We start from the raw sequence: 144179 nt of genomic DNA, 5'->3' as shown, positions 1-144179 counted from the left end.
TTATCAACCATTTTAGTACATGGATCATTTATTTCTTTTGTAAATTAGGGTGCTGAAACAGCGCCGCTTAAAGGGGGTAGTGACTATCAAACACAAATATAAATTCTGTTTTACGCTTTCTGTTTGTGATAAAAAAAAATAATTTGAAGTCGCAAAAATGTTCATATATATGTTATTGGATAGGTCACACTGTATACCGGATTTCTTATATTGGAGGTGACCACGCTAATGCTTGAACCTCCCCGCTGTGAAATGTGACTGAGATTCATTCTTATGTAATACTGTAAAAGGAATTTTATAACGGATCTTTATTATCCCACTATCATGTACTTCCATAAATCTAAAATGGATAACATCAATCAGGGGAAAAGTTATATTTTTGTCTAAATCAGAATACCTTCTTTCATTAACCTCTGTAAAGTGAACCTGTGCAGTTCTGGGCGCATATTGCTAATCCCTGCCTAACCGTCCCTGTATACACTAGCATAGAAAAAGAGAGCCTTAGAAAAAGGATTTGTAAAGATCTTTTGTCTTATGCTAATGAGCATGGGGACTAGTCCCAAGGGCGTTATATCCCCCGACTAGTCCTCCCTCTTAGTACACTTCGGTGGGTGTGCTATCATGCTAACATGCTATTCAATTCAGCATCACCAGAAGTGATGCGCATACCTGTGTTCACTGTGACCAATCTTCTAAATGCCAGGCACTTCCGGTCATGCGCAGTATGAAGCCGGGTGTATGCATCTCAACTTCAGAGAGGTCTACTGAACATGACTGGAAGTGCCCGGCATTCAGAAAAGCGGTCACAGCAACACAAATACGCGCGTCACCGCTGGTGATGCTGAATTGAATAACATGTTAGCACGCCCCTGTGGGAGTGTTAAAATGCTAAGAGGGCGGACTAGTCGGGGGATATAACGCCCTTGGAACTAGTCCCTGCACTCATTAATATAACATAAAAGGACCCAGTTAGAAGGGAAGACAGCACGCTGCAGTGACAGGGACAGGTCACTGGCAGAGCTGATGTGGTTGTGCTAGAACCCGGCAGTTCTGCTATGCTGGCAGACACCAGGTGTGAGTGTTAGGTCCTATAGAATCATCAGTGGTGCCCATTGATTTTGTACACCACATATCCGTCATTTTGTGCTTTGAAGTCAGCGAGATAGAAGACAGAAGCAATAGTAAACCGCTTCTGCTTTCTCCCCAAGGTCACCGGCTGTGTCTGATAGCAAGGAGCTTTGGCGATTTGCCATACAGTTATAATAGCACAGAGTTAATTGAAGGCACTTGGTTGTTATGAGGTTAAATAACTGTTTCAGAAAACACAAAAATTCTGACATTTTTTTTTGGATTTCACCATGAACTTTAATTTCCATTTTAACTTTTTTTTTTTGCAGGTCAATATCATTACGGGAAAAAAACAATTAAGTAATTTATCTTTTATTACTGTTATACAAGAACAATCTTTGATTTAACAAGTGAAGAGAGCTATAACTGTTTATTTCACTGTAGACAGAATACTGACCAACATACTACCATATGATAGTGGCCTTAACAGCCAAATCTCCACCACATAGTACTGACTATACAGCTGGAAATATTGTTCTCATGGATTCCGGCCCTAAGGAGAATGCAATACAAGATTGCTGTATTCAGTGGAAAGAATGTCTTGGCACTAGCCGTGTCATATTATCATGAGCACATGCATATACCATCTGAATATGTGCTTATTTTTAGACACATGATTGACACATTGGGTTTAGCTACTATGTTGTTTACTGGCTTATTAGCAAGTAATATTCTTGACTTTATCTTATTTGAAAACAGGAATAATATTTAAATACACAATATTTTAACATTTATTAATGTTCATTATTAGATATAATTTTATATAGCTATAATTGCATAAACAGTTAATTAATGTTGTAACAACATTCCTGATTTTGCATTACACTGTCATGTCTTTCAACCCAAAGTGCATTAAGATGCGCTACAGGCGTTCAACACATTTTTTTCAGGAACAAGAAGTTCTAAAGATTATATTAATATTATTATTATTATAAAGACGGTGGAGTATTTGATAAGCCCAAACGAGGTGAAGCAGTAAATCAATGATGTACCCTATTAAATATAATTAAACAATTTGTAACGAAAATTAGGGTACACTACACGATAAGTCCAAAAATCTATGCAAAACCAGGATACAGAAGTGATGGTACAGATGAAAATGCATAGTGAACATATCCTAAAAACTTAGAAAAAGTAAAAAAAAATTGGTCAATACCCACAAGGTGGTGCCTAAGTGATATGAGACCAAAGTCACTCAATATATAGGTCCACACAAGCAGTGTAGAGAGTAAAACAAGGATAGCCCCAGAGGAAGCCATAGCGAAACGAGCATCGGGGCGTGTATTTACATCCAGGCACTTTGCACTTTAATTATGGGTAAGACATTCACTACTCTTGACTTGTATCCATCTAATATTTACCTAGTACTTTTAATATGTCCTGCTTTGTTCTCTACACTGCTTGTGTGCCCCTATACATTTGTCACGGCCGGGCGGTCGGGCAGACCCAGGAGGTGGATCCACTGGACCGAACTCTCTGAGATGGTGGTAGGGAGTCCGGCAGCTGAAGCACTGATGGGCAGTAGAACAGTCCGTGCAAGTGAAGGCAGCGGAGGAGTCCCAGGGACCACGGAGTCACAGAAGGTGGTCTTGGTGACGTAGCTCAGGTTCGGAGGCCGAGGTGATATCAGGCGGGGTCCGGAACCTCTGGAGCAAGATGACGGGTCACCGCAGGGATCCGGGATGGTACGGACTGTCAGATGGCAGACGGACAGCGTGCGGGGATCAGGACACGGCAGACTGGATGGCGAAGCAGGCACGGCTCTACAAAGAGAGATAGGTGAGTACGAGCACAGTAACACCAGGAGACCTGACTCCTAGCTCAGGGAACACGAAGATCAGGCCCCGCCCCCTTGGACAATGACCCCTTATATACCCTGTACCTGTGCAACCTCATTTCCTGTTAATGGACGCTGGCCCTTTAAGAAAGGGTCAGTGACCGCGCGCGCGCCCTAATGCGCATGCGCGCCGCCCGGGTGCCAGAAGCCAGGGAAGGAGGCTGCGAGGAGGACGCAGGGGAGCCGGCCAGGTCCAGGGAAGCTGTCGGGCGCCGGGATCGGGGGCCCGGAGCCCTGGGACGGACGGAATCCGGTGACTGGGGAGCGGAGAGCGTGGCAGGTGAGCCGGGGAACGGGGGTGAGGACCCGGGGAGCGTGACAGTACCCCCCCCCCACGCCCCCCTCCCCGCAACCGGGACATGAAGGCACGGATAAGAGGAGTGCCCACGTTCTCCCTGGGCTCCCAAGACCTATCCTCAGGACCATACCCCTCCCAGTCCACCAGGAAGAACTGTCGACCTCGTACGGTCTTCATGGCCACGATATCCCTTACCGCATAGATGTCATCATCGGCAATAGGAGGAGGGGCCGGACTGGCAGCAGCGGAGAAGGGACCAAGGACAACCGGCTTGAGCAGGGAGACGTGGAAGGAGTTGGGTATCCTCATCGTGGCCGGGAGCTGTAGCTTGTAGGATACCTCATTGATCTTGCTGAGGACCTTAAACGGCCCGATGTAGCGAGGACCCAGCTTGTAGGAAGGTATCTTCAATCGGATGTACTGGGAAGCAAGCCAGACCAGGTCACCAGGAGAGAAACACGGAGGATCCAGACGTCTCTTGTCAGCGTGTTTCTTCATCCGCTGGGAAGCGCGCCCAAGGGACGCTTTGACAGAGTCCCAAATGGTAGCAAAGTCACGAACTGCAGAATCAGCAGCCGGAACATCCGATGAAGGGGATATAGGCAACGGGACGGAGGGTTGAAGTCCGTAAACTACATGGAAGGGAGATTTGGAGGACGACTCACTGATGTGGTGGTTATGTGAGAATTCAGCCCAAGGTAGAAGCGTGGACCAGTCGTCGTGATGGGCGTTGACGTAATGACGTAAGAAGGAGGTCAAGATTTGATTGACCCTCTCCACTTGGCCATTAGACTGAGGATGGTAAGCAGAAGAAAAGTCCAGAGTCACACCCAGATGTTTGCAGAGCGCCCTCCAGAAGCGGGAGGTAAACTGAGTTCCTCGGTCGGACACGATGTGGGATGGGAAACCATGCAAGCGGAAGATGTGTTGTATATAGGCTTCCGCGAGTTCCTGAGCAGAGGGCAGTCCAGCCATAGGGACGAAGTGAGCCATTTTGGAGAACCGGTCCACCACGACCCATATGACTGTGTGTCCAGAGGATAATGGCAAGTCCGTAATAAAATCCATCGCTATGTGTTGCCACGGAATTGTGGGTATCGGCAGAGGCAGAAGACGGCCATAGGGCAGGTGTTTGGGCGTCTTGTTCCTGGCACAAGAGGAGCAGGCAGAGACAAAAGCAGCGACGTCCGTGCGAAGGGATGGCCACCAATAATGGCGTACAATCGCACCCCATGTTCTCTTCTGGCCTGCATGACCGGCTGTTTTCGAGGCATGACCCCAGTGTAACACCTTTTGCCTGTCAGTCTCAGAGACATAGGTCTTTCCGGGCGGTATCTGGGCCAGGGTGACAGGGGCCACCGGAATAATCTTGCTAGGAGGGATGATAGGCTGGGTAGCCTCTTCCTCCTGCTCCATGGGCATGAAAGACCTAGACAAGGCATCCGCACGTACATTCTTGTCTGCGGGTCGGAAATGGAGCTGGAAGTCGAACCTGGCAAAGAATAAGGACCACCTGGCTTGCCGTGGGTTCAGTCGCTGAGCGGACCGTAGGTATTCCAGGTTCTTGTGGTCCGTGTAGATAATCACGGGGTACACTGCTCCTTCCAGGAGGTAGCGCCATTCCTCCAGAGCCAGTTTGACCGCCAATAGTTCTCGGTCACCGATGGTGTAATTACGTTCAGGTGCAGAGAAGCTCTTGGAGAAGAAACCGCATGTAACCATCTTCCCGGAGGAGGACTTTTGCATGAGCACTGCTCCGGCTCCCGAGGAGGAGGCATCCACCTCCAAGGTGAACTGGCGGTTTAACTCCGGACGGTGGAGTACAGGAGCGGAGGCAAATGCTCGCTTCAGTGAGCAAAACGCGGCGTCGGCCGCAGGTGACCAGTCCTTTGGATTAGCCTCCTTTTTGGTCAAAGCGGAGAGAGGAGCAGTCAGGGCAGAGAAGTGAGGGATGAACTGGCGGTAGTAGTTGGCAAATCCCAGGAACCGTTGGATTGCCTTTAGTCCAGAAGGGGGAGGCCAGTTGAGTATGGAGGACACCTTCTTAGGATCCATTTGCAGTCCAGTACCCGAGATGATGTATCCCAGGAAAGGGAGAGAAGACTGCTCAAAGACACACTTCTCATATTTGGCGTATAGACGATTCTCTCTCAGTCGTTGTAGGACCAGCTGGACGTTCTCTCTGTGGGTCTGGAGGTCCGGAGAGTAGATAAGGATGTCATCCAGATACACTACTACACAGACGTAGAGGAGGTCCCGGAAGATGTCGTTCACCAATTCTTGGAAGACTGCTGGTGCATTACATAGGCCGAAGGGCATCACGCAGTATTCATAGTGCCCATCGCGAGTATTAAACGCGGTCTTCCATTCGTCCCCAGAGCGGATACGAACTAGGTTGTAAGCACCCCGAAGATCCAGTTTGGTGAACACACGGGCTCCTCTGAGCCGGTCGAACAATTCGGGGATGAGCGGCAGAGGGTACTTGTTCTTTACGGTGATCTGATTCAGACCCCGGTAGTCGATGCAGGGGCGTAGGTCACCCTCTTTCTTCTTAACGAAGAAGAAGCCCGCTCCCGCAGGAGAGGAGGATCTCCGGATGAATCCCTTAGCCAGGCTCTCTGTGATGTAGGTAGACATGGCCCTGGTTTCGGCTGGGGACAACGGATATATCCGTCCTCGAGGTGGTGTTGTTCCTGGGAGCAGGTCGATGGCACAATCGTAGGGACGGTGTGGCGGGAGTACCTCAGACTCCTTCTTGTCAAAAACGTCTGCGAAGGACCAATAGGCCGAGGGCAGTTCCGGTAGGTTCTCTGGAACCGGAGGTCGTCGGATGTGTGGTATGGACTTCAGACACTTCTCATGACAAGAAGGGCCCCATCGGGTGATTTCGCCAGTACCCCAGCTGACTGAGGGTTCGTGTGTCCGCAACCAGGGAAGTCCCAGCAGGATTTGATGGGACATGTGTGGAAGGACGTAGAGAGAGATGTTCTCGGTGTGCAGGGCACCGATACGTAGTTCGACCGGTCTGGTGACCCAGGAGATGGTATCAGAGAGGGGTCTCCCATCCACAGAGGCTATCACGAGGGGTTTGTCAAGTGGAGTAACAGGCAGCTGGTACTTGTCCACCGTGGCCTGCTGAATGAAATTGCCTGCTGCCCCGGAATCGAGGTATGCCTCAGCCGTGAACCGTGTCTCTCCCGTTGACACTTGCACAGTCCACATAACCGGGTCTGAGAGAGTCCCAGCACCTAGGGTGGCCTCTCCTACCAACCCTAGGCTTTGGAGTTTCCCGGCCTCTCTGGACAGGCGCGTAGCAGGTGTGTGCCCTCTCCGCAGTAAAAGCAGAGGCCCTTGGCGAGCCGCTCTGCTCGACGCTGTTCAGACTGTCGTACTCGGTCAATCTGCATGGGCTCGTGGACGGGAATCCCAGCTGTTGATGACTGAGGTGCGGAGGGCTTCTGGGGAGGTGAGGAATGCCGTACCGGTCGTCTCTCACGAGACAGCTCTTTGGAGCGCTCCTGAAAACGAATGTCCACTCGAGTAGCCAGGACAATCAGGGCATCTAGGGTGGAGGGCAAGTCACGACCCGCCAACTCATCTTTGATGCGACTCGAGAGTCCCTCCCAGAAGGCGGCTGTCAAGGCCTCATTATTCCACCCGAGTTCAGAAGCCAAAGTGCGGAAACGGATGGCGTATTGGCCCACCGTCAGTGTTCCTTGACGTAGGCGGAGAAGTGATGAAGCAGACGCAGAGGCGCGTCCCGGCTCGTCAAAGGTACTGCGAAAGGCCTGCAGGAACTCTCGAAGGTTCTTGGTCACAGGGTCCTCCTTCTCCCACAAGGGGTTCATCCACGCCAGTGCCTCGCCCTCTAGGTGGGACATTATAAAGGCGACCTTGGCTTGGTCGGAGGCGAATAGATGTGGCAGCTGCGTGAAATGAAGGGAACATTGGTTGATGAAGCCCCTGCAGGTCTTGGGATCTCCAGAATAACGAGGTGGTGAAGCCAACCGGAGTTGGGAAGCACCCGACGAGGCTGCCACTGGTGCGGGAGCCGTGGATTGTCCATTGGAGGACCTGGGTGCCGCAGGCGTCATGGATGCTTGTAACGTGTACAGGCGGGTGTCCACGGAGGTCATAAATTGCAGCATGCGGGTCTGGACTTCACGCTGGCGTTGGAGTTCCTCTTGCAGGGCCAATAGTGCTGCAGCGGGATCCATGGCCTGATCTTACTGTCACGGCCGGGCGGTCGGGCAGACCCAGGAGGTGGATCCACTGGACCGAACTCTCTGAGATGGTGGTAGGGAGTCCGGCAGCTGAAGCACTGATGGGCAGTAGAACAGTCCGTGCAAGTGAAGGCAGCGGAGGAGTCCCAGGGACCACGGAGTCACAGAAGGTGGTCTTGGTGACGTAGCTCAGGTTCGGAGGCCGAGGTGATATCAGGCGGGGTCCGGAACCTCTGGAGCAAGATGACGGGTCACCGCAGGGATCCGGGATGGTACGGACTGTCAGATGGCAGACGGACAGCGTGCGGGGATCAGGACACGGCAGACTGGATGGCGAAGCAGGCACGGCTCTACAAAGAGAGATAGGTGAGTACGAGCACAGTAACACCAGGAGACCTGACTCCTAGCTCAGGGAACACGAAGATCAGGCCCCGCCCCCTTGGACAATGACCCCTTATATACCCTGTACCTGTGCAACCTCATTTCCTGTTAATGGACGCTGGCCCTTTAAGAAAGGGTCAGTGACCGCGCGCGCGCCCTAATGCGCATGCGCGCCGCCCGGGTGCCAGAAGCCAGGGAAGGAGGCTGCGAGGAGGACGCAGGGGAGCCGGCCAGGTCCAGGGAAGCTGTCGGGCGCCGGGATCGGGGGCCCGGAGCCCTGGGACGGACGGAATCCGGTGACTGGGGAGCGGAGAGCGTGGCAGGTGAGCCGGGGAACGGGGGTGAGGACCCGGGGAGCGTGACAACATTGAGTGACTTTGGTCTCATATCACTTGGGTGCCACCTTGTGGTTGTATTTTGTACTGAGCTTCTGCAGATGGCGTACAGTATATGTATATAGTTTTGATACTATTCTAATTAATGTCTGATGACATGCATGTATCTCAGTTCAATTGCCCCTTTTTTTTTTTTACGTTTTCTGAGTGTTTTTAGGATATGTTCACTAGGCATTTTTATCTATATCCTCATTTCTGTATCCTGGTTTTAAATATATTTTTTTACTTATCGTGTATTATACCCTATTTTTTGTTACAAATTTTTTCAATAAAGTTTTATTCATATTTAATAGGGTACATGATTGATTTACTGCTTCACGTCCTTTGGGCTTATCAAACACTCCATCCTCTTTTGAACTTCTTGATTTTCAGTTATTTGGGATTTTCCCTACACACATTGGATGAAAGTGTTTTTATTTGTTCCTTATTCCTCCAAATTTAAACGTTATTCAGCACCTGAACAGCAAACCTATACACGGAATTCCATAAGAAGTTTGTGTTTGAGTTCGAACACCCTAGTGTCCGGTACGAACCCTGAACTGTACAGTTCAGGTTCGCTCATCACTAACATGGACCCCATTGATCATTATGGGGCCTGTCTAGATTCCATTATATGTTAGGTTTTAGAACAGTAGAAAAAGATTCTGCATACAAATGGATAATTAAAGGGAACCTGTCAGGTGCAATATGCACCCAGAACCACGAGCAGTTTCTGCATGCATGTTGCTAATGCTTGCCTAATGTGGCGCCTCTGTGGCTTCAGTCGCCACAGAGTACTGCACCTCACTTAAGGTGCTGTACTCATCCTGGGTCCAGAGGAGGTCGGTACCAGTTTCACAATGCACGGGGGGGGGCAGCCACCCACTAGTGACAGGGAACCGGGGGAGGAGTGGCCACCAGGGGGAGTCAAGAGGTAACACTACAGTAAGGGAGTTCTCGGAGAGGAGAGGACGGGCTTCTTAGTAGCTCCTGTGGGACATAGGAGACTAAACGGTCGCCGAGGGGAGAGCTTCATTGCTCCCTCGGTACTGGTGCAGCTTAGTTTGCAGAGTCCTAGGGTGGAACAGAATTTACATTGTATCATCAGAATCTGCAGGACAGGGGCATTGTATGTCCCTCTGGCCACCACAAGATCCTGGAGCACAGTGGCACAAAGGGTCCGGAGTCGAGATCAAGGTCAGGCCCCACCACGGACCCGCTTCACCTGCACACGGGAAAGGAATTAACACTAACAGAACTGGGGTCCCCAAGTAGCTTCAGGCCACGGCGATCCATCCTTAATAGTTCAAAGAGGAAGGGCCCACAGACTACCATACCGGTTCTGACCTCCAAAGGATCCGGGATCAGCTGGGGTCCATTACAGCAGAGACTGGCACCCTGAGGGATCATTTGAACTGAGAGTAAAAAGACCTGGAACCACAGCAGCTGACTCAGCCTCTTATTGCCATCGCCCCGCACTCCGACGCCAACGGCCATTACAACCCTTATCATCCTCCCTGGGGCCTGCTCCACCTGTGGGGAGCCGTGCCATCCTTGCTGCGACACCACCAGCCCCAGAGGACTTCACCCACAGCGGTGGCTGCAGCCCCGAGCCGTGTGCTTATCTTGGCTGTGTATCAAAATAAGAGGGACCCTATGCGGCTTTTTTTTAATTATTGAAATAATTTTAAAAAACGGCGTACAGCTGGGGTCTAGTATTCTCAGGCTGTGGAGGTCCATGGTTATTGGGCCCTCCCCATTGTAATAATTATGTGGATACACTGGAGTGTAATCGCATGGAATATAATGAAACTGAGACAAGGGTTGGATGAATGCTCTGTTTTAAACAAACAATAAACACAGTGAAATTTAGGCAGAGACTAACAGAATACAACTACAAATAGAATGTAAATGCACCCGCACTATATGTAACTGTTCAGACAACAAATACAATAACAAGCACAGAAACCAAGACGCCAAAGTCCAGAATAGATATGAGTCCGCAACAAACTAGAGCATGAATGCCCAGAATATTGGAAGCATCGCAAGCAGAGGTGAAAAGTCCAGAGAAATAAATGCAGCAAACACGTGGATAAATTCCAGGGTAATATTGTAGCAAACAGGTAGTAAATGTCTAGGGAAATGTTCGTAGCAAACAGGTGGTGAATGTCCAGTTTTATGAGCACAGCAACAAATGGTGAAATGTCCAGGATATTATCAGCACAGCAGCAGGTAATAAATATACTACCTAGGAAAGAAGTAAGCCCCACAAAAGTCCAGCACACTGTCTGTGAAGAATGAGACCTGGATAAGAACAGTACTGAGGCAGAGCACAGGGTCAAGATGCAGCAGGCAGTCCAGAGCAAGCCAGAATGACTAGGAGCCAGTAGCACAAAATACTCAGGCAGGGAATGGACCCCAGATTGGGACTTAGGGGTACTTCACACACAGCGAGATCGCTACTGAGATCGCTGCTGAGTCACGTTTTTTGTGATCTCATTAGCGATCTCGCTGTGTGTGACACTGAGCAGCGATCTGGCCCCTGCTGTGAGATCGCTGCTCGTTACACACAGCCCTGGTTCGTTTTTTTATTGTTGCTCTCCCGCTGATAAGCACACATCGCTGTGTGTGACAGCGAGAGAGCAACAATCCTGAATGTCCAGGGAGCAGGAACCGGCGTCTGACAGCCTGCGGTAAGCTGTAACCAAGGTAAACATCGGGTAACCAAGGTGGTTACCCGATATTTACCTTCGTTACCAGCCTCCGCAGGTCTCACGCTGCCAGTGCCGGCTCCTGCTCCCTGCACACGCTAAGCGAAGCGGTGTGCGCTGGTAACTAAGGTAAACATCGGGTAACCATACGCGATGTTTACCTTAGTTACCAGTGTCCGCAGCTTCCAGACGCCGGCTCCGTGCAAGCGCAGCGTCGCTGCTGGCTGGGGGTGGTCACTGGTCGCTGGTGAGATCTGCCTGTTTGACAGCTCACTAGCGACCATGTAGCGACGCAGCAGCGATCCTGACCAGGTCAGATCGCTGGTGGGATCGCTGCTGCGTCGCTAAAGTGTGAAGGTACCCTTATAAGCAGGGCAGACAGGAAGTTCAAGGGCTGGACGAGGCAACAGACTCCATCTTGGACAAGGGCAAACAAACAACAAATTTCATGAAAAACCTGGAACCATACACCCAACCTAACAATAGCAGCTGCCTAGAATTGTCTCATCCATTAGGTGTGACAATTCCGGCACTTTTCCCGACTTAGCCTGATTGCCCTGGTGCGGTGGCAATCTGGGTAATATAAGGGGTTTATGACAGCTCACAGCTACCACTAAGCTCTCTATTAGTAATGAGAGGTGTCTATGAGCGTCCCCCCCCATTACTAATACTGTAAGTGAAAAGAAATAAATACAAACACTGAAAAAAATCCTTTATTTGAAATGAAAAATCAAAAAACACCCTCTTTCTCCAATTTATTAACCCCAAACACCCAGTTCCGACATAATCTACAACAATCCTGGATCTGCTACATACTGAAATCGCAGTGCGCAGGCACATTAGAAACATGACCACCTGTTGTGGCTTCAGGCAAAGACTGACTGAGTCGCAGCTGTGAGCGGTGACGTCACTTAGTTTTGTCTGAGATCACAGCTGGAGGTTCCCATCGTAACCCACCTGTGATCACAGGTAAACTGACCTCAGATGACCTCATTGAACTCAATGACCTCACTTCAGGTAAACTCATTCAGTTTAATGAGACTTGGATCTCCTGGCAAAAAAAATGCATCAAAATGCGCTGCAGTTTTGATGCGATATTTTTCCAGGATAGGCAGATTTGGTGCTGAAATTTATACACCAAATTCCTGCACCAAATCTGCATCTTCTGGCAAAAAAAACACATCTAAACACCATGCGGTTTTGATGCGACATTGATTTTTTTTTTTTTTTTGTCAGTAGATGCAGATTTGGTGCAGGAATTTGGTGCATATTAAATATCAGCGCCAAATCTGTATCTCTTGGCAAAAAACTGCACAAAAACAGTCTAGACTCTGTTTCAGTGCAGTTTTCTGGCAGGAGATGCAAATTTGGTGCAAAACTATTTACTCACAGCTCCCTTCTGTGGTGAGTATTCTCGCATCCTCTCTCTTGCAGGTGGGCTGAATTCCAACATTGAAAAGAGACTACAAGAATGTCAGCACTAGCTGGACCTTTCACTATTGGTGGGACAGTGCGTCATGTATGTTAAGGTCTTTTCCCTGCTAGTACTATAGCCCAGAAATGGCTCCACGACCCTCTGAAAGGCTATCAATCTGTGAATGTCAACTCTACTGGCAGTAAACAGATATTGAGAACATGTTACCAGGTTGGAAGACCCCACACTGCCATCTAACGCAGGCATGTCACCACTTTAGGCTGCTAAATTGATAGCATTGGCATCCTATCACTCGACCTGTGGAGTTTGTTCCATAAACTATAATTTACTCACATTCCTCATGCAGCATTTCTTCATGTTATTACCCACATAATCGTTCAGTATTAGAAGCACACTTCACAGAAGACTTTGTAAGAAACAATCTAATATTTAAAGCTGTTATGTATGTGTGTATGTGTGTATGTCCGCTAAAGGAATTTGCACCGTCGCATTTACAATCACGAAATTTTGCACAGACGCCCCACGTGACCCAGGGAACGTCATAGACTATGTTTTGATGGGAAAATTTAACCCCGCGCTTTACAGTTACTCTCCAAAATCCTACCTCCATTTAACTGAATGGAGGTGGGAGCTACTGGCTATTAATAGCAAATGTCAGTGGTTGCTAGAGGGACAAAATAAACTGTTAGTATAAGAAGCTTATGTGTGAGGTAATATGATGTCGGTGGAGAGATGGATAGAGAGAGAGACAGAAAGAGACAGACAGACAGCGACACACAGACAGAGACTGGGAGAGAGACAGAGAGACAGTTACTATCCCGGGCAATGCCCGGGTACTACAGCTAGAAATTTATTAAAGTCTAACTACAATTTGGTCAGAAGAGTGGTATCGATCTGCATTTTTACGTGCCTCAGTACTAGGACAGGAACCATACATGGCCCTTCAGGCTGCTTCATACGGTCCCCAGGCCCGTGCCCCTGTTAACTATTGCAGCGAGTGCATGGGCCGCAGCCATTGTCAGCGTTTTATGTCAGATAATTGTTTTGCCGACGCTGCGTGCTCAGAGTCAAGTGCTCTATGCTAAACTATTCCTCCAATGGAAACTGCATGACCTCAGCTGCTTACCTCTGATTGGTGGACGGCTATGGCTGCATTGGAAACGTTGTGCATAGAAAGCTTGACTCTGTGCGTGCAGTGGCGGCAAAACAATCTTCTGACATAAAGCACTGCCAGTGGCTGTGGCCCCTGCACCGGCCGCGATAGTCAACGGGGGCATGGGCCAGCAGACAGCAAGAAGCAGAGATGAGGCAGCCGAGGGAATGGGGCACAGGTGAGAAGAATGGTGTTTTTTCTTTTTTTTTTTTTGTGTGTATGTGAGAAACGGCACATTAAGGGACCAGTATGGGACATAACTACAAGCAGAGGACCAGGAAAGGGCACATTACTACAAGAAGAGAAGAAGAGGACCTGCATGGGCAGATTAGTAAAAGCGGACAGTGATGGGGCACATTACTACAGGATGGGCACATTACTATAGGATGGGGACAAGGTGGGCACACTACTATGGGATGGGAATAAGGCAGGGGACATTACTATAGGATGGAGACAAGGTGGGCACATTACTATGGGATGGGGATAAGGCTCATGACATTATAGGATTGGGACATTACTATAGGATGGGGACATTACAAGGATAGGCACAATACTATTGGATGGGGACATTACTATAGGATGGGGAAGAGATGGGCATATTACTATAGGATGAGGATATGACTATAGCATGGGGACAAGGTGGGCACATTACTATAGGACGGGGACATTACAAGGATGGGCACAATACTATTGGATGGGGACATTACAATAGAATGGGGACAAGGCTGGAGACATTACTATAGGATAGGGACAAGGTGGGCACATTACTATAGGATGGGGACAAGGTGGGCACATTACTATAGGATGGGGACAAGGTTGGCACATTACTATAGGATGGGGACAAGGTGGGCACATTACTATAGGATGGGCACATTACTATAGGATGGGAACAAGGTGGGCACATTACTATAGGATGGGGACATGGTTGGCACATTACTATAGGATGGGGACAAGGTGGGCACATTGCTACAGGATGGGCACATTACTATAGGATGGGAAAAAGGTGGGCACATTACTATAGGATAGGGACAAGGTGAGCATATTACTATAGGATGGGGACAAGGTGAGCACATTACTATAGGATGGGGACATTACTAGAATGGGCACAATACTATTGGATGGGGAGATTACTATAGAATGGGGACAAGGCTGGAGACATTACTATAGGATAGGGACAGGGTGGGAACATTACTATAGGATGGGGACAAGGTGAACACATTACTATAGAATGGGGACAAAGTGGGTACATTACTATAGGATAGGAACAAGGTGGGCACATTACTATAGGATGGGGACATTACTATAGGATGGGGGCAAGGTGGGCACATTACTATAGGATAGGGACAAGGTGGGAACATTACTATAGGATGGGGACAAGGTGGGCACATTACTATAGGGACAAGGTGGGCACATTACTATAGGATGGGGACAAGGTGAGCACATTACTATAGGATGGGGACAAGGTGAGCACATTACTATAGGATGGGGACATTACTATAGGATGGGGACAAGGTGAACACATTACTATAGGATGGGGACATTACAAGGATGGGCACAATACTATTGGATGGGGACATTACTATAGGATGGGGACAAGGAGGGGCACAATACTACATGATAGGGACATTACTACAAGGGGACAAAGATGGGAAACAGTACTGTAGGATGGGGATAAGGCTTGGGACATTACTATAGGATGGGGACATTACTATAGGATGGGGACAAGATGGGCACATTACTATAGGATGGGGACATTACTATAGGAGGAGCACATTACTATATAATGGGGACATTACTATAGGATGGGGACAGTACTACAGGATAGGGACAAGGATGGGGAACATTACTATAAGATGCGGACAAGGATGGACATATTACTACAGGATGGGCACATTACTATAGGATGGGGACAAGGCTGGGGACATTACTATAGGATGTGGTCAAGGATGAGGCACATTACTACAAGATGGGGGCAAGGATGGGGAACTATACTATAGGATGGGGACAAGGATGAGCACATTACTGTAGGATGGGGACTAGGATGGGGCACAATACTACAAGGGGACAAGGATGGGCACATTACAACAAAATGGGGAACATTACTAAAAGATGTTGGCCAAAATTACTATATGGTGCTAATTGTAAGACTATTAGTTACAAGAAAGGGATAAAATGTAAAAAATAAAATTCAAAATAAGGCATTTTTTTACCATCAAATTTTTTTTTATTTTTTTTTTATATTTAAACAAAGAATGTGCACATTCGTCATAATAAACAAGTGAAAAATGTTCAAAATCAGTAATCCAAAGGTGTGCAAAAAAAAATAAAAAAAAATATGGTACCAATAGAAATGTCACTTTGTCCTGCAAAGAATGAAGCCCCCAAAATTATTTTTCTTCCTCTGAGCCGAACCGAGTTTGAGATCCCTGCTGTAGAGGAATCCCACAAAATAAAATATATGATGGAGGCAGCCAGGTGCAAAATACTGATGAATATCCACTTGTCGTCAATAAGGGGGTGGATGCTTTGTAGTCTAAATGCACACAAATGAGACTTGTATGACGTAAGGGGAAACCTGAAAATAAGACCTACCCTGAAAGTAAGCCCTAGCATGATTTTTTAGGACTTTTTGAACATGCTAGAAATATAAGCCCTACTCCAAAAATAAGCCCTAGCTACAGTTCATAAAAAAATAATTAAAATTGTTTCCACACAGCTATACATGTACAGTACAGACCAAAAGTTTGGACACACCTTCACATCTCTAGAACAACTGTTAAGAGGAGACTTTGTGCAGCAGGCCTTCATGGCAAAATAGCTGCTAGAAAACCACTGCTAAGGACAGGCAACAAGCAGAAGAGACTTGTTCGGGCTAAAGAACACAAGGAACATGGACATTAGACCAGTGGAAATCTGTGCTTTGGTCTGATGAGTCTAAATTTGAGATCTTTGGATCCAACCACCGTGTCTTTGTAGAAAAGGTGAACGGATGGACTCTACATGCCTGGTTCCCACCGTGAAGCATAGAGGAGGAGGTGTGACGGTGTGGGGGTGCTTTGCTGGTGACATTGTTGGGGATTTATTCAAAATTGAAGGCATACATAACCAGCATGCCTACCACAGCATCTTGCAGCGGCATGCTATTCCATCCAGTTTGTGTTTACTTGGACCATTGTCAAGTTCCGAATGACGATGATGATGAGACTCAAAGGATCTCTCGATATCCGGCTGCTGCTTCTAATTAAAAATGTCATGTGTGCACACGAGAATGAAAAATAACTGGACAGCAAGTCAGTTACATCTATCTCCATGACTGGCTCTTGACCAAGTGCTTTATTATTTGAAAAAACTCTAAACCGAGCAGTAAGAGGGTGTAAACAAAAGTTTTAGTCCAATCAAATATCGGAGGGCAGGGCTTCATGACGTAGAGAAATCTGCACATCCTCCTTGGATTGGTCAGTCCAGACTTCAGGAATTTCCTTTGTCCATCTGTCTTGGGTGTAAAACAGGAAATAGCAGCCATGTTTACAATTACATGTGCTGGTATATACTGTGTCTAAGGAAAATACACTGAATATGCAATATACATATATACAGTTAGGTCCAGAAATATTTGGACAGTGACACAATTTTCGCGAGTTGGGCTCTGCATGCCACCACATTGGATTTGAAATGAAACCTCTACAACAGAATTCAAGTGCAGATTGTAACGTTTAATTTGAAGGTTTGAACAAAAATATCTGATAGAAATTGTAGGAATTGTACACATTTCTTTACAAACACTCCACATTTTAGGAGGTCAAAAGTAATTGGACAAATAATCCAAACCCAAACAAAATATTTTTATTTTCAATATTTTGTTGCGAATCCTTTGGGGGCAATCACTGCTTTAAGTCTGGAACCCATGGACATCACCAAACGCTGGGTTTCCTCCTTTTTAATGCTTTGCCAGGCCTTTACAGCCGCAGCCTTCAGGTCTTGCTTGTTTGTGGGTCGTTCCGTCTTAAGTCTGGATTTGAGCAAGTGAAATGCATGCTCAATTGGGTTAAGATCTGGTGATTGACTTGGCCATTGCAGAATGTTCCACTTTTTTGCACTCATGAACTCCTGGGTAGCTTTGGCTGTATGCTTGGGGTCATTGTCCATCTGTACTATGAAGCGCCGTCTGATCAACTTTGCGGCATTTGGCTGAATCTGGGCTGAAAGTATATCCCTGTACACTTCAGAATTCATCCGGCTACTCTTGTCTGCTGTTATGTCATCAATAAACACAAGTGACCCAGTGCCATTGAAAGCCATGCATGCCCATGCCATCACGTTGCCTCCACCATGTTTTACAGAGGATGTGGTGTGCCTTGGATCATGTGCCGTTCCCTTTCTTCTCCAAACTTTTTTCTTCCCATCATTCTGGTACAGGTTGATCTTTGTCTCATCTGTCCATAGAATACTTTTCCAGAATTGAGCTGGCTTCATGAGGTGTTTTTCAGCAAATTTAACTCTGGCCTGTCTATTTTTGGAATTGATGAATGGTTTGCATCTAGATGTGAACCCTTTGTATTTACTTTCATGGAGTCTTCTCTTTACTGTTGACTTAGAGACAGATACACCTACTTCACTGAGAGTGTTCTGGACTTCAGTTGATGTTGTGAACGGGTTCTTCTTCACCAAAGAAAGTATGCGGCGATCATCCACCACTGTTGTCATCCGTGGACACCCAGGCCTTTTTGAGTTCCCAAGCTCACCAGTCAATTCCTTTTTTCTCAGAATGTACCCGACTGTTGATTTTGCTACTCCAAGCATGTCTGCTATCTCTCTGATGGATTTTTTCTTTTTTTTCAGCCTCAGGATGTTCTGCTTCACCTCAATTGAGAGTTCCTTAGACCGCATGTTGTCTGGTCACAGCAACAGCTTCCAAATGCAAAACCACACACCTGTAATCAACCCCAGCCCTTTTAACTACTTCATTGATTACAGGTTAATGAGGGAGACGCCTTCAGAGTTAATTGCAGCCCTTAGAGTCCCTTGTCCAATTACTTTTGGTCCCTTGAAAAAGAGGAGGCTATGCATTACAGAGCTATGATTCCTAAACCCTTTCTTCGATTTGGATGTGAAAACTCTCATATTGCAGCTGGGAGTGTGCACTTTCAGCCCATATTATATATATAATTGTATTTCTGAACATGTTTTTGTAAACAGCTAAAATAACAAAACTTGTGTCACTGTCCAAATATTTCTGGCCCTGACTGTACATGTTAGTAAGAAACAAAAGCATTCACAAATGTGTGTGTTAGTTCACATCTACTGAACTATATAACTGAGTCTATGAAATGGCTGAATTAAGTATTTTTGGATACTCAATTCTTTATCCTCAACAGTCCCCCCTAAAGACTTACTTCTGCCATTTCTAAATTCTAAGGGTACTGTGTTCCCTTAGGAAGAGAGGTAGAAAGATCTGTTGAAAAACCTGCCTATCTGAACGTTGAAACATGGGCGGAAAGGGGTTTTCTTCACCGGTTTGAGACCAAGGACTCCTAGGCGAGTCCTCACCCTTTGTAGTTGGACTTTCCCATGTCTCAAGGTTCTCTAAGTCCTCTCTTCTAACTGTTCTGGCAATGCTGGTCTAAGACTGTACAGGGTTTTCTGAAAAGGATAAGTATGAGCAGAACGCTCAGTGCAGCTCTGGTTGATCAACCCTTCTACAATGCGAGGTGTGGATCCATAGATGTTTCTGTGGTTGGATCAGCTCCTCTAGTGTTGACTCATGGCTCTTTCTCGCTTGTCCTTTAGGATCAATCAGTCTCCTGACTGTAGACCATATGCTAATAGCTCTGATTTAAGATCTGGAATTGGAGAATACACCTGTTTAGCACACTATTCAGTCAATTATATAAAAATATACATGTCTGTGCTAAACCAAAAAACATCTTACATAAAGACCTGCTTATTGCAAAAAGAAAACAAAACATATACATTTTATACACAATTTACTAGTTTCCACTTTTCTATAAAATATACACTTTTTGTAAACACATTTTTTTTTACATACCACCTTCATGTGCTTCTCAACAATATCGTTTTCTGCACTGGAATGCCTCTGACCAAACCTGGAGAGAAATTTACACAACACGCACAGACTTGCATACAACGTGCTCATGATATACATCTATAATCAGTTTACAGTCTCTAAGAATGGGTAGAGTAGGTGCAGGGTGTTTCTACGGACTCTTTACAGTTTTTTCTCACTTCGTTCTAGGCACTTGTCTCACGAGACTGGGTGAATCTGCCCACCTGGGTACTGAACCCTGGTGTCACCAAAGCACACACTGACAATTGTCTTTCACAGATGTTACCTGGGCCATCATTAAGAAGAGCTCTCATGGCAGAGAAAGCTTACCACCCTTTGTCCACAGAACTTCCTCAGTCAGCTGGCTCCCTGCATGTCACACTCCATTCCTTGTTGTTTTGCTTGTTCCTGTAGGGATTTAAGAACACAAGGAGTGACAGAAGTCACTGACGTGACCGGTGTCACCAGGCATGGTCGGTATTGGTGAAAGACTCTCAACTCTAGGCCCATTCACTGCTTCTTGGTCAGCTGCACCTGTGCGAGGATCTCCATCCCGAATCCATCAGCTCAGATCTAGACTTTCTTTTCGGCATACCTAATTCATTTGACAACAGGAAAAAATCTACAACCTACATACACCTCTAAAGACTCTTACCCACTCCTGTTCTACCCATCAAGAGAGGCATTAATGCATCACTGTCTCCTGTATCAATAGGATTGGAGGGAGTGGTCGAATTTAGACTACCTCATGTGGTGTAAACAGCAGCATATCCAGTGCAGAATCGACCACCATCTGGTTTCATCTATAAAAACAAAAACTAAAAAATATACATTAGATCATTCTTATAACTTCATCTCTGATCATAATACAGTTAGTGGTCATCTATACTTCACATGACTGAGAATACTAAATAAATAAACAAACAAATAAACAAATAAACATATAAGACAAGACTTTCCTATTTCAGTTAACAGATATACCTCATAGTAATCTAATAAACATAGCCTGTGGGAAAAAGGTCAGCTTCAAAACCTATCTAATATGCCTACTGCACCCTCGAAGAAACTGGAGAATATAATTAATACCTTATTTCCCCCTTGTTTAATTGTTTATTTACCAATATGGCAAAATTCAGCGTTTTTATACTGGTATTCCCTAAAAGAAAAGATAAAACAGTAGGTAATAAATTAGCCACATACTAAAACTTAAAAAGAACAATCACTGAAAATAACGTATATCTCACAACAATATACATTACTCGGAAATTTTAAAACCTTACAATAAACACTGTATCCATAAAGAAAAGAAAAACCTTTCATAGTAGAAACAACTGAGACATGATGAAATGACAGCTGTGACTAGGCGACTAACCTGCAAAAATATATGAATTGTTTAGAAATAATCGTAAAAACAGAAAAGGTGATAGAGTCACAAAATAAAAATATATTGTTCAAATAAATCGCCATTAAAAACAAAACAACACAAATTATATCGCACATCCCATGAAATCTAATATTCCCTATTCCGGTATAAGCAGTAAACTAAAAATGGGAAATCCTGAACTCTAAGGGTTAAACCAAACTTACGTCACTATTGGGGAAAGACACATTCCATTCTTATCTCTGACTTTATCAATTCAGTAAAAAATTTCACTTACTTATCTTTGACTTGCATGTATTGGATAGCTGAGTAAACAAATATACTATTTATACTTATTCAAATGTGTTAGTCATTTATACCAGAGAACACCTCCCACCAGGGATGGGTGGAGAGCTTTGAACAAAGAGCCATTGCGAGGGGTGTGGCTTATGAGGTGTACTGCCATCAGTGGGTGTAGCAAGACGGCTGCCACAGGAAGTTCCAGGCACCTGACTTCCGGGTGTAGCATCCATGTTGTGACTCCCTGGGTGTACTGGGAGTGGCTGGAACTACGTAGTAAACCAGGGATACTTTTAGTGCCTGTAAATTTGCATTTCAGCATACAAAAGAGAGATTTGATTAGCACCAGATATAATGACTTCTAGAGAAGAACAATGAAGCACAGCTAGAGAAAAACATTTAGTGATTCTACAAACAGCAACACACAGTGAATAGGGTCTTTGTCCTCCAGTATACTCTCACTGGAGATTAATCTGAACTTCAATACATGGATTGCAGCCTGCCATCTAGTGGTAGTCCAACGATTTTACACAACTTTTTGCAATCTTTTATATTTTTTCCGTTTTTTGTAACTAGGGCGACAGCGTTCTCAGCTCCTACTAAAAACAACATATTTATCTTTTGAACAGAGTGTATACAAAGTGCTCTAATTGGACCGGCCGGCTCCAACCGGAATTCTTTCCCGCCTCGTTATGAAGACCTACCCCCTCATAACAGTGGCTCACGTTTAATACGCAGGGGAATACGCTAATTCCGACACTTTTACCTTAACTAAAGTGAGATCCTTTTCCCGCCTCGTCTGCCACGCAGACAGTGACATGCGCCTGAACCGCAAGGGAATACGCTAATTCCACTTTAAGTTAACAGAACCCTTCCCGCCTCGTTTATTATCTATCCAATATTCAACATTCAACATTCAATATTTAATATTTAATATTTAATATCTAACAAACAGTGGCTGTGTCATCCGCAACACAGGGGAATCGCTAGTTCTCATACTTCTGTTCAAAAACAAACAATTTAAAAAGACTGAAAAATGCATGAACCCGTTAATTTCTCTCTAATCCAAACCAAAATAACACTTGTCTTTCTTTCAAATCATTACAACTCATCTGTTTGCTTTACTATACAAAGGCTGCAGCCATCTCCTGTATGTTAGCCCACTGACCCCTCCTTTCTCCTCACTGCAAAGAGCTGCGCTGTCTTAACCCCCAGTGTCTGCCTCTTCACTCCTTCACCCCCCCTTGCTTCCTGCTCTCTTCTGTTCTCAGCTAAAAAATGCAGGCTGTGTAATTCGATCTCCGCTCTGTCTCTGTCTCAAGCAGCCGGTGGGCAATGGCCAACACACACTGACAACCCTTCTCCTCCACAGAACAAAGACAGCAGCTGCGTCTGTGTGGGCTTTATCAACCCCCCTTCTCTCTAACACAGCGAAGAAATGCAGGGGGGTAGGCTGCGTCTGTGGATTTCTACACTCTCCTTGCTTCCTTTATTCACAGCGAAGAAGAAAAAAACTGCAGGCACGCTGGGCTTCTCTCCACCATTTCTATAGCTGTCTGCTCAGACAATTAACTCTCCGAGAACCAAACAGAGAAATCACAAGCCTGATTAACTATACACCTATATACAAATCAACAGCTACTCAAAAAGCCCCCCATTTCTACCTTACTAAAGCCAGCTTTACACCTTACAATTAGGTATGCGATCTCGTATGCGATGTGACACGCCCAGGTCGCATATGCGATTGAATGAGATTGCACGTAGGTCGTTCATTTGCTGTCACACGAGCGTTAGTAGTCTATGTTAAATTGATCAATTTTGTGTGCGATCCTTTAGATCATGTGTTCTGTGACGTATGCATTGGGCACCCTTTTTTTTTTTATTTATTGACTTGCCAAGCATGTGTAATGTGTAGGGATGCCTTTTTACTATGTCATCTGCCATTCAGCTCTGCTACATGGCCGCTAACAGCAGACACAGACAGCCATGTAGCAGCGGTGAATGGCAGATGACAGCAGACACAGACAGAGCCGCACTGTCAGAATGAACTCGGGTGAACTTCACCCGACTTCATTGTCATGCTGCGGCTCTGTCTGTGTCGCGTCCTGATTAGCGGTCACCAGTGAAGACTCACCGGTGACCGCTAATCCCCTGAGTAACTGAATTGAGCAGCCCTCTCTCATATACTCACCGATCCCCGATCCCCGGCTCTGCACGGCATTCACACTGCTCCGGCGGCTTTTACTGTTTTGAAAAAGCCGGCCGCCCATTAAACAATCTCATATTCCCTGCTTTCCCCGCCCACCGGCGCCTATGATTGGTTACAGTGAGACACGCCCCCACGCTGAGTGACAGGTGTCACACTGCACCCAATCACAGCAGCCGGTGGGCGTGTCTATACTGTGTAGTGAAATAAATAATTAAATAATTAAAAAAAATGGCGTGCGGTCCCCCCCAATTTTAAAACCAGCCAGATAAAGCCATACGGCTGAAGGCTGGTATTCTCAGGATGGGGAGCTCCACGTTATGGGGAGCCCCCCAGCCTAACAATATCAGCCAACAGCCGCCCAGAATTGCCGCATACATTATATGCGACAGTTCTGGGACTGTACCCGGCTCTTCCCGATTTGCCCTGGTGCGTTGGCAAATCGGGGTAATAAGGAGTTATTGGCAGCCCATAGCTGCCAATAAGTCCTAGATTAATCATGTCAGGCGTCTATGAGACACCCTCCATGATTAATCTGTAAATTACAGTAAATAAACACACACGCCCGAAAAAATCCTTTATTGGAAATAAAAAACCCACACATTCCCTGGTTCACCACTTTAATCAGCCCCAAAAAGCCCTCCATGTCCGGCGAAATCCAGGATGCTCCAGCGTCGCATCCAGCGCTGCTGCATGGAGGTGACCGGAGCTGTAGCAGACACAGCCGCTCCGGTCACCACCACGCAGCTAATGAAGACAGCCGCGCGATCAGCTGAGCTGTCACCGAGGTTACCCGCGGCCACCGCTGAATCCAGTGACAGCGGGTAACCTCAGTGACAGATCAGCTGATCGCGCTGCTGTCTTGATTAGCTGCGTGGAGGTGACCGGAGCGGCTGTGTCTTCTGCAGCTCCGGTCACCTCCATGCAGCAGCGCTGGAAGCGACGCTGGACCATCCTGGAGTACGCCGGACAAGGAGGGCTTTTTGGGGCTGATTAAAGTGGTGAACCAGGGTATATGTGTGTGTTTTTTATTTCCAATAAAGGATTTTTTCGGGCGTGTGTTTATTTACTGTAATTTACAGATTAATCATGGAGGGTGTCTCATAGACGCCTGACATGATTAATCTAGGACTTATTGGCAGCTATGGGCTGCCAATAACTCCTTATTACCCCGATTTGCCAACGCACCAGGGCAAATCGGGAAGAGCCGGGTACAGTCCCAGAACTGTCGCATATAATGTATGCGGCAATTCTGGGCGGCTGTTGGCTGATATTGTTAGGCTGGGGGGCTCCCCATAACGTGGAACTCCCCATCCTGAGAATACCAGCCTTCAGCCGTATGGCTTTATCTGGCTGGTTTTAAAATTGGGGGGGAACCGCACGCCGTTTTTTTTAATTATTTCATTATTTATTTCACTACACAGTATAGACACGCCCACCGGCTGCTGTGATTGGGTGCAGTGTGACACCTGTCACTCAGCGTGGGGGGGCGTGTCTCACTGTAACCAATCATAAGCGCCGGTGGGCGGGGTAAGCAGGGAATACGAGATTGTTTAATGGGCGGCCGGCTTTTTCAAAACAGTAAAAGCTGCCGGAGCAGTGTGAATGCCGTGCAGCGCCGGGGATCAGGGATCGGTGAGTATATGAGAGAGGGGGTAAGAGGGATAGACTGACATGGACAGAGAGAGAGGGACAGAGATAGTGACGGACTGACAGAGATTAGTGAATGACAGACATTGTGAGGCGCTTCAGAACGCAGCTTTTCAGCTGCGCTCTGAAGCAGACCTTTTTTAGGCTGCGGTGCAGAGCGCACACCTGCGCACATAGCCTCAGACATCACAATCGTATGATGGATGTCACACGTTACAATTGACTAGTTTCGTACTACCAAACGTCCAATGTATGAGGAATAAACGACGTGTATGCGATCACCGTATTTTCGTTCAATATCGATCGCATGTAGGTTTCACACACAGATACCTCACAAACGATGCCGGATGTGCGTCACTTACAACTTGACCCCGACGACGGATTGAAAGATCTATTGAAGTGTGTAAAGCAGGCTTTACAGCTCAGAAATACAGACAACCGGATACTTTAAAACCTACACCTAGCCCCTATGGAAGCTGGGTCCTTCTAGCTCACCGGCGAGTGACAGTCACACCGTTAGGTCTCCGGTGCACTACCATTCTCCGGACTAGTGACCACCCCCTTTCGCCAGGTGTCTCTCGAACCACAGGTAAAACAGCACACACAATGTATATGATGGTTACCGCGAAATGAAGGGTGATCAATCCTATCGAGCGACACCTGGATACTTGTGGAGTAGCCCCCAGACGTCCGGAAAATGGAAGCTCTGACTCACCCTTCTCGGTGGCCCCACGTTGGGCGCCAACTGTCAAGTTCAGAATGACGATGATGATGAGACTCAAAGGATCTCTCGATATCCGGCTGCTGCTTCTAATTAAAAATGTCATGTGTGCACACGAGAATGAAAAATAACTGGACAGCAAGTCAGTTACATCTATCTCCATGACTGGCTCTTGACCAAGTGCTTTATTATTTGAAAAAACTCTAAACCGAGCAGTAAGGGGGTGTAAACAAAAGTTTTAGTCCAATCAAATATCGCAGGGCAGGGCTTCATGACGTAGAGAAATCTGCACATCCTCCTTGGATTGGTCAGTCCAGACTCCAGGAATTTCCTTTGTCCATCTGTCTTGGGTGTAAAACAGGAAATAGCAGCCATCTTTACAATTACATGTGCTGGTATATACTGTGTCTAAGGAAAATACACTGAATATGCAATATACATATATACACTTTATCCTCAACACCATCATTTATTTTTCTCAGGACAATGACCCCAAACACACCTCTAGGCTGTGTAAAAGCTATTTGATGGAAGAAGGAGAGTGATGGAGTGCTACGCCAGATGACCTGGTCTCCACAGTCACCAGACCTGAACCCAATCGAGATGGTTTGGGGTGAGCTGGACCGCAGAGTGAAGGCAAAAGGGCCAACAAGTGCTAAGCATCTCCGGGAACTCCTTCAAGACTGTTGGAAAATCATTTCTGGTGACTACCTCTTGAAGCTCATCAAGAGAATGACAAGAGTGTGCAAAGTAGTAATGAAAGCAAAAGGTGGCTACTTTGAAGAACCTAGAATATAAGACATATTTTCAGGTGTTCCACACTTTAAGTATTTCATTCCACATGTTTTAATTCATAGTTTTGATGCCTTCAATGTGAAGCTACAATTTTCAGAGTCCTGAAAATATAGAAAACTCTTTGAATGAGAAGGTGTGTCCAAACATTTGGTCTGTACTGTAAAAAAGTAAAAACAATTGCAATAAAATGCAGGACAGATAAACTCTTCACCAAGGAAAACAGACACCCCCAAAATAATAGGACTCAAAAGATATCCACGAGAGTCAAAACAATAAGGGTTGGCAAGTGCCAGGCTCTCACACACAGGTCAGGTAGTACTGCTAGCGTCACTCCACTCCTGAGTCCATTGTACTAGAACATTGTGGCAGCTCCCAACACAGTGGAACGTGGAAGAGGAGAGCATCTGGAATGCCAAGGCACCTGATTGCACATAACACGCCTGTGACATGCGTGACGCTAGCAAGACAACCCGAACTGTGTGCGAGAGCCCAGCACTTGCCAACCATTATTGTTTTTGTCTAATGGGGTCTTCTGAGTGTAATTCTTTTGGGGGTGTCTGCTTTTCTTGGTGAAGGGTCAATGCATTATATTCTATGGTACAGTACCATATGTTAACAGATGAAACAGAAATATACCGTAGTAGAATTTGGACCCCCAGACAACTTGAATGCAAAAAGAGCTAATCCATCAACAACAAGAAAGGAATCGTGAAGGACTCTCAGGGCAAATGTTACGTCTGAACCCTAAGACTCTCACGGGGATGGACAAATCAGGCAAGATGTAAAAGCAGAAATCCACAGGTCCCAAAACAGGCTGTTACTTTCCCAAAGCAAGAGTAGAAGAGGGAGAAGGAGGGACTCAGCACCAATACCGCAGAATAAAATGTTCCAAAATAAACGCCATGTGATTTGCCATGCGGCTTGACGCGTTTCGGATAAGGGGGGAACATAAAAGCAGTCCTTAATCATAAGCCTCTTCTACTCTTGCCTTGGATTATGGACCTGCCTGTCCGGTGGACTACGAGCATCCATCAAACCCTGGAGAACATTATATGGGTGAGATGAAATAATTCGTCCTTCTCTATGTTACTTGCCCAAACCTGACCATGATTTGTCCCTCCCTGACAGTGGAGGTTGGCACCCTAAGATCACGCAATGGCGCTCCCACTTGTTGGCGGCTGACCACGAGTTTCCCTAACTTTACTCTAAACTATAAACCTACGTAACACAAAAACAATAAATATCAATGAAGTGCCCACAGGCAGTGCGTGAGACACAGGGTTAGGAATGTGCAAAGACAGTCGTACAGGAAAGATGAAATGAAAGAACCAAAAAGAATAACAAAATACATGGAAACCTTCCCAAACCAAAGGGAAACAAAATAGGTGATAACTGTAAAGGGATTCATACAAACAAACTGCAGGCAATAGCAACGTCCCAGTAAGAAAACCTTAACCAAGGTGCTAGGACTCCAGACAACCATCCATCCAGAAATATAGCCAGCAGTGAGGTATGTGAGTAGTAAGTATAAATAGCCCCTCCTGTTGTGAATGTGAGTTATGCTTTTGCTGCTGTGAGGCTCCCTCTTGTGGCCAAGAATGGTTTGGACAGAGACCAGGTGTGTTTGAGCAATGGGCGTTTCCATTGCTAACTCTCTGCCTATTTAAACCTTGGTCTGCTGCCATTCTGAGCCGGATGTCATTTGTTGTTTAGTTTTCCAGCCTTCGCATCCTGCTCCAGACCACATCTAGCCTAGATAAGTGCTTGGTTCTTTCTTATGTTGTTTTTTTCTTTTTGCTCTTATCTGAGTTTGTCATTTGCTGTGGTTATTTTCAGTTTATTTGCAGGCAGGAATCTTCTCTCTCAGTTGCTTAGCTGGGACGCTCCCTGCAGCTATGTTTGGAGTATTACTCCTATAAGTCCGTGTGTTTGTTGCTTCTTGAATGTGTAATGGTTCCTGCTTTTTGTTCATTGGTATGACAAGAGCGCCTTGTATAGGACGGAGTTCAGATCCAGCGATCTGAGGGCTTTTTTTATACTATCAGGAATTTGGATTTTTGTAGGGTTTTTCTCTGGCCACCATCGGCCCCTTTCCTATCCTGTCCTATTTAGTCAGTGGGGCCTCACCTTTGCTAATCCTATCATCTATCTGGGTATTGTGTTTTCCTATATCACACAGTCTTTGAATGTGGGTGGCTTGCTATACCTTTACGGTCTATATCTGAGGCAGAGAGTTATTCATCTTTCCTTCCTTTAGGATAGCTAGCTTCTCCGGCTGGGTCCGCGGTGCATAGGATATTAGTTCATCCCTCAGCTACTTCTTTTTTTTTAATCAGATCTTTTTTATTAAACAATTAGGAATCAATACAGAGAAAATATATTGCATCTTATATAACTAGTAAAGGTGTACATTGAAAAAGCATATGCTGTCTATAAATCAGGTTCTTCCTTTGTATATAAAAAAAGGAATTTTAAAATCACAGTTATATTATATAAATTGAGCCTACAAACAACCTGGCTCCACAGATAAACAAAAATTAAATTACGGAACAATGCCTCAGTCTAATATGAAAGTCTCCTCCATAAGCCGTGTCGCTCCGCATCATATTTCCATACCCGCTTGCCTCTCTCTCCCCGTTTAGTCATCAATCACATCCGGCCCCCTCCCACAGCGCCGCTCAAAGTCCACTTTGCCACGTAAAACACTAGTTTTAACTTTTACTCCCCAAACGTTCCATTCACTGCAAGCACAACAGTAACTGGTCCAATATTGCATCCTGCACTATTGCCTTAGAGGGGAGGCCCGGCGACTCCACCCATGGCTGCCAAATTTTGTAAAACTTTCTCAGTGTTTTTCTTTTTAAATAAACTCCCCTTTCCAATCTAATGACGTTATTTAATTTATTTTTAAGCTCTGGTAATGTTGGTGGTAGAGGATCTAACCAATGGTATACCAGTATCTTCCTTGCTTGATACAGGATATGGGCTATTCCCAGGGCTGTTGGGGAATCCGGGTCTATTCCTCCCTCCCACAGACTCAACAAACATAGACGAGGCGACGGTTGTATTGTGATATGATATATTTGGTCTATGAGTCCCAGGGTTTGTTTCCAGAAATCACCAATGTGTCCACACTCCCACATAACATGCATCAAATGGGCATCATCCTGTCCACACCTAACACATTGTGCATTTGGTCTAAATCCCATCCTGAATAGTAGATGGGAGTTTTATATACCCTGTGGATGAGATATACTTGAGAAAGCCTTTGGCACTCAGAGACCGCCAGTTTAGGGACATGTTCTAGAATGTCGGACCACTGGTCGTCCGTCAGGGGGCCAACATCCCGTTCCCATTTGCTTTTAACGGTCAGTGGGTATGTCTCCAGATGGGCAGGTAATAATCTTTTGTATAATTCCAAAATAAGACCTTTAGAGGACTCAGATGCTCAGATGTAAGTAGCATATGTAATGTTTGATTATGTGTCACTGTCACCGGATTTGTCCTCCCAGTGCGTGTCTCAGCTGTAAGTATTGATAAAAGAAGATATGCGGGAGGTGAAACGCCATTCTCAATTGCTCAAAACTCTTAAGAGTTTTATTTTGTAGTACTTGTGACACTAAATGGATCCCTTTATCTTCCCATCCCCTGAACCCCACTAATTTTTTAATTTCTGGCAAATCCGGATTTCGCCACAGTGGCCAGAACTCTGTAGGGCCATTTATCTTCAAAAGAGCCTTACCTCTGTCCCATACCCTAAATATCATAGCCAGCGTGGGATATCGTGCCCCATTTATCTGTCTTTGTCCCACATCCAACCGGCAACCCGGATATTTCCATACCGATCCCTCTCTCACTATATCACCATTATTCTCATATGCTCCTTCTTTGCCCCAACCCCTAAGATGTTGCATCTGGGAGGCTATATAGTATATACAGTCAGGGCCAGAAATATTTGGACAGTGACACAAGTTTTGTTATTTTAGCTGTTTACAAAAACATGTTCAGAAATACAATTATATATATAATATGGGCTGAAAGTGCACACTCCCAGCTGCAATATGAGAGTTTTCACATCCAAATCGGAGAAAGGGTTTAGGAATCATAGCTCTGTAATGCATAGCCTCCTCTTTTTCAAGGGACCAAAAGTAATTGGACAAGGGACTCTAAGGCCTGCAATTAACTCTGAAGGCGTCTCCCTCGTTAACCTGTAATCAATGACGTAGTTAAAAGGGCTGGGGTTGATTACAGGTGTGTGGTTTTGCATTTGGAAGCTGTTGCTGTGACCAGACAACATGCGGTCTAAGGAACTCTCAATTGAGGTGAAGCAGAACATCCTGAGGCTGAAAAAAAAGAAAAAATCCATCAGAGAGATAGCAGACATGCTTGGAGTAGCAAAATCAACAGTCGGGTACATTCTGAGAAAAAAGGAATTGACTGGTGAGCTTGGGAACTCAAAAAGGCCTGGGCGTCCACGGATGACAACAGTGGTGGATGATCGCCGCATACTTTCTTTGGTGAAGAAGAACCCGTTCACAACATCAACTGAAGTCCAGAACACTCTCAGTGAAGTAGGTGTATCTGTCTCTAAGTCAACAGTAAAGAGAAGACTCCATGAAAGTAAATACAAAGGGTTCACATCTAGATGCAAACCATTCATCAATTCCAAAAATAGACAGGCCAGAGTTAAATTTGCTGAAAAACACCTCATGAAGCCAGCTCAATTCTGGAAAAGTATTCTATGGACAGATGAGACAAAGATCAACCTGTACCAGAATGATGGGAAGAAAAAAGTTTGGAGAAGAAAGGGAACGGCACATGATCCAAGGCACACCACATCCTCTGTAAAACATGGTGGAGGCAACGTGATGGCATGGGCATGCATGGCTTTCAATCGCACTGGGTCACTTGTGTTTATTGATGACATAACAGCAGACAAGAGTAGCCGGATGAATTCTGAAGTGTACAGGGATATACTTTCAGCCCAGATTCAGCCAAATGCCGCAAAGTTGATCGGACGGCGCTTCATAGTACAGATGGACAATGACCCCAAGCATACAGCCAAAGCTACCCAGGAGTTCATGAGTGCAAAAAAGTGGAACATTCTGCAATGGCCAAGTCAATCACCAGATCTTAACCCAATTGAGCATGCATTTCACTTGCTCAAATCCAGACTTAAGACGGAACGACCCACAAACAAGCAAGACCTGAAGGCTGCGGCTGTAAAGGCCTGGCAAAGCATTAAGAAGGAGGAAACCCAGCGTTTGGTGATGTCCATGGGTTCCAGACTTAAAGCAGTGATTGCCTCCAAAGGATTCGCAACAAAATATTGAAAATAAAAATATTTTGTTTGGGTTTGGATTATTTGTCCAATTACTTTTGACCTCCTAAAATGTGGAGTGTTTGTAAAGAAATGTGTACAATTCCTACAATTTCTATCAGATATTTTTGTTCAAACCTTCAAATTAAACGTTACAATCTGCACTTGAATTCTGTTGTAGAGGTTTCATTTCAAATCCAATGTGGTGGCATGCAGAGCCCAACTCGCGAAAATTGTGTCACTGTCCAAATATTTCTGGACCTAACTGTATATGGGGTTGGTACCGCCAATCCTCCCTCCTCCTTTCCCCGCTGTAGCACTTCCAATCGAATCCTAGCTTGTTTTTTCTTCCAGATAAGTTCCCGAAATAATGTATTAATTTTTGCAAAAAATTCCCTACGTATCCACACTGGAGAATTATGTATAAAATATAGTAATTGTGGCATTATTACCATCTTGATTAAGTTAGATCTACCGATATTTGATTGCGGCAAGCGGCACCAGGTATGTACCTTTGCTCTGAACCGCTGCAACAGGGGTTCCAGATTTAGGGCCTGGAAATCCTTCAGAATTGGGCTAACAGTTACTCCCAGATACTTAAACTCTCGGACTACAGGAACCGGTATTTGCAAGACCGAGAAATCCACCGGGAGAGGGTCTAACGACATTAAAGCCGATTTGGACTAATTAATCCGAAGGCCAGACCTCCGCCCAAATTCTTGAATGACATCCATTGCGGAAAATCGAGGAATGTACCCTTTCTAAATATAAAAGTAGGGCATCCGCATAAAGTGATATCTTCTGCTCCACTGCTCCACACCTAAATCCCGTTATTTCCCTGGACTTCTATATTGCAACTGCCAATGGCTCTACTGCAGTAGTAAATAGCAAGGGCGAGAGCGAGCACCCCTGTCTAGTACCTCTTCCGAGAGGAAAAGACTCAGAGACCCTGCCATTAGCCCTAACCTTCGCCACCGGTGAGTCATGTAGCAACTTCACCCAATTTATAAATCTGTGTCCAAAACCCATTTTCCGAAGTACCGCCCACAAATACCCCCATTCTAGGCTATCGAACGCCTTAGCGGCGTCTAAAGACAAAATTGCCCTTTCCCCTGGCTTCTCAGAACTATGTTGAATCCCTAAGTATAATTTCCTGAGATTCATTGATATGGCTCTACATAGAATATATACTGTTTGATCATTCTGAATAATAAATGAGATGACTCCGGACATCCCATTGGCGAGCACCTTGGCCAGTAATTTAACATCTGTTGGTAGTAGAGAGATTGAGCGTTACGAATCCGGGATCTCTGGATCTTTTGCGGGTTTTAATATTAAGACTATTAAAGCTTCCCTCATAGAAGGCGGGAGGACCCTCCGCCTTTCAGCCTCTTCAAATACTTTCAGTAGTTTAGGTAGCAGTAAGAGTGCATAAGTTTTATAAAACTCGCCAGGCAGGCCATCCGTTCCCGGAGCTTTTTCGTTTTGTGTCTGGCCAAGCGCTTCCTCTAATTCTTCTAACAGGATGTCTCGATCCAACAAATCCCTTTCTTCGTTGGCTAGTGTGGGGAGAGAGAGAGCATCCAAATATTGCTCAATCTCAGTCTCCGTGAGGTCACATTCTGATGTGTATAGTCGCATATAATACCTCTTTATCTCCCTCACTATATCCTCACTTTCCGTTACAAGATCACCAGACTCCGTCTTTAGCCTATTTACATATGAAGATCCTTCCTGTGCCCTAATGACCGTGGCTAGTAAGTTCCCTACTCCCTCCCCCTCTATGAAATATTTCTGTTTAAAGAAGTAACGTTTATTTGTGCCTTCTCTAGAGTGTTTTTAGTTTCCTCTGTCGGGTTGAGCACCACCGCAGCCTCCGCAACAGATACTTCCTGAATTAGACTCTGGGTGTAGCGTCTGTTTTGGTTTTTACGTATGCATATTTCTCTGATATAGATGCCCCTTACCACGGCTTTCATAGAGTCCCAGACTATATGTGATGGTGCAGAGCACTCATTAAGTTGAAAATATTCTAAAATAATATCATGCAAAGATCCCCCTATAAGCTGGATCCAGAAGGGATTAAGTTTCCAGATAGGCCTAGACAGGGTGAGGGGGTTTCCCCATGAACGTGTAACATGGAGTAGTGAGTGATCAGATATGCTTCTAGGTAGATAGGCCACCATTTGTACATATGAGGTCATAATTGTGTTCCCAATAGCCAGGTCTATCCGTGACATAGTGTGGTGGGAGCTAGAGTAGCAGGAAAACTATTTGGATGTGGGGTTTTGGACGCGCCAAAGGTCTACCAAACCCAACTCTGTCAGAATTCTAGCAAATGAAGTTGGGGCAGCATCCTCTGATATGTTCCCCGAATGTAGCTTATCTAGATAGGGGATTTTAACACATATTTACATCCCTATCAGAAGAGTCGGCGCAGGGTGGAAGGAGTCTAAAACAGACAAGATTCTTCTTACTGCTTCGACTGAGTACGGTGGAGGGATGTATAACGGAACCAAAATAAATTGTATATCATACAGCGTGCAAAGTAAACAAACAAATCTGCCCCCAGGGTCAACCACTGACTTGGTACATGAGAAAAGGCATGGATTTGTGCACCAACACACTGACACCCCGTGCATGGGTCGAGTATGTGGAACGATATTCATGTGTGATCCATCCATTCCTCAGCCAATGAACATTATCTCTCACCATGTGGGTCTCAGATAAACATAGAATAGCCGGGAAAAACGTTTGCTAATGAGTAAATCTAGCACACCTCTTATTCGCATCCCCAAGCCCCCTAACATTCCACGCTACAATATTAAGTGATGTCGCCATAAGAGCAGATTAAAAAATAATAAACCAGAGCATACTCCATTCCTGGGGGAGAGAGGCAATCTCCACCAATTCCTGTTAGCATTAGCTTGAGCGACACGACTGAGGTACACCACACCCCACATATTAATTGCAAAATACAACAATAAAACGAAAAAAACAAGGAGGGAAATAGAGCCCTGTACACCAGTGCACAGTGCCCCCACCCTCAAAAACAAGTGTAACTTGCACATTTCTCTCAGATAGAGAGAATCAGGGCTAGAAAACTCGCCCAGAGTCCATGCAGGGAGAAGGGTCCACAGCTTGTTCCCGTAACGAGTGTCCACAGTGAACCGGTCATCTCCCGCCCTGGATCCAAAATGAAATGATCAGTAGTAATTATACCAGCATAGCGTCTCAGACAAAAAGAAACAGCAGCACCTGGCAGTAGAAAGGGTGATCTTCAAGTATTCTTCCTCCTCATGGACCTCTCATTAATATCCAGCCAAGACAGCGCCACTCCTGCTGTATCAAAAAAGTGAGTTTCTCCATTCACCTGTCAGGTTTCCGGGATTTCCAGTTCTCTTTTGAAAGAGCTTGCCCTCGGTTAACATGGAGTTTACTGTTCTGTTGCCCTACTTCCTGTCCAGCTGCTTAAAAGGCCGCCTCTAAGCCTAGTCCAGTGCCTGAGTATACTGCTTGCTGTGTGCTCCTGCTTTGCTGCTCCTAATTCCTGATTGCCATTTGGATCCTCCTGAAAGACTACCGACACCGACTCTGGACCGTACCCGGTTTCTTCAAGCTGTGCCCGGACTCCGTCTGCCGTCTTTGGTCAGCACTTCTGCCCGGTTCCTTCCGGTTCGTAACCACTCTGGACTATCATCCCGTACGGACACTTCTGGACTTTACCTCTTGCCCCTTGTGTCCCGGCTGCTGCGCATTTAGGCCTTCCGGGGTGATTGCCAGACAGTCCCTGTATAGGGGTTCGCTCTTGGTGGTCTCCCTGGGGGAGTCCGGTGCGTGGTCCCGGAAATTCCCTTCGCTCCGATTCGGGAAGGTATTTCGTGTGTTATTGTTTTACTGTGTTTGTTCCGTTTGTGTACCTATCGTGGTTACATATTATAAACATCTCTGTACCAAGAACTCGTCTCTGGTTGTCATTGCCCTAACGCTATCGAAATCCTCAGAACATACAATAGTATTACATCACCGCAATTCGCAGTCTAGCAGGATACATCATGGAGTATGGCACTTGTAAGCCGCGCAGGCGTTTTTTAATCTCAATAAATTGCGCCCTTTTACGTTGTACTTCCATGGAAAAATCAGGGAAAATAGAGATCTTCCTCCCATTAACAGCAAGTTCCTTAATATCTCTGGATCTGCGCAGAATGGCATCCCTGTCTTTAAAATGCAGAAGTTTGAGCAAGATAGGACTCCTCAGCTACTTCTAGTGTTAATGGTTAGTAAGGGGATGGCGGCCAGATTAGTTGCCAGTGCTCTTGTCACCTTTTTACCAATGATTTATGGTGATCTTCCATGGTTCCGGATCATAACACCCTCCCAAAATATGACTGGGCAAGCCAACTGAGTAAGTAAGTGCACACACCTAAATAGAAGTGAAACAGGAAGGCAAAGAATAAGAAAGAAAGATAAAAGATCCTTCAGCAGTTGGATCAACACAAAACAGTCTGTGGTCCAACCAAGAGGGGAATTGACTAACAACCAGTTTGAACACTGTAGTGGAGTCATATGAGCAAAAATCTTACTACTTTCTACAAAGACATGTTGGATATCCGAAGAGTACGAAAATGCTGAACAGAGTGTGATAACCTCAGTCAAGAGGTTATAAGGGAAATGCTAAGAAACTCAAGTGTGGATCAGGTCAGCAACACTTATTTCCCAAGCTGGAAGACATGACCTGTAAATGAGTTTCTGATAAGAGAGCCAAGGCTTTGGTCATGGTTGATTTTTATTCTTGAAGAATAAATGTAGATTGTTGTTTATGGAAAAAAAAGACATCCCCTGAAAATAAGCCCTAAGAATTATTTTGGAGCAAAAATGTATATAAGACCCTGTGTTATTGTTTGGAAAAATGCACTGTATGTGCAAATGATGATTTTTTCAAGTGAAAACCACTTCAAGAAAAGTTCCTTTTATTTAGTGTTTTCATAGTGACATGCACTGTGTGCAGACTTATTAGGCAAATGAGTATTTTGATCACATGATACTTTTTATACATGCTGTCCTACTCCAAGCTGTATAGGCTTGAGAGCCAACTACCAATTAAGTAAATCAGGTGATGGGCATCTCTGTAATGAAGAGGGGTGTGGTGTAATGACATCAACACCCTATATATATATATAAGGTGTGCTTAATTATTAGGCAACTTCCTTTCCTTTGGCAAAATGGGTCAGAAGAGAGATTTGACGGGCTCTGAAAAGTCCAAAATTGTGAGATGACTTGCAGAGGGATGCAACAGTCTTCAAATTGCCAAACTTTTGAAGCGTGATCACCGAAGAAGCGTTTCATGGAAAATAGCGCAAGTAGAAGGAAAAATGTGCAGAGCACTGCTTACCATATGAAAAAAATCCTGGCAGCGATTTTCTCAGCGGGTCCGTTCAGTGTTCAACAGCCACATGCAGTCAGTCAGCATGTAGCAGAGTGCTGTGCGCCTTCTGAATCTTTACCAAGTCCATATGGCTAGAGGAGAACAGCTGATAATTTACCCACAGTGCTTATACCATAGTGCAGAAAGTCCATCAGAAGAAAAAGAAGAATGGCAGCACTCTGTAAATCAACTTAAACTGCAGAGTGCTGCCATTCTTCTTTTTCTTCAGTTTCGTGGCAAATAGCCAACAGGGTCGCAAGAAGCGTGTTGGTCAAAAAAGGCGCAAAATAACTACCCATGAATTGAGGAAAATCAAGCGTGAAGCTGCCAAGATGCCATTTGCCACCAGTTTGGCCATATTTCAGAGCTGCAACTTTACTGGAGTATCAAAAAGCACAAGGTGTGCCATACTCAGGGACATGGCCAATGTAAAGAAGGCTGAAAAACGACCACTTTTGAACAAGAAAGATAAGATAAAAAGTCAAGACTTGGCCAAGAAATATCTTAAGACTGATTTTTCAAAGGTTTTATGGACTGATGAAATGAGAGTGACTCTTGTTGGGCCAGATGGATGGGCCAGTGGATCAGTTAAGGGCAGAGAGCTCCAATCTGACTCAGACGCCAGCAAGGTGGAGGTGGGGTACTGGTATGGGCTGATATCATCAAAGATGAACTTGTGGGACCTTTTCGGGTTGAGAATGGAGTGAAGCTCAACTAACAGACCTTCTGCCAGTTTCTGGAAGACAACTTCTTCAAGCAGTGGTACAAGAAGAAGTCGGTATCGTTAAAAAAAACACATGATTTTCATGCAGGACAATGCTCCATCACATGCATCCAACTACTCCACAGCGTGGCTGGCCAGTAAAGGTCTAAAAGATGAAAAAATAATGACATGGCCCCCTTGTTCACCTGATCTGAACCCCATAAAGAACCTGTGGTCCCTCATAAAATGTAAGAACTACAGGGAGGGAAAACAGTATATCTCTCAGAACAGTGTCTGGGAGTCTGTGGTGGCTGCTGCACGCAATGTTGATCGTAAACAGATCAAGCAACTGACAGAATCTATGGTTGGTAGGCTGTTGAGTGTCATCATAAAGAAAAGGTGGCTATATTGGTCACTAATTTTTTTTTTTGCTTTGTTTTTGCATGTCAGAAATGTTTATTTCTAAATTTTGTGCAGTTATATTGGTTTACCTGGTGAAAATAAACAAGTGAGATGGGAATATATTTGGTTTTTATTAAGTTGCCTAATAATTCTGCACAGTAATAGTTACCTGTACAAACAGATATCCTCCTAAGATAGCCAAATCTAAAAAAAAACCACCCCAACTTCCAAAAATTATTAAGCTTTGATATTTATGAGTCTTTTGGGTTGATTGAGAACATAGTTGTTGATCAATAATAAAAAAAATCCGCTAATATACAACTTGCCTAATAAGTCTGCACCCAGTGTAGTTACATAGTTACATAGGTTGAAAAAAGACCGAAGTCCATTTAGTTCAACCTTCCTCCACCAATTCTACATTTTGTCCCTAAGTCACTTATAACCAACAATGTTGTGTGTACTGAGGAAATCATCCAGCCTTTTTTTAAAAGCTGTTATAGTGTCTGCCATCACTACCTCTTGTGGTAGGGCATTCCACAGTCTGACTGCTCTAACTGTAAAGAACCATTTCCTATTTAGCTGCCGGATCGCTTTTCTTCCATTCGCGGTGTATGCCCTCTGGTCCTTAGTATTGTCTTTGGAAGAAATAAGTCATGTGCCAGTCCTTTATATTGACCACACATGTATATATACATATAAATGAGATCTCCTCTGAGACGTCTTTTTCTAAGCTAAACATATCTAACTTTTCAACCTCTCATCATATGGGAGGCCTTCCTTTCCTTGTTGTAGTCGAGTTAGCCGCTTTTGAACTGATTCTAACTTCTGAATGTCCTTCTTAAAATGCGGAGCCCAAAACTGGATCCCATATTCCAGATGTGGCCTTACAAGTGATTTATAGAGGGGTAACAATATGTTGGGATCACAGGATCTAATCTCTCTTTTTATACACCCTAAAATCTTGTTTGCTTTAGCAGCTGCTGCCTGACATTGAGTGCTGCTGCTCAGCTTATTTGTAATTGGAATACCCAAGTCCTTCTCCTGTTCTGTAGTCCCGAGTTTACTTCCATTTAATGTATATGCAGTTATAGGATTACTCCGTCCTAGGTGCATTACTCTGCATTTATCAACATTAAATCTCATTTGCCAAGTATCTGCCCATTCTGACATCTTATCCAGACCTTTTTGTAATATTGTACTATCAAGGTCAATTTTTAATATCCTACATAGTTTGGTGTCATCAGCACAGACTGACACTTTACTATCAATCCCATCCACAAGGTCATTAATAAAGATATTAAAAAGAATCAGTCCTAGCACAGATCCCTGCGGTACCCCACTGCTGACTATAGCCCATTTAGAGAATGTACCATTTATCACTTTTCAAGGCATTTTCTTTTGTTCTAAAGTGTTTCTTTCAACGTTTTTGTTTTTTTCAAGGAAATGTATCACCCAAAAAGTAAACAACTGAAAAAATGTAAAGTATTAATGTTTTTTTAAAGATCTTTTTTTATCTAATGGTATAAAACATCAAAAAAATAATTAAAATATTTTGATGTTTTCAACTTTTAAACACTAGAGGGAGCATTCACAAATTTGTTTAAAAATGGTTTACCCGTAATGTTTTAACATTTATGTGGAGAGCACATTGGTTTAATTGCATCTTAAGGAGGTGGGGTGACTAAAAAAACTACAGTGCTTGTATTTGGATTTTCTTTCTGATTATGGCATTTACAGTACAGGCTGATTTTATACTTTGATAGATCATACTTTTACATTTGCGGCAATACCAAATATATTTATATACGCTCTTTATTTTTAATAGAAGAGGGGGAGATCTTTTTTTGTTTGTTTTTTTTTTAGAGGGACTGGCATTATAGTTTAGGAAAGGGGGTGCTATCTACCCCCTTCTAACAACTTCTATTATGTTATGAGGTTTTTCAGTTGCTGTAAGTTGTATCAGTTCCTGGGAAAGCGTGCCACTCAGCTTTCCCAGGAACAGACAAACGTAAAAGCAGTTGAAGGGCCTAACAAATTCCCCGCACTCTCCTCCTCTCCAGCTCTGGTCACCGCTCACTGGTACGTAAAGTGATGAGAGTGCAGCAGGCGCTTCATTGCTGGCAAAAATGTGATATAGTTCCATGAAGCTTCTTTTTGTGGAGATTTTCTCATGTTTTTCTAAATCCATTAAGCAATTAAGAAAATGCTTATGTTATAACTTATGAAGCAGAAAAGCTTAAAAAACTTTACAAAACCAGGGGTCTGTGTGTAGGAGGTGGTCGAGTCCCCATGCTGTTTATGCCATTTTCCTAACTATAAAAGATGTATTTTAGACTAAGTATATTGTAGATGTTGTTAGGTATTAAAGTGTATATGATATGTACTGCTGCTAGTGAACTGTAGGCCCCGATGTAGCAGAGACAGGACCATGTAGCGCCATCTAGTGGTCGGGCAGGAGAAGCGGTATGTTAGATGTTAGATAAGATAGTGTTGAGCCTACTAGAGGAGGAGTGACAGGTGGCAAGTGGTTTGGCTAAGTGGTAAGGCCCTCTTGGAGTGCCAGTTCTGAATAGGGTTCGAGTAAGGGAAGACGTGGCTACGGTGTAAGGGAACTCTGAGGTAAATTCAAGTAGTAAATCAATGAGGGGAGGAAGGGGGCAGGGAAAAATGGAATCCAGCATCAAAAATTATTTTATATAAAAATCAAAAATTTATTGAGACATATAAGATAAAAATATGAAAACCGCAAAAGGGGGGAAAGGGGTATCATAATATCCTTAAGCGTTTCGGACAGGAGGTTAAAAACATGTCCTTATTCATAGGTAAATTTAAGTAGGCTCATAGAAGTCGTACGACTAGACAGCTGTTGGGGCCCAGAGGTGGACACGGTGAGAAGAGTGGGGAAACGGAGACACAGACCCGGCAGCTTGAGGACGAGATCCCAGACAGGCGGATAGGTCGAGAGAGTACCCCAATATGTAGTAATAGCAGAACCGTGAGCAGTCATAGCAGTGTGAAGAATAAACGGTTAAATTGTGCTTAGCCAAGAGGACTCCGGTGTCACGTGTTTCACTACTTCATCTATGATGGAGATGGGTGATAGACGCAACCCTAAAGGAACCAGAAAGTATTGCCCAAACCACCCGAAGTCATACACACTGACTCTCTATGGAGCGCGGAGCCCGTACAGTCCGTGCCTTCCTTCATGTGTGGAGATTTTGTAGCCTTACCGATGACTTCTATGGTAAAGAATGGAGCAGCTTCATAGCAGGAAAAAACGCTGTTTTGAAAACCTGAAGTGAATAAAAACGATGAAAAGACTGAATGTGTGAAGAGATAAAAAACAAAGATGGCCAAAAACATGGTAAAAAGCGCTCAGGATAAAAAAGAGATAAGAAGAGGCTTCAGGACGAGTCCTGGAATAAGGTGCCCCATAGAAGAGTGTGGCCATGGCTCCATGTGTCTGTAGACGGGGCTGTGTGAGTTTCTTCGCGGGGTGAGATGTTATTGTCACCATTTTGGGTACATTCGATGTTTTATCGCTTCTTATTGTATTTTTTTTCCTCGAGATATCTGACAACCGAAACATGAATATTAAAATTGTTTTCCCTTTACGGCTTTTGTCTTTTGACAAATCGGATCTTCGTGGACGTGGCGAGAACAAATGTATTTTTGGGGGAGGAAATTCTATATTTTTTAAACCTTTTTTGCTTTATATTTGGACCTGAAGCTGTGATTGTCTGAGCACTCGCTGTATACACAGTAAAGCCTCAGTATTGCAGTATTTTATAGCTAAAATCACAGTGTGCTGAAGCCCAGCTACACAATGGCTGCATAGACTGCTCCTCCCAGGCCGCCGCACACAGTCAGTGCCACTGAAGACCTTGCTGCTGCTGTTCAGCACGTAAAAGGCCGCCTGGGAATTTGTCTGCCGAATAAGGTTGTTAATAAAGTTTTTTTTCAGGAAAAAAAAAGCTTCTGTTTGTGTAGTGTGTTCACTCCACCCCTTTCACATGACCTGTGACCTCAGTCTCAGCCTTCCATCCGACTTCCCGTTCTAAACCACGTGTGCTGTGTGCGCCTGGCTTCCGGGCGGGGGACAGCATGGCGACCCAGGGGCACTGCCTGCGCTTCGAGGGCTGCAACTTCTTCCGGCAGCGGCTGGTACTGTCCACCTTAAGCGGCAGGCCGGTGAAGATCCAGAAGATCAGGGTGAAGGACGAGAGCCCCGGGATAAGGGGTAAGGGGTGCAGCAGGGGCCGCTCCTAAGCCTGCATGACTGCTTGTTTACATCTCATGTCTGATCGCTTTAGTCTGTGACTGGTATCTGTTGTTCTCTGGTATCAGCCATGTGAGGCCAGGCAGAAGCTTACTGTAGATGGGGCTGTTCCTTTTATATACAGTTGTTTACATCCCATGTCTGATCCCTTTATTTCTATGGCTGGTATCTGTTGTTCTCTGGTGTCAGCCATGTGAGGCCAGGCAGAAGCTTACTGTAGATGGGGCAGTTCCTCTTACATCCCATGTCTGATCCCTTTATTTCTATGGCTGGTATCTGTTGTTCTCTGGTGTCAGCCATGTGAGGCCAGGCAGAAGCTTGATGTAGATGGGGCTGTATCCCCAGTATACATTTGTTTACATCAGATGTCTGATCCCCCTTAACCCCAGAACGCATACATTAGGCCTCGCAGGCCTGCTAGGTTACTTGTTTTCTAGGGTAGATTTCTATGGTTGCGCGTTCTAGGGTTAATCTGTCTTTTATCTGTTGTTCTCTGGTGTCAGCCATGTGAGGCCAGGCAGAACCTTGTTGTAGATAGCTGTTCCCCTTGTATACAGTTGCTTACATCTCATGTCTGATCCTTTTTGATTGTGTCTGTCTGTTCTCTGGTGTCAGCCATGTGAGGCCAGGCAGAAGCACATGTCTGATCCCTTTAATCTATGGTTGGTATCTGTTGCTCTCCGATGTCAGCCATGTGAGGCCAGGCAATAGTATACAGTTGTTTACACGCCGTTTCTGATCCCTTTATGTCTATGACTGGTGCCTGTTGTTCTCTGTTATCAGCAGTGTGAGGCCAGGCATAGGCTGAGTAGGCTGATTTGTTGGAGCTAGTGACAGTCAGCACTGATCATGGAGGCAGCCATTTTTCTGGCTATCACCTGGCATATCTCAGGTCTATATTCCCAGCTGTGTTACTGCATGCTCTTCACCTGTGATCCCTGCTGAGGTCCAGCATGTGGCTTTATGTTGGTGCTGGTGGGATTGCTGAATATCACAGCCTTACATGCCTGGCTTAGGTACATGATTTATGAGACGACGCTGACATAATCCACAATAATAAGCATTTAGTGACAGTGCCTCAGGGGCAAAGCCTCCTCCATTAATGTACTCGGTCACATCATACAGTACTTTTGTCTGACTGATATTTGCCTGTCTCATTTTTCGGCTGTGTTCACACTGTGTATTCAGAAGTCACACACAGGCCTTCAATAACGGAGTTTATTTTACAGGATCAACATGGCCAGAAAAGGCACAATTACGGTAGTGTCCATCTGGACGCTGTATTTGCAGACTATTGCTTAGTTTGGGCATTCATTTGGATTCTCTTTTTTGTGGGGGAATTCAGACACAAAACACTGTACACATTGCATTAAAGGGGGTTATCCGGCTTATTTTGACTTTTTTTTTTATTACCCTATTGGGCTACATTGGGGCAGGTAAGTAGATAGTGACCACTTACCTGCCCTGCTGTCAGCCCCTCTCCCCCGGCTCAGAGTGGTCATGTGACCGCTACTGCCGCGATTTTGCTGCTTCCGGTCATTTCATGTCAACATGGGCAGGACCATGTTGACATGCAAATCTGGGAACAGCTTGTTGCCTCCCTGCTGGGCGGCTACAGTGCGTGGAGTCTCCGCCCCCTTCCCTGCACCCTCCCACACATTCCCTCGCACTTCGCACTCTCCCCGCCCACGGTGTCACCGCCAGCATCGGGCCCCCTGCTCAGGATAGCAGGAGTGCCCGTGCGGTCTGTGTCCCGCTCCAGCCCCGGAGTGCTGATACTGCAGTGCACTCCTGCAGTATCAGCAGCTTCTCACATTGCAGTGCTGGCAGCCGCGGGGATGACGAGCGCTGCTGTCAGGAGGTTAGATGAGATCATTACCTGCTGTGACGACTCCTGACGTCAGCGCTGTCACTGCCTTCTATGCCCGCTGAGTTCTCATGTCACTAGCGGTGACGTCACAGGCAATACTGCTGAGAACGTGGCGAGCATAGAAGGCAGTGGCAGTGCTGACGTCAGGCGTGCAGGAGATGGTCACAGCAGGTAATGATCTAACCTGAAGTCAGCGCTCATCATCCTGTGCAGTGACCTGGGCTGACCTATTGATGTTAGCTCAGGTCACTGCACTGGTCTCCCAGACAATGGGGAACATTCTGTTCTTCATTGACTGGGACAGTGACTATGGTATGGATCGTCGTGGGACCCCCTTATTGGATTACGCCGGACCTGGATTTGTTTTTCTTTTCAATAAATTGGTGAAAAAGGGAATGTTTTGGGGAGTGTTTTTTCAAATAAAACTTTTTTTTTGTTGTTTATTTATTTTTTTATTACTGACTGGGTTAGGGATGTCGGGTATCTGGTAGACGCTATGACATCACTAACCCCAGGGCCTGATGCCAGGTGACATTACACATCTGGCATCAACCCCATATATTACCCCGTTTGCCACCGCACCAGGGCATGGGATGAGTTGGGGCGAAGCGCCAGGATTGGCACATCTAATGGATGCGCCACTTCTGTGGTGGCTGTGGCCTGCTATTTTTAGGCTGGGGAGTTTCCAATAACGGTGGACCTCCCTAGTCTGAGAATATCAGACCACAGCTGTCCGCTTTACCTTGGCTGGTGATCCAATTCAGGGGGGACCCCACGTTTTTTGTTTTAAGTTATTTATTTAATATAAAATAACAGAGTGGGGTGCCCTCTGTTTTGGATTACCAGCCAAGGTGAAGCTGCCAGCTGTGGTCTACAGGCTGCAGCCGTCTGCTTTACCCTAGCTGGCTATCAAAAGATAGGGGACCCCCACGTCAATTTTTTTTTTTTAATTATTTATTTTTTAGCTAAATACAAGGCTAGGCACCCTCTAGTGCCACATGGGTCACTAAAGGGCCCCAGCTTAGAATATGCAGGGAGGTGGTATATTATATAGGTCTTTCTCATCTATCTATCCCTCCCTCTATTCATTCATTCATCTCTCTCTCTCTATATATCTGTCTATTTTTCTCTATAGCTACTCATCTATTTATCTTTCTTGCTGCTTCCGTTTTTTGCGGTCTGTAAAAACAACGGAAGACACACGGATGCATCCGTGAAAAAAATGGACCGTTTTTTGTGAACCGCAGAGCCCTATGTGGGGCTGTTATTTCCATTGCTAGAGTGATAACAGCTCACGTGCTGGGGCAGAATACTGACAGGGAATGTGTGTGCAGAGGGCGGGCGGGGCTGGACACTGAGGCTGGGCGGTGCCAGCTGTGACTGGGAGGTTTTGCACAGGAAGTTATCATGTTTGCTGGAGCTGAATGTAAACAAAGAGCTGCAGAGAATAAAGGGATAATTCAAGAGGAACAAAAGATAGAAAACAAAAAATAACAATGTAGGGGTGTTTTATATGACAATACAGCACATTTGCTTGTCCCCTAGGTAGATGTAGAGAATAGATACTTGGTACTATGACTGCAGGAGCTGACTACACACAGTTTCTGTTACCGTGGAGACGTATAGTCTGTAGCTGTGGAAACAAAATGGTAGGAAATTTTGAAAGCAGCACTCCAGCGTTTTGTTTTGTGGTGCTTTAAATTTAAGCCCCCTGTTACATGCTCACCTTCTGATAACTTAATCATGTTACGGCGCCTTTTTGCTCCCGTGCTGCCATCTAGTGCCCATTACCTCTGACTGGCTGGAAGTCAAAAGTTGCATCACAAGCTCCCAATGCAACCCAGAGCCATAATGAGGCTCTCATAGACTTGTATTGGAGTTGTGACCTTCAGCGCACCCCAGGAAGCACTGGAGCAGCCAACAGGTCACAAATCACTGGAGACTGATTGGGACGACAGCAATAAGGGTGAAGATGGCAGCAGGTGAGTATAAGACGGGGCAGGAGGCTTTACATTCAAAGCACCACTCCAGCGCTGAAATAAAAAAACTCCACTGGAGTGGTTCTTCAGTTACACCTGTTAGGGTAGGACACACACTGAGTAAAATGGGCCAAGTGGAATGTGATAAAAATCACATTCCTCTCGGACCAATGTTACTCTATGGGGCCGTTCCCATCTGCAATATTTTTTGGTTCTCTCAGCCCTAATTGGACCGAGAAAATAGTTGCAGCATGCTGCGAGTGACAGTCTGAGATCACTTGCACCCATACAGGTCTGTGGGTCTCAGATCACTCGCACCCATACAGGTCTGTGGGTCTCGGATCACTCGCACCCATACAGGTCTGTGGGTCTCAGATCACTCGCACCCATACAGGTCTGTGGGTCTCAGACCACTCGCACCCATACAGGTCTGTGGGTCTCAGATCACTTGCACCTATACAAGTCTGTGGGCACTCAGCTGATATCCAAGTGCAGTGCAATATACGCACAGGCTGACAATGGGGGAGATGGACAGATTAATCCCACCCTCTCCTCCACAGCTGTGATTTGATCTCAAGATCGGACCACAATATGACACTTGGAGCACAGCGGGAGCTGAGGGTCATTAGCATATTGCATATGATGCTCTCCCATGCGATGCCAGATGCTCGTGTGGCCCCAGACTTGCCTAAACATTTCATATGCAGTGACGAAAAAGCAGAATGCTTGCTAAGATGATCCTAGCCTGATCCACCACTCCAAGGGCTCCTTCACACGTCAATGATTGTTCTTGTTCGCAAAAAATGGTCGGAGTTTCATCAGTGTTATTGATTAATGTAAGTGTTTATACGGACTTTCATCTGTTCTTATCAAATTAAAAAAAAAAGGAAAAACCAATGGATGTTTCTGAATATTCTCTTATCAAACAATCCGTGAAAAACGGACAGGGCATGGGTTGCACCAAAATGCTGTCCGTTTTTGTATTTAACCCATCTATAGACTTGCATTGGCGAACTTAGATAAATATTAGACAAATCTCCGTGCTATCTATCATTCTTCGGGTTCAATCTGAAGTCTTTTTTTTTTTTTTTTTTTTTACCTATACGAGAAAAACAAAAGCTGAGTATTTTATTTTCTCATCTATATCTTACCACCTTTTTTTCTGTCTTACAGACTTTGAAGCAAGTTTCATCAGACTCCTGGATAAAATAACGAATGGCGCTAGAATAGAAATCAATGAAACGGGTGAGTATTCCTGCAGCAGGCACATGTGGGGAATCTGCTGGAGTCATAGCCACGTATTATGGCACAGTTTGTACTGTTTTATTCTTTGTTCAGGCACTTGGTATTCTTTTGCTGTCTGTTGTACAATCCTTCTGTTCTGCAGTCCGTCCCCACCCCAGTTTGTCCTTGGCTGATCCTGGTGCTATCCACACCCAGAGTTCGTCTCTCGGTGCTTGTTGCGGTGCCAGTGGGAAGACTTTAGGAATTTGGCAGGTTGGATGTGTTTCCTTTTAGCGATGTATGACCGTGATTGATGAAGCGGGAACCCCGTGTGAAGCAGTATAATGCAAAGTACAGTACCTGGCGGAATTTCTCCATATATGATCTCCCTGATTACATATGTGAATTGCGTTGAGGGTTTTCTCACTATAGTAGATATGGTGTACAGCTCAGATACGGAAAATCTGGATTGGTTAGTGCCAGACTGCTGGGGCCGATTACCAGGTCGAAGGAGCCTCTACCTTTTGTGTTTCTCCAGATTGCAGCTCTTGGCTACTGAAAGACAGAGGATAGGGCTTAGTTTATGTACCTGCACAGCATTTGTAACATCTTCCAGAAAAATGCTCAAGTTCACCATTGACTTCCATTATAGTCTGAACACGAGTCAAGCCCGTCCCAGCATCTGACTGCTCGTTACGAGTACTGAGCACCCGAGCATGGTAGTACTCGCCCATCACTAGACAGCGTCCCTTTAACTAAGGCTGCTTTCACACATCCGGTTTTTGCAGTGCGACTCAATCCGGCGAAAAAAACGGATGCGGTGAAAAAAACGGATCCGTTGCATAAGTTTTTATTTTTTTTCCATGCGGTCCGTCCGTTTTTTGACGGATGCGGCTTGATACTGAGCATGCGCAGTGCAAAAAAACGCATCTGGCGGCCGGATGCGGTTTTTGCCGCAGGACGCCGCATCCGGCATCCATAGGCTTGTATTCGGCGCGATGCGGTTTTTTCGCCGCACAAAAAAACGTGCCAGGCAACGTTCCATCTGGCCGCCACATGGGCTAAATATGCCGCATCCAGCAAAATCCGGACACAACGCAAGGCCATGCAGCACAATACGGCGCGAATGCAAGTCTATGTGGAAAAAATGCAACCGGCGGCAAAAAAAAACAGTTGCATTTTTTCTGCAACGCGCCGGATTGTGCCGCTCAGCAAAAAAGCAGCTTAGAGCGCTGATAGAAGTTGCTGTTACATTGCTTGTAAGTGGCTCATCTTCACACAATCTGTCCTAATATATGTACAGTCCTTCGAAAAAGTATTTATACCTCGTGTACATTTCCATATCTTTTTAATGCTACAACTGCAAACTTGAATGTATTTTATTGGGATTTCTTTGTCGCTCCATTGGGAGACCCAGACAATTGGGTGTATAGCTTCTGCCTCCGGAGGCCACGCAAAGTATTACACTTTAAAAAGTGTAACCCCTCCCCTCTGCCTATACACCCTCCCGTGGATCACGGGCTCCTCAGTTTTATGCTCTGTGTGGAAGGAGGCACACATCCACTCATGCATTCTCATACTAGTTAAGTCGGTTGGAAGAAAAGAGGGCCCCCACGGGGCCCCCGGCATGTTCCCTTCTCACCCCACTATGTCGGCGGTGTTGTTAAGGTTGAGGTACCCATTGCGGGTACAAAGGCCGGAGCCTCATGCCGTCTCCTTCACCATCCCTTAGCGGCTCTGGGAGAAGTGGGATCCTGAACGGTCATCCAGTTGCTGGGACCGTGCTCCCTCTGCAGCCCCTGTGGGAATCTGCCGGACCGGAGTATATTCAACTTCAGGGACCGGGCCCTGCAACTCAAAGGTACTCTGTGTCCCCATTGGGGAATGTGCAGGAGCGCACCTTCTTCCCAGACGCTGCGGCAGCTGCTGGATTGTGAAGACCGGCGGACTTCCGCGCCGACCGTGCCTGCTTGTCGGGCGCGGTCTCAAATTTAGTCCCCGGCTTCATCGCGGCCTAGTTTCAAAAATCCCGCCCCCGGGCCTGCCTGTCAGGGGTAAGGGCGGGACTGCCGACCTGACGTCGGATGTGAGGGCTGGAGCATCCTGCATGTTTCCTCCCCCCTCACTGATCACTGTGGGGACCCCAGATTCCCGCACTTTCCTGGCGCCGCCCACGGCTCCACTCCTTCCCTGAGATCTCCGGCAGCCATTTTTTGGGCATTCTGCCGGTGGAGGATTCTCAGGAACAGCTCTGCAGCTCCAGGGGACCTAAAGCTGGGAATCTGGAGGCACACACTCCGCTTGTTAGCGGTCGGTAAGCCACACCGGTCACCCGGTGCTGGTCCCCCCTAGGGTGCCGGAATAGATACGTATTTATATATATATATTTCTGTTCGGTCGGGCTGTATACCCTGTTTTTGCCCATATACCCTCAGTGATCATTCTCCTAGGAGACAACAGCATGTCGTCCACAAGGAGCAAAGCTGTTAAGGCACTGGGTTTTTTTGCGGCCTGTACCTCTTGTGGGGCTATGTTACCTGTGGGTTCCACCTACCCTCACTGTGAGCAATGCTCGACCCCTGTTTCACTTGCTCAGCCGGAGCCTCGGTCACTAGTGGACCCCTTGGCTCATGTAGACCCCCCTGCTCCCCCTGTCCAGGTGCCAGGGACAGAGTTCTCCTCTTTTGCTGAGAAACTCTGAGTCACTTTCACAATCCATGGCTCAGTCTATGGACAAATGGTCTGCCAAGCTGCTAGAAGCTTTGCAGTCCAGACCGGTCCTTACACAGGCCCCGGCCCCTGTTGGATCGTCACCTCCAGGCCCCTCTCGGTCCGAGCCGCAGCGTGCTCCCAGGTTGGGCCCTAGGTCCCACGCGCAGGACTCCTGCCAGGACCACAGTCCTAGTCGGGCTAAGCGGGCTCGCTGGGAATCTTCCCCGACCTCTTCACGCTGCTCGGGTTCCCAGCTTGAGGACTCTCTGGAGGACGAGGCGGACGTCGCAGCTCAGGGTTCTGACCCTGACGTCGCCCTTAACCTTGATACACCTGAGGGGGACGCATTAGTGAATGATCTTATCCCGTCCATCAACCAGGTGTTGGATCTCTCTCCCCCGACTCATACTGTGGAGGAGTCGGCGTCTCAGCAGGAGAAACACCAGTTTCGGTTCCCCAAACGTACACGCAGTGCGTTCTTCGATCACTTTAACTTCAGAGACGCTGTCCAGAAGCCCAGAGCGGTTCCGGACAAGCGCTTTACTAAGCGCATCACTGACACGCGTTACCCCTTTCCTGCTGAAGTCGTTAAGGGGTGGGATCAATGTCCCAAGGTGGATCCTCCAGTCTCTAGATTGGCGGCTAGATCTGTGGTATCGGTGGCAGATGGCTCATCGCTAAAGGATGCCACCGACAGGCAGATAGAGCTCCTGGTGAAGTCCATCTATGAGGCCACGGGCGCGTCTTTTGCCCCGGCCTTTGCAGCCGTGTGGGCACTCCAAGCTATCTCGGCTTGTCTGACTGAGATTAATGCTGTCACACGTAATTCTGCTCCGCAAGTTGCGTCTTTGACTTCTCAAGCGTCAGCTTTTTCATCCTACGCCATGAACGCAGTCCTAGACTCGGCTAGCCGTACAGCTGTGGCATCCGCTAACTCTGTGGCAGTCCGCAGGGCCATGTGGCTGCGCGAATGGAAGGCAGACTCGGCCTCCAAGAGGTTCTTAACAGGTTTGCCATCTGCTGGCGAACGACTGGATGAGATTATTAAGGAATCCAAGGGAAAGGACTCATCCTTACCCCAGTCCAGACCTAAGAGATCTCAACAACGGAAAATACAATCGAGGTTTCGGTCCTTTCGTCCCTCCGCCAAGCCCCAATCCTCTTCATCCAGCAGGCAGGAGAAAGGCCAGAGGAACTCCTATGCGTGGCGGTCCAAGTCACGCCCCCAAAAGGCCGCAGGAGGCACTGCCTCCAAGACGGCCTCCTCATGACTCTCGGCATCCCCTAACCGCATCCTCGGTCGGTGGCAGGCTCTCCCGCTTTGGCGACGCCTGGTGGCCATATGTTCAAGACCAATGGGTGAGAGACATTCTGTCTCACGGTTACAGGATAGAGTTCAGCTCCCGTCCTGCGGCTCGTTTCTTCAGAACCTCTCCGCCCCCCGCTCAGGCCGACGCACTTTTTCAGGCGGTGGACGCTCTGAAGACAGAAGGAGTTGTGACCCCCGTTCCCCTTCAGGAACGTGGTCGCGGCTTTTACTCCAACTTGTTCGTGGTGCCAAAAAAGGACGGATCTTTCCGACCCGTTCTGGACCTCAAACTGCTCAACAGACACGTGAGAACCAGACGGTTTCGGATGGAATCTCTCCGCTCGGTCATCGCCTCGATGTCACAAGGAGACTTCCTAGCATCGATCGACATCAAAGATGCTTATCTCCACGTGCCGATCGCACCCGAACATCAACGCTTCTTGCGTTTCGCCATCAGGGACGAACACCTTCAGTTCGTGGCATTGCCTTTCGGCCTGGCGACAGCCCCACGGGTTTTCACCAAAGTCATGGCATCCGTCGTGGCGGTCCTACACTCTCAGGGCCACTCGGTGATTCCCTACCTAGACGATCTCCTAGTCAGGGCCCCTTCTCGGGTGGCGTGTCAACACAGCCTTACAGTCGCTCTGACGACTCTCCAGCAGTTCGGGTGGATCATCAACTTCCCAAAATCCAAGTTGACACCGACCCAATCACTGACTTACCTCGGGATGGAGTTTCATACACAGTCAGCGGTAGTCAAGCTACCGCGAGACAAGCAGCTTTCTCTGCAGGCTGGGGTGCAATCATTTCTTCGGAGTCAGTCACACCCCTTAAGACGCCTCATGCACTTCGTGGGGAAGATGGTGGCAGCGATGGAGGCAGTGCCGTTCGCGCAATTCCATCTACGGCAGCTCCAATGGGACATTCTCCGCAAATGGGACAGGAGGTTGGCTTCCCTCGACAGGAACGTCTCTCTTTCCCTTGCAACCAAGACGTCACTTCAGTGGTGGCTCCTTCCCAATTCTCTATCGCAGGGAAAATCCTTCCTACCCCCAACCTGGGCTGTGGTCACCACGGACGCGAGCCTGTCAGGGTGGGGAGCGGTTTTTCTCCACCACAGGGCTCAGGGAACCTGGACTCCGATAGTCTTCCCTTCAGATCAATGTTCTGGAAATAAGGGCAGTGTATCTAGCCCTATTGGCTTTTCAGCGGTGGCTGGAGGGCAGGCAGATCCGTATCCAGTCGGACAACGCCACTGCCGTTGCATACATCAACCACCAAGGCGGCACTCGCAGTCGTCAAGCCTTCCAGGAAGTCCGGCGGATTCTGCAGTGGGTGGAAGCCACAGCCTCCACCATCTCCGCAGTTCACATCCCGGGCGTAGAAAACTGGGAAGCATATTTTCTCAGTCGTCAGGGCATGGATGCGGGGGAATGGTCTCTGCACCCAGAAGTGTTCCGAGAGATCTGTCGCCGCTGGGGAACGCCGGACGTCGATCTCATGGCGTCACGGCACAACAATAAAGTCCCGGCATTCGTGGCACGGTCTCAGGATCACAGAGCTCTGGCGGCGGACGCGTTAGTTCACGACTGGTCGCAGTTCCGACTGCCTCATGTGTTTCCTCCTCTGGCGATGCTGCACAGAGTGTTACGCAAGATCAGGTCCGACTGCCGTCGCGCCATTCTCGTCGCTCTAGACTGGCCGAGGCGGGCGTGGTACCCGGATCTGTGGCATCTCACGGTGGGTCAGCCGTGGGCGCTTCCAGACCGCCCAGACTTGCTGTCACAAGGGCCATTTTTCCATCTGAATTCTGTGGCCCTCAACCTGACTGTGTGGCCATTGAGTCCTGGCTCCTAGCGTCTTCAGGGTTATCTCAGGATGTCATTGCCACCATGAGACAGGCCAGGAAGCCAACGTCCGCCAAGATCTATTACAGGTCTTGGCAAATCTTCTTATCCTGGTGCTCTGATAACGGTTTCTCTCCATGGCCGTTTGCCTTACCCACTTTTCTTTCATTCCTCCAATCCGGAATGGACAAGGGTTTGTCACTCGGCTCTCTCAAGGGCCAAGTATCGGCGCTCTCCGTATTTTTTCAAAAGCGTCTAGCCAGGCTTCCGCAGGTCCGCACGTTCCTGCAGGGAGTTTGCCACATAGTCCCACCTTACAAGCGTCCGCTGGAGCCCTGGGATCTTAACAGGGTGCTAACGGCTCTTCAGAAACCACCTTTCGAGCCGCTGCGGGATGTCTCTTTATCACGCCTTTCGCAAAAGGTGGCCTTTCTAGTGGCAATTACATCACTCCGGAGAGTGTCTGAGCTTGCAGCGCTATCATGCAAAGCTCCCTTCCTGGTGTTTCACCAGGATAAGGTGGTTCTGCGTCCGGTTCTGGAATTTCTCCCTAAGGTGGTATCTACTTTTCATCTCAATCAGGATATCTCCTTGCCTTCATTTTGCCCTAATCCAATTCACCAATGTGAAAAGGATTTGCACTCTTTGGATCTGGTGAGAGCACTCCGACTCTACGTGTCTCGCACGGCGCCCCTGCGTCGTTCAGATGCGCTCTTTGTCCTTGTCGCTGGCCAGCGTAAGGGTTCGCAGGCTTCCAAGTCAACCTTGGCTCGGTGGATCAAGGAACCGATTCTCGAAGCCTACCGTTCTTCTGGGCTTCCGCTTCCTTCAGGGCTGAAAGCCCATTCTACCAGAGCCGTGGTTGTGTCCTGGGCATTGCGGCACCGGGCTACGGCTCAGCAGGTGTGTCAGGCAGCGACGTGGTCTAGTCTGCACACTTTCACGAAACACTATCAAGTGCATACCTATGCTTCAGCAGACGCCAGTCTAGGTAGGCGAGTCCTTCAGGCGGCGGTTGCCCACCTGTAAGAGGAGGGCCGTTTCGGCTCTTGTTATTGAGGTATTCTTTTACCCACCCAGGGACTGCTTTTGGACGTCCCAATTGTCTGGGTCTCCCAATGGAGCGACAAAGAAGAAGGGAATTTGTTTACTTACCGTAAATTCCTTTTCTTCTAGCTCCTATTGGGAGACCCAGCACCCGCCCCTGTTCCCTTCGGGCTGGTTGTTCTTTTGTGTACACATGTTGTTCATGTTGAATTGTTCTTTTGGTTCATGGTTCAGTTCTCCGAACATCCTTCGGATTGAATTTACCCTATACCAATTCATAAGTCTTCTCCTTCCTGCTTTTGCACCAAAACTGAGGAGCCCGTGATCCACGGGAGGGTGTATAGGCAGAGGGGAGGGGTTACACTTTTTAAAGTGTAATACTTTGTGTGGCCTCCGGAGGCAGAAGCTATACACCCAATTGTCTGGGTCTCCCAATAGGAGCTAGAAGAAAAGGAATTTACGGTAAGTAAACAAAATTCCCTTCTTTATGTGATATACTAACGCAAAGTAGCACGTATGTGTGACCTCTAAAGGAAATGATACATGGCTTTCCAAATATTTTAAAAATATAGCTGAAAATTGTGACGTGCATTTGTATTCAGCCCCCTGTAGTCTAATGCCCCTAAATAAAATCCAGAGCCACCAATAGCCTCCAGAAGTCACGTAATTAGTAAATTGAGTCCACCTTTGTGTAATTTATTCTCAATATTACTACAGCTGTTCTGTGAAGGCCTCAGAGGCTTGTTTGAAAACATTAGGGATCAAACAGCATCATGAAGATCTGGGGACACACCAGACAGGTCAGGGATAATGTTGTGGAGGAGAGTAAAGCAGGGTTAGGTTATACAAAAATAGCCCAATCTTTAAACATCTCATGGACCACTGTTCAATTCATGATCCAAAAATGGAAGGCGTATGGCACAACTGCAAACCTACGAAGACATGGCCGCCCATCTAAACTGACATCCCAAGCCAGGAGAGCACTAATTAGAGAAGCAGCCATGAAGCCCATGGTCCCTCTGGAGGAGCTGTAGAAATCCACAGCTCAGGTGAGAGAATTTGTCCACTGGACATCTATTATTTATATACTCCACAAATCTGGCTTTTATGAAAAAGTGGCAAGAAGAAAGACACGTTTTTGAAAGCAAGTTATAATCCGCTCACAGATTGCAAAAAGCCATGTTGAAGACATAACTAGCATGTGGAAGGTGGTGCTCTGGTTAGATGAAATCAAAGTAGTACTTTTTGGGCTAAATGCAAAATGCTTTGTGTGGTGGAAAACTAACACTGTACATCATCCTGAAAACACCATCCCCACCGTAAAACATGGTGGTAGAGGCATCATGCTGTCAGGATTCTTTTCTTCAGCAGGGACAGGGAAGTGGGTCAGTGTTGATGGGAAGATGGATGGAGCTAAAGACCAGTAATTGCAGCAAAAGGTCGTCGTACCAAAGTATTCACCTGGGGGGAGGGAGGGGCTGAATACAAATATACGTCGCAAGTTTCAGATTTACATTTTTAAATATTTTGATAACCGTGTATCATATCCCTTACACACAACCTGCTATCTGGTGTGGGTAAATCACAAAAAATTTGTTTGATTGTAATGTGGAAAGGTTCACAGGGTCGACCATTTTTGTGTTTCTTAGGAATTTCTGTTGATGTTGGATCTCGTAACTGCTGTGAATTAAACATTTATAGATCAAAACTGTCACAGAAAAAAGACCTTTTTTTTGCAAATAGAAACTCATCGTGGCTTAGAAGTTGAAAACCTCAGATTTCAGTGAATTAAGCCCGCTTTACACGCTGCAATGTGTCGGCGGGGTCACGTCGTAAGTGACGCACATCCGGCATAGTAAGGTACATTGCAGTGTGTGACAGGTACGTGCGATTGAACGTTAAAACATTCATCGCATACACATCGTACCTTTCTCTAGCATTGCACGTCAGATTGTTCATCGTACCCGGGGTAGTACACATCGCAGTGTGTGACACCCCGGGAACGATGAACAGATCTTACCTGTGTCCTGCGGCTCCCAGCTGGCTATGCGGAAGGAAAGAGGTGGGCGGGATGTTTATGTCCCGCTCATCTCCGCCCCTCTGCTTCTATTGGCCGGCTGCCGTGTGAGGTCGATGTGACGCCGAACGTCCCTCCCACTCCAGGAGGTGGACGTTCGCCGCCCACATCGAGGTCGTATGGACGGGTAAGTACGTGTGACGGGGGTTAATCGTTTGCGGCACATTCAACAAATTGAACGTGGCGCACATACGATGGGGGCGGTTACGATCGCATACGATATCGTATGCGAAATTGCAACGTGTAAAGCAGGCGCAAAACAAATGGCTGTGTCAACCAAGAACAGGGCTCGGGGCACCCTTGGCATCACCCTTGGCATGACTGAGCTGCTCGGTGACCTTCCCATCTACATGTTTTTACATCAATCTCCAGCCTCCTATTCCTTGATTGAGAGCTCTAGTGTTACCGGAGCCAGAAAAGGGCAGAGATTAATGGGAACACAAATATATGGAGGTGCACTGAACTGCTCAGCCATACAAAGGGTGCAGCGCGTGCCTGTGCTTGGTTTGAACAGTCCTATATTGTGCGGACAAACCTTAAGGCTATGTGTCCACGGTAGAATGTACCTGCGGATTTTTCTGCATGAAAATCCGCGGATTTGCCGCAGATTTTGATGCGGATTTCATTTTTTTTTTTTTCCCCATTCTATACCCAAAATCCGCACCAAAATCCGCAACAAATAATTGACATGCTGCAGATTTTTCCGCATCAAAATCCGCGGCAAATCCGCAGCGGAAAAATCCGCAGCATGGACACAGCATTTCCAAAATGCCATTGAAATGGCTTGGAAGTGCCGCTGCTGCAGATTTTCGGGAAATCCGCGGCAAAATCCGCGGTAAATCCGCAGTGTGGGCACATAGCCTTAAGGTAAAGCAGTCCCCATATACGAATGCAATATAATTGTGGAGATCCAGCAGAATGTTATTTTACAATGGTGCCAGGGTAATATTATTAAATAGATTCCAGACTTTTATTTGTGAACAGAAACTGAATTGTCATGGAAATGTTCCACATCTGTATCATGCGGAGGGGGCTGTGGCCGTGTGATGGGAGGCCGCCGTGCAGGAATCCATTATTGACTTTGCAAATCAAGTGACTTCTGGTTTTGCTGCCAGCAGCATGAGATGACGTGTGTTAAGGCTCGCTCATAACCTCCAGAGATTCACCCAGAAAGCAAATATTGTCTAATGTAATGTGGTGATGGCGTCAGAATTGAGATGGATGGGAGATGGTAAACACTATCTGGATGTGTACTCACTCTTTACTCACAAGGAAATAATCATTTATCAAAAAACTATAATGTGCTCTCCAAGTGTATCCAATCAAGAACCCATAGAAATCACTTCAAAGACCATATCACAGGTACATAGAAACAAATCTTTATTACCATGATTAAAAAACATGAACACAATAGACATAATTGAAATTTGATGGGGTGTAAAATGGAGGGTCAATCATAATAATTAGCATAATTTGTAATATGAAAATATACAATTCTATGAATCACACAATGACAAATATGTGTGTGTGTGTGTGTGTGTGTGTGTGTATGTCACTAGGATTGAATCTCCTTGTATAATATCTCCATTAAGAGATGATGATAAATGCATTCATAGAATTATATATAAGAAATGCCACTACATGTCAAAGAAAAAGCAAAATCCATGTGAAGGGATGCAATTAGATTAACAGTATCTCATAATTAATGAATATATCCAAGGGCTATCACTCAGACTAAGAAATACTGACTAAATACATTCATAAATCTGTATATGAGGAATACAATTCATGTAGTAGAAAAGCAGAATCCATATGAAGGAATGCAATTGATTTGCAGATGTCTCATTCAATAAATAAACCTAGGGGGTATCACTCATATAGTGAAGGAACAAGGCCCATGTAAAACTGATGTGTAGATAATCTTGAGGATACTTTACCTATTAGGGCTAAGCCACACGGCGAGAAAATCGGTGCGAGTGGAGTGCGATAAAACATCGCATTCCACTCGGACCAATTCTAGCCTGTGTGTCAGCACACATGGGCGATTATTTTCTCAGCCCTAATCGGACCGAGAAAACAATCGCAGCATGCTGCGATTGTAATCCGAGACTCTTTCTCTCGCACCCATTCAAGTGAATGGGGCGAGAGAAAAATCGCACTGCACTCGCAGTACACCGGTGTACTGCCAGTGCAATGCGAGAATGGCTATAGCTGACTACGCAGGAGAGAGGGAGAGAAATCCCTCCCTCCCCTCCTGAATGCCGGCCCGCCCCCCGCAGCTGAGGTCTGCTCGCACGAACGGACCTCAGTTGCAAGGACACACGCATGACACTCGGCTCTGCTGTACTGCCAGCACGAGCCGAGTCTCATGCAAGGGGATCGCAGTAGTCCCCGTGTGGCCCCAGCCTTATTGACAGACCCTCCCCACACCACTCCCAACGATCGTTTCACGTAGCTTCGTCAGGCGTAAAGTATCCTCAAGATTATGGCCTATGGCCCCCTATGGAATGCACATATTCCCCTGTGCTGCCCATGGCCCCTATAGATCGCACAAGTCCCCCTGTGTTAGATATGGCCCCTATGCTGCTGCCCATAGTAAAATAAAACCCTCTTTCCTTACCTTCTCAGCGCTGTCCCTCCTCGTGTCTCCCTCCGTGCTTCTGCTCTCCTCCACTTCCTGGTTCTAGGTGTCGGTCATGTGATCGGCACAGCAGAGTGATATCATCTCTGCTCGCCTGATTACAGTGGAAGCAGGGACACCGGGGAGAAACGCTGGAGGGGTTAAGTAAAGTTTTTTTTATTGTAGGATGAGCAGCAGCATGGGGGCCATATCTAACACAGGGGGGCATGTGCCATCACAGGGGGGCGCAGGCACAGATAATATGCGCCGCTGCCCCAGCCCATCACTGCGGTGCGGTTTCAGCACCACGGTGATGGACAGCGGCTGTGCATATTATATGAGCGGGAGCAGGAGATCAAACGCTGCCGCCCGCAGCTTTCACCTGCCCCCAGCAGCGCTCCAGAGCTGCCCCCACCTCCCCTGAACCCTGCAGTGTGCTGACACTGTTATGGGGGTAATGTCCCCAAATTCTTTACTAAGGTACCCCATTCTGGTAAGGATCCTCCTGCCTTGTATATGATCCTGCTCATAATATACCCCCCATCCATCCTGCTCATAATATACCCCCCCATCCATCCTGCTCATAATATACCCCCCCATCCATCCTGCTCATAATATACCCCCCATCCATCCTGCTCATAATATACCCCCCATCCATCCTGCTCATAATATACCCCCCCCATCCATCCTGCTCATGATACACCCCCCCAATCCATCCTGCTCATGATACACCCCCCCCATCCATCCTGTTCATGATATACCCCCCATCCATCCTGCTCATGATATACCCCCCCATTCATCCTGCTCATGATATACCCCCCCATTCATCCTGCTCATGATATACCCCCCCATCCATCCTGCTCATGATATACCCCCCCATCCATCCTGCTCATGATATACCCCCCCCATCCATCCTGCTCATGATATACCCCCCCCCCCATCCATCCTGCTCATGATATACCCCCCATCCATCCTGCTCATGATATACCCCCCCATCCATCCTGCTCATGATATACCCCCCCATCCATCCTGCTCATGATATACCCCCCCATCCATCCTGCTCATGATATACCCCCCCATCCATCCTGCTCATGATATACCCCCCCATCCATCCTGCTCATGATATACCCCCCCATCCATCCTGCTCATGATATACCCCCCCCATCCATCCTGCTTATGAAATACCCCCATCCTGGTATGTAAAGGCAAATAGAAAAATTTCCAGCGTCTCCAGAAGATAAAATAGCAATTCCTTTATTCATGTAAAAATCTTCTTACCATCAGATAAATGACATATAAGGACATATGGACAGAGGAGCTCTTTCCTACGCGTTTCACCCTGTGAAGGGCTTAATCCTGGTATATGGCGTGTATCCTGTGGCACAGGAAAAAAAATAAACGTTTATACTTACCCTTCCTCACTCCCTGAAGCACCGATATCTGTCTCAGCTGCAGCTTCGCTGTGTGGAGCCGTCACCGTGTGTGGAGCCGTCACCGTTAAGCATCGCGAATCGATGTCTTCCTGTCTGAGCCCGGTCAGCTGATCTGGTGGACACTAGCGGCAAGCACAGCGATGACGTCATCGCTGTTCGCGCCGCTAGTGTCCAGATCAGCTGACCGGTACAGACAGGAAGACATCGCGCGATGCTGCAGGGGGGGATGGCTCCACACACTGTGACGGGTGAGTGTACTGATTCACTGCTCCCCGCGCTGATAATGATGCACGGGGGACAGTGAATACAGCCGCACATGATCACTCCAGGCTGTAGTTGCCAGGGGTGATCACGGCCGGCTGTTAATTATGCGCGCGCACCCCCCCCCCCCGCCCATCACCCCGCCCACCTGTCAGTGCCGGTGAGAGATGATGGGCGGGAGGATGGGCGTGCATATGTAATGAGCGGACCCACGTGGTCACGGCAGGCGCTGCTGCAGCCTGCTCGCGCCCCCGATGGCCCGCTCCACCGCAGCACCCTCATTCCTGGCCGCAGCCCTATAGTCAGACCATAAGACGCACCCCCCACTTTCCCCCAACATTTGGGGGGGAAAAAGTGTGTCTTATGGTCCGAAAAATACGGTATACCCCCCCCCCGTATATTTGGCTTATAAGACGCACCCCCTACTTTCCCCCAAAATTAGGGGGAACAAAAGTGCGTCTTGTAAAGCGAAAAATACGGTGTGTGTAATATATATAATATATATAATTATATTATATTCTCCTTTTTGTTTGTCCTTTCACAGATTGTGATTCATAGAATTGTATATTTTCATATTACAAATTATGTGAATTAATTATGACTGACCCTCCATTTTACACCCCATCAAATTTTAATTATGTCTATTGTGTTTATTGTGTTCATGTTTTTAAATCATGGTAGGTCTGCTTTCACACTACGTTTTTTTTTAACGCAAAAACGGATCCAGTGCAAACCCTGATCCCCTCCCACCACACTTACTGTATTTCTCTTGCTTTGGCAACACTAATTGTATTTTGGTCCTGCCAATAAAGCATATTTGAATTTGAGACTGAGAGAGAGAGGGAAGAGAGAGAGAAGAGAGAGAGAGGGGGGAAATAAAGGGAAAGAGAGCGTGCGCGAGAAAGAAAGAAACTCACTCTGGTTTCTGGGCATGCTCAGTACACCAAGCAGGATCCTGTCTATCAGTATACCACCGTTCACATGTGTTTGCATGCTGTTTTGTCAGGATCCAGCGACTTGCAGTATTTGGATGCAGCTCAAAAACGCTACAAGTAGCGTTTTTAAACAATGTTAAACTGCAAGTCGCTGGATTCTGACAAAACTGCACGCAAACGCATGTCAACGCATGTTAACGCAAGTCCATTACAAATGCATTGAAATGAAAACACATTTGCACTGGATCCGCTTTTGCAGCAAAAAAAACGTTCAGGACGCATGTTAAAAAACGTAGTGTGAAAGCAGCCTAATAAAGACTTGTTTATATGTACCTGTGATACTATCTGGATGTGGCTTTGCTTTGGCAGCTCTGCTGAGCAAAGTACAGGCGGAGAGTCTATGTGTTGATGTTTTCTTTGTATATTTTTATTAAACAAAACATGTTCTTCTGCACAACATCACATCGCAGTCTAAAGGCTAAGGCCGGGCTCACATGGCCTAGAAACATGGACCAGGTTCAGATCTCAAACCAGAGCTGACTGGGCCTCTAGACTTAAGCACACTGCTTATAGATGCCCGTGAGGAAGTTAGTTTGGATCGAGCCAGATCTTGTGATCAGATCATGGTCTTTGTTTCACTGTCATGTGAAAACGGCCTAAAATGGTAATCCTTGTGCAGGCCACAAATGTTTCGAAGCCATGTATGCAACTGCCTCCCAAGGTCCTGCCCTTGCCTCCTCCTCCCGTGGGCCCTTGCCTCCTCCTCCCGTGGGCCCTTGCCTCCTCCTCCCGTGGCACCTTGCCTCCTCCTCCCGTGGGCACCTTGCCTCCTCCTCCCGTGGGCCCTTGCCTCCTCCTCCCGCGGGCACCTTGCCGCCTCCTCCTCCCGCGGGCACCTTGCCGCCTCCTCCTCCCGCGGGCACCTTGCCGCCTCTGGTTTTTGCTGCTTCACTGCACAGGATAGACCAGGCATACAATGGATGAATAATATGAAATAATGGAGCTCAATATGACATTTCATATAGGCTTCATCAGTTACTAGTGTACAAGGCCTGGGGAGGGGCGGTTAATTAGATTCTAAGACTACTTATATACCACTGACAAGTCAAGTGGAAACATTAATTATCTCGTTACAAACAACATCTGTCAATTGGGGAGATATATTAGGCAGCAAGAGAACAGTCAGTTTGTGGAGTTGATGTATTGACAGCAGACAAAATTGGCAAGCGTAAGGATCTGAGTGACGAGCCAAATTGTGTCAGATACGTGGATCAGAGCTTCTACAAAACAGTAGGCCTTGGTGGGTGTTTCCAGAATGCCATGATCTCTAGCCAATCCCAACCTGCACAAACTCCTCATCCTGCAGTCACCCCAATACTGAGCCGCTGCTGCCATATGTTTCCCTATTACTGCACCTGCTGTGCGGCACAATTCCAGGGCTCCGTCTACCGCCCCACATAGTAATGCCACCACTCTGTCCCTTCCTCCTTTGTGCCCTCTAGATGGTAAAATTGCTCCCTAGCAAATATTAATGTCCTGTGCAAAAGGGCCCACATATTGCCCCTAGAATGTAATAATGCCCCGTGTGTTGTGACGGTCACAATACCCTGAGTGCCTTATAACAGTAATGGTTCTTAACCCCATTACGACCGCGTTACGTTTTAAAACGGCACCAAAAAAGGGTACTTATTCCTTTCTGCCGTTTTAAAACGGCGGGCAGAAAAAAGGGTCTAGCGCCCCCCAGCGTCAGAAAATCTCCGGGGTTTCAGCTACCGGGGGTAGCTCAGACCCTGGAGATCATGATTCGGGCCGGTTTTTCCGGTCCCCAGTCACGTGATGACCGGTATACACCGTATACCGATCATCAAGTTATAGTAAATGACCGCGCCGGTAAAAAATGATTTATCTCCCATCTGGCATGATCAAACATGTCAGATGGGAGATAAATCTCTTTCTCGGTTCCCTCTGGTCCCCTCGGTATCCCCAAAGTGCCCCCCCCGACCCCCAACCCCCGCCCGAAAATCCAAGATGGCCGCGCGCACCGCCGATCACAGCAGCGCGCCCGCCACATTCACACTGTTCCTATGGTTTCTGTCGCATGTGCCATAACACATGCGACAGAAACCTGCTCCCTAGGCCCTGCCAGGTCCCCCCCCTATCCCCCCCGGTGTCATACATACCTGTCGGAGCGCTGATCCCCCGCGGCCCCCTCCTCCGGCTCCTTCTCAGCAGACGCCGGTCACATGTACAGAGCAGCTGACAGCTTCCTGTGTTCAGGACGCTGGCTGCTGCTGCTGCTCGGCACTTTGCAGCTGTGACCCGGGGAGGGTGGGTGCAGATTCTTTGCACCCACTCTCCTCAAATGGAGGGTCTGCACACCTAGAAAATGGGGGATACGTTCCCTGAACGTGTCCCCCATATTCTAGAAGGTCCAGAATCTACGTGGGACGTCCAAATGGATTACAGCGGATTTTTTTTTTTTTTCTTTTCAATAAATTGGTCAATCAGGGAATGTTTTGGGGAGTGTTTTTTCAAATAAATTTTTTTTTGTTGTCAATTTTTTTTTTATTACTGTCAATTAGTTATGTCGGGTATCTGATAGACGCCGTGACATAACTAATTGCTGGGCTTGATGCCAGGTGACATTACACATCTGGTATCAACCCCATTTATTACCCCGTTTGCCAACGCACCAGGGCGCGGGATGAGCTGGGGCGAAGCGCCAGAATTGGCGCATCTAATGGATGCGCCATTTCTGGGGCGGCTGCGGCCTGCTATTTTTAGACTGGGAAGAGTCCAATAACCATGGCTCTTCCCATCCTCAGAATACCAGACCCCAGCTGTCAGCTTCACCTTGGCTGGTGATCTAATTTGGGGGAACCCCACGTTTGTTTTGTTTTTTTTAATTATTTATTTATAAATAATTAAAAAAAAAAAAAACAGCTTGGGGAGCCCTCCAAATTGATCACCAGACAAGATTAAGCTGTCAGCTGTGGTTTGCAGGCTACAGCTGTCTGCTTTACCCTAGCTGGCTATCAAAAATAGGGGGGACCCCACGTCATTTATTTTAATTATTTTTTTTTCTTTTGGGCTAAATACAAGGCTAGGCACCCTTTAGTGTCACATGAAAGGCACTAAAGGGCGCCAGCTTAGAATCTGCAGAGCGGGGTGGACATTATATATATGTTTGACATCTATCCATTCATCCATTGTAGCATTTTACGCTGTGTGCCCACAATCGGCGTTGTGCAGTAGATGCACAGTGGAAGGATTTTTAGAAATCCCGTGCCCACTGTGTTTCTTTTCTCTGCAGCATAAACTGACCTGTGGCGCAGCTTCCCGAGCCTCAGCATGTCAATTTATGCTGCGGAGATGAGTGTTTTCTGCAGGTAGAATAGAGCCAAAGTCCACAGCAGCCTGAACCCAAATCGTGGGCATGGGCATCTGCGTTCTCCCGTGGACAACACTCACATCTCTGCAGGAAGGCTGACACTGTGTACTAGCAACATTTTTGTGAAGTACCTGTGGATTCAAAATGCTTACTATACTCCTGAATAAAATCCTTGAGGGGTCTAGTTTCCAAAATGAGGTCACTTGTGGGGGGTTTCTGATGTATAGGTACCCAAGGGACCCTGCTAATGTGACATGGTGCGCGCAATTTACTTCAACTTTTCCAGAATTCAAATGGTGCTCTTTCCATTCCAAGCCCTCCCATTTATCCAAACAAAGGTTTTTGGCCACATGTGGGGTATCACCGCGCTCATAAAAAAGTGGGTAACAAACATTGGGGTGAACTTTTTGGAATTACCTCTTGAAAAAGTGAAAAAATTGATGCTAAAGCAACATTTTTTAGAAAAAAATGAAAATTTTCAATGTGACAATGTAACGTTATCAAAATCTGTGAAGTACCTGTGGATCCAAAATGCTCACTATACCCCTAGATAGAAGCCTTGAGGGGTCCACTTTCCAAAATGGCGTCACTTGTGAGGGGTTTCTTCTGTTTCCTTAGCGGACCTGTAAATGCAACATGGTGCCCGCAATCTATTTCAGCCAAATTTGCTTTCCAAAATTCAAATATTGCTGCTCCTGTTCCGAGCCCTCCTATTTGTCCAAACAAAGGTTCCTGAACACATGTGGGGTGTTGGCGCGTTCATAAGAAAGTGGGTAACAAGTTTTGGGGTTCATTTTGTTGTGTTATTTCTTCTAAAAGTGAATAAATTTGGGGTAGAGCAACATTTTAGGTAAAATTTTATTTTTTGCTTTTTTTCATTCCACTTTTCTTTAGTTCCTGTGAAGCACCTGAAGGGTTAATAAACTTCTTGGATGTGGTTTTGAGTACTTTGAGGGGTGCTGTTTTGAGAATGGTGTCACTTTTGGGTATTTTCTGTCACCTGGGCCTCTCAAAGTCACTTCAAATGTGATGTGGTCCCTAAAAAAATGGTTTTGTGAATTTTGTTGAAAAAATGGGAAATTGCAGATGAACTTTGACCCCTTCTAACTTTCTAACCCCAAAACATTTTGTTTCAGAAATTGTGCTAATGTAAAGTAGACATGTGGGAAATGTTATTTATTAACTGTTTTGTGTGACATAACTCTCTGGGTTAAGGGCATAAAAATTAAAAGTTTGAAAATTGCAAAATTTTCAAAATTTTCATCAAATTTCCGATTTTTTTCACAAATAAAAGCAAAAAATATCGTTCTAAATTTATAACTATCATGAAGTACAATATGTCACGAAAAAACAATGTCAGAATCACCGGGATCCGTTGAAGCGTTCCAGAGTTATATCCTCATAAAGTGACACTGGTCAGAATTGCAAAAAATGGCCTGGGCATTAAGGACAAAACTGGCTCCGTCCTTAAGGGGTTAAGTGTCCACTTAACAAATCCCATGGAGACTTGTCCATTTCGCTTCTGGTATCATGGATGACAAGGGCCAATGGAAGTCAGTGGGTCCGTGAAACAAGCACAGCACACGGATGGCATTGGTGTACCACTAGTGATGAGCGAGTACTAAAAAGCTCGGGTGCTCGAAGCTCGGGCCGAGCCTCCCAAGATACTCGTGTACTCGGCCCGAGCAACGAGCCCAATGTTATCCTGTGGGAGACCCGAGTATTTTTGTGAAATGACCCCCCGGCAGCATGGAGAAACCCTAAAAATGTCACAAAAGTCTCAGAAGAGTGCTCAAATGACATGGCAACAGCATGGGGAAGACCCCTTGAAGCATTTATCACTGAAAAGTCACAGCTGTGAACAATTTTGTCCGCGTTTTACGCCATTTTTACGGACTCACCAGAAAACCTTCCAAAATGACCCCAAAATGATTTTTCATGGCGGAAATGTTAAGGGCACATACCCAATAGTGAGATAGAGCTGGTGTATGTTACTTTTTGAGATTAATACATGAAAGATTTTACGTGAAAACATTGTGTGGCACTCCGATGTCCCTGAGAAGAGACGTACATGAAGGCCTCTTGAGTCTAATGTGCCCATTTTGAGGAAGTGAGTCTTTGTAGTATTTTCCTTTGCCAGGGCAGTCCAAAATTGTGAGGTTCACCAATGCCCCTGCATACAGACGTGCATGAGGGCCTGTAAACCTGAAGTGCCCATTGGAAGGAAGTGGGTCTATTGTAGTATAGCCCTTTGGCAGGGCAGCCAAAAATTGGGAGGCTCCACGTTGTCCCTGGATAGAGACGTGCATGAGGGCCTGTAAACCTGAAGTGCCCATTGGAAGGAAGTGGGTCTATTGTAGAATAGCCCTTTGGCAGGGCAGCCAAAAATTGGGAGGCTCCACGTTGTCCCTGGATAGAGACGTGCATGAGGGCCTGTAAACCTGAAGTGCCCATTGGAAGGAAGTGGGTCTATTGTAGTATAGCCCTTAGGCAGGGCAGCCAAAAATTGGGAGGCTCCACGTTGTCCCTGGATAGAGACGTGCATGAGGGCCTGTAAACCTGAAGTGCCCATTGTAAGGAAGTGGGTCTATTGTAGTATAGCCCTTAGGCAGGGCAGCCAAAAATTGGGAGGCTCCACGTTGTCCCTGGATAGAGACGTGCATGAGGGCCTGTAAACCTGAAGTGCCCATTGGAAGGAAGTGGGTCTATTGTAGTATAGCCCTTAGGCAGGGCAGCCAAAAATTGGGAGGCTCCACGTTGTCCCTGGGTAGAGACGTGCATGAGGGCCTCAAAACATTAAGTGTCCATTGTCAGGAAGTGGGTGTATTATAGTATAGCCCTTAGGCAGGGCAGCCAAAAATTGGGAGGCTCCACGTTGTCCCTGGGTAGAGACGTGCATGAGGGCCTCAAAACATTGTTCCCATTGCAAAGGAGCGGGTCTCCTGTCGTTGTAATGTCCATTCTGCAAAGAATGGGCGAAAAAATTTACCACTGGGGGTATACCTGAAACAAAGGCCTAAGTATTGCAATTTGTAACGGTCATCATGGTGGCGCATGAGGAGAAGGAGGAGCAGTCCAGTGATTATCCAAAGTCCAGAAGTGTGTACCCATGGGTGAGTGGAGGTACATGGCAAACTTTAAATTCCGCTCTCATTTGCTGGTGGTGTGGTGAAGTCTGGCCCAATCCAACCCTTGTTCATCTTGATCAGAGTCAGCCTGTCAGCATTTTCAGTTGACAGGCGGGTGCGTTTATCTGTAATGATTCCACCTGCGGCACTAAAAACACGCTCTGACAAAACGCTAGCGGCAGGGCAGGCCAGGACTTCCAAGGCGTAGAGAGCCAATTCATGCCACGTGTCCAGCTTGGATACCCAATAATTGTAAGGCACAGAGGAATGTCGGAGTACAGTTGTTCGATCTGCAAGGTACTCCTTCAGCATCTGGGCAAACTTAGGATTTCTTGTGGCACTACCCCGCACCTCAGGGGCTGTGGTACGTGAGGGGCTGAGAAAACTGTCCCACATCTTAAAGACTGTTCCCCTACCTCTGGCGGATTGGACTTGTGCCTCTCTCGGCTGTACGCCTCGGTTGTCCACTGATTCCTGACCTATGCCGCTAGCGTTTTGTGAGGGGAATGCTTTGGCTACTACCGTGACTATGGCCTTCCGGAACTGCTGCATTTTGGTTGACCTCTCCTCCACGGGAATAAGAGACAAAAAGTTCTCCTTGTAGCGTGGGTCTAACAGTGTTACCAACCAGTAATGATTGTCGGCCAAGATGTTCTTAACGCGAGGGTCACGAGACAGGCAGCTTACCATAAAGTCAGCCATGTGCACCAGACTCTTAACAGCCAGGACTTCAGTAGCCTGACCAACAAGATGACTGAACATGCTGTCCTCCTCCTCCTCCTCCTCCTCCTCCTCCTCATCTACCCTGTCCTCTGGCCAGCCACGCTGAACCGAGGATATGACTGGTGTGCATGTCCTATCCTCAATTTGGCCGGAGAGTTGCTCCATGTCTTCATCCTCCTCCTCGTCATAGTCCTCCACTGCACGTTGTGATGAGACGAGGCTGGGCTGTGTGTTATCATCACCCACACCCACTACTGTTTCTTGCTGCAACTCATCGCGCTCCGCCTGCAATGCATCATGTTTGTTTTTCAGCAGAGACCGTTTTAGAAGGCAGAGTAGCGGTATGGTGACGCTAATAATGGCGTCATCACCACTCACCATCATGGTGGAGTCCTCAAAGTTTTGGAGGATGGTACATAGGTCTGACATCCATCTCCACTCCTCAGGTGTTATGTGTGGAATTTGAACCATTTCCCGACGGCTTAGGTGATGCAGGTACTCAACAACTGCCCTCTTCTGCTCACATATCCTGACCAACATGTGCAGAGTTGAATTCCAACGCGTGGGGACATCACACACCAGTCTGTGAGCCGGAAGATGCAAACTGCGCTGAAAGCCGGCAAGGCCGGCTGAAGCAGTAGGTGACTTTCGAAAATGTGCAGACAGGCGGCGAACTTTTACCAGCAGATCAGACAGCTCTGGGTATGACTTTAGAAACCGCTGAACCACGAGGTTGAGCACATGGGCCACGCATGGAACATGTGTCAGCTGGCCTCGCCTCAAAGCCGCCACCAGGTTCCGGCCATTGTCACACACGACCTTTCCTGGCTTTAGGTTCAGAGGTGTGAGCCAGTGATCTGCCTGCTGTTTCAGAGCTGTCCACAGCTCTTCTGCATTGTGGGGTTTGTCACCTATGCAGATTAGCTTCAGCACAGCCTGTTGCCGCTTCGCCGAGGCAGTGCTGCAGTGCTTCCAGCTTGTGACTGGTGTGGAGGGTACAGTGGATGAGGATGCGCAGGAGGAGGAGGAGGCTGAAGAGCATGACATTCCGGAGCTGTAGAGTGTGGGTGAAACACTGACTGAGGTAGGGCCTGCAAACCTTGGTGTGGGAAGGACGTGTTCCGTCCCTCGCTCAGACTGGGTCCCAGCTTCCACAATATTAACCCAGTGTGCCGTCAACGAGATGTAGCGGCCTTGCCCACAAGCACTTGTCCACGTGTCTGTGGTTAGGTGGACCTTGGGTGAAACAGCGTTGTTCAGGGCACGTGTGATGTTTTGTGACACGTGGTTATGCAACGCGGGGACGGCACACCGGGAGAAATAGTGGCGGCTGGGGACCGAGTAACGTGGGACAGCTGCCGCCATCAGGTCACGGAATGCTTCTGTCTCCACCAGCCTAAAAGGCAACATTTCCAGCGCAAGCAGTCGCGAAATGTTAGCATTTAGAACTGTGGCATGTGGGGTGTTGGCAGTGTATTTGCGCCTGCGTTCAAAGGTTTGCTGAATGGATAACTGAACGCTGCGCTGGGACAAGGACGTGCTTGATGATGGTGTTCTTTCTGCGTAGGCAACTGCAGGTGCAGGAGGCTTGTTCGCAGGCAGCATGGACAGGGGATTGGCTCGCATGCACAACCAGCGAAGACGTAGCAGTGACATCAGCAAGCACTGCTCCTCGACTCTGTTGTACTTCCCACAAAGTCGGGTGCTTGGCTGACATGTGCCTGATCATGCTGGTGGTGGTCAGGCTGCTAGTTTTGGTACCCCTGCTGATGCTGGCACGGCAGGTGTTGCAAATGGCCTTTTTTGAATCATCTGGATCCAACTTAAAAAACTGCCAGACTCGGGAAGACCTAACATTTGTACAGGCACCTTGTGTCGTCGTGTTGTTCCGGGGAACGGTTGCCTGACTTCTGCCTGGGGCCACCACCCTGCTTCTTACTGCCTGTTGTGATGCTACGCCTCCCTCCCCCTGTGCACTGCTGTCCTCGCTCTGCATATCCTCCTGCCAGGTTGGGTCAGTTACTGGATCATCCACCACGTCGTCTTCCTCTTCCGCACCCTGCTCCTCCTCCTGACTTCCTGACAATTGTGTCTCATCATCGTCCACCACTTGTTGAGACACGTTGCCAACTTCGTGAGAACGTGGCTGCTCAAATATTTGGCCATCTGTACAGACGATCTCCTCATGACCCACTTCAATATGAGCTGGCGAGAGGCCAGAATGTGTGAATGGAAACGTGAACAGCTCTTCCGAGTGTCCAAGTGTGGGATCATTAATGTCCGAGGAGGACGTGTACTCAGCCTGGTGGTAGGAAGGAGGATCAGGTTCAGAAATGTGCGGTGCAGTATCACGGCTACTGACACTTGACCGTGTGGAAGACAGAGTGTTTGTGGTGGTGCCAATCTGACTGGAAGCATTATCTGCTATCCAACTAACAACCTGTTGACACTGGTCTTGGTTCAAGAGCGGTGTACTGCTGCGGTCCCCAAGAATTTGGGACAGGACGTGCGAGCGACTAGATGTGGCCCTTTGTTGTGGCGAAATTAGAGCTTGCCCACGACCTCGGCCTCTGCCTGCACCACCATCACGTCCACTTCCTTGTTCCTTGCCAATGCCCTTGCGCATTTTGCAATGCTGTGCTGACGTGTATATTCACTACTTGTGCGTTATATCAAAGTTTGTGGAAATTGCACACAAGTGCACCTGTACGCTGCCACCGACAGGCACACACGTGCGGTTTTAAAAACCAAGCACGGACGCAATAAGAACCTAACAGGTTTTTTTGGGGAGCGACAATTACAGACAAGTCAGACACTATCTGGACTGTTTTAGACTGTGTACACCAGCCCCAGATATGATGAAGGCTGGTATACGGTCACCACTAGGAATGGCTATATATACCCTGCCTGCCTGCCTGCCTGTATACTGGTACAATAGTCCTGACAAGGACTCTTCTGGTCACTAGCCTGTATTCAGACCTGGCTATACCCTGCCTGTATATAGCAACAATAGTCCTGAGAAGGACTCTGCTACTGTACTCCGACCTGGCTATACCCTGCCTGCCTGTATACAACTAGAATAGTCCTGAGAAGGACTTTTGGTCACACTGTTTGCAGCCCTGCAACTGAAAAAGCTATAAAGGGCCGCAAAGCTTTCCCTGAATCAGCGACACTCTCCCTGCACTGACTGTCTGGATAGCTGTGAGCAGAGCACAGCGCGCCGGCCGGTATAAAGGCTCGGTCACGCTGTGCAGGCCGGCCAATCACTGCAATTCCACAACTAACAGGGCTGTGGCATTGCAGTGGTCTGCCAGCCAATCCCTGCATGAGGGCTGGCTCTCAAAAGAGCGCCAACATGCAGGGATGAAGACCACGAGTACAGCACGAGTATCGCGAGATTACTCGGTCCCCGCCGAGTAGACCGAGTACAGCGATACTCGTGCGAGTACCGAGTAGTGACAAGCATGCTCGCTCATCACTATGTACCACCCATATGCCGTATGCATTGTGTATGGACACTATTCTTTGGTTAATTTGTTTCTATGCATCTACATAATATTTATCTGAAGTCAGACATTGATGGTACTTATTCTAATGGGTGTTATTGTTAATATTTTCATTTGTTAAAGTAAAATAATGTACATAGTACATCATGGGTCGTTAACCCTTAATTTTTAAATCAGATCTTTTTTTATTAAACCGAAATCAATACAGAGAGAATATATCACTTCTCATATGGCTAATAACAGGATACATCAAATAAGCACAGTTAACCCTTAATTTTTATTTCATAAATCGATAGTACAAATAAAAAAAAGTAACTCTGGATTAGATCTTACCTGACAAATTTGTACCAACTCTCATTTCAGTAATGGGAAAGTAGTCACTGAATACAGATACACCTCAGAACTGAGAATATTGATAATGACTGATCAATTCTGGCAGAGAAAGAAGCAGATTTCTCTGAGATTTATTACACATGAAAATAAGCAACTTTGTACAATTGATTTGTGAAACAAAAGTTAAAATGACAGGCTTTTAAGTTTGAGGTATCTGCACAGCTGACGTCCATTCTGCCTGTGGGTCGGGCAGCATATCGGACACTGGCTACACAATTTGAGCCATATGTTTGACTAAAATGCTGCATCATTTCATCAGTGAAAAACCTACTTTGAAAAGTGCAGGAGACTAATCGGACAGGTAGGTCTCTGGCAGATTGTCCCACCTGCTGTCCTGAAACGACCATTGTCTCCCCATACGCGCACCCCAGGGGAGAGGGTGGGAAGAAGCCGCCAGGGAGCCCCTCCGACTAGTCTTCTATGCGGCTCTGTCTCAGACAGCGTTTGAAGTGGGTTTTCTCTGACACTCTGCAGCCACATACATAGCTGTAATCCTGAAGCCAGCATCTGATGCATGCTGACCAATACATCAGCAGCATGTATCAGCTGTCAGGTTCCCTTCTGAAGGGGAAAGAATAACATTTTTTACCCTGCAAGCATATATTGAGAAAAAAAAAAAACCCTTCACAACTGCAGTGTAGCTAGTCAGTGGGCTCAGTGGTGGTGTGCTGACCCAGTGGCATCACTGCGGAGCTCAGTGATCGGCTGCACTGCCCTTGACATCTCTTCATTTTTTAAACATTTGATACCGTGTTTGTGTTTGTGTTTGTGTTTGTGTTTGTGTTTGTGTTTGTGTTTGTGTTTGTGTTTGTGTTTGTGTTTGTGTTTGTGTTTGTGTTTGTGTTTGTGTGTGTGTGTGTGTGTGTATATAATATAATATTGCCCCTGTCTGTCTGTCTTGCTCCAAAATTGTGTCCTTACGGTGACAAACAGCAGATTGGCCGCTGGGCTCGCCATGGCCCCGCCCCCCGCACGGATTGGCCGCTCGCCTCGGCTCCGCCCCCTCGCACGGATTGGCCGCTCGCCTCGGCTCCGCCCCCCGCATGGATTGGCCGTGTCCTTACGGTGACAAACAGCGGATTAGCCGCTGGGCTCGCCATGGCCCCGCCCCCCCGCACAGATTGGACGCTCGGCCTCACGGATTGGCCGCCCCCCCCGCACGGATTGGCCGCTCGCCTCAGCTCCGCCCCCCGCACGGATTGGCCGCTCGCCCAGGCTCCGCCCCCCCACACGGAATGGCAGCTCCGTGGTGAGCGCATCAAGGTCCTGCAGCGGCGGAACACACACACACGCACACATAAGAACAGACACACACGCACACATCAGATCACACTCACTCACACACACATCAGATCGCATCCACACACTCACAACATACCGTGATATCGCTTGCTTCTCGGCGGCGATCCTGTGCGTGCAGTGACCTTCCAGGACCTGCCGGAGGATCACATGGCCGGAAGCATGTGGTATCTCCGGATGTTGTGATTGTGTGAGCGCGTATGTGCGATATCGTCAGTGTGTGTGCGTGTATGCGATCGGATGTGTGAGTGTGTTCTGATGTGTGTGTGTGTGAGTGTATGCGATCGGATCTGTGAGTGTCGGCAGAGGAGCACGGCGTGCAGCACAGCTGCTGGGACCGCCCACCGGTGGGCACAGGGAGAAGGGGGTGTGTGTGTGTGTGTGTGTGTGTGTGTGTGTATATTCGATCAGATGTGTGCATGTATACTGTCTGATGTGTGACTGTGGAGCACGATGGGGGGTGCACAGCATGGGGGATGGAGCACGATGGGGAGTGCGCAGCATGGGTGATGGAGCACGATGGGGGGTGCGCAGCATGGAGGATGGAGCACGATGGGGAGTGCGCAGCATGGGGGATGGAGCATGATCGGGAATGCGCAGCATGGGGGATGGAGCACGATGGGGAGTGTGCAGCATGGGGGATGGAGCATGATGGGGGGTGCACAGCATGGGGGATGGAGCACGATGGGGGGTGTACAGCATGGGGGATGGAGTACGATGGGGGGTGCGCAGCATGGGGGATGGAGCACGTTTGGGAGTGCGCAGTATGGGGGATGGAGCACAATGGGGAGTGCGCAGCATGGGGGATGGAGCACGATGGGGGTGCGCAGCATAGGGGATGGAGCACGATGGGGGGTGCGCAGCATGGGGGATGGAGCACGATGGGGAGTGCGCCCCATGGGGGATGGAGCACGATGGGGAGTGCGCAGCATGGGGGATGGAGCACGATGGGGAGTGCGCAGCATGGGGGATGGAGCACGATGGGGAGTGCGCAGCATGGAGGATGGAGCACGATGGGGAGTGCGCAGCATGGGGGATGGAGCACGATGGGGAGTGCGCAGCATGGGGGATGGAGCACGATGGGGAGTGCGCAGCATGGGGGATGGAGCACGATGGGGAGTGCGCAGCATGGAGGATGGAGCACGATGGGGAGTGCGCAGCATGGGGGATGGAGCACGATGGGGAGTGCGCAGCATGGGGGATGGAGCACGATGGGGGGTGCGCAGCATGGGGGATGGAGCACGATGGGGGGTGCGCAGCATGGGGGATGGATCACGATGGGGAGTGCGCAGCATGGGGGATGGAGCACGATGGGGAGTGCGCAGCATGGGGGATGGAGCACGATGGGAGGTGCGCAGCATGGGGGGGATGGAGCACGATGGGGGGTGAACACCTCCCCCCAAAACACATACACTGGGAACCACAAACACTGCCCTACACAGACACCCACACACACAGACAACGCCACACACAACACCCAATATACGCACATACCGCACAACACACACATTGCACAAAACATACCTCCCCCCCCAAAACACACACACCCACCCCATACGAACCGCGCAACACACAAAGCTACAGACACACAGCGCTCCACAAACAACACCGCTCTCACACCCCGCCACACCCAGACAACACCCAGAACATGTACAGCCCCTACACAAACACTTGGTAACTACACACAACAACATCTATATATATATATATATATATATATATATATATATATATATATATATATATATATATATATATATATATATATATATATATATATATATATATATATATATATATATATATAAACATCATACATTAGCTACTAACTTTAAAAAAACAAAACAAAAAACAAACAAACTCAGTCCCCTACATCACTAACAAGCTGTACTGACCGATAGTCTGCAGCGGTCACCTGTACCATAGTGGTGACACCACCTTTGCTGCCTGTCAATCTAGGGGTAGCAGTAGAGTGGAGGCTGGAGCAGGGGTAAGGGGTGAATATCTAATTCTTGGAAATCCTATTTATGGCTGTAATTGGTACTGGTTGATATTTGACTGGCTGTGTATATAGTGTTCTTTGTCACGCTTCATCCATAGAAAGCTCACCACTGTCTATCTCTTCTAGGTACCTCCTTGTATTATCAGCCGGGCCTTCTTTTTGGAGGAACTTTGGACCATGACTGTAATATACAACGTTCTATTGGCTACTACTTAGAAAGTTTGATCTGCCTGGCTCCATTCATGAAGCATCCACTAAAGATGACCCTTCGTGGAGTCACCAATGATCAGGTTGACCCCTCAGTAAGTTGCTGTAGCAGACAGAGAAACCTTCTTTTTTCGGTTCTTGGTTAATTCATTGCTTTGCCTATTAGTTACACTGTAGTTACCATATTTATTTCTCTTTACTAGGTTGATATTCTAAAGGCCACAGCCATTCCATTACTGAAAAGGTTTGGTATAGATGGTGAGCATTTTGAGCTAAAGGTAAGATTTAATGTTACATTTAAAAACAAACAGTCATGTAATGGAGATTGCATTTGTAGAATTTGGGTTTTCTTCATATAAAGCTATACATATCTGATGGGCCCTTTTCACTGAATGTCCTTCCACGCCGCCATTGAATAGTCAGTTTGGTGAAAAGCTGTTGCTAGGAATGTGGAGGGAAGGGCCTTGTTGCCTTGCGAGCTGGACAGTTATGCCAATTGTTTAGCCACCAATTGCAGTACCCCTTTAAGGTGCAGTGCTTGGTCAAAATTAATGATACTCTAGTTTTTAAATTTTCCATTTTGGCAAATATGGGTCATTTTTGGTATGTCATTTGTTGCCTGATTTTATATTTCTAAGACTTTTTTTCTCTTCTGGATGATGACATTTTATTTTTATTTATGTCTGTCTTTGTGGGACGCAGATGAATGATTTTGGATATGGAAGCAGACACGAAGCAAAAACCTGTTTGCTTCTCCTACAAGGTCTACCCCTATTGTAGACACTAAAAAATGAGCCTTTTACACTTGGGGCTCATTAAAGCTTGTGCACCCGAAGGTGTTAAAAGCTTTGAAAAGTTGTGAAATTTTGATGAAACTCAAGGCTACACCTACATTTTGCAATTCTTGGCATGTTCATGCCATTTTTACCCAGCTTCGAGAAAGTGAGCAGAGCCAAGATAAAGGCGTTGGCATCCGCCGCTCATCATGAATTTGACAAGCTTCGGTGTTTGCTATACCTCAAGTATTTTCCAGTCACTGACACTAGTAAGATTAGTTGCTAACGTACACAATGGTGTGCCACTTCTTTGATCCTGATTCATGACCCATGACTTGCTGGGGTGGCGCATGAACAACTGGGTATTCTTAAAAAGCACACTGACAGTGCACTCTTCTGCTGCCTCGTTACTTCTGATCAAAGCCGGCACAGCGCATTCACTGAGCATATTGCATGGTGACAAGAATCTACTGGAGCATCCATCAGAAATCACAATCCAATCAGTGGTGTAGAGACTAGTTCAGCCCCTGAAATAGGCGTCACTGCTGATGCTTAGTTTTTGGGAGGGGGCAGAGGCTGTGACAGTGCAACATTTGGTTTCTGATGACGCTTTATTTCAGGGAGGGGCAGAGGCTGTGACAGTGGGATCCATGGTTATGGCCACAAGCAACTAACTGTGACTATATGTGTGGTCATAACCATGGATACCTAATGCCCTGCACATGAGGTAAGTAACATAGTGAATCAGAAGAACTATACTACATTTCTAATTGGAGGTATTTGCTAAAATTATTATTACACCTACTACATGGATAGGATCTTGGTGATTTTGAGTACCCCATTTAATTGCTTAGTGTCCACCTTCTACTTCTAGTGGCAGAGGCTACTCTATACCTAAGGCTTTCATCTTTGTCCACAATAGATTTAATGACAGATTTTACGAGTAGCAAAATTTCAGGGTTTTTTTTCCCATTAACAAATTTAGACATATTTTCTTATAACTGACTTCCATTTCTTAGCAATTATGAATGCATTGACCACTGTGTATTGCCCTGCCCCTTGTTACAGAGTTGTCCTGCAGCACTAATTGGACACCATCAGAGTGCAGGAATATGCCCCTACCTGTCAACACTCAGGTGTTAAGGGGGGATTCTCAAGTTTGGAAGTTATCCACTATTTGATTGCTGGGGTTCCGACCGTTGCGAACCTCACCAATCCCAAGAGCCAGGGCACTGAAGAGCTCTGAGTGAATAGAGCATTAGTCAATCATGTACACTGCTGCTACATATATTCTTACTGGAGGGCCGAAGACCACTGGAGCGCACCGCTTGGTAATATGACCGCCCCATTAATTGACCATCCGTTCCATTCACATGGGTTCTTCAGAATCCTGGTTCCCAGTATCGGTGACCGTCCCAAGAGTTGGACCTTTTTTGATCTGTAAATTCACACATATCAAATGGATAAGGGATAACTTCAGAATTTGAGAATTCCACGCTTAATTTATTGATTTCTAAGATAAGTAACTAAGCAACAGCACGGCACAAAGTTCTAAGAAAAGATTCTCGAACAGTGGTGTTTATACAGAATATAAGTGTTCACCAAAAGGAACATATCTGGAGATCTGATAAGTCTTCTCTACACAATGTGTTTGTTTATTTTTTAATCTTTTTTAATTTTTTTGCATTTACAGATTTTAAAGAGGGGGATGCCACCTGGAGGAGGTGGAGAAGTAATGTTCTCCTGTCCAATTAGAAAGGTCCTTCGACCAATTCACCTGACAGATCCTGGCAAAATAAAGCGTATCCGAGGAGTGGCGTATCCTTATGTCAAGTGCTGTATTACTGTGTTAAAATGGAAGGACACTATTTTTTTTCTGGCATGTCTATTTTAATTGGCATAAAAAAAAAACTGGAAACACAATTGTAATTAACCCCTTAAAGACCTATTATGTACAGTTACATCATATGCCATCTCCTGACTCAATATGGGCTCAGAAACAGAGTTAGCATCTTTGCAGGTAGATGATGCTAGTATTATTCACCCATCATCTGCCTCTAAAAGCCGCAAGTGCCATGGCCATTAACTTGTTAAATGCCACTGTCAAGGTGTAACAGCGGAATTTATGGCACACCACTTGGGAGGAGGGCAGTGGGGGCGCTATTCTAACTGCCCATGGGTTGCCATGACAACTGGGGGTTTGCATGTCATAATGGTACTTATATAAAAGTGAACCTGGGGCTGGAATTAATTAAACACTATTTTAGCTATGTGCAACAGTGCTGTAGTATAAGTGATCTGATGATTGCAGGTTTCATTCCCCAACAGAACGTACTACAATAAAAAAAAGTGCAAAATAATAAAAAGAAAAAAAAATCTGAAAAAAAATAGACATTCTAATCCACCACTTATTTTCTTTTTTTTTTTTTTCCCCCATTACAAATGAAGAAAGGAAAAAAAATAATTGTGGTATCTCCACTTTTGGAACAGTCCAAGCTATCAAAATATAAAACTAATTCACCCAGTCGATAAACCAGAAAAAAATGTTACCGGAATTGCATTTTTTGACCACAACAGCGCAAAAAAATGCAATCAAAATATATCTACCCCGAAATGTCAATAAAAATGTCGGTTCATGTTCCAAAAAAAAAAAATGCCCTTCCATAGCTCAATCACGCGAAAATTGGAATTATACATCACATGTAAGCAAGGGTTTTTTTTGTTTGTGTGTGCACAAATTTTTATATTATATTTTTCTTTTTTAACCACTTAATAATAATAATATAATAATAATAAACAACACTATTTAGTATCACCATAATCTTACTGACTGTCCTGAAGAATAACTGTGCCAGGTCATTTTTACCATGTAATGAATAATGTAAATGAAAACCTCCAAAAAACAATGATGGAATTACACTTTTTCTCTCTATTTTTCCGCATTTGAATTTTTTATTCACGCTGTCCACTATATCACATGATAAAATGAATGCTGTTATTCAAAAAGTACAACTCTTCCCGCAAAAAAATAACCCCTCACACAGCTCTATCCATGGAAAAATAAAAAGGTATGGCTCTTGCAATAAAGGGAGGAAAGAACGTAATCGCATAAAGGAAAATGTGCCCATTTGGGAAGGGGTTAATACAGGTAATTAAAGCTTTAAATACTAAACACACGATACCTAAAGTGTAACACGATGGAAGGAAATGATGATCTTCTATTTTATGCAATTTATGTCATTTTTTTGTTCCTTTGCTTCCACAGCTGTGTGCGTTTTAGGGTCCACGCCAATATTTTTTGCTTTATTGCAATATATACAATTTTCTCCTTAACTCTTGGGTAATAGATATTCTGTCCGTGTATCTCCTCAAATTGGCAATAGAATTGTAGAATCGGCAAGAAGCATATTAAATAAATTTCTCCCAGATATTTATATATACACGGACCACCTTAAAGGGGCAAATTCTGGAAAGTAAGTATGTGTCAGAGTGCCGCACGCTTTGTTGAATGATTCGTTTTTCTGGTGTATGTTCTAAGTATATCCTCGGGTTTTCTTTGTCTAGGTCCCCTGGCTTTGGTCTGACTTTAGTGGCTGAAACCACGGAAGGTTACTTCATGAGTGCTGAGCTCGCGTCTAACCCACAGGGGCAGGGAGCGACTGTACTTCCCGAAGATTTGGGCAAGAACTGTGCAAAGCTTCTTTTGGAAGAAATCTATAGAGTGAGAATGCATTTACTTGCCAAAATTGACAAATTTTAGATTGTTTTTTCTGTATTACAAATATCAATGTAGAAGGGGTAGATGTTCAATAAAAATTGACCTCATCCCCCTCTAGTCTCAAACCTCCACCCCTGCAAAAAAAAGCTGCAAAGTTTGCCTTACATCCTTACAGCTGGGAACTGTATGTTTTGTGTTATAAGACGCACCGGATTATAAGACGCACCCCAAATTTATAGAAAAACGGGGTCCATCTTACAATCCAGTGGTCTCTTACGGGGGGATGGAAGCGGTGGTGGAGCTGGGTCACAGGAGGCAGGGGCGGTGGTGGAACAGATCGATGGTGCAGGCGGCAGGTGTCCCAGATGCTGTGAGGTAGGCAACATCCAGTAACTGTCGATAGTGCGGTCTTTAAAGAAATGGCGCCAGGAGTCGGCACGTGCTATTGGCTCAATGACAAGCTGAGATCTGATCTGCGCACTCTCTGCCTCTGGGGCGCCATTGCTAGAACCCTGCACCGCCAACATTTTTGAGATGCCCCTGCCTGCCGCACAGGCCCCAGCACAGCGTCTGCCTCCTGCGACCCCTCTCCACCAACTCCTGGTAAGATGCATTCGGATTGTAAAATGCACCCCTCATTTTCCTCCCAAATTTTTTGGCAGGAAAAGTATATCTTATAATCCAAAAAATACGGTATATTGGCTTCAGGTTCACAGATTCATGTTTATTTTTTGTGTGACATATTGTGCGTAATATTAGTGATAAACGTAGACAATAAATTTTGTGTTTTTGCAATAATATTGGAAAGTTGGTGAAAATTTTGCAATTTTCAAACCTTTAATTTTTAGATCCTTAAATCAGAGAGTTATATCGCAGAAAATAGTCACTAAATAACAACATTTCCCACATGTCTATTGTACATCAGCACCATTTTTTGAAACCTCATTTTGACCAGGGACTTGGGTTTTGCATTGACTTTTTCATACTTTATTTGAAGCGGAGTACAGCTTTATAGCATCCTCTAATCTACATGTTAGCCAAGAGGAAATGCTCTAGTAATGTTAGCATTCTGCACTAGGTTGATGTTTTTTAGTTACACGGGGAAGGGCGGACCTCCACAGCCCTACAAATCTAAATCTGTACTGACTAGTCTTGGAAATGCGCCCTATATTACCTTCCAAGTATCAGCGTCTGCTTGGCTCATTTTACAAGCGTCGATGGGAAAGCTTTGTTTTTCTGGCTTTATTCCTGCAGAATTTTGCTATGCCACATTGCGGTTTTGTTGGCAGCAGAAATATATTGGTTGTAAGATTATTTTACAATTTTATAGGTTTTAAAATTACACAAGCTAAATGTACTTTTAGGAGTCGAATATACCCTAAGGATTCCTTTTTAGGTTTTTTTTTTTACAGTTATTAAAAGTAGGGACTTTCATTGACTCAAAGAGCGGGCTTTGCACACTACGACATCGCAGGTGCGATATCGGTGGGGTCAAATCGAAAGTGACGCACATCTGGCGTTGCAGTCGATATCGTAGTGTGCAAATCCTTTTTGATACGATTAACGAGCGCAAAAGCGTTGTTATCGTATCATCGGTGTAGGGTCCGACATCTCCATAATGCCAGCTGCAGCGACAGGTACGATGTTGTTCCTCGTTCCTGCGGCAGCACACATCGCTGTGTGAGAAGCCGCAGGAGCGAGTAACATCTCCTACCTGCGTCCCGGCTGCAATACAGAAGGAAGGAATTGGGCGGGATGTTTACATCCTGCTCATCTCCGCCCCTTCGCTGCTATTGGCCGCCTGCCGTGTGATGTCGCTGTGACGCCGCACGACCCACCCCCTTAGGAAGGAGGCGGGTCGCCGGCCAGAGCGATGTCGCAGGGCAGGTGAGTGCATGTGAAGCTGGCGTAGCGATAATGTTCGCTACGCCAACTATCACCATGATATCGCTGCTGCAACGGGGGCCGGGACTATCGCGCTCGACATCGCAGCATCGGCTTGCGATGTTGCAAAGTCTGAGACTTAAAGATGATCTGTCACTTATTCAAATATTTTAATGCATTATAACTATTCCTGAGCTCCCCTACTTCACAGTAGCAGCAGATAGCAGGGCTGTGTCTCATTACATCTAACAGGGGAACGTGGATTGTACATACTTACTGGTGGCGTGTTCTTTTGTTCTCATGTATGACGCCTCCTGCTTCTGATTGGTCAACATCATGCAGGGGACAAAGTACACCCTGCCCTCTTCTACATAGTAGTATCTGGTACTGCCCCTTTTGATTCGTTATAAATTCTAACCTTAACTTTACAAGCTATTGACTTTGCAACTATTCCATGATGTGGACACATGCTAAAACTGGTGACCGTTCCTCCTTAAAAAACAAACAAAAAACACGGTTAATATATCTTTAAAAAGGTACAGAATATTGGCAGTTAAGATGGTTACCCGGACGTAACGTAAAATATAATTCGAGCATTGGGAGGAAAATAATAATGTTAAAATATAAAAGCAAATAATTGGGGGTTGGGCAACTATTGAGAGATTCAAATGTGAGCTGTGAGTTGGCATAAATGGTCCTGAAGACCCAAATGTGTATGACATGTATTCTAGGTATCCAGAAATATGCCTGTGATCCCCTCATTAATCTAAAGCAGGGGTCTCAAACTCTGTTGCGTATATGGGCCGCACGTAGAAAAATAAAATTTGGGGGGCCCACATCATTATTTGCAGGACAGAGTGACATTTTTAGTGATTTCATTTTTTATGTTCTATGCGCCTTTGGATCATGTTTTTTTGAACAATTTTCTCTTATTTATAACAAGTGTACTTTTTTGTTTTAAAATTCATGAATTATTTTTTCTTTTCTTCAGTTTATCCCTTTCTTGTAAGTAATATACAGTGGTACCTTGCTTAATGAGACAATCCGTTCTGCGAGTGTGCTTGTTAATCAAGTTACTCGTTCAGCAGAGCAAGGTTTCCCATAGGAAATCATTGCAATAGTGACAACTCGTTCCACAATGTGTTAAATGTCCCATCCTGGTCCCCTATTCTGTCATTCTACACATACACAAACGCACACAAACATGTACACACACACACAAACTCACACAAGCACACGCACATATTATATGCTCTGCTTACCTTCCGTTCCATCGCTGGTCTCCTGGGACTTGCTGTTCTCCGATGCGGGCCGTGTATCAGGTAACCATAACGACGAGGGCGGAACTTCCTGCCAGAGCGCTGACATCAAAGGCAGAGCCGCTTGCCTCTGATTGGCCAGCGCACTGCCTTTGACAAGCGGTGACAGGAACCAGGAAGTTCCTGCTTCGTTGCTATGGATGCCGATGCCTGGAGCGGAGCAGAGCACTACAGGACCCAGGAGGCCGGCGTTGAAACGGAAGGTACATATATTATATGCTCAACTTACCTTCCGTTCCACCGCCGGCCTCATGGTACTTGTAGATCGCCGCGAAGTACCCGGGAACTCCAAGAACCATGAGGCCGGCGGTGGAACGGAAGGTAAGGTGAGCATAATACTGTATGTGTGTGAGTGCGTGTATGTTTGTGTGTGTTTGTGCGTACATGTGTGTGTTTGTGTGGACTGCAAGTGCGGGTCAGAGTCCGGTGGATGGACGAAACCGGAAGTGTGTGCAGTGAGGATTTCGCTCGTACAGCAAAGCTTTCTCGTAAAGTGGGTTACAAATTTACAGAAAGCTTTGCTTGTTAAGCGAAATTCTCGTTAAGTGGGTTACTCATTAAGCGAGGTACCACTGTAGTTTTACAATTGGCACCATCTAGTAATTTTGCCCAACATCTCGTAGTAATGTGCCAATCTTTGTCCGCAGTAGTAATGTGCCCATCTTGTACCCATTCATGTTCCCTGTAGTAATGTGCCCATTCATGTTCCCTGTAGTAATGTGCCCATCTTGTCCCCATCCTGTAATTGTGCCCCATCTTTGTGCCTATCCTTTAGTATTGTGCCCCATCCTTGACCCCACCCTGTAGTATTGTGCCCCATCCTTGTGCCCCATGCCGTAGTAATGTGCCCCATGCCATAGTAATGTGCCCCATGCCATAGTAATGTGCCCCATGCCATAGTAATGTGCCCCATGCCATAGTAATGTGCCCCATGCCGTAGTAATGTGCCCCAACCTTGTGACCCATCCTGTAGTAATGTCCTCATCATGGTCCTCTATTATGCTGCTCTTTACATACACATACACATACACACACACACACACACACACACACACACACACACACACACACACTCACCTGGTCTCCGTTTGCAGTTCTATGCTGGGGGCCCGGGCTGGTGCAGTCAGCAATTTACTACAGTTGAGTCATTTGCAGCACAGGGGATCTCTGCACTATGATAATGGCAGTCACCAGCCACTCAGAGGCAAGCAGCTGACATCATACACTGGTTGCTGACATTGGTATAGTACAGAGATCCCTTGCGTAGCAAATGATTCAACTGTAGTGCATTGCTGACGGCGCCGGCCCCCTGCACCGGCTGCAATCGTCATAAGGTCTGCGAGCCGCAAGAAGCAGCCTCAGGGGCCGCGTGTTTGAGGTATGTTTACACTCTGGTGTTTTTTTGTTTTTTTTTTTAACGGGAACCAAACATCAGGATTTTCCTATATAAGATAGTGCCAGTACTGCACTGGCTTTATCAGGCACAGGCTGTACATACCATTAGTGGGCAGCTCGGTTAGGCTGTAAAATCCATGTTTATGAAGTTTGAAAATTCATCGTGTTTTTGATTGACGTGTGCACCTCTGCTGATAATGTCCGGGCGGGTTATGCACATGATTCCCACCCCCGAGCCGCCTGTTCCTCCCTCTCTCTGGCTGTATGTAAATTTTTCTATTCAGAAACACGGCGTCTGAGTTAGCTCCTGCGCATAGCGCTTATCTCAGGCGCCATGTTTCTGAAGCTCGTAGTACCTAGTATTGTGCATGAGAGGGCGGCGCATGCGCCCTCGCTTCTTCAGATCTCATTGTGACCACGGGAACGCGCACGGTCACAACAGGAGTGGAGAACAGCTGATCTTACCCTGGATTAACTGCAGCAGACGTCTGCTATGATATTGTCTACTGCAGCTAATTGGTAAGATCAGCTGTTCTCCAGATAAGCGCTATGCGCAGGCGCTAACTCCGATGCCGTGTTTCTGAATAGAAAAATTTACATACAGCCAGAGAGAGGGAGGAACAGGCGGCGGGGGGGGCGGGAATCATGTGCACACATTATCAGCAGAGGTGCGCATGTCAATCAAAAACATGATGAATTTTCAAACTTTATAAACTTGGATTTCACAGCCTAAACATCTGAGCTGCCCACTAATGGTATGTACAGTCTGTGCCTGATAGTGCCAGTACTGCACTAGCTTTACCTTATATACCAAACTCCTGATGTTTGGTTCCCTTTAAGTTTTTGGTAGAGAAACAGTGGAAAATCTCCAAATCCTCCTCAAAAACTTGAGTTTCCACTGCAAAAATTTAGCAAAGACTTGGGTCCCGATTTTAGTTAAGATTAGTGACAGAATAAGATTGCACAATGCCAGGGAATACCTTGTTTTCTTCTGTTTATACTGCATAAACTCCGCTTGTATGCTGCGAAGAGGGTTTCATAAGATGTTGTGCAAAGTGCTAGTGAACAATTTGTTGTTCGAGTGAAGGCAACCTCCGTTGTATTTGGTTTCAGTTAATAAATACCAGTAAGGCTGCTTGCCCAGAAAGCATAGCAAGCTTGTGTGGGGATGACACAGTGGGCATTAAATTATAGGACGAGGTCGAGGAGACGTTGTTTCAGACAGGGAAGGCTAGAAGGGATCTCCTAAATGTAAAATGCAGGTAAGCCCTAAATTATACTCTCCTGTTCCTGTAATCTGTCACAAACTGGCTAGCTGTGGTTTTTGTTGTATTGTATTAATGCTTTAGGAATATTCACTACATAGAATCAGCCCATCCATAGCGACTACTTAATTGGTATATGCTTCATTTGTGAGTACAGAAATGGTTAATTTCCACTTGTACACCTTGACAAGTACTATATATATATATATATATATATATATATATATATATATATATATATATATCTCTATCTCTATCTCTCTATCTATCTATATCTATATATAATCCAGTGGAAGTTGCACTCCGTAATATTTGGTGCATGGCACATTTGAGAAAAAGCAGGCTATAGACATAAGGTAATTGTCTACTGAGCTATGAATCAAGCTTCCTCTTTCTTCCTCTTTCTTTTTTCCCTTGACAAGTAGGTGTAGCTCCAGGTAAAATTCTTTTCCCTCCATATAGTTTTTTAGCTTTTTGCATACACTCACACTTTTTATTGTATACAGTATAACTTATCCTCTGCAGCACTAGGGTCTCTTTACCTGGGTACAACATGGGTAAGGGTACGAGTGCACAAGCCCATCTGTTGGCACAATATGACCACCAGTCGGTAATCTTTTACCAAATTGACTGTCATTTGAATGCCTGTTTACACACAGACCAAAGTACACAATGCGTACCGAGCAATATATACCAGATCTCTGTGCACTCATGTTGCTTTAGGTCTTGTCATTGTGATTCCTGTTTACACAGTATGATGAACTTCTGAGAACAATTTTTTTTTTTTTATGCTGCACAAAAGATTTTCGCCTCATGAACAAGCATTTTGCAGGATAACTGTTAAATGAACCTTTTTAACAATGCTCATTCGCCCTAAAGGGGTTGTCCTGCGAACAAAGTTGTTTTTAATCAATAGATCATGAAATAATAATTTCCACAATGTGTGTTTACGAAAAAAAAAAAAAAAATGTTCCTGTGCTGAGATAATCTTATATATGTGCCCCTGCTATGTACTGTGTAATAGCCGAGTCTGACCATACAGGAACATGGTCTGATCATACCACAGATCCTGGGCCGGGGAAGAAGTAAAAAGGTGTACAGAAATTACAGCAGGGGGATCGCAGATGATTCTTTTTGTGAGGTAAAACATTTTTGAAGACAGGCAGGAAAATGTTTTACCTCACAAAAAGAATCATCTGCGATCCCCCTGCTGTAATGTTTTTATACTTATTAAATGAAAAATACAGTAAATAAGACTCACCGGATTTTAAGACTCACCTCAAATATTAAGCTAAAAGAGGTAAAAAAAAAATAAATAAAAAAATGGAGTCTGTCTTATACTCTGGTGGTGTCTTACCTGGAGGAGAGAGGCAGCAGGGGTGGAGTGGAGTCACAGGAGGCCAGGGGCGGTGCACAGGAGTATAGTGATGCTGCTGTCGGTGGTGGGGGCTGTGCTGGCAGCGGTCGGGCTGTGCTGCTGTGTAGAGCAGGCTTGTGCTGCGGGTGTTCCAGATGCTCTGTCGGTGGTGTGGGCTTCAAAGAAATGGCGCTCAGAGTGGCACATGCACAGATTGAGCTCTCAGCTCAATGACAAGCGTACAGACAGCTGGCCGACCGTCCGTACAGGTAGCCGCCCGCACAGCCCCAGCACAACCAGCCGAGAACCAATTCTCCACCTCTCTGTAAGCTATATTCAGATTTTAAGATGCACCCCTCATTTTCCTCCCAATTTTTCAGGAGAAAAGTGCGTCTTATAATCCGAAAAATACAGTACATCGTCCCCTGCCCAGGATCTGTGGTATGATCAGACCATGTCCCTGTACAGTCAGACACGGCCATTACACAGTACATAGCAGGGGCACATATATAAGATTATCTCAGCACAGGAACATTTTTTTTTCAAGTGGGGAAATTATTGTTCCAAGATCTATGAATTAAAATTAGCTTTGTTCATGGGAAACCCCTTTAAGTATATAAAGCTAATGGGATTATTCCCCCGGTCTCCCAGGTGTCTGCTGTTGTGATCATATATGCCTGGAGCATGAACACGCAGTCCTAGCAGTGTGCACAGGAGGATAGCTGAGAGGAGTGTTGCCCAATCCTGCTTCCCTATATACGGTACCTCTGGGTAATCCTAGTAAGTTCAGCAGCCTTGGAGTAATGTGAACTCCTCAGAATGTGACTGGTCTGCAGCCTTGCTGAGTAGGCATACCGTATGCCAGTATTTTTAGAGGGCACCATGTCCTGAATCCTTGATTGCTTCTGACAATGCAGCCTGCAGCAACTTTGTGTTTACGTGAAAAGATACCTTTTTTAATTATCCTCCTCTATACAAGTTATTTTTACCGTGGAGCACCAGGGTAGAGTTAGTACTAACCATGATCACCACGGAATAGGGTCTTTGGTTGTACTTGGTGAATAGGATATTATACAGTGTGTCGATTCGTATTGAATTGATGATGCCCTACAATTTTGTAATTCACTTTTTTTTCTCCTATCTCATTCCGTTTTCGAGATAAAAATGCTAACTCCGTTGTTTTCCGCCAGGTGGCGCTATAGGTGGTTTCATTGCGTAGCGCATGGCTACTTTACTATACCTAGACACCACTTGTATGCCTATAGCTGCCGCCATTCTCAAGTTAATGGCGGTGGACAGGATATGGATGGGTGGACACACTGTATATAGATGAATATAACTTGTGCATAGTGTTGCAATTTATATTGCTACCTTATACAAGAAGTATTGAAGTGCCTTTGGACCTGAAGTAGCAAATTGCAGCATTAGATCTTTAATTTTGGAAAACTTATGGTTTCTTTGTTTCCATATTTTTCCATATTCTTAAGACAATATTCCCCTTCACAGCATTAAAACAGAGCTCATGTTTTGCAATGATATAGCGTCATCACCCCACTAGGGGGCAGTGTAGCCAGGACAGAAGTTCGACATTAGCTTGGATATACTATGAGTCTTCCTGGCCGCTTCTGATTGTTCTTAGTATATTCTTGGGCGTCTTTATAGTATTCACCTGTGACCTGCCAGTTTGGTTATCCGTAATCATTGTGCTTTTATTCCCCGTTTTCCATGCAATGTTGGATACTAAGCCCATAATATAATTGCTTGTGTTTGCAGGGAGGATGTGTGGATTCGGTAAATCAGAGTTTGGTTCTTCTCCTGATGACCCTCGGACAGCAGGATGTTTCCAAGGTTTTGCTTGGCCCTTTGTCTCCTTACACGTGAGTTTTGTGTTTTTGCACTTTGTGGGTTGTTTCTTTTGCCATATTGCAGATGATATTCCTACTGGAGGCTGTTGGATAATCTCTGGCGATCAGTCATGTCATGTTCTTTGGAACTGTTCTATAGAGAGGATCATCCATGGCCTGGTGCGGAGTCAAAGAATGTGAACTGTCCTTTTTCGGTTATCATGGTACCGGTGCTGTATATATGTAAGGTACAGTACTGTGATAACTGAAGAATGGTGGTGCCATCAAGAGACTGGCTGCTCAGGGTTTCACTAAGCAGAAAATGGCCTGATCTATGGATGTTAATGAATATAGTAAGACTTAACTTTTCCATCATTCTCTGACTAGTGTGAAATAAGTTACAGTTAAACATTCCTTAAAGAGAATATGTCATCAGATTTTTTGCTACCTATGAAAGCAGCATGATGCAGAGACCCTGTTTCCAGTGATATATACTCGTCTGGTTGCTGCAGTTTTGATAAATTTGTAATTGTATCTGCTCCAAATCTATTAGTTTTCTGAATGCTGAGTTCTCTATAACCCTGCCCACACCACTGATTAATAGCGGTTAGTGTATGCTGTGCATAGGCAGAAAGCTGCCAATCAGTGGTGGGGATGGGGTTATATAGAGCTCATGAATATGGAACACTATATCACAGCAGGTTTACTAGTCCTCTATTGATAATCTCCTGCTGATAAAACAGTGATTTTAGTAAAGCTACAGTGTGCTGTCCAGCAAGTGACACTCCGGGTCTCTGTCTCTATATATTATGCTGCCTTCAGGTTTGGTGACAAAAAAACCCCCCTCAATACTGCTGACAATCCATTTTTCAGAGCTCTACAGCAGTGCCAAGGTATGGCTCCTGCTTTACAATAAACTGCGATATAGTATATATGTATATGAACGTGTCTGTTTTGTGTGTGTACTTGGCAGGATTGAATTTTTGCGTCATCTGAGGAGTTATTTCCAGATCATGTTTAAAATTGAAAGCAAGACGTTTGAAGAACGCAAAGGAGCGGAGAAAGTGCTGATGACCGGCGTCGGCGTTGGATATTCCAATCTCAGCAAGACCATACGATAATGCAGCCAAATTGTCTTTGGGATGGTACTGACAATGTACTCTGTGTCCTAGAGTCAGAATTTGGGAATTCCTGTGCTATGTCACTTGGGAACGGTGATGAAGAAAACAAGACTTGATTTCCAGTCTGTAGGACCACCTCATCAATCACACTGACCTTCCAAGCACTCGGCATCTAAGCCTCTGCCACCAGCTATTTACAGAATCCTCCGACCCCATCCGTTATCCAAAACAGTTTTTTAGATTTTTTTTTTCTATTTACAAATATATTTATTTTTCCCTGTTGCCGTTTTGTTAGGAATATGCCCCTGTATATGTAAATATTTGTCCTTTTCTGCTAGTATTTTACATATTTTTTGTAAATTCGATGCACTTTTAAAAACTGGTAAATTTCACAAATTTGAAAAATGGACTTGTTTTGTAGATGGTTTGTAAAGAAATACAAACTGGAGAAAATCCATCACTACGTTTCTAATTTAGTTTTTGCGTTTTTTTGTTCTAATTGGGCTGACGCCAGATGGATGAAGAGTCTTGGGCTAGTAACATTGCTATCTTGGCATGCTAAGGCTAAGGACACACGGTGAGAAACTGAGCAAGTGTAATGCAATAAAAAAATCTGTGTTCCACTCGGACCCATGTTACTCTATGGGGCTGTTTTCATCTGTGATTATTTTCTCAGCCCAAATCGGACTGAGAAAACGCAGCATGCTGTGAGTGGAATCCGATTTGTTTTTACTCGCACCCGTACAAGTCTATGGGTGCAAGAGAAACACAGCACTGCACTCGCATTACACCGGAGTGCAGTGTGATAATCACATCAGCCGACAATGGTGGAGATAGGGAGATTAGTCCCCTTCTCTCCTCTGCAGCTGTGATCCGATCGCAGGATTGCATCACAGTATAATAACACTCTGCTTACACTTCAGCAGAGCGGGAGCCGAGTGTCGTGCAATTCAATCGCATTAATGCCCGTGTGTCCCCAACATAAGTCTCCATTTTCAGGTGCAGAGGCACATATCCTCTTACTTTTGCCATGGGTTTTAATGTAATATTTTACGACATGGATATGGAAGTTTTACTGGAATTATTGTTCTACTGTCTCAAGAATTGTAGCCATACAGTGTATAGTTTGTGATTTATGACCAAAACTGATTTCCAGAATGAAAGGGTTTATAGTGTGGCCCTCCTCCTTCCCATATACGTATTTTATTCCAGAAAGGTTTAAGATCATCAAATCCTAATTAAACTGAACGCATTAGCGTTAGGGCGCATTCAGACATCAGTGATTGTCCTGTACAAGAATATAGGTCTGAGTTTCATCAGTGTTTTCTATTATCAAAATTTGGTCCGTGACAGTTTTTATAGAAATGACAATACCGTGACCCCACAAACTGGAGAACATGTGTGTCGATAACCTAAAATGCCTGTAGGGTGAGTCAGTTTTTTACATGGTGCCAGATTAAAAAAAAAAAAATAAAATAAAAAAAATACTATACCCTTAATTCCAATTGGATTATACTAGTGCCAGATTAAAAAAAAACAAACCTATAGCCTTAATTACAATTGGTTTATATAATTTTTTTTTTTTTTTTTAATTCTGGGTGGCACTATGTACAATCTGTGTCTCACCCTACAGGCATTTTAGGTTATCGACACACATGTTCTCCAGTTTGTGTTCAGCTGTCAGTGCCGGCTCCTGCTCCTTGCACACATAGCCAGACTACACATCGGGTAATTAACCTGATGTGTACTGTGGCTAGGAGTGCAGGGAGCAGGAGCTGGCACTGGCAGCTGAGAGCGGTGGACGCTGGTAACGAAGGTAAATATCGGGTAACCAAGGGAAGGGCTTCTTGGTTACCCGCTGTTTACCGTGGTTACCAGCGTCCGCAGAAGCCGGCTCCTGCAGCCTGCACACGTAGCAGAGTACACATCGGGTAATTAACCCGATGTGTACTGTGGCTAGGTGTGCAGGGAGCCAGCGCTAAGCGGTGTGCGCTGGTAACCAAGGTAAATATCGGGTTGGTTACCCGATATTTACCTTAGTTACCATGCGCAGCATGCTTCCATGTGTAGCGACGCTCCAGCGATCCCTGCCAGGTCAGGTTGCTGGTGGGATCGCTGGAGCGTCGCTTAGTGTGACATCTCACCAGCAACCTCCTAGCAACTTACCAGCGATCTCTATCGGGTTGTATCGTTGTTGGGATCGCTGGTAAGTTGTTTAGTGTGACTCGGCCTTTACATTTTGTCTGGAGGAAAATACTGAGCCTTCTGGCTGGGAAAGTCCAGTGGGATCTAGAATAAATGAGGTATTCTTTTGTTAGTTGCTCAAAAATATAAAAAAAATAGGCATAAAGTTAGGATGAAGTCCATGTAATGCGATTCAGTTGAGGACTGGTGTCTTCATCAGGCCTAATGGACCCTAGTCTTTGGTTGCAATATACACACTTTGATGACAGTTGAAGTGCAGTGACCCCTGACCTTATGTACAAATTACCCAAGATTATCTATAAAAAGCCTGTAAAAACCAGAGGCTACTCTAAGGCTACTTTCACACATCCGGATTTTTGCTCTGCGGCACAATACGGCGTTCTGCAGAAAAACCGCAACCGGCTTTTGTAACGCCGGTTGCGGTTTTTTTTTGCATAGACTTACATTAGTGCCGTATTGTGCCGCAGGGGCTTGCGTTCGGTCCGGTTTTTGCCGCATGCGGCAGATTTAGCCGATGCCGCGGCCGGATCGAACATTCCCTGCAATTTTTTTTGCTCCGGCAAAAAACACTGCATCGCGCCGCGGCGCATTTTTCAATGCATACCTATGGAGGCCGGATGCGGCGCGATGCGGAAAAAACCGCATCCGCTCGCCGCATGCGGTTTTTTCCACTGCGCATGCTCAGTAGCATGCCGCAACCGGAAAAAAACGGACGGGCCGCATGTAAAAACGTATGCAAAGGATGCGGTGTTTTCGCCGCATTCGTTGCATAGTTTTCACAGCCGGATTGAGCCGCAGTGCTCAAACCGGATGTGTGAAAGTACCCTAAGAGCTGACACAAAACCTAGATGCATGACAATTAGCCTGGCATTGTAAACCTATCGTTTGAAGTTCTTTCATTTGGAGGTACTGTGCTTCCCCCTTTTACTTTCCCTAGAGCGTCTTAGATTTTTGCCTGTTTGAGAGGATGGTGATGATGATTGCTATTGAACGCAGCTTACAATCCGTGTCATGTTGCTGCATCCAGCTATCTGACAGCCAGCGACAAAGTTTTTGTGGTTGAAATGGCTGATCTCCTGGAACACAGGAAAGTTGTTATATATTTTTCAAGCTTAAAATCCACAACCTCTATGATGAAAAATGAGTCAGAAGTAGCAGGTGCTGCCCATGTGGTGGGTAATAGACTGTTAATAGGCACAATATTTCAGATAAAGGTAAACAGCATGGTTGCCTGTCAATCAAAGGAGGTGAGTTAAATTCTGCTGAAGAACAGCAGGCTCAGATTCCATTCTGCTCTCTTACTGCTTAATAATTACGCCTGAAAGGGTCTTAACACTAGAACTACTGGACTCGTGACACCTATATAGAAATACATAGTGCAAAGTAGTCAAAATGACTACCTCAGTAGTTCTAGTGTTAATGACTGACCAATGTTTTATTTTTTTTCCACTGATGTGGCTGTTTGAGCCTTATTATTATTTTTTTTTTTTATCCCCACTGTCAGGTGTCTATAGGAACACTAGTTACAAAGAAAAATTGCATACTACTGTGATACAGGTCACTAGCAGAGCTAATCTGGGTCTCGTGATCGCCAGGTCCTCCAGTAGCTTTGGCACAGTGATTGTTTGTTTTTTTCTTTTTCGCTCTATTGGGAGACCCAGACAATTGGGTGTATAGGCTATGCCTCCGGAGGCCGCACAAAGTACTACACTTAAAAGTGTTAGGCCCCTCCCCTTCTGCCAATACACCCCCCGTGCTCCCACGGGCTGCTCAGTTTTTTGCTTTGTGCGAAGGAGGTCAGACACGCACAGCACAGCTCCACAGATTAGTCAGCAGCAGCTGCTGACTAGGTCGGATGGAAGAAAAGTGGGCCCATATAGGGCCCCCAGCATGCTCCCTTCTCACCCCACTTTTGTCGGCGGTGTTGTTAAGGTTGAGGTATCCATTGCGGGTACGGCGGCTGGAGCCCACATGCTGTTTTTCCTTCCCCATCCCCCTTAGGGCTCTGGGTGAAGTGGGATCTTATCGGTCTCCAGGCACTGAGACCGGGCTTCATCCACAACTCCTGTGGAGCCTGATGGATAGCCGATACCGTTCAGGGACATGGCCCTGCATCTTAAAGGTACTCTGTATCCCTATGGGGACCGCGCACGGCATCACCTCAGCTTTGCTGGGTGTGCTAGTGCACCGGGGACCGCGGCGCTGACCGGGTCTATATGTGCCATTACACACTCAGCGTCGCTGAGTGTGTTTATATGTAAGGGCTACCGCACTGACCGCCGTTGCCACGGGACACTGCGGCGCGGCTGGGACTTGTAGTTCGCCGGGGACTTTCACGCGACCGCGCTTTTACGGCGGCCGCGTTTATTACTACAGTCCCCGGCTTCATTGCGGCCTAGTTTCCCTTTTTTTCTCCCGCCCTCAGCCCTGACAGGCAGGGGAAGGGCGGGACGCTGCACGGAGCGAGCAGCAATGAGGGCTGGAGTATGATTTACATGCTCCACTCCCCTCACTGTACACAGTATGAGCGCCCGTTTCGCGCTCTTTCTAGGCCACGCCCACAGCTTCCTCAGCTCGTCAGGACGCCGCAGCCATTCCTGTCAGCTCCACCGACGCTGCAGAGAGGGACATATTCATGGGAGACCCAGACACGGTCTCTGGTGGCCTCACAACCGCTTAGGCGGCTGGTAAACAGCACATGTGGTGCTAGCCCCATGGTGCTGTATTGTATGGGTACATTATTTGTGTACTGTATATAATTTACACTGTATGAGCACAGTTCTTTCTGGCTATATACCCTATTGTGTTACTCAGGGAAAACTATAGCATGGCGCCCATAAAAGGCAGGAGTGCCAAAACACAGGCTTATTATGTTGCCTGCGCCGCATGTAAGACCCAGCTACAGGCAGGTTCCACTGACCCTCATTGTGTACAGTGTTCGACCCCTGTGACACTTCCTCAGCCGGATCCTCTGCTGTTGACACTGTCCAGGTGACGGGGACTGAGTTTGCAGCCTTTAAGGATCAACTCTCTGAGACTATGGCTAAGATACTAGAAGCCTTGCAGTCCAGACCGGTATCTCAGCAAAGGGACTCTGTTGAATCATTGTTCCCTGACCCCCCTCAGTTGGACCAACAATGTCCTCACGGGGTATCTCATACATCCCAGACGGAGGGTTCGGACTTAGAACCTAGCTCCAGATCGTCTAAGCGAGCCCGCTTAGAATTTCCCTCGACATCATATTGTTTAGGGTCTCAGCGGGGGGATTCTCTGGTTGATGATGCGGAAACAGCTGATCAGGATTCTGTTCCTGGGAGCGCTCTCAATCTTAATTCTCCAGACGGGGACGCCATAGTGAATGATCTTATTGCATCCATTCATCAGTTGCTGGATATTCTTCCCTCAGCCCCTCCGGCGGAGGAGTCTGATTCTCAGCAGGAGAAATTTCGCTTCAGGTTCCCCAAGCGTACACAGAGTATGTTTCTAGACCACTCTGATTTCAGAGAGGCAATCCAGAATCACCATGCTTGTCCGGATAAGCGTTTCTCTAAGCGCCTTAAGGATACACGTTATCCTTTTCCCCCGGAAGTGGTTAAAGGTTGGATTCAATGTCCCAAAGTGGATCCTCCAATCTCCAGACTGGCGGCTAGATCCATACTTGCAGTGGAAGATGGGGCCTCGCTTAAAGATGCCACTGACAGGCAGATGGAGCTCTGGATGAAATCCATCTATGAAGCTATCGGAGCTTCTTTTGCCCCAGCATTCGCAGCCGTATGGGCGCTACAAGCTATATCAGCAGGTCAAGCGAAAATTGAAGCGGCCGCGCCACAAGTGGCTTCCATTACCTCCCAGACCTCGGCAATTGCGTCTTACGCTATGAATGCTGTCCTGGACTCTGTGAGCCGTACGGCAGTTGCGACCGCTAATTCGGTAGTAGTCCGCAGGGCCTTGTGGCTACGGGAGTGGAAGGCAGATTCCGCTTCCAAAAAAGCGTTTAACCGGTTTGCCAATTTCTGGCGACAGGCTCTTTGGCGAGCGCCTGGATGAAATCATCAAACAATCCAAGGGAAAGGATACATCCTTACCCCAGCCCAAGCAGAACCTCTCCCAACAGAGGAGAGGGCAGTCGAGGTTTCGGTCCTTTCGGGGCGCAGGCAGGTCCCAATTCTCCTCGTCCAAAAGGTCTCAGAAAGAACAAAGGAACTCTGATGCACGGCGGTCTAAGTCACGTCCTAAAAAGGCCATTGGGAGCACCGCTAACAAAGCGGCTGCCTCATGACTTCTACCTCCTCTAGTAGCATCCTCGGTCGGTGGCAGGCTCTCCCGCTTTTGCGACACCTGGCTGCCACAAATAAAAGACCGCTGGGTGAGAGACATTCTGTCTCACGGTTACAAGATAGAGTTCATCTCTCGTCCCCCGACTCGATTCTTCAGGTCTTCTCCGCCTCCCGAGAGAGCCGAGGCTCTTCTGCAGGCGCTGGGCACTCTGAAGGCAGAAGGAGTGGTGGTCCCTGTTCCTCTTCATCAACAGGGCCACGGTTTTTACTCCAACTTGTTTGTGGTCCCAAAGAAGGACGGGTCTTTCCGTCCTGTCCTAGACCTGAAACTTCTCAACAAACACGTAAAGACCAGGCGGTTCCGGATGGAATCCCTTCGCTCCGTCATCGCCTCAATGTCCCAAGGAGATTTCCTTGCATCGATCGATATCAAAGATGCTTATCTCCACGTTCCGATTGCCCCAGAGCACCAGCGCTTCTTGCGCTTCGCCATAGGAAACGAACACCTGCAGTTCGTGGCACTGCCATTCGGCCTGGCAACAGCCCCACGGGTTTTCACCAAGGTTATGGCTACTGTAGTAGCGGTCCTCCATTCTCAGGGTCACTCGGTGATCCCGTACTTGGACGATCTGTTGATCAAGGCACCCTCTCTAGAGGCATGCCAACACAGCCTCGACGCTACCCTGGAGACTCTCCAGAGTTTCGGGTGGATCATCAATTTTCCAAAGTCAAATCTGACACCGGCCCAATCGCTCACATACCTTGGCATGGAGTTTCATACCCTCTCAGCGATAGTGAAGCTTCCGCTGATCAAGCAGCGGTCACTACAGACAGGGGTACAATCTCTCCTTCAAGGCCAGTCACACCCCTTGAGGCGCCTCATGCACTTCCTGGGGAAGATGGTGGCAGCAATGGAAGCAGTCCCTTTCGCGCAGTTTCACCTGCGTCCTCTTCAATGGGACATCCTACGCAAATGGGACAGGAAGCCGACGTCCCTCGACAGGACCGTCTCCCTCTCTCAGGCGACCAAAGCTTCCCTTCGGTGGTGGCTTCTTCCCACTTCATTGTCGAAGGGGAAATCCTTCCTACCCCCATCCTGGGAAGTAGTCACGACGGACGCAAGTCTGTCAGGGTGGGGAGCGGTTTTTTCTCCACCACAGGACTCAGGGTACGTGGACCCGGCAAGAGTCCTCGCTTCAGATCAATGTTCTGGAAATTCGGGCAGTGTATCTTGCCCTGAAAGCGTTCCAGCAGTGGCTGGAAGGCAAGCAGATCCGAATTCAGTCGGACAAATCTACAGCGGTGGCATACATCAACCACCAAGGCGGCACACGCAGTCGACAAGCCTTCCAGGAAGTCCGGCGGATTTTGATGTGGGTGGAAGCCACGGCCTCCACCATATCCGCAGTTCACATCCCAGGCGTGGAAAACTGGGAAGCAGATTATCTCAGTCGCCAGGGCATGGACGCAGGGGAATGGTCCCTTCACCCGGACGTGTTTCAGGAGATCTGTTGCCGCTGGGGGGTGCCGGACGTCGACCTCATGGCGTCCCGGCACAACAACAAGGTACCAACGTTCATGGCACGGTCTCAAGATCCCAGAGCTCTGGCGGCAGACGCCTTAGTTCAGGATCGGTCGCAGTTTCAGCTACCTTATGTGTTTCCTCCGCTGGCACTGTTGCCCAGAGTTTTACGCAAGATCAGGGCCGACTGCCGCCGCGCCATCCTCGTCGCTCCAGACTGGCCGAGGAGGTCGTGGTACCCGGATCTGTGGCATCTCACGGTCGGCCAACCGTGGGCACTACCAGACCGACCAGACTTACTGTCTCAAGGGCCGTTTTTCCATCTGAATTCTGCGGCCCTCAACCTGACTGTGTGGTCATTGAGTCCTGGATCCTAGCGTCTTCAGGGTTATCTCAAGAAGTCATTGCCACTATGAGACAGGCTAGGAAACCAACGTCCGCCAAGATTTATCACAGGACGTGGAAAATTTTCCTGTCGTGGTGCTCTGCTCAGGGTTTTTCTCCCTGGCCATTTGCATTACCTACTTTTCTGTCCTTCCTTCAATCTGGACGGGAAAAGGGTTTGTCGCTCGGTTCCCTTAAGGGACAAGTTTCAGCGCTCTCTGTGTTTTTCCAGAAGCGCCTAGCTAGACTTCCACAGGTACGCACGTTCCTGCAGGGAGTTTGTCACATCGTTCCACCTTACAAGCGGCCGTTAGAACCCTGGGATCTAAACAGGGTGCTGATGGTTCTTCAGAAACCACCATTCGAGCCAATGAGAGATATTTCTCTCTCACGCCTTTCGCAGAAAGTGGTTTTTCTAGTAGCAGTCACTTCACTTCGGAGAGTGTCTGAGCTAGCAGCGTTGTCGTGCAAAGCCCCTTTTCTGGTTTTTCACCAGGACAAGGTGGTTCTACGTCCGGTTCCGGAGTTTCTCCCTAAGGTGGTATCCCCCTTTCATCTCAATCAGGATATTTCCTTACCCTCTATTTATCCTCATCCAGTTCACCAATGTGAAAAGGATTTGCACTTGTTAGATCTGGTGAGAGCACTCAGACTCTACATTTCTCGTACGGCGCCCCTGCGCCGCTCGGATGCACTCTTTGTCCTTGTCGCTGGCCAGCGTAAAGGGTCACAGGCTTCCAAATCAACCCTGGCTCGGTGGATCAAGGAGCCAATTATCGAAGCTTACCGTTCGGCTGGGCTTCCGGTTCCCTCAGGGCTGAAGGCCCATTCTACCAGAGCCGTGGGAGCGTCCTGGGCTTTGAGGCACCAGGCTGCGGCTCAACAGGTGTGTCAGGCGGCTACCTGGTCGAGCCTGCACACTTTCACGAAGCACTATCAGGTGCATACCTATGCTGCGGCGGATGCCAGCCTAGGTGGACGAGTCCTTCAGGCGGCGGTTGCCCACCTGTAGGAAAGGGCCGTTTTACGGCTCTCTTACAAGGTATTATTTTACCCACCCAGGGACTGCTTTTGGACGTCCCAATTGTCTGGGTCTCCCAATAGAGCGAAAAAGAAGAAGGGAATTTTGTTTACTTACCGTAAATTCCTTTTCTTCTAGCTCTAATTGGGAGACCCAGCACCCGCCCCTGTTTTTTTGTGTACACATGTTTTTCATGTTGAATGGTTTCAGTTCTCCGAGTTTCCTTCGGATTGAAGTTAAACCAGTTTATAATTATTTTTTCCTCCTTCTTGCTTTTGCACCAAAACTGAGCAGCCCGTGGGAGCACGGGGGGTGTATTGGCAGAAGGGGAGGGGCCTAACACTTTTAAGTGTAGTACTTTGTGCGGCCTCCGGAGGCATAGCCTATACACCCAATTGTCTGGGTCTCCCAATTAGAGCTAGAAGAAAAGGAATTTACGGTAAGTAAACAAAATTCCCTTCTTTACACTTATTGAACGTATGTAGCCAGCTAAATAGAAGACAGACGCAATAATTAAACACTTCCACCTTTTTCCTAGGGCCCCTGGCTGTTTGACAGTTGGGGATCCAACTTGCACCAGCAAGATTGCAGGAGCCTAAGGCTAGTTTCACACTTGCGTTGGACGGGATCCGTAGCATTGCGTTATGTGACGCATGCAACGGATGCGTTGCATATACTGGCACAACGCAATGCTACGGATCGTACAAAATATCGCAATCCGCCTGGTGATCAGCTGATCACTCCCCGTAGCCGGCCGCCGGGTGATCAGCTGATCACTCCCCGTAGCCGGCCGCCGGGTGATCAGCTGATCACTCCCCGTAGCCGGCCGCCGGGTGATCAGCTGATCACTCCCCGTAGCCGGCCGCCGGGTGATCAGCTGATCACTCCCCGTAGCCGGCCGCCGGGTGATCAGCTGATCACTCCCCGTAGCCGGCCGCCGGGTGATCAGCTGATCACTCCCCGTAGCCGGCCGCCGGGTGATCAGCTGATCACTCCCCGTAGCCGGCCGCCGGGTGATCAGCTGATCACTCCCCGTAGCCGGCCGCCGGGTGATCAGCTGATCACTCCCCGTAGCCGGCCGCCGGGTGATCAGCTGATCACTCCCCGTAGCCGGCCGCCGGGTGATCAGCTGATCACTCCCCGTAGCCGGCCGCCGGGTGATCAGCTGATCACTCCCCGTAGCCGGCCGCCGGGTGATCAGCTGATCACTCCCCGTAGCCGGCCGCCGGGTGATCAGCTGATCACTCCCCGTAGCCGGCCGCCGGGTGATCAGCTGATCACTCAGAGTAGCCGGCCGCTGGGTGATCGCCGACAATGTGTGCGGGGGCAGTGTGCGAAGTAGGTGGAGCCGAGCGGGGCCATGGTGAGGACGTCAGTGCCGCGGGGACTGCATCGCTGGGGGATACGTGAGTGTGTGTGTGTGCGCGCGATTGTGTGTGTGTGTGTATACATACGGAGTGCGGGAGGGGGCGGAGCCGAGCGGCGAAGTGTCGGGCTCCCGGAACACGTAACCAGGGTTCCTTGGTTACCCGATGTGTACCCTGGTTTCGGGTGGAGGGAGCCAGAGAGAGCATGCGCAGTGGAATCCAGAGGATTCCGCTGCTCAAAAAAAGTTACATGCTGCGTTCCTTCCGCCCGACGCAGCGTCAAAATAACGACGCTGCGTCGTCCAGCGAATGCAACGCAGACACTTGCGTTACAGTGCGTTGTCCATACAAGTCTATGGAGAATAGCGCAGTGCGTTAACGGACTGCGCTATTCTCCATAGTGACGGACTCCGCTGAACGCAAGTGTGAAACTAGCCTTAACCCTGCGCCTTACGTTTACAATAGCACCTGGTTAAAGTCCAGGAACAAGCACTGTACATTTATAGCACTTGAGGCCCACTTCATCATTTGTGGGGGGTGTTTGCTTGTGGTTTTTGCGCCAAATACAGTAAAATGGCGCATACGATTCATTAATTTGTGCAAAGTTTCCATTTTTTTTTCTTCTACCTTTAATTGTGTGACTTCAGTGCAAAAAAGTTCACAATTTGCAAAATGTCTACAAAAATGGGACTTTTTAGCTGATGCACTTAAAAGTGCATCTCAATAAATTAGAATATCCTCAAAGTTAATTTTTCAGTAATTCAAAACAGAAAGGGAAACTCATATTATATAGTCATTACAGAGTGATCTATTTGTAGTATTTATTTCTGTTAATGTTGATTATAATGAAAACCCAAAAGTCATTATCTCAGAAAATTAGAATAATTACCACACAACACCTGCAAAGGCTTCCTAAGCGTTTAAAATAGTCCCTTAGTCTGGTTCAGTAGCCTATACAATCTTGGGGAAGACTGCTGACTTGACAGATGTCCATAAGGCAGTCATTGACACACTTCACAAGGAGGGTAAGGCTGCTTTCACACCTCCGTTTTTTGCTATGCGGCACAATCCGGCACTTTGCAGGAAAATCGCAACCGGTTTTTTTTGCTGCCGGTTGCGATTTTCCTGCATAGACTTTAATTAGTGCCGCATTGTGCCGCATGGCCTTGCGTTCCGTCCGGTTTTTGCCGCATGCGGCAGATTTAGCCGATGCGGCGGCTGGATGGAACGTTGCCTGGCACGTTTTTTCGTGCGGCAAAAAAAAAAACGCATCGCGCCGCATTCGGCCGATGCGGCGCATTTTTCAATGCATGCCTATGGCGGCCGGATGCGGCGTGATGCGGCAATAACCGCATCCGGCCACCGCATGCGGTTTTTGCCACTGCGCATGATCAGTAGCATGCCGCAAGCGGCAAAAAACGGACTGGCCGCAAAGGAAAAACTTATGCAAAGGATGCGGTGTTTTCACCGCATCCGTTGCATAGCTTGCACAGCTGGATTGAGCTGCAGAGCTCAAGCCGGATGTGTGAAAGTAGCCTAAGCCACAAAGGGTCATTGCTAAAGAAGCTGGCTGTTCACACAGTGCTGTAGTCAAGCATATTAAGGGCAAGTTGAGTGGAAGGAAAAAGTGTGGTAGAAAAAGGTGCACAAGCAACCGGGATAACCACAGCCTTGATAGAATTGTTAAGAAAAGGCCATTCAAAAATTTGGGGGCGATTCACAAGGAGTGGACTGGTGCTGGAGACAATGCTCTTTAAGAGCGACCACACAGAGACGTATCTAGGACATGGTCTACAAGTGTCACATTTCTTGTGTCAAGCCACTCATGACCAATAGACAACGCCAGAAGCGTCTTACCTGGACCAGTTTTCAGATGAAAGTAAATTTTGCATTTCATTAGTAAATCAAGGACCCAGAGTCTGGAGGAGGAGTGGAGAGCTCACAATTCAAGCTGCTTGAGGTCTAGTGTGAAGCTTCCACAATCTGATTGTTTAGGGAGCCATGTCATCTGCTGGTGTAGGTCCACTGTGTTTCATAAAAAAAAAAAAAAAAAGACAGTTTGCACTCAGATAATGCTAAAGTTTGGAAACCATGAATGTGTGAACATGGACCTGCATTACTGCTAAGGAAAATCTAAGAAAAATGAGATATATTTAACATATACAAATGGCCATTTATATATCTGCCCAGTTGCCCCTTCATGGCATATCTCGTAACTGGGTACCTACACTATGCTGAAGCCTGTCTCTGGGTTAAAAACCTCCTGTGTATGGGCAAGTAGGAACCTGGTATATAGGATCAGATTACCTGTGGCAACTGGGGGAGGGGGTGCAAGGTCAGAAGGTATGACCCTCTTAATGTAGATAAAAAAGACTGACTGCACTCACCAAATGGACGTGTGAACAGGTGCATAACTGAACATGTAGAAGTAATGCAGGTTCATGTTCACACATTCATGGTTACCATACTTTAGCATTATCAGGGTGCAAACTGTCTTTTTTTTTTTTGTATTTTCTCATGTTCAGTTATGCACCTGTTCACACGTCAGTTTGGTGAGTGCAGTCAGTCTTTTTTGTGTTTTTATCAAGACCAAAGTCAGCGCTGCCGTGTACCAGGAAATTTTAGAGCACTTCATGCTTCCCGCTGCCAACAAGCTGTTTGGAGATAGAAATTTCATTTTTCCAGAAGGACTTGGAACCTGTCCACACTGCGAAAAGTACCAATACTTGGTTTAATAACCAATAATAAGCCCCAGACAAGAATGGAGTGCATTTACTGTACACACTTTTCAGTAGGTCAACGTTTCGGAGTATAAAATAATTTTTTCAGTTGGTCTTATATAATCTGAATTTCTGAGATAATGACTTTTGGGTTTTCATTGGCTGTAAGCCATAATCATCAACAGTAACAGAAATAAACACTTGAAATAGATCACTTTCTAATGACTCTATATAATATATGGGTTTCTCTTTTTGTAGTGAATTACTAAAATAAATTAACTTTTTGATATTATAATTTATTGAGATGCACTGGTAAAATCACTTGTGAGGGTACTGGAGTATCGTTTTCCCAATTTTGCTAATTTAAAAAGTCTGATCCATGATTCAGTCTAAAACATCTGGCAAAGTGACAATAATGTGTAAATCAGAAAACGAAACCACAAATCAAAAAGTCAGTAATTAAGAGGTATTCACGCCAATACACTGGGAGAAATTGAATGATGATTTGGACCTTTTATGAGGTTAAAATGCGACACACCAAGGCCCCAGTTCATCAAGACCGGTGTAAAGAAGTCACGAATGCTCAGCTGTTTGTGCTTTCCACATCAGTAGAGCTGCTGAGCTCACTGGCTGCAGCTCTGTCAATGTGACTTCACTGCTGCAGCCTAACAGTCGCTTGGGCGGCGTTAGAGACACGCTGCTGGAACACAGGAGGTAAAGCACAGTTTATTTTAAAAGAAACAACTGGAAAACATGATTTTCTAGATCAGAAAAATCCTCTTTAGGGCTCACTCACATGAGCGTATAACACGGACGAGGGCTATCCCATGTTTATTGGATAGCCCTTGGACCAATGTTGTACTACGCGTAGTAAAGGGGCAATGCCAACCATTGTGGGTTTTTTTTTTTCTTCATGACAAAAACCCCCAGCCTTCTGCGAGAGGCATCATATATTAGATGGCGCTCACCCATTTAAGTCTATGGGTGCGTGCAAAACATCAGACTGCATGCCGATGTCATCCACCTGTTGCCCGATTTACGCGGACCCAGACAATGGAGAAATTAAGTTCTCCGTTTTCTCTCCACCTGATAAGATTCTCTCATGTTAGAGAATTAGATCACAGAAAAGTGATACTCTGCTCAAATTCTGATCAGCGTGTCCTTAGCAAAATCTGCCTGATTGTCTTGCATGAAAGAATCTATGGCAGGATTAAGGCTCCTGCAATCTTCCTGAGTGCAGGATTAAGGTGAGTGTCTACTAAGCGATCAAGACCAACATCGTATATCCCTACATAGCTCTACAGAGCCACTGCTATCCTAAACTCCAGGTACGCAGAGTGATGCCCTGCACTGGTCACTGCATAGATGAGGAGTCTATGTACAGAAGAGCTTATCAGCATTGTGCAGCAATATTTCTCGGCCAAAATCAGGAGAGTAATCTACAGAAAGAAAAATTATAACTGAAAGATTTGTTCTGTGTTTTGGGCCCACTTACAAATATTGATAAAATACTGCATGGTGGCAGAATTTGCTTCATTCCTTGCCTACAAAATGTACTGTGAGCCTAACCTCACCCTGCCCTACATCTGTGGGCAGTATTCCCTACTGTAGGCGATGCTAAAGAAAGTACTCCAGGGGTAGAGGGAATATTGAGCCCTATCACTGTCTCCCGCCATCATTAACAGTATCTGATTCATTCTCCTTACCTCTGGCACATTGATACTCTGTTCACCCAAGAAGCCCCTGTCGCATTATAAATCCTCCACCTATTGTTCTATCTACTTTCTTTAGGCAACCACTAAACTTTTGTGCTAACAGAACAGGATACCTGGATCAGCAGAGTGTTCAAAGGAAGGCACTACCACATGTAAGCCGGTTTCAGAGTCCGTGTTTCAGGTACGTGTGACATCCGTTTTTAACACTGATGCCACATGTACCCGTGTCAGTCTATTGTGTTCCTCACACGTCCATGTTTTCAGACGGACCATTTGGCCCCACGTTTTCCCGAACGCACATACGCAGACATGTACGTTTTTTCTCCGGCAGCACGGGTGTTACACGTACCACACACTGATGTGATCCATGTGACATCAGTGTGACACGTACCGGAGAAAACACGTGTCCGATATAAAATTAATTTCTATACTCACCTGTCTCCAGCATTGCTGTCTTTGGCACTGCTGTCACTTGCTTCTGACGCCTGCTCATTAGACTCATTGCATATGCACTGCACTGAGGAGCTGGAAGCGGCAGCAGCACCGGAGACATCAGTGCCGGGGACCGCATCGCTGGGGACAGGTGTGTATCCAGTGTGACGCCCTGGCTTATCAGGTCATCACAGGGTATTGTGCAATCTGCCCTTCTGTACAGTATCCACTCCTCCTTGGTTACGGGTCCTGGTCCTTTGGTGTTGCTAACAGCTTAGCCAATCAAAATCCTAGGAACACTTTACGCTGTACCCACCAGACACACCATTGGGGGGCCTGAAGGGAATAGGGCCGCCCATATGGGGATTGGTAAGGGGAAAGTGACAGTGGAGCAGAGGAGAGAGGGAAGTGAACCAGGAGAGGAAGGAGGTGGAGGTGACTCTCTGAGAGGAAGAGGTCACCGGCCTGGAGCAGGACTCCTGTAGTTACTAGGTGGCAGACGTTGGTCTGGGCCTGGTAGGAGCTGGAACCCCGGTCGCAGGGCATTGTGTCAAGGGGCACAGACTGCCAAGGAGGGCAGCCGGCGGCCTTGAGCTATTACCGAGTAGGGGCCAGGGCACAACGGGGTACGTGGACCCTAGGCCAGAAAGTAGCTTCACGCGTTCCGGTAATTTACCCGACGGGGGTGAAGACTTCAAGATTCATCCCCAACCCGCTCCAAAATCGGGGTCACGAACTTCCTAAGCCACTTGTACATAGCCCCCCTCTTTTAATTCGAGTGTCCGCGCGGACCCCACCGGAACCGGAGAACCCTCGAGCCACCGCGGCTCCGGATCCGAGCGGCTCGGCCGCTGGCACAGGGGTGGTATACACAGTGGTTGCACAGTGTGTGCAATGAGGTCAGGATGTCATTGGAGTATCCAAGGAACTCAGATGACATCCTGACGACACCCACGCTACCGCGGGTGTAGCAGCTGTCACTTCACGGGTTCATCAGAGCTCATTGTGAACTCTGATGAACTTGTGGCGTTACTGCTGCAACACCTGCTGTAGCGTGGATGTCACGGGGGGTGTCTTCAGGAAGTCATCTGAGTTTGTTGTGAACTCCAATTAACCTGTGACGTCACTGTCGGGCCTGCACACATACTGCTGAATGTGCCCCCGCTGTGACTGACTGGGCTCACCTTATGTCCCCGCAGGGAAGCACACACAGCAGTGATGACCTCCTGACCAGGCCACACACACTGCTGAGGGTGCCCCTGCAGTGACCTGGGCTGACCTTATAAGGTCCAGGTCATCGCAGAGAAGCATACACAGCAGTGTGTTTGCGCGTGCGTGCGTGCGCGCCTGCAGGGGTTGCTCTCACAATCAATGGGGAATGTTCAGTTCTCCATTGAATGTGACAGCAGTATGCGATCGACATGGCCCCCCCTAATTGGATTACGGCGGACTAGGAATAGGGTTTTGCTAGGGAAATAAATTGAAATAGAGGGTGTCTTTTGTCTTTATTTATTGAATAATTTTCTCTGTCTTTTCAGGTTGCTTTTGGGGAATGTCATGGGACCTCTCCATGGATTACAGTGGATCTTTTTTTTTTATTTTTAATAATTTGTTCAAATAAACTTTGTTATTCTCCTTTCAACTACTGGATTAGTAATAGTGGTGTGTGCTAGACGTCACCCATTACTAATACAGTACCAGGGTTTGATGGCAGCTGGTGCTGGCATCAAGCCCACAAATATTACCCCATTTGCCACCGCACCAGGGCAACGGGAAGAGTCAGGTCCAACACCAAAATTGGCGCATCTAATGGATGCACCATTTCTGGGGCAGCTGTGGGCTGCTATTGTTAGGCTTGAAAGGGCCGAATAACCATGGCCCTTCCCACCCTAATGATATCAGCCCCCAGTTGTCTGCTATACCATGGCTGGTTTTACTAAAATGGAGGGGACTCCATGCCTTTTTTTTTTTTATTTTAACTTTTAAAAAATAAGCTTGGGATCCCCTCTATTTTTCATAACTAGCCAAAGTACAGCAAACAGCTGAGGCTGCTGCTGTTCCTGTGCTGGATATGAAAATTAGGGCGACCCCACGTCACTTTTTGTCTTTTTTTATAACAAAATAAAAATCCAATAAAACAGCTGGCCGAGCTAGCTACCTCTCTCTCTCTCTCTCTCTCTCTCTCTCTCTCTCTCTCTCTCTCTATATATATATATATATATATATATATAAATCATGAGAAAAGGTATTTAAAGTGGCCACTTGCAAGTTGTTCTCCTATTTGAATCTCCTATGAAGAGTGGCATCATGGGCTCCTCAAAACAACTCTCAAATGATCTGAAAACAAAGATTATGCAACATAGTTGTTCAGGGGAGGGATACAAAAAATTGTCTCAGAGATTTAAACTCAGTTTCCACTGTGAGGAACATAGTAAGGAAATGGAAGAACACATGTACAGTTCTTGTTAAGCCCAGAAGTGGCAGGCCAAGACAAATATCAGAAAGGCAGAGAAGAAGAATGGTGAGAACAGTCAAGGACAATCCACAGACCACCTCCAAAGACCTGCAGCATCATCTTGCTGCAGATGGTGTCAATGTGCATCGGTCAATAATACAGCGCACGTTGCACAAGGAGAAGCTGTATGGGAGAGTGATGCGAAAGAAGACGTTTCTGCAAGCACGCCACAAACAGTCGCCTGAGGTATGCAAAAGCACATTTGGACAAGCCAGTTACATTTTGGAAGAAGGTCCTGTGGACTGATGAAAGAAAGATTGATTTGTTTGGTCATACAAAAAGGCGTTATGCATGTAGGCAAAAAAACACGGCATTCCAAGAAAAGCACTTGCTACCCACAGTAAAATCTGGTGGCGATTCCATCATGCTTTGGGGCTGTGTGGCCAATGCCAGCACCGGGAATCTTGTTAAAGTTGAGGGTCGCATGGATTTAACTCAGTATCAGCAGATTGTTGACAATAATGTGCAAGACTCAGTGACGAAGTTGAAGTTATGCAGGGGATGGATATTTCAGCAAGACAATGATCCAAAACACCGCTCCAAATCTACTCAGGCATTCATGCAGAGGAACAATTACAATGTTCTGGAATGTCCATCCCAGTCCCCAGACCTGAATATCATTGAAAATCTGTGGGATGATTTGAAGCGTGCTGTCCATGCTCGGCGACCATCAAACTTAACTGAACTGGAATTGTTTTGTAAACAGGAATGGTCAAAAATACCTTCATCCAGGATCCAGGAACTCATTAAAAGCTACAGGAAGCGACTAGAGGCTATTTTTGCAAAAGGAGGATCTACAAAATATTAATGTCACTTTTATGTTGAGGTGCCCATACTTTTGCACCGGTCAAATTTTGTTTAAATGCGGATTGCACATTCTCTGTTAGTACAATAAACCTCATTTCAATCCAGAAATATTACTCAGTCCATCAGTTATTAGATATATGAAACTGAAATAGCTGTTGCAAAAACCCAAGTTGTTATAAAGAAAAAAGGTTAACATTAATAGGGGTGCCCAAACTTTTTCATATATATTCGTTTTATAAGACGCACCGGATTATAAGACGCACCCCGAATTTGGAGAAAAAAAAAGTGAGAAAAAAAAAATATGGGGTCCGTTTTATAATCTGGTGGTGTCGTACCAGGGAGAGGGGGCAGCAGCGGAGCGGAAGTCACAGAAGGCAGGGGCGGTAGTGGAGTACGGTGATGCTGGCAATGGTACAGAGGGAGGCCCAGATACTCACTGCGGTCTCTGCTCTGTGCGGGGCTGGTGACACCACTCTTCTCTGTGCGGGGCCGTTGATGCTGCTCTCCTCTGTGCAGGGCCGGTGACGCCGCTCTCCTCTGTGCAGGGCCGATCTCCTCTGTGCGGGGCTCGTGACGCTGCTCTGCTCCGTGCGGGGGCGGGTGGGTGGTGAGTCAGAGCAGACCAGAGCAGCCGAGCAGACCAGAGCAGCCGCGCACAGAGCCGTGCAGACCAGAGCAGCCGAGCAGACCAGAGCAGTCGCGCACAGAGCCGAGCAGACCAGAGCAGCTGCGCACAGAGCCGAGCAGACCAGAGCAGCTGCGCACAGAGCCGAGCAGGGCAGCTGCGCACAGAACCAAGCAGACCAAAGCAGCCGTGCACAGAGCTGAGCAGAACAGAGCAGCCGCACACAAAGTTGAGCAGAGTGGCGTCGCCTGATGCACACAACAGCGCCGTACTGACCAGCGCTGGCAGCACCCGGTAAGCTACATTCGGATTTTAAGACGCAACCCTCATTTTCCTCCCAAATTTTTGGGAGTAAAAGTGCGTCTTATAATCCGAAAAATACGGTATATACATGTGTGTATATATATGAATTCACTTTTCCTGGTATATAACTATGCTTACTGAAGTGCAATGTCTGCTACCCTCTGCTCCTGCTGAATTCACTTTCTTGGTATATAACTCTTCTTACTGAAGTGCACTGTCTGCTACTGTCGCGGGCGGAGAGGAGTTTCTGGGAACGCCGCTCGCCTTGGGGAATCTCTGGCGCTCGGGTCCGGTGCTTCTGCTCCTCGGTGGCTCGAGCTTGGGGCCGGACCCGGGGCTCGAGCAGCGCCTCCTCGCCCACGAGTGAAAGGGGGGAAGGTTTGGTGGTGGGATGTCGGTTGTGACGCCACCCACGGGGTTATGGTGACGGTGAGCACCACCGCTGCTGGTGACGGGGGTTCCCGGGAGCGATGGCGGGGAGCAGCTGAGATGTTGGCCCCTCCATGGGTAGGGGCGGTTGGTCCCGGGGCCCCGGTTAGGGGAAAGGTTTGGCTGAAAGGATGTTGGTGGGTAGGGGCTAGGTGCAGGTGCCGATGCGGGGAGGCAGCGCGAAAGCGGGGCCGCAATACGGTGCAGCGCTGTGCCGGATGGCACTGGTGTACTCACTCAAGTAGTCAATAACAGAGTCTCTGGTAAACCAAACGGCTGGATGGACGGGGCCTGCAGTCGGCTGCGGCGTCTTCACTCTCCCGGACGGGTTGATGGCGGCTGTCTTTCCCTGCACCTGTGTGTAAGTGTTTGACCCCTATGGATTCCCATGGGTGGTCCGCTCCCCGGCTTGTACGTGTCTGGAGAGCCCATTTTGCCCGCAGGCGCTGGCCCTTGGATCTCTGGACGTTGGCCGTGGCTCTTCTCCGTCGGGTTGGGCTGTTGCCTTCTGACGGGACTTGGTTGGGAATGAACCCCTGAGGTCCAGACCGCAATCAGAGAATTTGACCTTTACGGCGGCTTCCGAGCCTAGTCAGGGTCTGAGTACCCTGCCTTGGTGCTTAGCTTCAATCCACCCCCCAGTTCAGTACCGGCGGGCCACCGCCCGACCCCGGTCCTACGGTTCCGCAGACGTCCACTAACTCCTGCAGAAGGCCACCACCGTCTGCCGACCTTGCTGATGGTGCCTGGGCTCCAACCCAGACACACACAGTCACCACTTCACTCCTCAACTCTAACTCCACTAAACTCCAACTCTAACTGAAAACTGAAAATGGACTGCCTTTCCCACCTCCAGGCCTGTGAACTCCTCGGTGGGTGGGGCCAACCGCCTAGCTCCGCCCCACCTGGTGTGGACATCAGACCCTGGAGGGGGCAACAAGGGTTTTTGTTTGACGGGTGTTCCCAGGAAAGGAGGGTGTGTATGTGTGTGTTGTTATTCTGTGACCCCTGGGGTATATAACTCTGCTTACTGAAGTGCAATGTCTGCTACCCTCTGCTCCTGCTGAATTCATTTTCCTGGTATATAACTCTGCTTACTGAAGTGCAATGTCTGCTACCCTCTGCTCCTGCTGAATTCACTTTCCTGGTATATAACTCTGCTTACTGAAGTGCACTGTCTGCTACCCTCTACTTCTGAATTCTCTGTCCTGGTATATAACTCTGCTTACTGAAGTGCAATGCCTGCTACCCTCTGCTCCTGCTGAATTCTCTGTCCTGGTATATAACTCTGCTTACTGAAGTGCAATGTCTGCTACCCTCTGCTCCTGCTGAATTCACTTTCCTGGTATATAACTCTGCTTGCTGTGACTTATGCTATGTCATCTTTACATTATGTTTAATACTCACTGATGTATGACTGTATCTTCCACTTTGTAAATCTTCTCTGATGGTGGAAGGTGTGATATTGTGTAGACTGGAGTCCGGGCGGGTGTCAAGTGTCCTGTTTCCTTTGATTCCTTAATCATTCCCTGGTGTGATCAGCATTTGTTAATTTTCCTTAACAAGGTGAGCACCCACAATCCCCCTTACCTATTCCTCTAGTCTGCCCTATATATTTGTGTGTTCCTTAAAGGGTGCACGCGTGTGGGGTGCCTGCATGCATGCCATCTTATGCAAAGTGCCATCGTTGCTAAGTGCTGGGCAGTTATTTCAATGGCAGTTAGTCAGGGCAGGAGTCAGGTAAACTACTCTTTGACACCTTCTGTGTCAACCATGACCATTATTCTATCCTCACCATCCTATGTGCTTTTACTGTCCACTTTCACCGCCCTGTCCCCCTTCCATCACCACTCATCCACATCAGCCCCTCTCTCCTCCCCTCTCCTTTGTATAGCTCCCAGGTTCTTTTCACCTATCTAAATAATCTCAATCCATCATACTCCAGGGTCTTGCAGAAAAAGCCATGCCACAATTCCAAAAACCATCTGACCTTTCCCCTGTAACTGCTACTTTTCTCAGGCGATATCTCTCCTAATCCCAGTCCACCCCATGCTAACTTTACCCCCTCCCCCACCTCCCATAGAAACCCTGCTAACCTCATTGACAGTTGTACACCCTCACTTCCCTCTTTTAATTGTGCTCTCTGGAATCCACGGTCTGTATGTAACAAGCTTCCCTAAATCCACAACCTCTTTCTCAATAACTCTCTTAATCTACTAGCCCTCACTGAAACCTGGATTCAGGATTCTGACACTGCTTCCCCTGCTGCCATTTCTCATGGTGGTTTACACTTTTCACATTCACCAAGATCTGAAAACAGACATGGTGGTGGAGTCGGTTTACTCCTGTCCCCACAATGCACTTTCTAGGTCATCGCCCCAGCTTCATCACTCTCATTCCCATCCTTTGAGATCCATCCCCTCTTTCTCAGAGTTGCTGTCATATACCGTCCACCAGGCTCACCCACCCAGTTCCTTGACCACTTTTCAGCCTGGCTGCCGCACTTCATATCCTCTGAATTACCAACCCTCATCCTAGGAGACTTCAACATCCCCATGAACAGCCCCTCCTCCCCATCTGCATCCCAGCTTCTATCTCTAACCACCTCCCTTGGCCTCTCACAGCTCTCATCCACTGAGACACATGAAGATGGTAACACCCTTGACCTGGTCTTTTTCCGCTTCTGCTCAATCTCTCACTTTGACAACTCACCTCTTCCCCTCTCTGACCACAACATCCTCTCCTTCAAGCTCAGAAACCCTCGTCCGCCCCAGCACACTCCCACCTATCACACATTCAGAAACCTACAGGCCATTGATTCTCAGACACTTAGACTCTCTACACGCATCACTGTCCCCTATCTCCTCACTTTCCTGTCCTGATCTGGCTGTAAACCACTACAATGAAATACTCAGAAGCACCCTGGACCAAGTAGCACCCCTCACCCTCAGAACCTCCAAACACCGAGTAAAACAGCCTTGGCTCACATCACAAACTTGATTTCTCCAGCGATGCTCTAGGAGTGCCGAACGCCTATGGAGGAAAACCCGCACACCAGAAAACTTCATCCACTACAAGTTCATGTTAAGGACCTACAACTCTTCCCTTCACCTCGCCAAACAGACGTACTTCACCACCCTTATCTCCTCACTGTCCAACAATCCGAAAAAGCTCTTTGACACCTTTCACTCCTTCCTCAGTCCCAAAGCACAGACCCCTATCACAGACCTTCATGCTGATGACCTGGCCTCTTATTTCACAGAGAAAATAGAAAACATCAGCTGAGAGATCAGCTCCCAGCCACCAAGCTTTGTGAATCCCATCCCTACCCATATCCCATCCAGCTCACTTTCCACATTTGACCCAGTCACAGAGGAGGAAGTCTCCAGGCTCCTATCTTCTTCTCGTCCTACCACTTGCCCTACTGATCCCTTTCCCTCACACCTTCTCCAGTCCCTCTCTCCAGTTGTCACTACTCACCTAACTAAAATCTTCAATCTCTCTCTTCTGGTATCTTCCCCTGCTCCCTCAAACACTCTTTCATTACTCAATTATTAAAAAAAAACCTTCTGTTGATCCGTCCTGCACAGGCAACTACAGACCAGTCTCCAATCTCCCCTTCATCTCCAAACTCTTGGAACGCCTGGTCTCCTCTCGCCTCACCCGCTACCTTTCCACTCTACAGTCTGGCTTCCGCCCTTTACACTCAATAGAAACTGCCCTTGTCAAAGTGACCAATGACCTAATGACAGCAAAACATAATGGTGACCACTCTCTGCTTATTGTTCTTGACCTTTCTGCCGCCTTCGACACTGTTGACCACCATCTCCTTCTCTCTATGCTCCATTCTATTGACTTAAAGGACACTGTGCTTTCCTGATTCTCTTCCTATCTTTCTGGCCGCTCATTCAGTGTATCATTTGCTGGCTCCACATCTTCTCCTCTTCCTCTCATTGTTGGGGTCCCTCAAGGCTCAGTCCTTGGCCCTCTTCTTTTCTCCCTCTACACTGCACCAATTGGACAGACCATCAGCAGATTAGGCTTTCAGTACCATATTTATGCTAATAAACTGAAAAATAAGGAGCGCTGATAGTGTAATACCAACAGATGAGTGAGGTAGATCAGGAAAAATACACTCACCTGAAAAGGTTGTGATAGTCACAACCACTGATAAAGCATAGGATGATGGCGTCTGCTGCAGCCCCACGTGGATGTGCATACAAATCAGAGTGAAGAGGGGGTTAATGCCGCGCATCAGCAAAAATGAAGATGTAGCACGTTGATGTTATAAACGTATTCTTTTATTCCATCGTCTACGCGTTTCGAGGATATACCTCTTCTTCAGGACCAGTGCATCAACATAGATACTATGTTGATGCACTGGTCCTGAAGAAGAGGTATATCCTCGAAACGCGTAGACGATGGAATAAAAGAATACGTTTATAACATCAACGTGCTACATCTTCATTTTGACTGATGCGCGGCATTAACCCCCTCTTCACTCTGATTTGTATGCATATTTATGCTAATGACACACAGCTATACACCTCATCCTCTGAGCTCACCCCCGCTGTACTACAGAACACTAGTGACTGCCTGATTGCAGTTTGCAACATCATGTCTGCTCTCTATCTGAAACTTAACCTTTCCAAAACTGAACTTATTCTTTTCCCTCCATCTCCCAACCTTCCTAAACCTGACAACTCCCTCTTTGTGTGTGGCACAACGATAAGTCCTAGGCAGCAAGCCCACTGTCTGGGTGTTATACTTGATACTGATCTCTCCTTCACCTCCCACATACAATCTCTTGCCCGCTCCTGCCGCTTGCACCTCAAGAACATCTCTAGAATCAGCCCCTTTCTCACAATGGAAATGACAAAAACCCTCACCGTGGCCCTGATCCACTCTCGCCTTGACTACTGTAACTCTCTATTAATTGGTCTCCCCCTAACTAGACTCTCTCCTCCACAGTCCATCCTTAATGCAGCAGCCAGGGTCACCTATTTGGCTAACTGCTACTCGGATGCCTCTGCTCTGTGCCAGTCATTGCACTGGCTGCCCAAATATCACAGGATCCAATTCAAACTGCTTGTTCTCACCCACAAAGCTCTCCACAATGCGGCACCCTCCTACATCTCCACCCTCCTCTTTGTCTATCACCCCACCCGTTCTCTACGCTCTGCAAATGACTTTCGACTAACATCCACACTAATTCGAACCTCCCACTCCCGAATCCAAGACTTCTTCCGAGCTGCACCAAACCTCTGAAACGCTCTACCCCAAGAAGATAAGACGAATCACAACTTACTCAGCTTCAGACTCACCCTAAAAATGCATTTTTTTAGGGCGGCCTATCACACCCCCTAGCCAAACTAATTTCACGTAATCCCTCCACAACTTCTCAGAAAATAACCCCACGTCAAACTCCATTCCATGGCACCCAAATGCATCTCAAGGCTCTGGCCAACTGGTCCAGGAAGCCATTATCTATCCCCCATTTTCTTGATATGGCTGGTTTGTCATTGTAAATAAGCACTTGTACCTTGCCCCCCCCCCCATTTCATTGTATATTGTAAGCTCTCACGAGCAGGGTTGTCTTTTTTACCTTTAAATATTGTATTTTCTATAACTTTTACTTGTTTTTATATGCTCCTCCTGAATTGTAAAGCGCTGCGAAATATGTTGGCACTATAGAAATAAAGATTATTATTATTATTATCATCTAATATATAAAGCTGAATGTGTGTATGTATGTGTGTATGTGTGTGTGTATGTACTGTATGTCCGGGATTGGCATCTGCACCGTCGCAGCTACAGCCACAAAATTTTGCACACTCATACGTCTGGACCTCGAGAGCGTCATAGGCTATGTTGTGAGGCGAAATTTTAACCCCGCGCGTTCCAATTTACCAATCAATGTTGCCCCTATCTACATAATGGGAAAAAAGTGAAACGAAAAGTGTATCCGCACCGTCGCATTTACAATCACAAAATTTTGCACAGACACCTCATGTGACCCAGGGAACATCGTAGACTATGTTTTGACAGGAAAATGTAACCCCGCGCTTTAGTTACTCTCCAAAAAACATGGCTCCATTAAAGTAAATGGAACCTGGAACTACAGGTTATTAGTAGGAGCTGTGATTGGTTGCTATAGGAACAAAAGACATTCATAGTATAAGAAGCTTATATGTCAGGTAATAAGATGTCGGTGGGAAGACGGATAGAGAGAGACATAAAGAGACAGACAGAGACAGACGGGGAAAGAGACAGACGGGGAAAGAGACAGACGGAGAAAGAGACAGACGGGGAAAGAGATAGACGGGGAAAGAGACAGACCTGGAAAGAGACAGACGGAGCACATTACTTGGCCAATTTAGTTAAATCTGTGTGGAATATCTGTGGTGTTGAAATATATGTTGTGAAATGCTTCTATTAGTTTAGGTTTTGCCTTTTAATAATTACATTTCTATCTATTTGTTTTGTGGTTTTTGTGTGCAGAATAAATTTTTGTTAATACATTCTATTTTGTTAACAACAGTTATTAACCCGGGCGAAGACGGGTAGTACAGCTAGTTATATATATACATGTGTGTGTGTAATAAATATATATATATATATATATATATATATGTCAGGACCGGGAGGACTGGTGGGCCCAGGAGGTGGATCCACTGGACCGAGTACGCCACCAGGTGGCAGAGTACACGGAAGCCGGAGCACTGGCGTGGCCGGGACGGTTGTAACCGGGTCAGCAGGATCACAGAGTTCTATGGGATAGTGCAGGAAACAGGCACAGGTACCCGATCGCAAAAGACAAACAGTCACAGGAGAGAGCACAAGGGGACCTGAGCATCTAGCTCTAAAGACAAGCTAAAGGACACGTTGATCAGGCAACGCCCCTATGGAAAGGCAAGTCTTATATACCCAGCACAGCCTCATGTCATTTCCTGCTGCAGGTGTGCTGGGCCTATAAGACCAGGAGAGTGGGCGCGGCCCGGTCCTATACAGAATCCTGAGGCCAATACTCAAAGTCAGACTCCTGAGACCAGGAGCAGGACTCAGGGGAGCAGGAGCGGGAGCGGCAGCCATGACTGGTGGACACATGGATTGGATCAGTGGGTAAGGAGTGGTGCTGGGACACGGGGAGCGTGACAGTACCCCCCCCTCTAAGCCCCCCCCTCCGAGCACAGAACCCCAGGGGCACCCCGGATCGAGACACCGGGCCGGGACCCAACGCAAAGGCGGGGAAGGACCGCTGACCCCGCACCGCCTTCTTAGCTGCACGGCGCTTAGCCAATCTCCCAGCAGAGGCAACGGGGGCAACGGGGAGAGGAGGACCGTCAGAAACAGGACTGGCAGCGAGGACAACCGGCCCGGGCGTCTCGGACCGGACACAGGACAGGGACTCATCCCCGGCAGCCGTAGGCATCAGAGTCTCAATCGTCAGGGACGGTGGAACGACACTGGAGAGCGTCGTCACTTCCGGTTCTGGTGGCACCACAGGCACAGGTGCCAGGAGCTGTGGTACAACGCAGGACTGCGTCATATGCCCCTGTTCTTGTGCCATGATAGGGTCAGGTACCAGGGGCTGTGGTAAAACGCTGGACTGTGTCAAATTCTCCTCATCATGTGCCATGATAGGGTCAGGTGACAGGGACCGAGGAACAGGCTGTAGGCAGGTATCATGGCACGAGGGACTCCAGCGAGAGATTGCGCCAGAGCGCCAACTGATGTCAGGGTCATGTAGTCGCAGCCAGGGCAAACCCAGCAGGAGCGCAGGAGTCATTCTCGGGATGACGTAGAACGCAATAGTCTCAGTATGCTGGGCACCAATACAAAGTCTCACGGATTCGGTGGTGTACCGGACAGGTTCGTATAATTGTTTTCCGTCCACGGAGGCGAACCAGAGGGGTTTTGCAAGTGGAATGACCGGTATCTGATAATGATCCACGGTAGCTTGTCGGATGAAATTAGCCGCTGCTCCCGAATCAACGTGAGCCTCCACCGTGAACTGGGTCTTCTCGGTCGTGACCTGGACCATCTGTGTGACCGGGACTGAAGGAATTCCGGTACCAAGGGTGGCGGTTCCCACCATCCCTTGGACTTGGGGTCTACCTGGTCTCTCCGGGCAAGAGCGGAGCAGATGAGAACCGCTTCCGCAATAGAAACAGAGGCCCCGGGCGAGTCGCTCTGCGCGGCGTTGCTCGGCTTGGCTCAGGCGGTCTATTTGCATGGGTTCCGGGAACATGTCACAGGAAGGCAGGGGCAAAGGAGCGGTAGACCTCTGCGGGGACAAGGCGTGACGGGGTGGTAGCTTCTCCCGGAATACCTCTTTGGTTCGCTCCTGGAAACGGAGGTCAATCCGGGTGGCTAAAGATATTAAGGCGTCCAAGGTGCGTGGAACGTCACGGCCAGCAAGCTCGTCCTTGACGCGGCCAGAGAGTCCTTCCCAAAAGGCCGCCGTCAAGGCCTCATTGTTCCAGCCCAGCTCAGAGGCGAGCGTGCGGAACTGGATGGCGTATTGGCCGACGGTCAGGGTCCCTTGGCGTAGCCGGAGGAGCGAAGAAGTCACTGTGGTGGTACGTCCGGGTTCATCGAATGTACTCCGGAAAGCGTGCAAGAATTCCCGGATGTTAGTAGTCATGGGATCCTCATTCTCCCACAGGGGGTTAATCCAGGCTAGAGCTTCGCCTTCCAAGTGTGACATCAGGAATGCCACTTTAGCCTGGTCTGAGACAAACAAATGAGGAAGTAACTTGAAATGCAGGGAGCACTGATTCAAAAATCCCCGGCAGTTCTTGGGGTCCCCAGCATAGCGAGGCGGAGCAGCGAGGCGAAGTTGCGAGGCTGCGGAGACAGCAGGTTCAGATCCGGACACCGTTTGCTGCGTGGACCGAGACGAGGCGGCAGTCTGTAATGTGTACAACCGGTGGTCCACAGACGTCAGGAACTTTAGTATGCGGTGTAAGGTGTCACGCTGTTGCACCAGTTCCTGGCGTAGTTCGGCCAGCTCGGATGTTTGTGCTCCAGCGGGATCCATGGCCTGATCAATCTGTCAGGACCGGGAGGACTGGTGGGCCCAGGAGGTGGATCCACTGGACCGAGTACGCCACCAGGTGGCAGAGTACACGGAAGCCGGAGCACTGGCGTGGCCGGGACGGTTGTAACCGGGTCAGCAGGATCACAGAGTTCTATGGGATAGTGCAGGAAACAGGCACAGGTACCCGATCGCAAAAGACAAACAGTCACAGGAGAGAGCACAAGGGGACCTGAGCATCTAGCTCTAAAGACAAGCTAAAGGACACGTTGATCAGGCAACGCCCCTATGGAAAGGCAAGTCTTATATACCCAGCACAGCCTCATGTCATTTCCTGCTGCAGGTGTGCTGGGCCTATAAGACCAGGAGAGTGGGCGCGGCCCGGTCCTATACAGAATCCTGAGGCCAATACTCAAAGTCAGACTCCTGAGACCAGGAGCAGGACTCAGGGGAGCAGGAGCGGGAGCGGCAGCCATGACTGGTGGACACATGGATTGGATCAGTGGGTAAGGAGTGGTGCTGGGACACGGGGAGCGTGACAATATATATATATATATATATATATATGCGGTATATATAAAATTTATTATATTTTTATTTTTTATTACCATATGTATAGTGTGTACATGTACAGTTGCAATCACTATTATTCAGTTTCCTTTGCAAATCGTTTTTTTTTTTTATTGCAAACGGGTTTCTGTTGTATTACCGTATATCAATGAAAATAGCTCAACACAACAATTGGTTACTTTAAATTTAACACAGAATGCCACTTTTAATGAGTATTGCAGTCTGTGAATTATTCAACTACTTCACGAGAAACTTTTTAGTACTTGGTAGTCCACCCTTTGGTTGTTGAACTGCTGCAAATGTTATATATAGCCAGACACCAGCTGGCAGCATTCCTGAGGAATCTTAGTCCATTTTTCATAAGTAATGCCCTCCAGTTCACTAATGTTCTTGACATCAGAAGAGAGTGGTCCAAATAGTTAAGAGATCATTGTTTTGTACAAACAAGGAAAAATGTACAAATAGATAGACAAGGCAGTGAGTGTTCCTAGAGATACAGTTGGAAGCTTACTTCACAAGTTCTAAGGCCGAAAACACACATCCGTTAAAACCACGTCCGTGTAAAATGGGCCGTTTTTCGGTCCGTTTTCCGTTTTTTAGGTCCGTTTTTATGGTATGTGTGGCCTGCGTGTGTATCCCGTATGCTATCCGTATGTGCGTGTGGAATGTTCGTGTGTGCGTGAGTGAAATAACTGACGTGTGTGTGTTGTCCGTGTGAAATGTTCCGTGTGTGTGTGTGATGCACAATGTCGTTGATACATGTCGGCAGACAGCAGACAGAGTTGCGCGATGAGAATGAACTCGGGTGAACTTCACCCGACTTCATTGTCATGCCGCGGCTCTGTCTGTGTGCCGCGTACTGATTAGCGGTCACCCGTGAAGGACTCACCGGTGACCGCTAATCCCCTGAGTGACTGAATTGAGCAGCCCTCTCTCATACTCACCGTTCCCCGATCTCCGGCGCGGCTCTGCACTGCTGTTATAAAAGCTCCGGCGGCTTTTACTATTTTGAAAAAGCCGGCCGCTCATTAATCAATCTCGTATTCCCTGCTTTACCCACACACAGGCGTCTGTGATTGGTTGCAGTCACACACGCCCACCACGCTGAGTGACAGCTGTGTCACTGCACCCAATCACAGCAGCCGGTGGGCATGTCTATACTGTGCAGTAAAATAAATAAATAAATAATTAAAAAAAACGGTGTGCGGTCCCCCCCCTATTTTAATACCAGCCAGATAAAGCCATACGGCTGAAGGCTGGTATTCTCAGGATGGGGAGGCCCACGTTATGGGGAGCCCCCCAGCCTAACAATATCAGTCAGCAGCCGCCCAGAATTGCCGCATACATTATATGCGACAGTTCTGGGACTGTACCCGGCTCTTCCCGATTTGCCCTGGAGCGTTGGCAAATCGGGGTAATAAGGAGTTAATGGCAGCCCATAGCTGCCACTAAATCCTAGATTAATCATGTCAAGCGTCTCCCCGAGATACCTTCCATGATTAATCTGTAAATTTCAGTTAAAAAACACACACACCCGAAAAATCCTTTATTAGAAATAAAAAACACTAACAAAGTTCCTCATCACCAATTTATTAACCCCGACAAAGCCCTCCATGTCCGGCGTAATCCACGGACCTCCAGCGTCGCATCCAGCTCTGCTGCATGCAGGTGACAGGAGCAGTAGAAGACACCACCGCTCCTGTCACCTCCACGCAGCTAATGAGGGAAGTAGCGCGATCAGCTGATGTCAGTCAGGTAACTCACAGCCACCGCTGGATCCAGCGGTGGCCGCGATTTAACCTCAGTGACAGCTCAGCTGATCGCGATACTCACCTCATTAGCTGCGTGGAGGTGACAGGAGCGGCAGTGTCTTCTGCTGCTCCTGTCACCTGCATGCAGCAGAGCTGGATGCGACGCTGGAGGTCTGTGGATTACGCCGGACATGGAGGGCTTTGTCGGGGTTAATAAATTGGTGATGAGGAACTTTGTTAGTGTTTTTTATTTCTAATAAAGGATTTTTCGGGTGTGTGTGTTTTTTAACTGTAATTTACAGATTAATCATGGAAGGTATCTCGTGGAGACGCTTGACATGATTAATCTAGGATTTAGTGGCAGCTATGGGCTGCCATTAACTCCTTATTACCCCGATTTGCCAACGCACCAGGGCAAATCGGGAAGAGCCGGGTACAGTCCCAGAACTGTTGCATATAATGTATGCGGCAATTCTGGGCGGCTGCTGACTGATATTGTTAGGCTGGGGGGCTCCCCATAACGTGGGGCTCCCCATCCTGAGAATACCAGCCTTCAGCCGTATGGCTTTATCTGGCTGGTATTAAAATATGGGGGGGACCGCACGCCGTTTTTTTTAATTATTTATTTATTTTACTGCACAGTATAGACACGCCCACCGGCTGCTGTGATTGGGTGCAGTGACACAGCTGTCACTCAGCGTGGTGGGCGTGTGTGACTGCAACCAATCACAGGCGCCCGTGTGCGGGTAAAGCAGGGAATACAAGATTGATTAATGAGCGGCTGGCTTTTTCAAAATAGTAAAAGCCGCCGGAGCTTTTATAACAGCAGTGCAGCGCCGCTCCGGAGATCGGGGAACGGTAAGTATGAGAGAGGGGGGAACTCACCGACAGACAGCGAGAGGGACAGATAAGACAGAGAGACCGACCGACAGACATAGAGGCCTAAAACACACTTCCGCAAAAAAAACGTGCGTGTGACACGGTACGTTTTTCGGGTCTGTGTTCCGTTTTTTTGGGGCGTTTCTCCGGTACGTATGGCATCCGTGTGATGGCGTATGCGAGCCGTGTGTACGTGTAAAATGTCCGTGTTTGTGTGTAAAATGCCCGTGTATGTGTACGTGGAATGTCCGTGTGGAATGTCCGCTTGTGTGTTGCACAATGTCGTTGATACATGTCGGCTGACAGCAGACAGAGTTGCGCAATGAGAATGAACTCGGGTGAACTTCACCCGACTTCATTGTCATGCCGCGGCTCTGTCTGTGTGCCGCGTACTGATTAGCGGTCACCTGTGAAGGATTCACCAGTGACCGCTAATCCCCCGAGTGACTGAAGTGAGCAGCCCTCTCTCATACTTACCGCTCCCCGATCACCAGCGCGGCAAGGAACAGCTGTGCAGTGAATGCGCGGCAACAATTACTTTGAATATGCCGGCCGCTCATTAATCAATCTCGTATTCCCTGCTTTCCCCACCCACAGACGCCTGTGATTGGTTGCAGTCAGACACGCCCCCCACACTGAGTGACAGTTGTCTCACTGCACCCAATCACAGCAGCTGGTGGGCGTGTCTATACTGTGCAGTAAAATAAATAAATAATTAAAAAAAACGGCGTGCGGTCCCCCCCCCATTTTAATACCAGCCAGATAAAGCCAAACGGCTGAAGGCTGGTATTCTCAGGATGGGGAGGCCCACGTTATGGGGAGCCCCCCAGCCTAACAATATCAGTCAGCAGCCGCCCAGAATTGCCGCATACATTATATGCGACAGTTCTGGGACTGTACCTGGCTCTTCCCGATTTGCCCTGGTGCGTTGGCAAATCGGGGTAATAAGGAGTTTTTGGCAGCCCATAGCTGCCAATAAGTCCTAGATTAATCATGTCAGGCGTCTCCCCGAGATACCTTCCATGATTAATCTGTAAGTGACAGTAAATAAACACACACACCCCCGAAAAAATCCTTTATTAGAAATAAAAAACACAAACATATACCCTGGTTCACCACTTTAATAAGCCCGAAAAAGCCCTCCATGTCCGGCGTAATCCAGGATGCTCCAGTGTCGCATCCAGCTCTGCTGCATGGAGGTGACCGGAGCTGCAGAAGACACCGCCGCTCCTGTCACCTCCACGCAGCTAATGAAGGCAATAGCGCGATCAGCTGAGCTGTCACTGAGGTTACTCGCGGCCATCGCTGAATACAGCTGATCGTGCTATTGCCTATTGACTCCAGCCCTGAATCAGTCATTCCACAATCGCAGTCTAAGTTTGAGTTGGGTTTTTCTGGAGCAGCTACCCACAGTGATAGCACCTTCAGGACTAGACTAAGACCCCCACTGAGTGGGGAAGCTGCTGGTTCCTTGCTTTAGACCTCAACGTTTCTGATCCCACTACCTCGTAAACTGGACAAAACATGCCCTATTAAAAATAGTCAAAATGAGGGAGTTGACAGAGAGGCCTCAGACCTGGGGGTACTAATCTGAACCCTTGCAATACCAAGGATACAGGGACTGTTGGTGCTTCCCTGCCCCACTGGCTGAAGATATCATGGCACATGGCCCCCCCTTTGTCTCCCTCTAATTAGAAAAAGTTCCTTGACCATCTCCCATCGAAAGAGGACTTTAGATTTTTAGTTAATGAAGTCAAAGAAGCATGCAGGTCTAAAATTGCATCTGTGAGACAAGATCTGGAACATACCGCAGGCAGACTGGATTCTTTGGAGGAGGACCATGACCTTACTAGATCACGTTTCAGATCTCCAACAGTTAAAAAGTTTGTCCGCTATTTAACATTGATGGCCTATCCTTGATGGTCTCTCTCCCCAGAACCTCTCACTGGTTGGTGGAACCCCGTAGCTTGGAGCGACTGTTGGTCCCCTACTGTCTGTCGGCAGTCTCTCGTCCGAACAGCGGGCAGTGTGAACCCTGTAGGGTCGGTGTTCTGTTCCGGTCCCTGGCTCAATCTTTACTGCTGGTGCCCCCAAATTCTTGGGTCAGTGAGGTCCTTGAAGGTCCCCTCACTGTGCAGGTATTTGTCAGGTTGCCTGAAGATTTCGCCTGACCTAGGGTCCTGTGCCCCGTCGGTGCTCTGGTTCCAGAGGTACATGGCTGTACCCTCCCTGGCAACCACTCTCCTACGCCACCTAGGTCACTGCTGCACGACCCCGTCTGGAGACACGTCCATCCCCTTCAACTGTCACTACCGGACTCCTTTGTCTGACTGTCCCCTCCCATCGGGTTGTCGTCTAGTGGACTGGACTGGCTCCACCCCTGGGTGGCCATCCATTGGGATGCGGACTAGTCAGTCACCCCTGATTGGGAGTGGGAAACTGGGGATGTTATGTGTTTTGGTGGTATCGGCACTGGTCTTCCAGGTCCTTGGGGGTAGGCCCTGCATCTTTGCCAGGATGCAGTACCTAGTAGTGCCCTGATGGGTTCAAGGGCGCTACATTTTCATAACCCAATTATAACCAAGTACAAGTGCATCTCAATAAATTAAAATATCATCAAAAAGTTAATTTATTTCAGTAATTTAATACTAAAAGGGAAACACATATATTATATAGAGTCATTACAAACAGGTTGATCTACTTCAAGTGTTTATTTCTGTTAATGTTGATGATTATGGATTACAGCCAATGAAAACCCAAAAGTCATTATCTCAGAAAATTAAAATATTATTTAAGACCAACTGAAAAAATGATTTTAAACACAGAAATGTTGGCCTACTGAAAAGTATGTACAGTAAATGCACTCAATACTTGGTCAGGGCTCCTTTTGCATGAATTACTGCATTAATGCGGCATGGCATGGAGGTGATCAGCCTGTGGCACTGCTGAGGGAGGTGTTATGGAAGCTCAGGTTGCTTTGATAGCAGCCTTCAGCTTGTCTGCATTGTTGGGTCTGGTGTCTATATTAGTAGAATCTTTGGCTATATAGAGGTACTCTGTGGGTCTAGCCATTCACCTGTGTAGTTTGTATGCTCTCCACTCAGTTTAGCAACATGTATTAGACACTGAGTGTGTTTTTTTTTTTTTGAGGGTCAGCCAGCATTGAGTGGAGGCGCCAGTTCGCAATTATTAGAGTGTCAATTTCCGCAGCTAGGGAGGGAGAGTCTAGAGAATTTGCCCTGGGCCGCTTCCCCTCAAACATATATATCCTTTATTGTTTTTGAATTGTATTGTATTTACTTGGGTGATTTTAATTATGAATTAATAAAGTTATTATTTTAAAGGGAATTTAATTAGTTTCTATGTTTAATACCTCTTAATGACCATTTGTAATTTATCTCTTCTACATGGTCACAATGTTGGTGCATACTGGTCAACTCGGGTATGTATACAGCTTTTTCTACAACTTTACCCACAAATGATTGAATGGGATGAGCTCTGAAGAATGTGGCGGCCAATCCAGCACTTCTACTTCATTGTCATTGAACCATTTCTTCACCAATCTTTACATATCAGGTCATTGTCCTTCTGGAACACTATGTTGTCCTTTTCACACCCATAGTACTCGAGTGTACGAAGTAACTCTTCTTGTAGGATACTCACATATAGCTCAGTGTTGAGACAACCAGTGATACAGGTCAAGTATCCAATGCTTTTGGCTGCGAAACAACCCCATATCATCAGGCTTCCTCCATTGAACTTGACAGTCCTTCTATTTCTTGATCCATTAGCCCCTTTTTCCCTTGGTTCTTTCAGATTTATTTTCACCCATCAGAGCCTAGTCTACAGACTTTCGTCTCATCACTCCAAATCACCCGTTTCCAATCTTCTACTTTCTACTTTTCGTACCTCTTTGCAAACTATCTTATGATGATCTCGAAGTTGAGGCTTCTTCATCTTTTTTGAGCCACCATTCCAGACTTGGGTAACGTGCATCGTATGGTGCTTGCATGGACGTCTGTCATGTCACCATTAGGAAGCATATGAGCCACTTGCACTGCTGTGTTTGTTGCGCCAGAGCTGATACATATTATGATGAACCTACTTGTTGACACCCACCTTTTGGCTTTTGAATGGATGGACTTCATTTCATATTCATTCAACTGTCATGGCACTCAAATGATGTAGTTTGGCAATTTTGTTGTCCAAGAGACCTCTTTCGATGAACTTGATTATGCTGTTTCCCTTTTCTTGGGAAATCTTTCATGGCTTCTCTTCGATTAAAACCAGTAATCTTTCGCTTGGCAATCAACCTAATAAAACACTGAGCTATTGGGGAATGTGAGAACTGGTTGTAATTTGTAGTATAAAGGAGGAACAAAAATATGTCAAACACCAGGAGCAAAACAGTAACTATGCAGTAACTACATGACAAGAATCTGCATAACTAATCATGTGCTAAATAGTTGCAAGTCAAATTTATGTATGAGATAGCCATTTTTTTCTATAAAATGAAGGTAGTGTCATACTCAGAAATGTAGTGGATGGGGTGGATGGAGCCTGAAAGTCAAAAGTTCAAAAGATTGTTATCATTTTGCTGGTCAATGTATAATGATCTCTAAACCCATCCTAGTTATATTAGTCACTGTAGACATTGGCAACTTAGTTATTTCAGATCATGCCCCTGTAGTTCTTGAACTAACAGATTCCCATCCTAAGAAAAATAATTTTTTTGTCGAAATTTCCCAACTACCGTATATCTGTAAAGCTGAATTTTTTGCTTTCTTACTGGAGAGTTGGTGGTTGGAATTTATATCAGACAACATAGCACATTATGATAACACTTCTCTATTATGGAAAACAAGAAAAGCAGTATTACAACGGAAACTTATGTCACATATTTACGCCCATAAAAAACACTCTTGAGCAATGTAGTGAATCATCCATGGAATTTAAAAAACCCTACACTAAATATTTACATGACCTATCTCCTACAAACAAAGAATTATGGACCCATAAACAAACAGCGTTTAATCTGTGCACAGATAAAAGGGAGCAATTTTAGCTGACCAAAAAATAAATAATTTTATACAGATATGGTAACAAGACTGGCAGTTGATGACAAATTTAGCCAAGCGTGCAAGAAAATCTCAAGAACAAAATTGATCCACACACATTTACAGAGGAACATAAAATATTAAATAGAAACCCTCTTTTTCCATCTGAAAATATAGCCTATATCAAATTAATACCAAAACCAGGTACAGGTCCATTAGTCCTTAGCTCTTAAGCGGGCTTTACACGCTGCGACATCGCTAGCCGATGCTAGTAATAGCCCCCGCCCCTATCGTTATGCCGATATTTGGTAATCGCTGCCGCAGCGAACATTATCGCTACGGCAGCGTCACACGCACTTACCTGGTCGTCGTCGTCGCTGTGACTGCCGAGCAATCCCTCCCTCAAGGGGGAGGGACGTTCGGCATCACAGCGACGTCACCGCGACGTCACTAAGCGGCCGGCCAATCAAAGCGGAGGGGCGGAGATGAGCGGGACGAACATCCCACCCACCTCCTTCCTTCCTCATTACTGGCGTGTGGCAGGTAAGGAGAGGTTCTTCGTTCCTGCAGCGTCACACGTAGCGACGTGTGCTGCCGCAGGGACGAGAATCAACTTCGCCCATGCGACAGCAGCGATATTTGAGAATGGACCCCCATGTCAACGAGGAGCGATTTTGGACGTTTTTGCAATGATCCAAAATCGCTCCTAGGAGTCACACACAACGAGATCGCTACAGCGGGCGGATGTGCGTCACAAAATCCGTGACCCCAACGAGATCGCTGTAGCGTTTTTTGCAGTTAGGCACAATCCGGCAAAAAACTGATAAAACGGATCCGGTGCCGGATCCATTTTATTTCCCATTGACTTGTGCCAGATTGTACCGGATGGCCTTGAGTTGCATGTGGCGTTCGCCGGATTCGGCGAAATTTCTTCGTCTGGCTGCCGGAAAAGACGCAGCATGCAGCGTTTTTTGTCTCCTGCAAAAAACCAGACCACGCCGTCCAGCATGTTGTATAATGGAAGCCAATGGGTGCCAGATCCAGCGTCATCCATCAAAAACCGGATTCCATTGATGGATTCGTTTTTTTAATCTGAGCATGCTCAGATGAGATGTGAATTCATTTCTGGCCCCTCTCTCTCTCTCTCCCTCTCTCTCTCTGTCTCTCTCTCTGTCGATGTCGGTGTCTCTCTCTCTATCTCTCTCTGTCGGTCTCTCTCTCTCTCTTTCTGTCGGTCTCTCACTCTCACCCCCTCTCTCATACTCACCGATCACTGGCGCGGCGCTGCACAACTGTCACACTGCTCTGGTGGCTTCTCCTCTTTTGAAAATGCCGGCCGCTCATTATTCTATCTCGTATTCACTGCTTCCCCCGCCCACCGGCGCCAATGATCGGTTGCACTCAGACATGCCCCCACGCTGAGTGACAGCTGTCTCACTGCAACCAATCACAGCCGCCGGTGGGCGGATATATGTAGTGCAGTAAAATAAATAATTAAAATAAACCATTGTGCAATCCCCCCAATTTTGACACCAGCCAAAATAAAGCCACACGTTTGAAGGCTGGTATTCTCAGGATGGGGAGCCCCACATTATGGGGAGCCCCCCAACCTAAAAATATCAGCCAGCATCCATTAGATGCGACAGTTCCAGGACTCTACCCGGCTCATCCCGAATTGCCCTGGTGCAGTGGCAATCGGGGGTAATAAGTAGTTAATGGCAGCCCATAGCTGCCACTAAGTCCTAGGTTAATCATGGCAGGCATCTATGAGACTCCCCCAATGGTTAACCTGTAAGTGAAAGTAAATAAACACATACACCCCAAAAAATCCTTTATTTGGAATAAAAGAAAAAAAAAAACCTCTTTACCCACTTTATTAATCCCCAAATATCCCTCCAGGTCCTGCGTAATCCACATGAGGTCTCACAACGCTTTCAGCTCTGCTACATTGGAAGCTGACAGAGAGCGGCCACAGACCATGACCACTCTCTGTCAGTTCCACGATGCAACTGAAGTGAATCGCGCTGTCAGCGGTGATGTCACTCAGGTAGAGCCGGTGTGTGCGGTGATGATGGTGGCAGTAGTGCCGGTGTGTGCGGTGATGACGGGTGTGGTAGTACCTGTGTGTGTGCGCTGATGATAGGGGTGGTAGTGCCTGTGTGTGCGGTGATGATGGGTGCGGTAGTTCCTGTGTGTGTGCGGTGATGATGGGGGCGGTAGTGCCGGTGTGTGCGGTGATGTTGGGGGCGATAGTGCCTGCTTGTGTGCTGTGATGATGGGGGCAGTAGTGCCAGTGTGTGCGGTGATGATGGGGTCTCTCTCTCTCTCTCTCTCTCCCTTTGACATGAAAAAGAAAAAAAACAAACAAAAAATAAATCCATTTTTTGCTGGATCCGTCGCATCAGTTTTTACGTAATCTGCGACGGATTCGTTGCATCAGGCACAAACTGGATTGTGCCTGATAGCAAAAAACGGATGTGTGAAAGCAGCCTTATAGGTCAATTTCCTCTATTAACTCAGATGTCAAAATCATATCCAAGACTATAGGCCCCGTCACACACAGAGATTAATCTTTGGCAGATCTGTGGTTGCAGTGAAATCATGGACATATTGTTCCATTTGTACACAGCCACAAACCTGGCACTGATTGTCCACAATTTCACTGCAACCACAGATCTGCCAAAGATTTATCTCTGTGTGTGACAGGGCCTTATGGCAGAGAGATTGGTCTACAACATTCTTCCCAAGCTTATACCATCAGCTCAGTCTGGTTTCATGAAAGGCTGTTTAACCACTTTGAACTTTAGAAAAGTCTTATTAGGTGATGTAGGACAGAGAGCTCCTGCACCCGTTACAGCTCAAAGCAGCGAAAGATGCCACCAAGTGGCTCAGACCAGTTCATTAATGGGCTGAAAGACTGACAACACCTATCCACACTTACATGGACCGGTATCTGCTGTGCAGCTCACAGATGACAACAACCACATGTCACACAGTTAGTGGAACAACCACATGGAGCAGGAATATATGGCTCCGGCTTCAGAGCATGCCTCAACAGCTCAATTTTCATTATCTCCCTCCAACAGTGAGTAGTGGTTTAGAAACAGATGACAGTCGGAGGGAGCTAGATGTGGTGAATTAGGTGGATGGTAAACCAGCTTGAAGCTCAGCTCTGCCAGTTTTGCCGTGGTCGCTTGTGCAGTATGAGTGGAGACATTGTCTTGAAGGAACAAGATTCCTTTGGACAGCTTGCTGTGCATTTTGGCCTTCAGAACTGCCTTCAATTGGTTCAAAAGTTCAATGTAATACCTTGCATTGATAGTGGAACCGTTGTGAAGGTAGTCCACTAGCAGCATGCCTTCCTTATCCCAGAACACAGTTGTCGCGGGCGGAGGGGACGCGCTCGCCACGCTCGGGTCCGGGGCTTCTGCTGCTGCTGCTCAGTGTCTCGAGCGGTGGACCAGACCCGGGGACTCGAGCAGCGCTCCTCACCCGTGAGTGAAATGGGGATGGTATGTGTAGGAAGATTGTTCGTGACGCCACCCACGGGTTGTGGGGATAATGGCACCACCACTGCTGGTAACGGGGATCCCGGGAGAGATGGTAGGGTGCAGCTGAGATGTTGTCCCCTCCGTGGGCAGGGGTTGGTGGTCCCGGGGCCCGATGGTGTACCGGGGAGGCCGGATGGCTGGGGTTCAGGGACTGCGCAGCGCAGTGCCGGACGGCACTGGTGTACTCACTAAGACAATCACTGACAGAGTCGTAGGTAAACCAAAACGGCCGGATGGACGGGTCCCGCAGCCGGCTGCAGTGTTGTTGTTGTGCTCTCCCTGGACGGCTGATGGTGGCTGTCTTTCCCTGCACCTTTGAGAATGTTCTTGACTCCTGTGGTTGCCCACCGGTAGTCCGCTCCCCGGCGTATAGGTGCCGTATGAGCCCGTTTTGCCTGCAGGCGCTGGCCCTTGGATCTCTAGCCTGTGGCGGTGGCTGTATATCCTCTCTGGGTGGATGGTTGCCTTCAATCGGGACTTGGTTGTTAGGAAACCCCTGGGGTTCCTGTCACACTCGGATTTGACTATTGACGGCGGCTCCAAGCCTGGTCGGGGTCTGATGGCCCTGCCTGTGTGCTTAGCTTCACTCCGTTCCCCTCCCCGGTACTGGTGGGCCGACGCCCGACCCCGGTCCGTACGGCTCTGCGTAGTTCCACCAACTCCTGCAGACGGCCACCACCGTCTGCCAACCTTGCTGTCAGTGCCTGGGCTCCGACCCAGACACTTGCAGTTTGTGTCCTCCTACTTTCACCTCTCAACTCTAACTGACTGCTTTCCCACCTCCAAACTCTATCTTTCTGCTTTTCCCGCATCCAGGCCTGTGAACTCCTCGTGGGTGTGGCCAACAGCCTGGCTCCGCCCCACCTGGTGTGGACATCAGACCCTGGAGGGAGGCAACAAGGATTTTTTGTCTGACTGTTGTTACTGTCTAGGGTGGGGGGGGGTGTATGTTGGTATGTCTGTGACTACCTGGCTAGTCCAGGGCATCACATTCCCCCTTGGTAAAATGCAGATCGTCTGCGGGCTGCCCGTCCATCACCGTTTTTTGTTTTTTTTTTTCAAAACTGTAAAAAGATAAATAACATTAAAACGTCAACATACGCATATTTTCAAGTCTTCCCTTATGGGAGGTGCATTACTTTTAACGTTTCAAACATTTTTATTAAACGGACGGGTTCACGGTCATCCGCTTTCCCACCCAAATAACCTGATCGAGGATGCTGCCCCTAAGAAACAGGCAGCACCCCTTTACCCCCAGTCCAGGTCCAGGTTACCCGAGCGGGAACGGGTACGGTGTCTCGCACCCGGCTGTCACTTCAAAAGACCCCACGTCCAGGGGGACCCCTGACCCCCGGAGGATGGCTACTGGTCCTGATGGTGGCCGGGCCCCAGCCTCCTCTGCTGCGGGCCCTTCCTCCAATCTGCCTCTCCGGAGGCGGCACGGACGGAAACCAGCCCACCAAACTATTTACAAACCCACTAGTTCGTGGGAGGCCTGCAAGTTCTCGGCCATGTCCATGAGCAGTTTCTCATGTGGGCGGTAAACACATAGGGTCCCTCCGGGGACAACTTGCCAGCAACGGCCGGGTAATCACTGTCGGCAATCAGGTGAAAACTTCGGTTGATTCGGATTCACTCATTCAGCTGAGGGTCCCAACGGGGACAACTTGGTTGCAACGGAGGACCGCTCCCACTATTTGAGGTCGCACTCATCCAGGACCTCTTCCAACTCGATATCCAGATGGCACGGTGGAGGAGGGGGCTGGGGCCGCATCTGCACACTGCGGCTTTCCCTCTGTTTAATGTCCAGGGCAAACCAGCCCCTCTCCCTGCAGTGTCGCCTGGCAACAGATCGCGACGTGGGTGGCCCGTTGGGAGGTGCGAGTTCACGTCGCGGCGAGCCACAAACACTTCAGCCTCCAGGCCCGGTTCATAAATAAAGCCGAACCCCCTTCGCGGGTCAAATTGCCGGACTTGGCCTTCATACACCGGGCCCCGCACCCGAAAGGTGGCATTGCGGAGAGCATCCTTCTCCTTGATAACTCGCTCTCACTTCGGCCCTCTGCTGCTCCCTGGCGGCAATTTCTCGGGCCAGCTGGCTTGGCTCCCTGTCCCAGTAAGGGGCGCTGGCATGCCCCTGCGCTTGGGTCGGGCCCCGCTGGACTGCGCCCACACCGGCCACAACCAGTACTCTCTTGTGGGGTTCCTGCGGCGACGTGGCATGAACTGCTGCGTTGCAGTAGCGGCCCAGCGCAGCCTCAGCCGAGGCGTGGGACTCAGGGACAGCTGGCCTCACCGGTTGGGCCTTAGGGCCCGCAGGGGCTGGTTCTTCCACAGCCGGGCGGACTGCCGGGGCCGCGACAGTCTCGGGTGCGGTCACTTCCGGGGCCGACGGCTTCTTGTCGCGGATGGGCACCTCCCGCGGGATCTTCCATGGCAGCGGGAGGGATGTGGGCCGTTCACAGACAACGCCCCAAGGTCGGTCCTCTAGGGTGGACGGGTTTGATTCCGCTACCGGTCTTGGGGGTAGCGGACCGAGTGGAGGGGCAACAGCAACCGGTACGGATGGCGGGGGAGGCAGGAGGGTGAGCAGACGCAGGCCGGGCCCCTCAGCCGCAGCGGCCGGTCCTTCTCGGACACAGGGGCGTGGGTCGCTTACCCGCTCCTCCAACACTGCCTACACCTCGCGTCTCCGCACGGCCGCCGCCACTTCCTCCATCTCGGCCACCCAGCGCTCCATCAAGAACTGGACCTGGGTTTGAAGGCGGCAGCACATTTCTGCGGTCCGGGCTTCCACCCAAGCCGCCGTTCCTGGCATGAGCTCGGGAATTTCGGCATCACCGGATGGGACAGACATGCTTGCTGGCAGACTTCCAGGAACCGGATATGTTGCAGAGTCCTGGCGTCCCCGCTTTTTATGCCCTCGGCTACATTAGGCAGGCTTTCCCCCGTCCCCCCTTGCTTCTTTCTAGCACTTCCGCTTGTTAGGGGCGGGGCTTCACTTTCGCGCCTTCCCTGCTCGGGAAAGACGCTCGAGTGGTAAATCTTCGCGCCAAAGATGGCGGCGCTTTCAATTGTTCGGCCGGACGCCACCGGCGGAGACTGCAAGGCGCACTTCTACTGGTAAGTAGATTGGCTCGATCCTGTTCGTGACGCCAAGTTATCGCGGGCAGAGGGGACGTGCTCGCCACGCTAAAGACCGGGGCTTCTGCTGCTGCTCGTGGCTCGAGCGGTGGACCGGACCAGGGGACTCGACCAGCGCTCCTCACCCGTGAGTGAAATGGGGATGGTATGTTTTGGGAGATTGTTCGTGACGCCACCCATGGGTCGTGGTGATAATGGCACCACCACTGCTGGTAACGGGGATCCCGGGAGAGATGGTAGGGTGCAGCTGAGATGTTGTCCCCTCCGTGGGCAGGGGTTGGTGATCCCGGGGCCCGATGGTGTAACGGGGAGGCCGGATGGCTGGGGTGCAGGGACTGCGCAGCGCGGTGCCGGACGGCACTGGTGTACTCACTCAGACAATCACTGACAGAGTTGTAGGTAAACCAAAACGGCCGGATGGACAGGTCCCGCAGCCGGCTGCAGTGTTGTTGTTGTGCTCTCCCCGGACGGCTGATGGTGGCTGTCTTTCCCTGCACCTTTGAGAATGTTCTTGACTCCTGTGCCCACCGGTAGTCCGCTCCCCGGCGTATAGGTGCCATAGGAGCCCGTTTTGCCCGCAGGCGCTGGCCCTTGGATCTCTAGCCTGTGGCGGTGGCTATATATCCTCTCTGGGTGGATGGTTGCCTTCAATCGGGACGTGGTTGTTAGGAAACCCCTGGGGTTCCTGTCACACTCGGATTTGACTATTGACGGCGGCTCCAAGCCTGGTCGGGGTCCATTGGCCCTGCCTGTGTGCTTAGCTTCACTCCGTTCTCTGGTCTGGTACTGGCGGGCCGACGCCCGACCCCAGTCCTTACGGCTCTGTGGAGTTTCCCCAACTCCTGCAGACGGCCACCATCGTCTGCCAACCTTGCTGCCAGTGCCTGGGCTCCGACCAAGACACTTGCAGTTCGTGTCCTCCTACTTTCACCTCTCAACTCTAACTGACTGCTTTCCCACCTCCAAACTCTCTCTCTGCTTTTCCCGCCTCCAGGCCTGTGAATTCCTCGTTGGGTGGGGCCAACCTCCTGGCTCCGCCCCACCTGGTGTGGACATCAGACCCTGGAGGGAGGCAACAAGGATTTTTTGTCTGACTGTTGTTACTGTCTAGGGTGGGGGGTGTGTATGTTGGTATGTCTGTGACTACCTGGCTAGTCCAGGGCGTCACACAGACACCGTCACATTAGTGGCTGATTTTTGCACCCTGAACTTCTTTGGACGAGGAGAACCACTGTGCCTCCACTCTTTTGACTGCTCCTTGTTTTCAGGGTCATACAAATAAATCCAGATCTCATCAATAGTGAGCAGTCGATCCAGGAACTTCTTATCAGTCCGGTAACACTGACAAATGGACTGGGAAGTTTTCACTCACATGCTTCTCTGATCTGTTGTCAAACATTTGGGGACCCACTTTGCAGATAGCTTCCTCATGTCCAAATGTTCATGGATAATGACACACACACGTTCACGGGAAATCCCCATGATGTCTGCTATTGCTTTAGCTAAAATTTGTCGATTCTCCAGTTTAGGTTGTGCTTAGCATCGACGATTTCCAGAACAACAACCACTCTCAGTCGTCCAGAACGTTCCTCATCATTGGTGCTGAGGTGGAAGTTTTAGATTTGGCAACCCAGTTCTTAACTGTGGAATATGAAGGGCCTTGATCCCCCAATGTCTGCAACATATCACCACGAATGTCCTTCTCGGACTTTCTTTTCAGAAACAAGAATTTTATCACTCCTCTGCTCTCAGTTGCTGTGAATATTGCATTATACTCCGCCATTTTGTTTTCCCACATTCGTAGAACACTGTTGCCATAAGCAACAAACACAAAATTTTGAAAACATATATTAAACACATAAGGCTTTCATGTGTTGTAAGATTTGTTACCATACAAACAGAAAAAGATCACAAAGCCAAGGACTTATCAGCAGCCTCTCGTATTTTAACGCCATACTGCACTGCCCCATCCCCCAGCTGGGACACTGGAACACTCACCCTCCCAGCCGCTCAGTGGTGTCTGCTCTGTCTCTGGTCCCTATTGCTGACTCCCAGGGCCTGTATATGCTACACAGGCCTCTTGGGAGCACTCTTAGGATGTGCATGCACCTATTCTTAAAGTGCCAGAGTGCCCTAACCTGTAAGTGCCTCTCAGCCTATGGTTGAGAGGAACTGGGCATTTAAGGCATCCCCCCCTTATGGGATGTGCCTGGAAAATGTGGTCTATTCATCAGAGGTATGTTACAAGTTGTCAGATCCCTAGTGCTGCTGTTGCCGCTTTATTGCTTTGTTGCTGTATTACTCATGCTAGTTTGTATTCTGGTATCAGTTTATCTGCCGTACCCATTGCAGCACCATTCTGCACAAGCTATATCTGCCGTACCCACTGCTGCACCATTCCGTACCAGCTCTATCTGCTGTATCTGCTTCTGCACTAAGCCGAACCAGCTGTATCTGCAGTTCCCACTGGTGCACTATTCTGTACTAGCTGTATCTGCCATACCCATTGCTGCACCATTCTGTACCAGCTGTATCTGGCATACTTGCTGCTGCACTCATCCAAACCGCCTGTGCCTGCCACATCAGCCGTGTCGGCTGCACCCATCACATCAGAGACTGTCAGTGTTTGTCCACCTGGGTCCAGCTGTCACAGTGTGACCCTTTGGACTATCAGGTCGTCACAAGGTATTGTGCAATCTGCCCTTCTGTGCAATATCCACCTCCTCCTTGGTTACGGGTCCTCAACGTATGGTGTTGCTAACAGCAGTCAATCAAAATCCTAGGAACACTCTGCACCACACCCACAAGACACACCAGTGGACGGCCTGAGTGGAATAGGGTCGCCCACATGGGGGGTTAGTTAAGGGGAGGTCAGGAGTGTCAGGAGTCAGTCAGAGAAAGGGAGAGTGAAACGTAGGAAATGAAGGAGAGAGCCGGGCTCCTTGGAAGCAACTAGGTGACAGACGGTGGTCTGGGCCTAGTAGGAGCTGGACCACTGGTCGCAGGGGATCGTGACAAGGGGCACGGTATTGTCGAGGAGGACAGCCGGTGGCCTTGTACCATCACCGGGCTGGGACCAGGGCACGACGGGGTACGTGGACCCCAGGTCAGGTTGTAGCTTCAGGCAACCTGACAATTTACCCGATGAGAATGGAGCCTTCAAGATCCACTCTCCACCCGCTCCAAAATCGGGGTATTAGCGCAACGAGGGGGATAGGACTTTCCACAAAAACGGTCCAGAAAATCCCAAGTGTGAACCCTGAGAGCAAGCTCCCTCAGTTAGCCACACTGGGGAGCGGGACCCGACTAGTTTTCTACTACAGGGGCCAACTAGCAAGAGAACTAAGTGCTAAGGAAAAGGTCACAGATCATCAGGCAACACCATCGGGGACGGGACCCAAACTAGATCCCCTCAGCGGCAGCGGTGTCCAGAACTTTGGTTTACCAAGTTTTCGGTGTCAGCTTTATGGACTGAGTGAGTACGCAATTGACCCTTTCACCCCCAATGGCACTTCCCAACTCCACCATCGAGGCCCGGGGCATCCCCCCCTACCCATGGAGGGTCGCAACACCTGGCTGCCCCTGTCATCACCCCGGGTACTCCTCAACAACAGCGGTGGTACTCCACATTACCACACACCATGGCTGGCGTCATGAACTTTAAATACATAATCCTCTGTAAATATCCCCTTTATTTGAGTGGCCACACGACCCCCGGGTCCAGAGACCCCTCGAGCCACGGCGGATCCGGATCCGATCAGCCCAGCTGCTGGCACGGGGGCGGCACAACAGCACCATGTCTCCCTGAGTGGCATCTGGTGGCTACCGGGAGCCAAGTTCACCCTCACCATCAGAGACTCTGGTAAATATCTGGTGCACACCTTGTGACACCCTTCAGGTATACTGTGTGCTGGATCTGTTGCCAGCAGCAACTGATTAGGCGATCTGACACTAGGGGGAGCAGAGCGTCATTTACCAGACACACGAATCACGGACGTGACAAACATCATGTTACATATTTAAATAACAGTCAATAGGAAATCACCTAACCAATTGTAACAAATGTAAAACATCACAGTAGATTTCCCGAAACCGCTCTCCCGAGTTCACATACCGGTCAAGTCCAGGGAAAGATTAGGGTGCTTTTGCAATAAAATTATAATAATTTTGTGTATCTAAGCAGTTCACGAATCGCCCTTTATGCCATCATCTTTTTTTCTGTCTGTAACTACATGTCCTTAAGCATAGGCACAAATTGTTTCTTTTAGAAATTTGCTAAGTGCATTTTTATTTTATTTCTATCCTGTTGGAATGAAGCAAGGCAATTTGTGAGACTAAAATAGAACCGTGTTCTCTACTCAGCCAATGAAAGTAGATGTGGCTGGCTAACAAAATAACAATTGTGATATGACACAAAATGAACCTGCAGTCTTCACGCACCCTACACATTTGTCACGTTAGTTGCTTCTGATTTTTAAATACAAAAGTCATTTGGATTTCTTTATTAGAGTAACAAACAAGGATAAAGAGAATGTCTCCCTTTCAATCTTAATAGTTACATATCATCTATCACTTTTTGCCCTATTAATATTCTGAACCCTATCACAAATATCCAATACATGCTACAATTTGGAATTCATTATCACTGGTAGATATCAATAAAAACAGTTTTCTGCCATCCCATTGTTTGTCCTAAAATACTATTATTAATATGGTTGATGACATAGCATCAAAGTGTTGTTTGAAAGCTTCATGGGTAAGTTGATTGGGGTTGTCCAGGCCATTTCATGACTTATCTACAGGTCAGGTCAATGAATAGCAGATCTGTAAAGGGCCCAACTCCTGTCGCCCCCACTGATCATTTCAATAGGTGCTCTGCTGCAGTACATGGCAGAGTCCACTATGAATGGAGCTGCACTTCAAGTCATAATATTAGCAAGCTGAAAAATGTAACAAATACAATAAGAAGCATTTAAAGGGAACCAATCACCAGGATTTTCGTATATAACCTAAAGCCAGTGCTATACTGGCACTATCAGGCTGATTTTATACATACCTTTAGTGGTTAGCTCAGATGTTTAGGTTTTCAAATCCAAGAAAGTAAAGTTTATTAAATCGGCAGCTGTTTGAGTGGCAGCAGCAGAGGATCAGCTAATAGCTAGGTGGGTATTCATATTGATTCCCGCCCCCCTGCTTGTTGTTCCTCACTCTCTCTGTTTATTATGCTAATTTTACTATTTACTAATTTCTTCACTAAGATGTGTCGGAGTTGGCGCCTTAGCATAGCACTTATCTCTGGCGCCATCTTTGTGAAGATCGTCTGACCCCCTGCTATCCTTTTCTTTCAGCTGAGTAGCTGAGAGGGCGGTGCATGCGCTCTCGCATCTTCAGCTCTCGTTGTGACCATGGTAGCATGCGCGGTCACAACAGAAGTGGAGAATAGCTCATCATAGCGATTAGCTGCAGAAGAGGACACCGTGCCAGCGCCAGGACACCGTGCCGGGTATGACATCAGCAGAGGTCCCTCTGGCCACTGGGATTTAGACATAACCATGGACTCACCTAACCCCGTGACGTCAGTTCTGCATGACCCGGTTGCGGGTAACGATATCGCATGGCAGTGGCATCACGGGGTCAGGTGAATTAACTCACTTGCACCTGTGACTCCATTGCCCCTGTAGGCACACACATACTGCTGTGTGCACCCCTGTGGTGATCTGGGCTCACCTTATGAGGTCCAGGTCACCACAAGAAAACATACACAGCAGTGTGTGTGCCTGCAGGGGCTGCTCTCACAATCAATGTGGGACGTTATGTTCTTCATTGAATGTGCCAGCGAGTATGGGATCGACCCCAGATTTGGATTACGGCGGACCTGGATTAGGGATTTGGCAGGGAATTAAATTGGTAAAGAGGGCGTCTTTTGTGTTTATTTAACTAATTTCTAATTCTTTTCAGGTTCAACTTTGGAGAACGTCGGGGGACATCAAAATGGATTATGGCGGACCTTTTGCATTGTAGTAAATTTTTTAATAAATTGGTCACCGAGGGATGGAGTCAGGGGTTTTTGTTCTAATAAAAAATATCTTATTACTTTCAAATAATGGAATTCGTAATGCAGGTGTCTGCTAGACGCCCACCCATTACTAATACCAGGACTTGATGCCAGCTGGCAATTCACAGCTGGCATCAACCCCATTTATTACCCCGTTTGTCACCACACCGGGGCAACAGGAAGAGCCGGGTCCAATGCCAGAATTGTGCATCTACAGGATGCACTACTTCTGAGGAGGCTGCAGGTTGCTATTGTTAGGCTGGAAAGGGCCAAATAACCATGAACCCTAATAATATCAGCCCCCAGTTGTCTGCTGTTCCTTGGCTGCTTATAGAAAAATGGGGGACCCCACGTCATTTTGTTATAATCTTTTTTTTTAATGTGTGGGATCCCCTCTATTTTTCATAACCAGCCAATGTACAGCAAACAGATGAGGGTTGCAGCCTGCAACTGCTGCTGTTTCTGTGCTGGATATGAAAAATGGGGGGACCACATCATTTTTTTTTACCAAAAAATTATTTACGAAACTGCTGGCCAAGCTGGCTACCACTCTATCAAGATATTCTGTATCTATATTTCTATATTTCTTTCGATCTATTTTATATATTCTTTCTATTTATCTATTCTTTCTATTTTTTCTATCTATTTTAGCTATTTATCAATTATCCTATGCTGTCATATTTTGGTTCTCCTTTAACCCCTTCACCCCCGGCTGATTTTCCGTTTTAATTTTTTTTTTTCGTCTTCTGAGAGCCGTAACTTTTTCATTTTTCAGTAAATCTTGCCATATCAGAGCTTGTTTTTTTGTGGGATGAGTTGTACTTTTAAATGAAACCATAAGTTTTACCATATAGTGTACTGGAAGACAGCAAAAAATATCCAAATACAAGAAAAACTGCCAAAAAAATGTGATTGCACGATGGTTTTTGAGATATTTTATTCACTGTGTTCATTATATGGTAAAACGTATGTGTGGGTGTGTTGCCTCAGGTCAGTGCAAGTTTGTAGACACCAAACATGTATAGGTTTACTTTTATCTAAGGGGTTAAAAAAACCTGAATTTTGTAAAAAAAAAAGTGGCGCACGTTTTGCGCCATTTTCCATGACCCGTAGTGTTCTCATTTTTTTGGATCTATGGCTCAGTCATGGATTATTTTTTGCGCCTCAAGCTGACGTTTTGATTGGTACCATATTTGCGAAGATGCTATATTTTGAGTGCCTGTTATTGTATTTTGCACAAAATTTGCAGCAACCAAACAACAATTTTGGCGTTTAGATTTTTTTTGCCGCTACCCCTTTTACTGATCAGATTAATTGATTTTATATTTTGACAGATTGGGCATTTCTGAACATGGTGGTACCAAATCTGTGTATGTTTAATTCTTTTTTTAACTTTAATTTTCAATGGGGCAAATGGGGGGTGATTTCAACTTTTAGGAGGTTTTTTATATATATTTTTAAAACTTTTTTAACTTTTTATTTTACTAGCCCCCCTTGGGGACTATAAAGATCAGCAGGCTGATCACTCACTCTTTGCTCACTTTCAAAACAGCACCGCTCAGATCGGGAGAAATGATCATCACTTGTAACCTGCAGTACTCGGCTGCTTGTTACAGGACCTGAGTCATGTGAGCTACAGGAGTCGTCACATGACCCTGTGCTACCATGACAACCATCGGATCCACATGATCCCGTCACGTGAGTTCCGGTGGAGGCCTGTGAGTATGCAACTACCGCAATCACCATTAAAATGGTGCTGTGAAATTTTGACAGCGCCATTTAAGAAATTAACAGGTACGGGTGGATAGCGACTCCACTCGTCCCTGCAAGGCACATGTCAGCTATATAAATCAGCTACCTTAAGATTAGAATCACCAGATGCATATTATACTTATTGTATAAACTTTTTTACTATGGTCCCCAACATTAGTATAAACCTACAATCGACTCATAGTTGCATATAAAAATATAAATTAGTCTCCAAGTGGATTTATTATATCACTTTATTTTATTATTAGAAATTATATTTTTTGGATACACACAGTGCAGATAGGGCTATATAAAAACAAACTATACATTTAAGGTAAACAACACACAGGGCAGTGTGACCTAGGTTCCATGCATGGCAAATTCATTAGACCAATTATATATATTCATACACGTAGTGGAAAATTATTCAACATCAAGAGAGCAACCTATTTAAATATATACAGTAACTACACGCGACACAAGTTACAGGTGCATATCTCAGAAGAGGTATTTAGGGAGCTGGTTCCACTGTCCCCGCACCTCCGGCGAAGCTCCGGCGAAACGCGTTGGATGCGGGGCAGTGTGACCAGAGACCGGGCATGGCAACATCAGGTGTTTATTGACAATGTGGATCTATATATGCAACTATGAGTC

At 47.2% G+C, this 144179-nt stretch overlaps 1 protein-coding gene across 1 annotated transcript; it reads left to right on the top strand.

Moving 5' to 3' along the window:
- The first annotated feature begins 42513 nt into the window (after nt 1-42513).
- RCL1 (RNA terminal phosphate cyclase like 1) lies at nt 42514-91879 on the top strand. The gene is made up of 9 exons (XM_075339764.1): nt 42514-42726; nt 47788-47859; nt 76648-76823; nt 76932-77006; nt 79198-79322; nt 80852-80977; nt 81069-81225; nt 90216-90319; nt 91260-91879. The coding sequence occupies exons 1-9, from the start codon at nt 42591-42593 to the stop codon at nt 91405-91407; spliced, it is 1119 nt and encodes a 372-aa protein (XP_075195879.1). The 5' UTR covers nt 42514-42590; the 3' UTR covers nt 91408-91879.
- Nucleotides 91880-144179: the final 52300 nt, after the last annotated feature.

The sequence above is a fragment of the Anomaloglossus baeobatrachus genome, chromosome 1 (genome assembly GCF_048569485.1).
Source record: "Anomaloglossus baeobatrachus isolate aAnoBae1 chromosome 1, aAnoBae1.hap1, whole genome shotgun sequence".
Lineage (NCBI taxonomy): Eukaryota > Metazoa > Chordata > Amphibia > Anura > Aromobatidae > Anomaloglossus > Anomaloglossus baeobatrachus.
This window is presented reverse-complemented; position numbering and strand designations above follow the sequence as displayed.

Coding starts and splice junctions, on each gene's coding strand:
- RCL1 (XM_075339764.1), top strand. CDS start 42,591: ATGGCGACCCAGGGGCACTGCCTGCGCTTCGAGGGCTGCAACTTCTTC. Junction 47,860..76,647: donor AATAGAAATCAATGAAACGG/GTGAGTATTCCT, acceptor TATCTCTTCTAG/GTACCTCCTTGTATTATCAG. Junction 79,323..80,851: donor AAGCGTATCCGAGGAGTGGC/GTATCCTTATGT, acceptor CTTGGGTAATAG/ATATTCTGTCCGTGTATCTC.